Source organism: Nelumbo lutea, chromosome 3 (genome assembly GCF_056320005.1).
Source record: "Nelumbo lutea isolate HS-2025 chromosome 3, American lotus-T2T, whole genome shotgun sequence".
Classification (NCBI taxonomy): domain Eukaryota; kingdom Viridiplantae; phylum Streptophyta; class Magnoliopsida; order Proteales; family Nelumbonaceae; genus Nelumbo; species Nelumbo lutea.
Genome location: NC_142686.1, coordinates 109,909,949 through 110,037,212, shown reverse-complemented (window position 1 = coordinate 110,037,212; position 127,264 = coordinate 109,909,949). Strand labels below are relative to the sequence as shown.

General features: G+C 40.5%; 4 protein-coding genes across 5 annotated transcripts in view; 2 read left to right on the top strand and 2 right to left on the bottom strand.

Moving 5' to 3' along the window:
• Window positions 1-5,910: 5,910 nt before the first annotated feature.
• On the top strand, window positions 5,911-8,016 carry LOC148867577 (MATE efflux family protein). The gene is made up of 2 exons (XM_088979563.1): window positions 5,911-6,172; window positions 6,305-8,016. The coding sequence occupies exons 1-2, from the start codon at window positions 6,125-6,127 to the stop codon at window positions 7,742-7,744; spliced, it is 1,488 nt and encodes a 495-aa protein (XP_088835689.1). The 5' UTR covers window positions 5,911-6,124; the 3' UTR covers window positions 7,745-8,016.
• Window positions 8,017-11,350: 3,334 nt separating this feature from the next.
• Window positions 11,351-74,341, bottom strand: LOC148867576 (uncharacterized). 2 transcript variants are annotated; one of them, XM_088974762.1, is made up of 8 exons: window positions 74,072-74,341; window positions 61,231-61,312; window positions 60,987-61,054; window positions 16,224-16,321; window positions 15,694-15,830; window positions 15,397-15,464; window positions 14,575-14,638; window positions 11,351-11,722 (listed from the first exon to the last, which is right to left on the bottom strand). In XM_088974762.1, exons 1-8 carry the CDS (start codon window positions 74,080-74,082, stop codon window positions 11,705-11,707), a joined length of 546 nt encoding a protein of 181 aa, XP_088830888.1. In that variant the 5' UTR covers window positions 74,083-74,341; the 3' UTR covers window positions 11,351-11,704. The 2 variants fall into 2 exon arrangements, with proteins under 2 accessions (XP_088830888.1, XP_088830889.1); XM_088974763.1 differs by lacking the exon at window positions 11,351-11,722 and adding an exon at window positions 13,057-13,554.
• Window positions 74,342-110,960: 36,619 nt separating this feature from the next.
• On the top strand, window positions 110,961-112,010 carry LOC148867575 (DUF581 family protein, putative (DUF581)). The gene is made up of 2 exons (XM_088974593.1): window positions 110,961-111,287; window positions 111,628-112,010. The coding sequence occupies exons 1-2, from the start codon at window positions 111,013-111,015 to the stop codon at window positions 111,794-111,796; spliced, it is 444 nt and encodes a 147-aa protein (XP_088830719.1). The 5' UTR covers window positions 110,961-111,012; the 3' UTR covers window positions 111,797-112,010.
• A 12,619-nt stretch (window positions 112,011-124,629) lies between these two features.
• LOC148867574 (Dynein light chain type 1 family protein) overlaps window positions 124,630-127,264 on the bottom strand; it is a 6,040-nt gene continuing 3,405 nt past the window's right edge. The window contains exon 3 of the mRNA XM_088974758.1: window positions 124,630-125,114. Within this exon, the coding sequence (XP_088830884.1) occupies window positions 125,032-125,114 (83 nt within the window). The 3' untranslated portion in view covers window positions 124,630-125,031. The remainder of the gene's footprint in view (window positions 125,115-127,264) is intronic.

The following is a 127,264-nucleotide window of genomic DNA, read 5'->3' as shown; positions in this document are numbered from 1 at the left end:
GAGATCAAATCTCAGATTGCAGGATGTGTTTCTTGCTTCCTCCAACCCCCTAGTTCGAAATCTGATATTTCTGCTAGGGTTTTCTCCGCTTTCTTCTTGATTAAGAAACCTCCCAATATTTTGGGAGTTATCCCAATCCAAATCAGTATTTGGATAGAGGTTAATCTTAATCCTATCTACAGATTAAGTTAGTTAACTCTTGATCTTATCAGGAGGTTACCAGATTCAAATCTAATTTGAATTTAGTCTCTTAGAGTGGATAAGGTCAAAGACCCAATCCTTTTACTAACACTAATCTCAGATTCACCCTATGAACTGATGATCATATCAGCCCAGTTCGAAATGGGCTTTTGGCCCATTAAGTGTTCAGTGTTTAACTAGTTTCCAACCTGCTGCCCAGTTGGGCTTCTTTGTATGGCGTGGGACCCAAGCATTGATCTACACACCAGCCACATGGGTTCGGCCCAGCCTTTATTACAAGGCCCAGCCGAATTCACTGAAAGACTCAATGACCCCCTTGAGCCCATCACATGGACCCTATGGACCCAACACTTACATTAAGTGGTCCCTGGGCCAAGCCATCTTATAAAAACCCAGGGACTATGGGCAGGTGCAAGATTAGCCCATCAGGTATTATCCTAAATGGTCATACACTTAACCCCTCAGCCCTTAATGATCAAGCACTGCCCGACAAGAGAAGACCTCTCTCTCGGCTGTAAGGAACAGTGCCGCACTCTCTACTCACATGGATCCCGGGAATTAAAACCTTTTGCAAATCTTTTGAAACCGTACAAATATATATATATATATATATATATATATATATATATATATATATATATATATATATATATATATATATATATATATATATCTTATTTTTGCAAAACAAAATTCCAACGATTGAAATCAACTGCCGGCAGTTTGGTTTCCATTAGAGAGAGTGCATTCCCGATCATTACCATTGTCCGACAAAGGGGCTGATCTTGTCACTATGACCACTCACTCAGATGAATTCTCAGACTGCCCCAACATGTCCAGGTTTTGACCCCCACTAAGGATCTCACTGATTGACACATCAAAGACAGTCCGATCCGACACCTAGTGATGTGTAATAATCGAGTCTAGGGGTCAGGTGTAACTTTCCAGTTTTGCCCATCTGTCTCCAAAGTCTAGGGCAATACTGGAAATCTGGTCCGGTTCAAGGGTTCAAGCAATCCCATACTGCATGTGCCTTGGGTCTTACCTTGATGGCCGAAACAAGCCATCCCAACACTTGGTGGCACACTAGTATCAGCCTTGGCAGGATAAATCTCCCCAGACTTATCCAATGGCTGTGAACATTCAAAACTAACACAAATTTCTATAAGTGTCCAATTTTAGGGTCTTACGCAGAATTATACCAAACAACATGAATCAAACATGCACTTTAATTTATTTTCACTAAATAACAAAAGTACATCAAATCCGATTGAAGCTAAGGGCATACAAGACTGTCTAACAGAAATAAGGTGTATTTAGGGGTCGATTTGAGTGGAGCCGGGCTGAATATCTTGTTATTCGAGTTTGGCTTATAGAAAAATATGAGGTTTAAGTTTGAGCTTGAGGTCAGTTCAAGTTAGATAACTGAACTCAAATTTGGCTCAACTCAAAAGTTCATATATTTAATTTTACTCTGCTTGAATTTGATAGTGAGCCAAATTTCATAAAAAAAATAAAAAATTATACATAAAAAAGTTAAAAATATCAGGGTTTTTAAAACTGAACTAATCAGGGGTCCGGTTATCTGTTCAAACGGTCTGACTATTTGACCCGAACAACTAGCCTGTTTTGACAATAAAATAAAAAAATTAAAAAATGGTCAAAACCATTCAAACGGTTCAAACGGTTAATCGGCCAGTTCAGCGGTTTGTTGACCAAAATCAACAGTTTTGGGAAAAAGCAGAACCGGTCAGGTGACCGGTTCCTGGTTTTTTCGGTCCAATAGTCTGGTCCGGTTTTGAAAACCATGAAAAATATTATATATAATATAAACTTAATTAAATCCAACTCATGCAAAGGTAGAGAAATTTTAAGAAACAATATGTATATAGGGGTGAATTCATGGTTTTTAAAACCGAATCGGTCAGGGGTCCGGTTACCAGTCCGAATGGTCCAACCATTCGACCCGAATGGTCCAACCATTCAACCCGAATGGTTGGCCTGTTCAGACCAAAAAAATAAAAAAATTGAAAAACGATCAAAACCATTTGAATAGTTCAAACGATTAACTAATCGGTTCAACGATTTGCTAACCAAAATCAACAGTTTTGGAAAAAAAAGGAACCGGTCGAATGACCGATTCCCGATTTTTCTGGTCTGACCATCAAGTCCGATCTGATTTTAAAAACCATAGGTGAGTTTGAATCGAACCGAGCTGAATATCTTTTTATTGGAATTTGGCTTATAGAAAAATATGAGGTTCAAGTTTGACCTTGAGGTCAGTTCAAGCTAAACAAATATAGTTTAACTCAAAATTTCATATATTTAAGTTCACTCCGTTTGAACTTAATAGTGAGACAAACTTTATAAAAAAAATAAAAAAAAGTCATAGATATAAAAGTTAAAAATATTATATATAATATAAATTTAATTATGATAAAATAGTTGGTGAAAAGCTAGGTCCGTGTGGACTTATAAGTCACCGTGAATAAAAACCATTTAATCTTTTCTGAAAGAAACCAAAGTTTGATATTGAAGTGAAGCAAATGCAAAGGAAGCACGTGGATCCATGGCTCGTGTTACAGGTTCTTAGTCAGACTTCCACTATTGGACCCATTCGAATATCTCTTTTAACGACAAAATTAGAACTTGCTTACACAGTTCTAGGGTTTCTTGGCCTTGATGACGGCAAATTCCTCTTCCATCTAAAGTAATGTATCGATTTTGTCCACTAAAAGGAAGAAAAAAGAATATATCATAATAATAAATGACAATTGCCATAAACTTGCACCTGTTTCTCTATGAATTGGACGGAATTTTTTTTTTAGAGTGAAATATTTCAACTATTGTTTTCGCCGCTTTTTATAGCTAAAACTTTATTTTCTGTCCCTTTTACTTTGTTTAGACGTAAATGATAAGAAAAACAAAGATTTCAATTCAACACAAAAGAGAAGGAAATACTATTAAAAAAATATTTAATGTTGAAAGTTGAAAGTTGAAAGAAACACCATGTTAGTAATCAAGGTTCAAAGTATCGATATGTATTGGCTTGTATTGGCCGATACATATCGTTCTGGGACCCCTCCGATACACCCCTATAGTGGGTGTATTGGGGGGTCTGACTGGTTCATGGGGTGGAGGATTCCTAAACCACTCCCTGAATCGGTTTCAAAAAAATAAAAAAACATAAAAACAAAGAGTATTGATTCACCAAATACACCCCTATCGACATATCAAACGAATCGATATTTTGAACCTTATTAGTAGTAGCCCCTGTTCTCTGCCTTTGAAATGTCAGATTCATGGTGGAAGTTACCAAATCATGCGACCAAGTGTTTTATTGCCCATTATCATCATCATCATCATTATCATCATCTAAGCCTTATCCTAAACATATGGGGTCCGCTACATGAACCCCACTTTGTTTTTCCATTAATAGGATCCATTGTTAGAACTCCAACAGAAGTGCATGTCATGCATTAATCAACATTTATTAAATAAATATTCTGAAGCTATCTTAGAAATTAGCTTTGAATCATTTCAAGGTTAGGTAGTAGGCTTCGTTAGATTAGATAATCCACCCCCCCCCCCACCCCACCCACTCACACACACAAAAAAAAAAAACTGGTGACTTATCCTAATAAATGCATTTATTTATATTCTTTTATTTTTTAGATAAATAAGATAATAGACATTTTATAAAAAGCCATTACTAAAATGAACAATTTTGTTTCGTTAATGTTTTCACAATTTTACCCCAAGTGAGAAAGTTATTCAGAGAAAAAAAAATTATGGACCCACATTAATCTGAAGAAAGAACATGAGTATCTTGGTCAATGAATTTTCCCCTCTCAAAATCCTCAAAATCCATAAAAAAGAACAGGCCCAACATGTACAACCATGGTTTTTAAAAACGAACCGGTGACTGAACCGGTCAATAGTCTGATTATCGGTTCGAATGGTCTGACCACTCGACTCAAACGACAGGCCCGATTTAGCAAAAAAATAAAAAAAATTAAAAAAAATGGAAAACGGTCAAAATCGTTCAAACGGTTTGAACGGTTAACTAGCTGGTTCAGCAGTTTGCTGACCAAAATCAACGGTTTTGGGGAAAAAGTAGTCTTAGAGGAAAACAGAACCAATTAGGTGACCGGTTCCCGGTTTTTCCAGTCCGACCGTCCAATCCGGTCCGGTTTTGAAAACAATAAGTACAACATAACAACATTTAAATATTAAGCTCTTAATTGGATTAGCTTTGGCTTTTGAACTTTGTGTTGTGAACCACAAACCTAAGATAAAAGTGTTTTGAGAATCTGGTAAGAATTGCTTTATAAAAACACTATCTAAAGCCAAAACACTTTTAAGCCCTGCATGGGATTTAAAAGTACAAATTCTAAAGATTATCCAAACATAGCCTAACTAAACCAAACATTCCACAAATTGTGTGAAGGTGGTTTGATTATTATTTGTGCGTGGTGTTAGCACTTGGCAATTCCCTGCCAAGAAAGAAATCAAGGGCATCTCCCAAGCAAGGTTCAAAGTATCGACATGTATTGGCCTATCGTATTGGGAGGTTCCTGATATGCCTCTACAGAGGGTGTATTAGGGTTTTGACCGGTTCAGGGGGTGGATGGACTTTAAACCAGCCCCTCTAAATCAGACTTGAAAAAAAAAACTACCGATATAGCCCGATAGGCCTCTATCGATATTTTGAACCTTGCTCCCAAGTTTCCATGTCTACTTCCTTGCCCAATGCCAAGCTTTGGCCCGGCCATCAGTGTTCTCATCCACATCCCCCACAAGGACTGAAGCAGGAACAATCGGATATAGAGAAAGGAATCGAAAGCCCTATACTGAAGATATAGAATAGACCAACCATAAATCAGAATCGTTTTGATCATCGGTTTTCCTGTTTGACAATCCGGTTCGAATAGATGGCTCATTCTGACAAAATAAAAATAAAAAACAGCCAAAAAACATTGAATGAATCAACGGTTCAATCACCTAGGTTATTAGGTTATTGATCAATTCAACGATTTTTTATCAAAGACCGAGTTTGAGATAAAACAAAACCAATTGCCTGGACGTTTACCAGGCCGAAGGATCCGACCGTCCAGGGTCAATGGCGGTTCAAGAACATTGTCTCAAACTATAAGTGGGCTGTGGCCCAGATTGTTCTTAACGAAAGTTTGTACAATTCTGGTCGTTCCACATTATATATTTCAGTTATGATAATTGACTTGTCATCATATGCCAGAAGAATATATGATATCATGACAGGGATCTGCTCATGTAGCTTAGCGCTTCTGTGTGTTCCCTTGCTGGAAAAAAAATGATATTGCCAGAAAGGTTTCGTTCCAATGGTGTTTGATATAATATACTGTCCATTAAAGCAGAATCTTTCTCTGGTTATATAAAAAACATGCATGGCAATAGTGAGCACATCGGCCTTTAATTTCACAAAAACAAGTAGCTCAGTTAAGGACGGAAACCACACCCCCAGCAATAGTAGTGGTGGTGCTGTCTAGGGTTTATTTTTGGGTTACAATTAAGATTCGTTAGTTTTTTGTGAAATCTCAAAATATTATTTTACATGGAAATAAAAAATAAGCATGAAGCATGCATTAATTTCTTTGGGTAAACGACGAAACTTAAATAGAGTAGATGGAGACTTGAGAGGCAACCCTGGTTTTTATCTCACATGGTTAAGACATGATTTGTGCATGCTCCATTGCTCCCAGTCCCAGCCTTATATATATAGGTCTTCCTAGCTAGCTAGTTCCCATACTGTAAGGCTCACTGCATTCACTACCCTCTAGATCTCTCCCCTCAACCCCACACTACTCCCCACCTCCCAAAAGATCTCTTCTCTCCACCTCCTGTTCTATCCAGACAAAAAGAAAGGAGGAAAAAGAAGTAGAAGATGTTTGCAGGAAATCAAATAATTCAAAAGTGCCCGACAATGGCAGAGGTACAAATTAAACCTTTAAGCTCCAAGAGTAGTCTCTTCAGTCTTCACCACCCACCAAATTTAATCTAATAAATGTGCATTGTTGTTCTCCGTTCTGACATGATCGATGATCGTCATTTTACTTTTTGGTAGGTTATAGAAGAGCTAAAGCGAACCAAGGACATAGCCCTCCCAATAGCTGCCATAGCCTTGGTTGGTTACCTTAAGAACATGATCTCAGTGGTGTGCATGGGGAGACTGGGCGCACTGGAGATGGCTGGAGGTGCGCTTGCCATCGGTTTCACCAACATCACCGGATACTCAATCCTCTCAGGCCTTGCCATGGGGATGGAGCCCATCTGCAGCCAGGGTTTCGGCTCTCACAACCTCTCCCTAGTAGTCATCACCCTGCTAAGAACTATTCTCATGCTGTTATGTGCCTCTATCCCCATCGGATTTCTCTGGGTTAACCTCGAACCCATCATGCTTAAGCTTCATCAGAACCCAGAAATCTCACAAGTTGCTGGTCTCTACTGCCACTTTGCCCTCCCTGACCTTATACTGAATAGCTTTCTTCATCCACTGCGGATCTACTTACGTAGTAAAGGTACAACCTGGCCATTAATGTGGTGCACTCTACCAGCAGTCCTTCTGCACCCACCCATTACCATCTTCTTAGCATTCAACCTCGGCCTCGGGGTGTCTGGAATTGCAATAGCCACGATCATCACCAACTTCAACACCCTTCTCCTCCTCGTATGCTACATGTTCTGCACTCGCACCTCCGACGAACCTCTGTACGCGCCACTGCTGTCACCTGCTGCATCTCCGCTTCCAACAATCTCACTGGTGGGAGGGGAATGGGGGCAGCTGCTTCGACTCTCTCTGCCGAGTTGTCTGGCTGTTTGTCTAGAGTGGTGGTGGTACGAGTTCATGACCCTCGTAGCCGGATATCTCTACAACCCTCGAGTAAGCCTAGCGACGTCAGCTATTGTAATACAAACAACATCTCTCATGTACACATTGCCTACCGCCGTCGGTGCCTCAGCCTCAACGCGCGTGGGCAACGAGCTCGGCGCAGGCAGAGCGAGCAAAGCTCGTCTAGCAACAATAGTGTCCATGGCGCTGGCTGTTGCAGTTTCCGTCGTGGGGTTTCTGTGGTGCAGTCTGGGCAGAGAAGCATGGGGGAGAGTGTTCACCCAAGATGCACAGATTCTAGAGCTGACCATGGTGGCCTTACCCATAATTGGTCTCTGTGAATTGGGGAATTGCCCTCAGACAACGGGCTGCGGCGTGCTCCGAGGAAGCGCCAGGCCCACGGTCGGTGCCGCAATAAACTTCTACGCCTTCTACTTGGTGGGCACACCCGTGGCCCTGGTGTTGACCTTCGTCTTGGAAATGGGTTTTGCTGGTCTGTGCTATGGCCTTCTAGCGGCTCAAATTGTGTGTGCCTTGTCAATTGTCACAGTGATCTGCAGGACGGATTGGGACAGAGAGTCATCTAACGCCAGGGACCTAGTTGGGACACATGAAGACCAGACAACAACTTCCAGAGAACAAGATGCGTTTCTTAAACTAGCTTGTCTGACGTGAATGCATTCAGAAAATGTAACGTTTATAATATAATATAGGTTGAGAAGAAAGGATCGATGATTCAGGATCTTTCACAAACCGGTCGTGTACAGTGGGCTACGTAATGTAACGTACACAATCAAGAGTGGATAACTTGGTTGGTGGGTTACGTACCCCCATTGTACAGCTCTTGTTTGTAGCATATCCCACCGTAGCGAGAAGTACAACACCTCGTTTTTTGTAGTTCATATCAAATATCATGTATGTGGATATATCTTGCCTTTTGAAACTATTGCCACTCTCCCTCCATCCATATCTAATATCATGTTCATATCAACCCCACTCTACACTTCTTTAAACTTAATTGGGGCTGTAAAGAGTATCCATTTGTTTGAATTCAAATTCATCGCATCTGATTTAAACAACCTAAACTTGATCCACCAAAATGACTCCACTCCACCTATGTGCCCAAATATCAAATGTCAGGTTCACAATCAGAATTAAAAATTTTGTCAAACTGCTATCTATGAACATTGATCTTGAATCGTCATTTTAGTGAACAGAACAGAGTGGAACAGTGGAGCAAGAAGATATATCATATATGTAGTAGTTGGGATAATGCTTATTATATGTCACGGGTACATGCAATAGTTAGAGTTAGGTCGGTTTAATAGATTTAAATAGTAATAATTGCCTAACTGCACATATTTGCAAACTATCAAACCTAACAAGTAAAAATAAAAAGCAATATATATACTAATTTGTTTACACGTGAGAAGAGGACATTTTGAACATTGATGATGATGATGGATTGTTATCCAGTTATCCACCCAATCTAATCCTGATCTAACAATATTTTAAATAATAACAATGATAATATAAATATATACATTAAAGTAATATGCAATTATTTCTGAATATTGTACTTTTACTAAAGAGTGATAGCCGATAGGCTCAAGTCGCATAAAAATTATTTAAATCAATTTATTCACGATATTAATATTAAAAATCACTTTTAGTTTATTTTATTAACAAAATAATAATTTTGCTAGTTTAACTTATTAATGATGCATCCAAATCTTGAACCCAATAGATTTAAATAGAATCTTATCCAAGTCGTTAATTTTATTCTGTGCCCATATAAAATTAATGCGGGATCGGTGATTTATGGGTTTGGACGTTTGGTTTGAAGGAGACTGTTTCCCTTTTGACTTGCCTACATTCCAAATATGAAACAACCAACTAGGAAGGTTCAATAGCGACTTGGGTTAATGGTATACCAAGGTCAAAAGGTATCGACTTATTTTATTTAGCTTTGGGGTCTCTCTCTCTCTCTCTCTCTCTCTCTCTCCTGTGTCTTTGCGTATGGAGAAATGTAAAGAGGTATTAGGAGTTGGGAGAGGACTATTGTAGTGGAAAGAGATGTGGGTTACCTTTTATGGAAATTCTTGTGGATTTGGCTTTTCTCCAAATGAAGATACAAGGCATAACCCCAACAAAATGAGTCGGAATGATGAGTAGAGGACAAATAAGCTTGCGTTCTCCAGAGTTTTGGATGTAAATGTGGATGGATTCAAGCACAAGCACAGTCCATATCTGCTGTTCTCTGCTCACGTATTGTCAACATTTATGTACGTTGCGTCTCCCTTTTGTTTGTCCACCAAAATCCACTCGCAGCTACGTACGGGTCTCTAATACTGAGACGCTTTATAAATTACAATGACAACTCACTTCACCAAATGAAAAAGTATTTTGCAACCAAACGTACTTACCAAAATTCAAATAATGATAAATTCCCAAGTAGAAGATGAGAACCGAAACACTACCAAAGCATGTATCGATAAGGCAATTTATATTTTAAGAAGTTCCTCACTGCCTCAACAGATTTAGTTGTATGATACACTCAATAGTATTTACTATTTAGTGTTACTCGTATTATGTACAATTGTTCACTGTCAAGTTCAGAACTTCAGAATTCAGATCCCATTGTGCACTGGGTTATCCCCAGTAGAGACTAGAGACGTTGACACCCCAGTTAGAAGAATCTAACAACAGCAAGATAGAGACAGCAAGGATTTGGTCGTGGCCACCTAGTTGGTTTAATGGAGCATCAAGCAACTATAGGTGATAGGACCAACCACTATGGTGCTAGGTTGTGAAGATCTAGCTTTACTAGAGGAGCTTCTGTGTCTCTTCTTGATTAGTAACATGCCCACAAGAAAGGGTAGCATGGGATGTTGCATGTGCAGGAAACTTGACCAAGATGCCAGGCAGTTCATGAAAGTGATTCTATATACCTAGTAGTTTTCTGACTTCCCCCTTCTTCCTTGCAAATTATTATAAGAATACTGAGATTTTTCAACCTGTGCAACCTGGAAAAAGTACCTAAAAACGATTGTTCACTTGAACTCGAGCAAAATACAAATCTCCTCCTGTGCACCTGTACTGGAACTCTGTAAGGTAGGCGGATGGGGTTGTACCCTCAGTGTATCTACATATCTAAGCCTCTTGTCCTTCAGTGCTATGACAGTTACGAGCCACTAATGGTTTTTGGGAAAATAGTCTAACAGAAAGCATTGCCTAGACAAGACTGAATCCTCTAAAACCTGTCCAGCCGAACAACAGATCTGTTCAACAAAGCATTGACTAAGACTACACATTGCTGCAGTTTGCATGGATAAAACAATAAAAAAGGTTAGGCAAATACTAGCCCGTGGAGAAACTTGCACCTAATAGCCCAATAAAATGCTTGTTGAAAACATCAGAAACCCAGACAAACTTGATTTATAAGCAGATATCACAAAAGTAATCATTGTGTTTTATGAACATTCTGGCTTACCAAACTTACTGTTAAGCCATGTTTTCTCGTAGGAAAGCATAGCCATGTGCTATCCAAAGACCTATCCACAACCTGATCAAAACTAGATATGCTTATTCAGTAGGGTGCTTATTCAATGGAGAAACCTATTACGCCCACTACTTTGTTGGGACAGTATGGATTCCCAGTTCCCTGCACGGTTAGGTTGATCCAGTTGATATCCCATTTGGGTGTGATTAATCTTAATTCTCTAATTTTACTCATTTATTTTACCATATTTATTATATCAGCCAGGCCACAATTTTGAACATTAAAAAGACCTCATAGGACTGTCCATGGTTCCCCACCCAACCCCACATGCATTAGACAAGAGCTTGATGTCAAACAGTTTACCTTTATTTGAAAATGCACTATCAAAAAAGAATATTAACTCACCATTATAAACTCTTCTCATATCCAATAATCAATACTTTTAATCATCTGGGTTTGGCTGAAGAATAGGACATGGCTTTTTTGGACATAGGGCTGATTCTCAAGGGAAATACAGGCTGCCAACTCCCATTACTGCATCATGTAGCAACTTCCCTCATTAGGAAGATGGATTTGGTAGTATTTCAGAAACATGAGATGAAGTTATTGCAATATGAAGTCTGTACATGGTTAGTTTTCTTATTTGTTGACTGGTCATAATCTACTTCAACCAAATTGAACCCATCCATTCAGCAAGCTAGGTGAAGAGCTAAATATAGTTCAGCCGGCCACAGCATTCAAAATACACAACCTTTGTAAAGGAAATCAATGAAAGCTCATTTTGAAGATGAAATTATACTAATAAAGCTCTTTCAAATGTATACAGAATTAAAAGGACCTCAAAGAAAATTTAACTGTACCACTAATATTGAAGCAAAGAACGAACTGTACAAAGAGAAACCCATTCAAATATCTTCACCTTTTTCTATTTTTCTACCATAAAAAGATGGTCAAAAATCAACGTGGGTGTTTCAACATCCCTATTCTGTGTGACAAAATATCTGGATACTTGCTTAACAAGACAACACCACAAGCGTGTAGTAATCAAGTATATCTAATACAAAGACACCTGATTCTTAACAGTGGTGAAGTAGCCATTAATGCATTTTTTATCAGTGGCCACTAATGCACTTTTACTCCAGTCGCTCCATCTGCAAAATGACAAATGGCAATTTATACATCTAAGCTTCTAATTCCTTCATGATAACTTCAACTTATCGTTCCTTTTTTTTGTAACTAAAATTTATTTGGGCAATGCTGAAACCATTTATAGCATATGAGGGGTGGAGAATTCAATTGGATGCAGGTGGGGACTGTTTGATGCCTCCACATTCAGATGGCCAAAAAGAAGAGGAAGAACTCTATGGAGATGCATACGGGCAGCAGTACTGTGGATGTTATGGGAGGAAAGAAATCAGTGAATTTTTCAAGGGAAGAAAAGGTGTAAGGATCTACTGATAGAAGGGATTATGATTAAAGTAAGTTCATGGGTGAAATCTATGGACTTTTTTTCAGACTTTACTATGGATGATAGAATCAGGAATTGGAAGACTGTAGCATCCTTGTCATCTGCAAAAAGGAAGGAAGTAAGAAGTTGGGTTCCTCCTGAATCAGGACTCCTTAAATTTAACTTTGATGGGAGCAGCTATGGCAACCCGGGTATGGCTGGAACTGGTGGGGTTATAAGAGATGACAGGGGGACAGTAGTGGGGCAAAATGGGAAAGTAGTTATCAGTTGGCTAAAGCAAAATGGGAAGACTCCTTGGGTATTCAGAAACAAGATCAAGAAACTTAATCATATTACAAAGGATATGCATAATATCATACCAGTGGACTCCAAGAGAAGCAAATGGATTTGTGGACCAGCTAGCAAAACAAGGGGCTAATAGGGAACACTGTTTCTGGGCTCAGTTGTAAGGATGTAAAGCAAATCTTAGATGGATTCTTAAAGGAAAATGGGGTAACCGAGGCTACTCAATCTCTGTACTAATGTTCATATCTCTTTATTAATAAAAGCACTTTTATGATAAAAAAAAGGGTGGAGAATTCAATGAGGAGAACCTCACAAAAGTGAGAATCGGGAAATGTTCTAACATCTGATCAAATTCTGATAAAAAAGGAAAGATAAGTTAGACCGTGATCCTAAAACACCAAACCCAACCTTGTATTGTCATATGTCCCATCTGACACCAATATATTAGTGAAAGGTTCCTTCTCATGCGACATACCCTTATTAGACCATGATCCTATATGAAATCCAACAAATTGATCCCATAAAATCTTGAAGTGGGTTGAGAGAAGTACACCTACTCAAAGTCTCAGACATGACTGGACATGACTGAACATGACTGAACTTATGATCATTAATTTCTCAACCAAGGTAGACAACAGACAGGAATTTACTTTTACAAAGATGAGAAGGTTTAAACTATTAGTACTGTTTCATTTGTGATGTGACCAAAGAAGGTATGGATGATCATAATGATGCTAATAATGATTTTTTTAATAATATGAATAAGGTATTGACAAGTGTAAACACTCGTTTATACATAAAGTCACAAATATGAATGACCAACTAAAGTTTTCTATTTGGGAAAACATAAAAGGTAATCAGACGTTCAGTTCAACAAAGTATTTGATCAAAAAAGACAGAAAATATAAACAGCAAATGTAAGAAAAGAAAAAGGTGTCTCAGAGAGAGAGAGAGAAAGAGAGAGAAAGAGGGGGGAAGTTGAAGGATTTGGTCTAGGGATTGAATCAAAGACAATCAGATATTTTTATAGAAATTAAAGAGATCTATCCTTAAACTTCTCTTTATAGAAAATCTATAGACCATTCAAGGGTTTAATCCAATTATAGGGTGTCATAAAAAAGACCTCTTAGCTTTGAAGCTTCTTCTCCCACTTAAAGAGTTTACTACTTGCATGTGTTGATAGTGGTTGTTCATGTAAAGTGTAAGGAGTCCTTTACACTATCATTTGTCCTAACAACAACAACAACAACAATAATAATTGTAATACATATATGGTAGACATAGTGATAAACCAAACATTGCTTCGTGCTACAGTAAAATCTTAGGCTGACAAAATTGAGAACATAGGATTAAAACTGAGAGTGATCATTTTTATGCAAGAAAATGCACAAGGTTAGGTCCATTTCCAGTCCAGCCCTCCCAAAATCCTAGATAGCTAGGATTAATACCACCATTGGGTAGTGATCCTTTTTATGCACATAAGATTACATTCACATCTTCCCATACTGATATATGGTATACTTTTTTTTTCCTTTCTAACAGCATACAATTAGGAATGGCAACGGGGAGCCACTCCCCATCCCCATCCCCATAAAATCCCTATCCCTGTCCCTGTCCTCGCTAGCGGGGACAAGGTTATCTCCATCCCCATGGGGATCCCCACTCCCGTGATTTTTTTAAGATGTTAATCATTTTGGTTTATTTTTTTATTTCATTTAAAAAATTAAAATTAAAATAGTTAAAATTTACAATCCTATTAAAAAAGATCCAAATATATTCAAACATATCCAATCATATTTTTAAAAAATATGTGTGTATACATAGATAGATATATAAGCGGGGATCCCACGGGGCGGGGAGTACTCTCCCCATCCCCACCCCATTCGGGGTGGCTCCCTGCAGGGATTGGGGAAATGGATAAATTTTCCATCCCTATAGACAACACCCTCAGCTTGCAATTCAAAGAAGCAAAGCAGCTAATGGAAGCTCAAATTTCTACCAAAAAAAATGGAAGTTCACATTCTTGAATATTATACATATATTTTTTATTGATAACCATCAAATTTTGTTGATTATGAAAGAAAATAACTTAAATGTATATGTATTTGCAGGTGGTTATTGTAACCTACCAAGCTCAATTGAATTTCCACTACAAGATATTGTGTAAGACATTCTGAAGAGTAACCAAGTGAGACTTGACAAATGCTCATACACTAATGTATATGTAAAAGGTATTTGCCATGGAGTTACCTTCCAAAGACCATCATTGAGATAATGCATGTTGTCCACACCAATTCCTTTGTTGATGGTTCTTCTGCAATAAAAAGAAGACTAATTATCTCACAAATACTTTGTGGTTTGAAGGAGCTAGCCAAACAATAGGAAGTTTCATATGGTCATATGGTCATATGGTCAAACGTTCAAGTGGATCCTATTTGCTCTAAACTAGATATACTTCTCCTTTGTGAGGACTGGGAAGACCACTGGACAGGCCTCCTATGCATAGCTCTACCTAGACCAATATTATATCATTGCTCCATCTTAATTCCTCAAAGAGTTCTGCCACAAGACAGTCTCCCTTTAAATTTGTGAACATGTGGCTAATACACCCCTTGTTCATTGGAAATGTGAAAGGATGGTGGGAAGGGGAAGCGGAACCTAGATGGAAGGGTTACAAATTTTGCAAGGAGTTAAAAGAACTGAAAATAAAACTGGAGGGTTGGAACAAATAAGTGTAAAAAAAGAATGAGCAAAGGAACTTATTTTCTTGTCAATTAAAGAGTTGGACTAAAAGGTTTAGTTGCTGATTGGAAGTGTTTTATTTTTCCCCCAGTTTGATTATTGGATTTGTATGTTTGAGGAACGATTGTTTGTGCTACTGCTGTTTTAAGTAGTGTCAAGTAGGCTGTATTGAGGTCTGGGTCTTTTTATCTGGTTGTCTGTGTTCTTGTTGTGCTTTGAAGATTAATGAAATATTCCTCTTACCAAAAAAGATTATTACCGAAAAATATATGCAATAATACTTCCTAAAAGGATAGGAAACCAGTCACAACCAAAGTAAAGAGAACTTACATGTCTTTTGCTGACATTTTTGTAAAACCAATGGCAAGAGCATGCTTTTTCCCTTCAGCCATAATAGCCTGAAGAAAAAATATTTATGATTCTAGAAATCAACAAAACTGGGAAATATAAGTTTCAGTTTCCTTCAAAAACTTCCTGAACAGAAATGAAGTAGCTAAGGTAACTACAACAAAACAACTCTACACTCCAAAAAATGGTGAGGGAATCCATACACAAGTCTGGCCTAATAAACACATGAACTTATCATTATTCAATTGTAATAAATGGAAAAAATGCAAAAGCTTGTACCACAGGAGTTTCCTGCAGAACATCATCATCCAAGGCACCACCAGGAGATGTAAGGCCAGGACACATTATGTTTGCACCAGCAAGGACAAATTTAATTGCACCCCTATCCACTTGTAACTTTTTCATTATATCAGGATCTGAAAAACAAAGAGAGCATAAGATCAAGAAAGTGGCAAATATGAACTATTTCTCAATATCAACTTCCTTGGTCATTAACCAAAAGCCTCTTCATAGCTTCTAATATCCAATTGTTACAATTAAAGCCTTGCTAATATAGTATTCCAGGGAAAATCACCAGATTCTATATTATGTGTGTGTCCAACTTCAACCGTTTAAGACATCCAAAATGGAATCTATGAGTTTTTCCTATCTAGAAACATGAGAATCAAGCTACTACTGCTCACATATGAACTTATCATCCCAATGTAGATTTCAGAACAAAAACAGCAATTCAGTAATTAAAGCCTAAAGAATGTTTAATATATAACATGCTATTTATAAATAAGAGGTTAGCCAAAGGAATAAATTACATTGATGAAGAAGTCGCAATGTTGGCATGTAGGGGCCATCACGAACATTGAAAAATAAAGGCACATTGTTCAACAGAATCAGATTCAGGTGGTTTTGACTGGAAAAATTAAAATGGAGTGATAAGAGCACAAACAATGTAAACATACAGAATGCAAAGGAAAACATAAAAATAATAAAAAAAATAGAAACAGAAGATATCACAAGTCTAGACTACAACACTCTTAACAATCAGTTGTAGCATGTCAAGGGTGGAAGGAGTTCAAGATTTTACAAAGGTCAGACATGCTTTCCTTTCAAACTTTAGACCCTAAATTATGTTTTATACAGAACAATAAAGTAAAGCTCAAGAGCTGTAAACTGCGGTCTTGATCTGCTACACACAGTTGCTGTACACAATCATTGTGAGACATATGTCTGGCAACCATGTTCAAAGACCTATATGTGCAAGCCAAAAGCACTGTACTTTTTTATTTTCAATGTTGAATATATATATATATGCAACAAGAACAAATAGGTGATTGTGGTGCGACTGGTGCTTTCAGCTTCTAGTTGAGGGCCTCAACAGGCACAGCAAGAAAGTCATTATTATAGGAAGGTATACTTAGGGTGCAACTTGGGTTGGATTGGGAATTTCTCAAGTTTTCAATTGGCCTGAACCACCCTAACCCAACCTTGATGCATTGATACACTCCACAACCTCTCAGTTGCTTCACCTGGTGTAGTGTTTCCCATTGTCCAGCTCATATAGCTAGCTCTGATAAGGCACCCAAGTTTGCCGAGAAAGTGTTGCAGTTACTTGAAACATCACTTCATCACCAGAGGCTGCAATTGATGAGATTGCCAGTACCTGAATGGGGATCCTGGCACTTGTGGAGGCAATTGAGGGGGATTCCCAGAAGAGCATGCAGAACATGGAGAACATGCTTCTGTCAATGTGTAGCACCTATAGGGAAAAGTACAGAGGATAAATTTTGAGAACAGGACCAAAACATAGTCTACTTCCGTTGTGCATTGAAAAAACTAGGATACTCAAGGATATGGCTCAAGATTTGTTGTTTCTGCAAGGAATTCAAATTCCCATGACCATTGTTTTAGAACAAAAGTGCCTCAGAATGGTTTTTTGAGCAAACTTTTGAAGATATTGATTAGAAAATGAGAAGGATGCCTTGCAGCAATAACATCACTCGAAAAGGTGATCACAAAACTCAGCTTACTCATCTAGTCTTTTCCTTCTTAATGATGGTGATGAATGTAGTAGCAAAGTCCAGGTCTTTGTGTGTGAACGGGTGAAAAGCACACTTCAATCTTATCATTGTGAAGACACTTTCCTGTAATATGGTTTATGCATACACAAATATAGTAACCATGAGTTTGGGCACTTTAGTGTCAATTATAGTGTTGGCATATCGCAGTTGCAGACTGGAGGAAGAGATAATGAGATGGCAAGGAAGAAGTAGGTGAAGGGGCAGTGGCTGGTGGGAGAACAGGATCTCCGTTGAAGCCTTGATTAGGGCTTTGGGAGAGAATCTTGTAATTTTGAAAACAAAAAATAAAGAGCAAACTAAGTTAAGCCCCTCCACTTGCCTTGCACATATGGGTCTTTGAACACAGTTGCTGGACAGGTGTCATGATTGTGTGCACAGAAATGGTGTGTGTGTGTAATTAATGATATCCACAAAAAGTAACTATATATTATCATTCACTATACTCTAGTCAAAAGATGATGAACACCCAATCATTCCTGAACTCGTTGATATTATATGAGAATGCCACATAATATTTAACCAAGTGGAAATTAGAAGGATCAAGTTGTTCTAATGTATAGAAACAATGAAAATCCAAGGGCTTCTTCCATGTCCAAAGAAGAAGAAACTTCTTAAAAAAGATGGGCCTAGACGAAACTAAAACAGCATAGATTTTTTCATTATCATACTCTTATGCACTTCTTCATACTCGCTCAGGATTGTCAATGAGATTATTTGCCACATTATGAGATTTTCTCTCTGATTAGAAAGTAATTTACCAATTGTTGGTTCTCAAGAGCCCGTTTATCCTAGCAGCGGACTCAGCTGGGGGCAAGAAAGGTATTTAAACAGGACAATGCACTAAAAATTTGATATAGCCACAACGGAATAGTTGAGTGCTTCTATTCTTCTCTCTGCATCTATATTGTTATATTTTCTGTCTAGTCCCTGAACTTTTGTATTTTACATTTTTATCCCTGTCAAGGGCCATCTCATTATTGTAAATATTTTGGCCCTAACATTATACTTGATCTTTAGGGTGGGTCATTCACATTCTTGACAATTTACATTACAAGGGACCTGATTCTTGGGAACAGCTTCTGAGCTTCTCTGTATGTGCAGGGGTAAAGGCTGCATACATCTGTCCCTCCCCAGGCCCTGCATTAGCGGGAGCATCGTGCATTCAGCTGCCCTTTTATACAAGGGACCTGATACACTGTGGACTCTGTTTATTGAGAAGACGCAAGGGTGTTATCATGTATAGAAGAATAGAAGCTATTGTTGGATCATCCTAATTGTACTATCCGAGGTCAGTTTCTTTTGAGCATTCAATAGAGAAAAATAAAACAGCGATATTAGAATTTTCTAGAAACTTCAGAAGCTGACTGTTCCAATCAGTCTTTCGGTTGAATCATTTCTGAAAATCAGTGGCCAAATTTCTGGTCTCCACTATTGGTTTTTTTTTTTTTTGATAAATGTTGTCTCCACTATTGATCTTCTCGTTCGTATTCAGTTTGCTCTTGAAGTAAGAAGATTTAGTGCCATCCAAATCATACTTTCTGCCTACAAAGTGCTGATTTTGGTTCAGGTTTTATTTGATAGCACAACTCATTTAGATCCATACTTGGATGCCTCAGGAAGACAAGAACTATTTTTGGTATAAATTCTGATTACTGCACTATAGAACCTTAGTTATTGCATGAATCCAATGTATTCTACATCATGGTCTTGCCGCCCGGATAAGAGTGAAATTATCTTCTATTAAATATGATGACTTGAGCTTTGCCATTTAGAAGTAGAAGTTAGGGCCTATGGGCATATGTAGATGAATTTAAAATGAAACCAGATGCAACTGATTCCAGATCCATGCAATAGTGGAATATAAATAACACAAGGATCAGATGTGACTCAGACCAATAAAATTAGCAGAAATATTTAGATTAGAGCAGAAAGAAGGAAGAAGAGGAAGACAACAAGAAGAAGAAAGAAAAATGGAGAAGAAAGGAGAAAGAAAGGAGGAGTTTGATAATCTCCTCTTCCCCCAACTCTAATCTTTTATTAAACTTACTTAAGTTACATAATTTACAATAAGGCCCTTAAGTAGGCGTCCACATCAGCAATACACTTAAAAAACAAAACAAAAGCTAAAGGCCCAAAAAGAAAACATAACAAGAAGGAACTAATAAAAATGACACTAAAGGACTAGGACCCATTCGGCCCAGTCTCTCTACACTCCCCCTCAAGCTGAGCATAGATATCGATCATGCCCAGCTTGCTTATATAGTGAACCAGCTTTCCTTTAGGAACACCTTTTGTCAAAACATCAGCCAATTGTTCTTCAGAAGCAACAAATGGTAGGCAAACTTCTCCTGAAGCAACTCTCTCTTGTATAAAATGTCTGTCAACTTCAATGTGCTTAGTTCTATCATATTGAACAGGATTATGTGCAATGTTGATAGCAGCCTGGTTGTCACAATATAACATCATTGGCTTCTCACAGTCTATACCCAGTTCTTCTAAAAGTGATCACAACCACAAAAGTTCAGAAACTCCATGTGCCATTACCCTGTACTCCACTTCAGCTAAGGATCTTGCCACTATAGACTACTTCTTACTCCCCCATGATACAATGTTCCCTGCTACCATAGCACAATAACCTGAAGTGGGTCTCCTATCATCAATACATTTGGCCCAATCAGCATCGGTGTATGCTTCCAACTTCATGTGACCATGCTTAGTAAACAAGATACCTTTCCCTGGAGTCCCTTTTAGGTGGCACAAAACCCTCTCAGCAGCTGCTAAATGTGTATCTCTGGGAGAATGCATAAACTGGCTAATTACACTAACTACATAGGAAATATCTGGCCGAGTCATACAAAGGTAATAATAACTTCCCAAACAGTCTCTGGAACACTCCCTTATCAGGCAATAGTTCACCTTCAGTAGCTGACAACTTATGATTCAGGTCTATAGGAGTAGAAGTAGGTCCTTAACCCCCTTTGAGTCTTGTAAGGCCTTACTTGAGGTAGTTGGAGAGGAGTTACAACTCTGTGCTTTGTGTTGTAAATTGAACTCAGCTTCTGTATCTATCACAAAATGGACACCTCATTCAAACTCTAAGGATCTGCATGCAAGGGACAAAGTAATAGTAAGGATTTTGGGTCGGTTGTTTCATCTTTGGACCTCAGAGGTGTTTGGTTCTATAGCTGCTCTGTGCAAGGCAAGACTGGAAGTTTCCTTTGTGGAAGACCTCCATTCAGCTGCAATTTGCTTGAGTAATGTGCATCTGGAAGATATCCCTCGTTCAGTAAAACTGATGGTTGATGGAGTGTGTTCTATGTAGCCTGGCTGGTTACAGCCATTGAAGTTGCCTTGTGGAGTGAGGGGAGAAGGAAGGAGGATGAGAAGTTGAAGAAGGAAGGCTATGTGGAAGTAAGGGATTGGTGTATTCAAATCTGGCTGACATTTACACTAAAATGGTATTCTTGGGAAAGGATATCTCTAAAGGAAAGTTTCTAGCAACCAAGGGGAAAGAGCCATTAGGAGAAGAGGAAAAGGAGGTAAGCTACAGGTCTTATACTCATGTTTTGACGGAAAGAGGAGGTAGGGAGAAGACTACTTGACAGGTTTCACCAAATAAGAGGGGTTCTAGTCAAGGTGGAGAGAAAGGACTGAAACTTTCTTTAAAAAAGCAAGGGGGTAAGGTGGTAAGAGAAGAGGGCCACGTGGGCACAAGTATAACTTATCTTAGCCGCAGGGAGAGTTGGGCTAATGGGCCTAAAAAGAGTTTTACTGCAGCCCATAAGAGGGCAGTTGGGGTGGGCCGAGTTACACCAATAGCTGATTCTCAACAGGCCCCTAAAGGTGTGTTTGGGCCTGGCCCAGTCAGCTCTTTTAATTTTAAGTCGTGACCACTTGAGTGGTCACGTGGATCACTTAAAGGGTCTGATGGACACTAAATTTGGTCCATCATCTTCTCCGATTCCAAGGGACGCAGGGAGGGGAGGTTCTGGGAGTTTCAATTCGTTGCAGTGGAGACCTGTGTCAGTGCCAGAGCTGGGCTCACCGGAAAGACATAATCCAAGAAACAAAAGAGCTGGTTTAACAAGGGGTGTAGCAGACATGGACGATCTTCTGGAACTCAGTGAGGATGATTCTGAGTTTGATGAATCTAAAACTTTAAGTATTGGGAGTGTTCGGCCAGAGAAATCCCTTGGGTTTCAAGGGGATGAAAGTTTCGACACAGCGGCTTTTCTTGGAGGAAGACGAAGGCAAAAAAGATGACGGTGAGACTATTATCATCTCCTCTGAAGCCGACTCGAAGGTGGGTAGGGAAGAAGAGATGCCAACCAGCCTAGGTATTGGACACTGCTTGGGGGATCCGGAAGCTATCTCGAGGTCTCAACAGGTGCAGGGTGGTGCAGTTTTGGTTTCTAACTGTTCTTATAAGCAAAGCAGGGGTATATCCAGTAAGGGGGAGTCAACTTCTCAAGTTCAGCCACCCTTTTAACCTCAGTCTAACACCGTACCTCTGGAAACTGGTTTTTGTAGGTCTGGTCCCAAGATAAAAACCTTCTATAGTAGTCCATCATCAAAACTCTCCTCTCCAGGTATGTTAGTATTTGATTTTAAGAATACTAATGAGTCTTCTGTGAGTGCAACAGATTTCATCCAGTCCCTTCCATTGTCTGCCACATTCCAGTAGGTTCTGATTAGAGATAAGGAAGAAGGGTTTAATGGAGGGTGTATGGAGGTTGAATGGAAGGCAGAAGGTGATAAAATCTGGGATTTAGTCTACGATTCCTTTGAGGAGCTGACTAGGAGAGAGGCAGAAGATGGTTACACTGAGGAAGACTTGAATCTACAGGAGGCTAGCCAAAGAAAAGGGGATGAAAGGAAAGAGGGTTTGAGAAAGGGGAAGCAACCGATGAATCTAGTGGCTAAAGAGATGGGACTGAAACTGAAAGAAGTAGTGAGTGTTATAGAGTATTCCAAAAAGAAGGGAAAGAAGGAAAAAAGTCGTCCAAGAAAGAGGAAGCTTTCGGAGGTAGAAAGATTAAAATCAGATGTTGCAGCAGACTTAGAGTTCAGTGCCAAGGGGGAAAGAAGGAAAGGAACCAAGTAAGGGAGGGTGGTGTCTAGGGGGGAAATTTAAGTAAGCCAATGAAGATTCTGAGTTGGAATGTCAGAGGGTTGGGCAGTGCTAGGAAAAGGAGTGTAATAAAGGATTTGATTAGAAAAGAAAACCTGGATATAGTCTTGCTTCAAGAAACAAAAGTGGCAGTTTGGAATAGGAAATGGGTAAGAAGTGTGTGGTGCTCTAGAGGTGTAGGGTGGTCTTTTCTGCCGTCTTGCGGGGCTTCAGGAGGTATTGTAACTTTGTGGAGGAAAGAGGTGGTGGAGCCTATGGAAGAGCTAATAAGTTGGTTTATGGTTTCATTGAAATTTAAGGGTGTGGGAGAAGAGTTTACTTGGGTGATTACGAACGTCTATGACCCGAATAGATATGGAGAGAGAAGCGAATAGTGGGAAGAGCTCTATGATATATGGGGTCTGTGGGAGGGTCCGTGGTGTTTAGGTGGGGATTTTAGCATGATTAGAATTACAAATGAGACCAATAACCCCAATCAAGCGATCACAATTAGCATGAGGAGATTCAATGAGTTTATTAATGAGTGTGGTTTGTTAGAAATCCCCCTCCAACAAGCTGTCTTCACTTGGTCCAACCTACAATCTAACCCGAGATGCTCTAAGCTGGATAGGTTCATCTTTAGTTCAGATTGGGGAAAACATTGGTTAGGTCTGGCAGCTAGGGCCATGCCAGGAGTCACCTCAGATCATTGGCCGATAAGCATTAGAACTAGGAATTTCCTGAGTGGGCCTAAACCCTTCAGATTTGAAAATATGTGGTTAACACATCCAAACTTTACCCTTGAGGTTAAAGAGTGGTGGGGTAAAGAAGTGGTGGGTACCCTTGGGAGGGGTGTCAAATTTCACAGGAAAATTCAAAGGCTAAAAGGTAAAATTAAAGGGTGGAACAAGGAGCATTTTGGGAGAGTGGAGGAGAAGAAATTAAGTGTTACTTCCCAGATTGAATTTTTGGATGAAAAAGGGCACAACTCTCTCTCAGAAGAAGAAATGACCTTAAGATGGACTCTTAAGGAGTTGGAAGAGATAGTGCTAAGGGAAGAGATGTGTTGGAGACAAAAATCAAGACATCAATGGATTAAGGAAGGGGATGGTAATACTAAATTTTTCCATGCAATCGCTTATGGAAGAAGAAGATAAAATTTCGTGAAAAAGTTAGAGATCAATGGCAAAGTTGTGGATGATCAAGAGGAGATTGCTAATGTCTTCACAAATCATTTCAGGGCAGTTTACAAAAGACAGGGGGATGTGAGGCTTAGAGTGGATGGGTTAGAGTGGCCTAGTTTGGACTCAGAGGTCGCAAATCAGTTGGAAAAGGATTTTGAATTGGAAGAAATAAAGGGAGTGGTGTTTTCAATGGATAGATCTAAAGCTCCTGGACCTAACGGTCTCATTATGGCTTTCTTTTAGGATTGTTGGGATATCATCAAGTCAGATTTGTTGGCAGTATTTGAGGAGTTTGCGGAGACTCGCTTTATAAGTCCATGAATCAATTCCACCTTCCTGGCTTTGATCCCTAAAAAAGGAGAGGTTGTTCAACCGAAAGACTTTAGACCCATCAGTCTAGTGACTAGCATTTACAAAAATTTTGGCCAAAGTGTTGTCTTTAAGGTTAAAATCAGCCCTGCCAACTTTAATAAGCCAATCACAAGGGGCCTTTATTCAAGGAAGACAAATCATAGATCAAATCTTGATAGCAAATGAATGTGTGGAGGACTTCAAGAGAAGGGGGAAGAAAGGTTTTGTATGTAAACTGGACTTGGAGAAAGCATATGACATGGTCGATTGGTCTTTTCTATTGGAATCCCTGAGGAATTTTGGGTTTGGAGAGAAGTGGTGTAGCTGGACTGAGGCTTGTTTAAAAACTTATCGTTTTTCAGTTTTAGTTAACGAAGGGTTAGAGACTTCTTTCCAGCCGCTAGAGGGCTGAGACAAGGGGATCCTCTTTCTCCTTTCCTTTTCACCTTAGTAGCCGATGTGTTTAGTAGGCTCATTTCGAGAGCTGATGGGTTGGATATGTTTAGAGGATGGAGGGTAGGAAGAGGGGGTATTGTGGTGTCACACTTGCAATTTGTGGATGATACAATAATTTTTTGTGAGTCTGGAGATCCCTCAAAGGCTAGAAATTTGAACGGAGTAATAAAGTTGTTTGAATGTGTGTCAAAGATGAAGGTCAATTTTGAAAAGAGATGTGTAGTCGGGGTAAATTTGGAGATGGAGAAGTTGGTTGAGGTAGCAGAGTCCTTACGATGCCTTATATCTAGTTGGCCCTTGAAGTACTTAGATATGCCTCTAGGAGATAATCCAAGAGAAGGAAGATTTTGGAATTCAATTGTAGAAAAATGCACAAAAAAGCTAACAATTTGGAAGAGAAACTACATTTCCCTCGGAGGTCGGATCACTTTAATTAGAGCTACTCTTGTGAACTTGCCAACTCACCTTCTTTCCGTCTTTAGAATGCCACAAAAGGTGATTTTGGAGGTAGAGAAAGTCATGAGGGATTTCTTATGGGAATCAGGGGAAGGGAGGAAGGATCATGTGGTTAGGTGGGAAATAGTATGTAGGAGGAAGGAGCAGGGGGGTATGGGATTAGGCAATCTAAGGAAGAAAAATACAGCATTACTAGGTAAATGGTTGTGGAGGTGGCCTCTAGAAAGGGAGAGGCTTTGGCATAAATTGGTAAGGAGTGTGCATGGTGCGACAGACAACGGATGGGATGCTGGTGTATCTCGGCGTGCTACGCTAAAATACCCATGGAAGGCTATTCATAGTATTCTTCCCGTTTTCTTGAACCTGATTAGGTATGATGCTAGTACTAGAGATAGGGTTTTGTTTTGGGAGGATGTTTGGATTGCTGACTGTGCCCTCAAGGACCTCTTTCCTTCCTTGTATTCCATCTCGTGTTTCAAAAACGAGCCAATTCAAAGGTTTGTATCCTCTTCCTCTTCTTCTGGCATAAACTGGAATTTGGGCTTTAGAAGAGACTTGAGAGATTCCGAGCTTGACTAGGTTGCTTTGCTCCTTTAAACCATTGATTTCGTTTGCTTAGACCCTCCTTCTGTAGATTCCCGTATTTGGAAGCCTTTACCTTCGGGTTCCTTTTCTTGTGCTTCCTTCTTTGCTTCCTTGTGCTCCTCTCCTTTGCCTCAACCTTTTCATAGCAAGGAAGTTTGGTCCAAACCTGTCCCTCCTAAAGTTGGAGCCCTTTGTTGGGAAGTCTCCCTTGGGAAAATCAACAATTTGGATGTTTTGCAAAAAAAGAAGACCTAGTCTCTGTATCTCTCCTAACTGGTGCACCCTTTGCAAAGCAAACGAGGAAAGTTGCTACAATTTACTAATCATTTGCCCTTTTGTTGTAGGCCTTTGGGAAAAGCTTTTTGATCTTTTTGGGTGCAAGTGGACAGAACCGGTGCAGATTTGCAATCTTTTTGATCCTACAACTTTTAGGTGGCAAAAGAGAAGAGGAAGAGTTTTGTGGAGGTGTGTCAGAGCTGCTTTGGTGTGGACTGTGTGGGAGGAACGAAATGCTAGAATCTTTAATGACAAGGAGCGGGATCAAACTTGTGTGTTTGAAAGCATTTTATGTAGGGCCATAAGTTGGGTAAAATCCTTGGATTTGTTCTCCTCCTACACTTTTGATGACATAAGGAGAAATTGGGAACAACTGGCCAAAAGTTCTGCAGTCAGAAGCAAGCCAGTAGTGGATTGGAAAGTCTCCTGATGCAGGCGTCATTAAACAAAATTTTTATGGCAGTAGTTTGGGCAACCCGAGGCCTTCTGGAATAGGGGGAGTTTTTAGAAACGAAGAAGGTCAGATTGAGTCTGTGTGTACCCAAAAGCAACAAGAGCAGCCTGAAATTTGTGTACCCAAGCTCTAAGAGATTGCTTAAGGTCATAAAGGGACTTCTTTAGTTTATAGACCTTTCCTTGCATCTCCTTCCCATACACCCTTGGAGGTAAAGACATATAGACCTCTTCATGTAGGTCCCCGTTCAAGAAAGCATTCTTTACATCAAACTGATGAAGAGGCCAATCAAAAGCAGTAGCTAAAGATAGCAAAACTCGAACTGAAATCATCTTGGCTACTGGGGCAAAAGTTTCCAGGTAGTCAAAACCATGCATCTAAGTATACCCTTTAGCAACCAAACGGGCCTTATATCTCTCAATAGTACCATCAGAATGATACTTAATAGTGAACACCCACTTACAACCAATTGGTTCCTTTCCCTCAACCAAATCCACAATTTCCCAAGTATTGTTCTTATGCAAAGCATCTAGTTCAGTCATCATAGCATCCCTCCATTATGGTTTGGACAAGGCTTCTAGGACAGATCTGGGAGTCACGTGTGTGGAAACAGAGGCAAGGAATAGTAGGAAGGGGAAAGAAGGTTGTAGGACAGGTGTTTGGAAATGCAATGAGTTGTACATTTCCGTTTGCCTTTGCAAAGGGCAATAAGGAGATCAAGGTCAAGGAAGGTATCCGAAGTGGTAGAAGAGGGCTGACCTGTTACCTCAGTAGTGATGGGAGGAGCAAGAGGCACATCTAAAAGCGTGGAAACAACTTGCATGTCTCTGAGCCTTTGTCTCTAGTACCACCTTTGGATAATAGGATAGGAAGGAAATGTGGGAGGATGAGTAGGAAGAGGAGGGGGAGCAAGAACATGAGAAGAAGAACCAATAGAGGACTCGATTGGAGGAGACTCCATAGAAGGTTCAATGGGAATTGGAAGAGGAATAGATGGTGACAATGCAAACAATTCCTCTGAATACTCCCCCTCAGGAGATGTACCAAAGAAAGGAACAGACTTTGCAAATGTCACATCTCTGGAAACAAAGCAAGTGCCACAAACCGGATCAAAACAGCAGTATCCCTTATGTGTGGAGGCATATCCCAAAAAGACACACTTGTGTGCTTTAAGCTCAAACTCATGTCTTTGATGACTATGAACATGAACATAGCAAGTGCACCCAAACACTCTAAGAGGAAGAGAGAAGAGATCCTCATTTGGGAAAAGCAAGCTAAAGGGAGTTTTAAACCCCAGAACCCAGGAAGGCATTCGATTTATCAAGTATGTAGTTGTAAGGACAGCATCCCCCCAAAACTTAACAAGAACATGGGAAGCAAAAAGGAGGCTCCTCGCAACCTCAACCGCATGTTTGTTCTTCCTTTCTTCCACTCCATTTTGTTGAGTGTAGGAACAGGAACTTTAATGAATAACTCCAATGGTATCTATAGAGAAGATGGGTTAAATGGCCCATAGGCTGTTTATCCTTTTTTATCTTTTATGTTCTTTACTGTAATGGGCCTTAATCTGGGATTATTCTTTCTTATGTTATGTCTTTTTAATTTTCTACCCAACTAGTGGCTTCTCTGTAAATTACCAAAGTTTAACTTAATAAAATAGAATTAAGGGTGTAAGAGAAGAGATTATGTTCGAAAATCTCTCTCTCTGAACCCAAGTTGCCGCCACCTTCTTCTTCTTCTTCTCTCCTCTTGAACTCTGATTTCTACTACTTTCTTTTGAACTTTTGCATCTTTCTAAACAGTCATTTCTTCTCAAAAGGCTGTTTTTCTTCTTGGTATCAAAGCAAGCTCGTTTTTTCCCCCTTTGCACCTTTTTTTCCCATACACAATGTGTATGGAGAACTGAATCGTATGAATAGTTAAAGACACCTATTTCAGCCCAGTTGTTAGTGGTTTCTGGAGAGAAGAGGATTGGTTTTGTCGTCCCCTTGACAGATCCAAGTGTGCTGCCCGAAACCCTAATTTTTTGGAGAAATCTGATTGTGGGCCCCACAAGGAGTTTGACCTGGGCGCTCAATGACTGAAGGCTTTCTCATTCTCCTTCTTGAAGATCGAATCAAGTGGATTGGTGTTCTGTGAAGTCTACAAGGAGCCACTGATTTTTCTCCATTTCTCCCAGCTTCCGGGTGTGACACAAATTACTGGTACGACGGCTGCATAGAGGTTGACTCAAAACACAGTTTTTGTTCTGTCTTCATTTGGTGTTTTTTGAAGTTGTTTGAAGTCATTTTTGAAGTGTTTAAGAAGATGAACTCCTCTGACTTTCAAAACAAGCATGTTGCTGAATCCGGACAAGTTTCGGGAGCCTCTATACTATCTATTGGTTGTGACCACAGTCAAGCTGGATGGAACTAATTATCTGACTTGGTCACAATCAGTAAATATTCATATTTGTAGTAGAGGCAAGTGGGGTTTTATCTCTGGGAGCAAAAAGGCTCCTCCGGAAGATGATCCATCATATGAAAAATGGATGCAAGAAAATTATACTGTTAGTGGGTGGCTTGTGAATTCAATGCAACCACAGATTAGTCAGCACTATTTGTGGATGAATTCAGCAAAGGAAATTTGGGATAGTGTTGCTGAAACCTATTCCCAAAAATTAAATGTGGCCAGGGCTTACAAGTTGAGAAGTGATGTGAAGAATTTGAGACAGGGGGAGAAACCATTAGCTGTATAGTTCTCAACACTAAAGTCTTTATGGCAATAAATAGATTTGATAGAAGTTGTAACCTAGGACACCACTAATGATGCTGAGACCTACAGAAAACTGGTTGAGAGAAACAAGGTGTTTGAGTTCTTAACAAGGCTAAATCCAGAGTATGACATTACAAAGTGTAGAGAAACTGATGTGGACCCCACAGCTGTGGGGCCACTCTGTCCGTAGGGTAGAATGTACCTAGTCTATTTGTTATGTTTTTCTATTATTCTAGTTATTTATTTTTCAGTTTTATATTGTTAAGTGTTATGATGTAAACACCAAGGGCAGATGTGTCCTTTCCTGTAACTAGCATAACATATAAATATTAAGTTGACGTGGCGGTGGCAGATTAATTCAGAATTTGTCCTTCCTTTCAAACATGTGTTCTACTGCTCTCTCACTAATCTTTCTCCTCTTTCTTCCTCACTTTCTCTTCTGTTCGAACCTGAAATTCCAAGACTGATAGCAGTCTTGATCATCTTCATGGTATTAGAGCCAAGTTAGGGTTTCTTATGTGAGTCTAATACCAGCCAACCACATGAGAATCTCCTAGGACTAGAAGCTGAAAAGGTGGAGTTCACAGACTGATTCTTGGAGATCGCCAGAAGTGCTAGCAGCTGTTGGAAGTTTTGTTATGGTTGCAGAGTATTGGTGGTTAGGAAGGATTAGAGAAGACTAGGGTTCGGGTAACCCTAGAAGGCAGCGAACTATTCTTTTCTTGTAAGTCATTTACTTTTCTAAGAAAAGATAGGTTGGACCTATTTGGAGAGGAAGGTTGAACCATTCTAGGTTTTCATCTCTTCGATTCACTAGGGTTTTACAGCAAACCCTACTGTTCTGATGTAATTAAAACCCTACTGTTTTACACTTCGATTCACTAGGGTTTTACAACAAACCCTACTGTTCTACTGTGATTAAAACCCTACTGGTTTACACCGAACTGTCTCAGCCTTGTTTCTTTCTGCACTAGAGTTTGAAAGTGATCTTGCGGCAAGCCCTAGTGCTGGACTGAACCTTGTGATCTACCTAGAGCTGTCCTAGAGTTTATTGTTGGCATTGATCAGATTCTAGGGTTTCATATTAACCCTACTGCAAGTCTATCTATACAGTACTGATTAGATTGTGCAACTAAATTGATCACTTTAAGGACTGATTAAAACCCTAATTCTGCAAAAGCAAATCAGACCTCCTTCTAAGCTGTTTTTCAGAGTATTTTGGGGTTTTCAAACTCTCTTAAAGGGGTTAGAGCTCTACAGACAGCCACTGTTGTGTTTGTTAGTTGATTTCATATCAGAGTTATCCAAGTTGTGCACATACACTGTGAATACAAATCAGGCCTATATTGTTTTTGGTTGTGATTGGTAGTCCAAGTGTTGTTTTAAGACTTGACCGAGATGGAGTTTAAAAATCAGGCAGAAGGCAATTTTGGGAGCATCAATTATGGTAGTGTTTCTGAGATGGGTGGTCAGATTACAACCGTAAATTCAGGTACTCTAGCTTCAGCCTACCATGCCTCAGCTTCAGGTACTACTGAACCTTGTTGGGTAATAGATTCAGGTGCATCCGACCACATGACTAGCTTGCCTTCACTGTTTACCTCTTACCATTTGTCATCTGGTAGGGATAGAGTATCTATTGCTGATGGCTCCCTAGTTCCTATTTCTGGGAAGGGGGACATTAAGTTATCAGATACGATCTCCTTGTCTTCGGTCTTACATGTTCCTAAGCTTGATACTAACCTCCTTTCAGTCAGTAGTATTACCAAACACATGAACTACTCAGTAACTTTCTTCCCTGACCGGTGTGTTTTTCAGGACCTGGAGACGAAAAAGGTGATTGGGACTGGCCGTGAGACGAATACGATCTATCTGCTCGGGGAGAGTTCTCGTCAGGAAGAGTCAGTGGGTAAGATGTCACTTGTTTCCCAGAGTGTGAGTTCGGTTATGCCAAGCATAACCGATTGGGTCATTTGTCTTTTCGGTCCTTAAAGAGTTTGTTTCCTACTTTGTTTGAGTCTATTGAGTTGTCCCAGTTGCAATGTGAAAGCTGTGAGCTTGCTAAACATTGTAGAAACTCTTATTCATTGAGTAATAAAAGGAGTAATCGTCCTTCTGATCTTGTGCATACGGATGTTTGGGGGCCATATCACATTCCTTCTATGGGTGGGTACAGATATTTTTTGTTATTTGTTGATGACCATACCCGGTTTTCTTGGGTTTATCTTATGCGTTCACGAGATGAGGTTCCCGCCCTGACCCAAAACTTTCACCAAATGATCCCAACCCAGTTTGATGCCAAGATTAAAGTTCTTAGATCTGATAATGCAAAGGAGTACTTTGCTAAGTCATTGGCATCTTACCTTCTTACTCATGGGGTTATCCATCAGAGCTCTTGCCCTCATACACCTCAGCAGAATGGGGTTGCAAAAAGGAAGAATAGGCACATCTTGGAGGTGGCTAGAAGTCTTATGTTTACCTCCAATGTCCCTATTCGCTTCTGGGGTGATGCTATCCTCACGGCGGTCTATCTTATTAATCGGATTCCTTCCCGGGTTCTTGATTTGCGATCTCCTTTTTCCCTTCTATACCCACATGAGGAGTTGTTTTCTATTCCCCTTAAGGCATTCGGTTGTACCTGCTTTGTTCAGCTTCTCAGACCCCATCACTCCAAGTTTGAACCCAAGGCCTCCAAATGCATTTTCCTTGGTTATGTACGAACTCAAAAGGGGTATTGATGCTATGATCCTGTCTCAGGGAGGAAGTTCGTCTCCATGGATGTCACTTTCTTTGAGGAGACACCCTATTATCCTCGGGTTTCTCCTCGGGGGGAGAGCAGTGAGAGTAGGGGTTTAAGTCCTTGTCTTCAGGGGGAGAACAGTGAGAGTAGGGGTTTAGGTCCATGTCTTCAGGGGGAGAGCAGTGAGAGTGGGGTAGTTCCTTTACCTATTCCATTGAGTGATGGGAGCTGCAATGGTGAGGGTGGCCAGAGGGATCAGGAGTTGAGGGGGAGCTGCAATGGTGAGGGTGGTCAGAGGGATCAGGAGTTGAGAGTCTATCACAGGCGGTGCAGGCAGGTTGATCCTGATCATCAGTAGTCCAGGCCAGCTCCAATCTCATCTGCGGCTCCAGGTCCAGGCATTACAGTCCCAGGACCCATAGAGACTTCTTCTATTGTTGTCATTTCACCTCCTACAGAACATTGATCTTCCGATTGCAATCCGTAAAGGGAAACGACATTGTACCACATCTACAGCCCATTGTATTTCCCATTTTTTATCCTATGATCGCCTATCTCCTACCTACAGGTCCTACCTTAGTTCCATTTCCAATGTCACTATTCCAAGAACAATGCAAGAGGCCCTATCAGTCCCGGAGTTGAGAGGTGCAATGCAAGTTGAAATGGAGGCCCTGTTGAAAAATAATACCTGGGAGCTAGTTGACTTGCCCAAAGGAAAGATACCAGTTGGATGCAGATGGGTATTTACTGTAAAGCACAATGCGGATGGTTCCATTGAGAGGTACAAAGCTCGGCTAGTTGCAAAAGGGTTCACTCAGACTTATGGCATAGATTACTTGGAGACGTTTGCCCCGGTAGCCAAGATGACCACCATTCGGGTTCTATTATCTCTTGCAGCAAGCCACACTTGGCCTTTGTACCAAATGGATGTTAAAAATGCCTTCCTAAATGGGGACTTGCAGGAAGAGGTTTACATGCAGCTGCCTCCTGGATACTATGATACAGAGACAGGTAAGAAGGTCTGCCAGCTCAATAAGGCATTGTATGGTTTGAAGCAGTCACCTAGAGCTTGGTTTGATAGGTTCAGACTAGCTCTTGGGAAGTTCGGTTATGTACAGGCCCAGTCGGATCATACACTGTTCATCAAGAGGGTGGAGTCTTCACTGACACTACTTGCAGTATATGTTGATGATATTGTGGTGACAGGAAATGACAGCTATGAGATTGAGTCCCTCAAACAGCTCCTTCATCAAGAGTTTGAGGTGAAAGATCTGGGTCCACTACAGTATTTTTTGGGTATTGAGGTTGCTAGATCTAAACAAGGGATCTTTGTCTCACAGAGGAAATATGTTTTAGATTTGTTGGCTGAAACTGGAAAGCTGGGTGTCAAACCTACAGATACACCCATTGAACAGAACCACAGGATTAGTGCAGAGAGTGGAGAGCTGCTTGAAGACAAAGTTATGTTCCAGCGGTTAGTGGGAAAGCTCCTATATCTGTGCCTCACTCGGCCAGATATCAGTTATGCAGTTAGTGTTGTCAGTCAATACATGCATTCTCCTAGAACCACGCACCTTCTAGCAACAAAAAGAATACTAGCATACTTGAAGAGATGCCTGGGTAGAGGTATACTGTTCAAGAACAATAACCACATGAAGGTGGAGGTCTATACGGATGCCGATTGGGCTGGGAGTGTTGATGACAGACGGTCTACCTCAAGATATTGTGCCCTTGTGGGAGGAAACCTTGTCTCCTGGAGAAGTAAGAAACAGAGTGTTGTCTCCCGGTCTAGTGCTGAAGCAGAATACAGGTCCATAGCCAACAGAGTGGTTGAAATCCTATGGCTAAGATCTCTACTTGAGGAGTTGGGTATTGAGTATGAGAAGCCTCTGATGCTGTATTGTGATAATCAAGTAGCCATTAATATAGCACATAATCCAGTGCAGCATGACAGAACCAAACACATTGAAGTTGACCGGCATTTTGTACGAGAAAGGGTCTCATCTCAAGAAGTATGCCTCCCTTACAACACTTCCAATATGCAACTAGCAGATATCCTCACTAAAGCCGTATCAAGAAAGAAGCTAGAAGCGGATCTATCCAAGTTGGGAATGATAAACATTTACTCCCAACTTGAGGGGGAGTGTAGAGAAACTGATGTGGGCCCCACAGCTCCGTAGGGTAGAATGTACCTAGTCTATTTGTTATGTTTTTATGTTATTCTAGTTGTTATTTATTTTTCAGTTTTATATTGTTAAGTGTTATGATGTAAACACCAAGGGTAGATGTGTCCTTTCCTGTAACCGGCATAACATATAAATATTAAGTTGAAGTGGCGGCGGCAGATTAATTCAGAATCTGTCCTTCCTTTCAAACATGTGTTCTACTGCTCTCTCACTAATCTTTCTCCTCTTTCTTCCTCACTTTCTCTTCTGTTCGAACCTGAAATTCCAAGACTGATAGCAGTCTTGATCATCTTCACAAAGCAAAATATTTTATCCAAGGATAAGTGTCTCACTGTCTCAAGCACATGCCTTGGTAAGTAGTGAAAAAAGCAGAAGACTTGTCCAAGTCCAAGGGGCTGGTCTAAATGATCACTTTGCTAATATGGGAGTGAAACCTAAGGGGGTTGCAGCGACTGCAAGTAGCTCAGGGAAGAAAGAGATTATCTGTGAGTACTGTAAAAAGCCAAAACGCACTAAAGACAAGTGCTGGAAATTGCACCATGAGCTCCTACCACTTCGGTTTCAGAAGAAGTCTGATAATAAAAAGGCAAGGAGTGCTAATGTTACTACTGGTCTAGATAGTGACAGATACCAAACTGAAGAGATGACGACTAGTGTGCAGTTAGCAGCTATGAAGGCAGAATATGAGAAGTTTGGGAGGATGATCAGTCACCTAGATGGTGTGACCTCTTCTTCCAACCCTTTAGAAAATTCAACCTCTTCTGCATTTGCTCATTCAGGTATACGGGCTTCTGCCAATCATGCAACCATTTTAGGTAATCGTAGGATCCCTTGGATTATTGATTCTGGTGCTTCTGATCATATGACCAACATTTCTACTTTGTTTGTTTTTCATATGAAGGCAGAATATGAGAAGTTTGGAAGGATGATCATTCACCTAGATGGTGTGACCTCTTCTTCCAACCCTTCAGAAAATTCAACCTCTTCTGCATTTGCTCATTCAGGTATACGGGCTTCTGCCAATCATGCAACAATTTCAGGTAATCGTAGGATCCCTTGGATTATTGATTCAGGTGCTTCTGATCATATGACCAACCTTTCTACTTTGTTTGTTTCATACGATTCACTTCCTGGACATGACAAAATCACCCTAGCCGACGGCTCTCTTGCCCTTATCTCCGGCAAGGGAACCATCAAGGCTACAGACTCCTTGGTTCTTCCTTCTGCTCTTCATGTACCCAGACTAAATACAAACTTGTTATCTATAAGTAGCCTAACTAAGTCATTAAACTGTTGTGTAACCTTCTTCCCTTCCTACTGTGTTTTTCAGGATCGGGAGTCTTAGAAGGTGGTTGAGAGTGGCCGTGAGGCGAATGGAATATATTTATTGAATACTCCTGGACAGTGCCATGCAACCTGGAAAAACTACTTTTGAGTTTACATCTGCAGAGCCCATCAATCGAGTCATGTTATGTCATTTTCGTTTGGGTCATCTTTCTTTATCTGCATTAAGTCATTATTCCCATAACTGTTTAAGGGAATTAGTTTATCCAATCTTCATTGTGAGTCTTGTGAACTGTCAAAACATTGTAGAAACAGTTATCCTCTGAGTAATAAAAGATCTTCTTCTCCTTTTAATATTGTGCACTCTGATGTGTGGGGACCTTACCACTTACCCTCTATGGGTGGCTACAAATATTTTATCTTGTTCATTGATGACTTTTCTCAGTTCACTTGGATATTTTTGATGAAGTCCCGTGATGAAATTCCCAGACTTGTGAGGCAACCATGAATCTATCCTAACCCAGTTTGATACCAGGATTAAAATTTTCAGATCCGACAATGCAAAAGAATATTTTGAGAAAAATCTAACCTGCTATCTCACTGATTTAGGGGTTATTCATCAAAGCTCATTGTTACGACCACTGAACAAAATGAAGTTGCTGAAAGAAAAAATAGACATATTGTTGAAGTTGCAAGAAGTATTCTATTTGCCTCACATGTCCCTACAAAGTTTTGGGGTGATGCTATTCTCACTGCTACCTATCTTATAAACCATATGCCATTTAGCGTTTTAGGGTTTAAGTCTCCCTTCAATCTCCTTCATCCTGACAATGATCTTTTTCCTATTTCTCTTCGTGTCTTTGGTTGCACCTGTTATGTACATATCCAAAGTGTCCAAAGACATAAATTTGAACCAAAAGCCCACAAGTGTATCTTCCTTAGTTATTCCCCCACACAGAAGGGTTACTGTTGCTTTGATCCAAAGACTGGCACTCGGTATGTCTCAATGGATGTCACCTTTGATGAGCTTTCTTCCATTTATGGTTCTTCTCTGGAGAGACATTGTCCGAAGGGGGAGGGTTTGTCACAGGTGTTTACTCTTCCTCTTCCTATCCCAGTTGAGTCTTTTGCTGAGTCTCTTCCTCCTTCAAATGAATCAAGGGAGGATCAATCACTTCACTCTCATTCTAGTATTCCTATTCCTCCTCCTTTACCTCCTCGCCCTCTTTTTAATCCCAGGTTGTATCAACGACAAACAACCAGAAATGAGCAGGTTGTTTCCCCTACAATACATGAGCCTCATGCACTTCCAGTTACAGATGAGACAACAGGTACTGTTATAGCCCCTTTGGAGCCATCCTTCCCAGACCTTGATATCCCCATTGCTATTAGGAAAGAAAAAAGGAAGTGTACTGCACATTGCATTTCCAAACACCTTTCTTATACTTTGCTCTCTCCTTCATATTTTGCCTACCTTTCTTCTGTTGCCTCTAACCCAATTCCCAGGTCTGTGTCAGAAGCTCTTAATATTCCAGAATGAAGGGATGCTATGAGAACAGAAATTGATGCCCTGCACAAGAATGACACTTGGGAAGTGGTTGATTTGCCTGAAGGGAAGGATCCAATAGGTTGTAAGTGGGTTTTTACTATCAAATATCATGTTGATGGCACCATTGAAAGGTACAAGGCTAGGCTGGTTGCAAAAGACTATACACAGACATATGGGATTGATTATCTGGAAACCTTTGCCCCTGTTCCCAAGATGATTTCTATGAGAGTTCTGCTATCTTTGGCTGCACACTCAGACTGGCCACTTTATCAACTGGATGTAAAGAATGCTTTTCTGAATGGAGAATTACATGAGGATGTCTATATGTCTCTTCCTCCAGGGATGTATGGAACAAATATGAAAGGAAAGGTTTGCAGGCTGAAGAAATCTCTTTATGGACTCAAACAGTCCCCTAGAGCATGGTTTGAAAGGTTTAGGGCTGCCCTTGTTAGCTTTGGCTATGTACAGACACAGTCTAATCATACCCTCTTTGTGAAGAGGAGATGATCCTTGGTCATTTACCTGATTGTGTATGTTGATGATATTGTTGTGACTGGTAATGATGTCTCAGGAATCAATGATCGCAAATATTTCCTTCATACAAAGTCTGAGATCAAAGATCTGGAGGAATTGAGATACTTTTTTGGCATAGAAGTTGCTAGATCCAAGGATGGGATCCTTATCTCTCAGAGGAAGTATGTTCTTGATTTGCTCTCTGAAACAGGGAAGATGGGTGTTAAACCAATTGCTACTCCTATCGGTATGAGCCATAAACTCTCTGCTTCATATGGAATATTGTTAAAAGATAAGGGAGTCTTCCAGAGACTACTTGGAAAACTTCTTTATCTATGCATGACTCGTCCAGACACTACATACGTTGTCAGTTGCATCAGTCAGTTCATGCATGCTCCTAGGGATACTCATATGGCAACAGCAAAGCGGATTCTGTGTTATTGGGCTCCCCTGGAAAGGGAATTCTATTTGCCAAGCATGGCCATATGAAACTTGAAGCCTACACAGATGCTAACTGAGCTGGAAACATTGATGACAAAAGATCTACCTCTGGGTACTGTAGCTTGGTGGCAAGTAATATTGTCTCTTAGAGAAGCAAGAAACAATCAGTTGTTGCTCGATCTTTAGCTGAAGCAGAATACAGAGCCATAGCTCATGGAGTTTCTAAACTATTGTGGCTTAAATCCTTGATGGAGGAACTGGGTATTGAGCATGATAAACCAATGATGTTATACTGTGATAATCAGGCCGCCATCAACATTGCTCACAACCCAGTGCAACATGATAGAACTAAGCATATTGAAGTTGACAAACACTTCATTCGAGAAAGAGTGGCTTCTGGAGAAGTGTGTCTACCTTTCCTCACCAAGGGCATTTCCAAGGCTAAACTTTAGCATGATACTGGCAAGCTTGGCATGATTGACATCTATGCTCAGCTTGAGGGGGAGTGTAGAGAAGATGGGCCGAATGGCCCATAGGCTATTTATCCTTTTTTATCTTTTATGTTCTTTGTTGTAATGGGCCTTAATCTGGGATTATTCTTTCTTATGTTATGTCTTTTTAATTTTCTGCCCAACTAGGGGCTTCTCTATAAATTACCAAAGTTTAACTTAATAAAATAGAATTAAGAGTGTAAGAGAAGAGATTATGTTCGAAAATCTCTCTCTCTAAACCCAAGTTGCTACCACCTTCTTCTTCTTCTCTCCTCTTGAACTCTGATTTCTGCTACTTTCTTTTGAACTTTTGCATCTTTCTAAATAGTCCTTTCTTCTCAAAAGGTTGTTTTTCTTTTGTATCAAAGTAGGAGGAAAGGCTCTTCTCAAAATATTCTTTTGCATTATCAAATCGGAATATTTGGATTTGAGTGTTAAACTGGGTAAGTATAAGTTCATGAAATTTTTATACAATATTTGGTACTTCATCCCGGGATTTCATGAAGTAAATCCAAGTGTAACGAGAGAAATCATCAATGAAAAGAATGAAATATTTGTAACCCCCCATAGCAAGTAAATGATATAGCCCCCACACATCAGAGTGCACAATATGGAAAGGAGAAACAGATCTTTTATTACTCACTGAAAAAGATTGTCTACAATGTTTTGCAAGTTCACATGACTCACAATGAAGTCTCGATAGGGATATTCCCATAAACATTTCTGAAAACAAATGACTCAAAGCTGAAAAAGACAAATTACCAAATCTGAAATGACATATCATAACTCTATCAACTAACTCTGATAAAACAGACTCCAAAGCTACTCCACTAGGTAATCCAGAAATTTGATCAAAGACATCCAACAAGTATATCCCATTCGCCTCATGGCCACTCCCAATTGTCCGCTGAGACTTCAAGTCGTGAAAAACACAATAAGTAGGAAAGAAGGCTATGTTGTGGTTCATTGATTTTGTTAAACTACTAACAGATAAAAGGTTAATGCTAAGTTTGGGAACATGAAGGACAGAGGATAATACAAGTGAGTCAGAGGCTCTAACATCTCCCTTGCCAGAGATGGGAGCAAGAGACCCATCAGCAAGAGAAATCTTCTTTCTACCCGAGAGGAGCTGGTATGAACAAAAAAGGTTGGGTATGCTAGTCATATGGTCTAATGCACTTGAATCTATGATCCAAGGAATTCTACGATTACCTGAGGCTGTAACATGATTTGCAGAAGCATGAATACCTAAATGGGCAAAGATTGATGTAGAGGGGGTTCCTGAGGAGGAAGATGCAACAATAGACTCCAAGTGATGTATCAACTTCCCATATCTCTCAAATTCTGCCTTCACTACTGCCAATTGTTCCACAGCCAAATTTTTCTTCGCTTTCAAATATTGTAGCAACATTTGCATTATTGGGATTTGCAAACTAACCACCCTTCTTAAAATTGTTGTTGTTCCGAAACATTTCTGGAAGAAGATCTGGATGAAGTTTCCAACAAGAATCCTTTATATGTTTCGACTTCTTGCAATATTCACATATCACCTCCTTTCTCTCATTTACTCCCTTTGGTTTTAATCCAACATGCGCAAAATGTTCTGGGGGAGGTGGGGTCTATAGTTGTACCTGTTGCCTGCTCTCTTCACTGCTCACCATAGAGTATGCCTAAGCAAGTGACACTTCATCCTTGGCCAGAATATTTTTCCATGTAATATCAAATTTAGGATTGAGTCCTGTAAGGAATTCAAACACTATTTATTTCCACAAATTTCCTAAAAGTTTCTGCATCTTTGGTGCTTTCCCATACAACTGCTTCCAATAACATCTATCTCCTACCATAGTGACTTCAACATTGAATGGTAGACAGCCACACTCTTCTCCCCCTGTTTTAAAATTTTCACATCATTCTTCAATTTATAGGCCCTTGCAACATTTAATTTCTAAGAGTATGTTTTTGTAACACTATCCCAAATCTCCTTGGCTGAAGTCATCCACAAATAGTGTTGACTTATGTGGGGCTGCATAGAATTTACCAACCACCCAATAACTGTGTAGTTATCCTGCATCCATTTCTCATATGTAGGATCATTCTCTTCCGGCATCACCTTACTACCCGTGAGAAACCCTAGTTTACCTCTACTACAAACATGGATCTTAATAGATTGTGCCCAAGCAAGGTAATTTGTTCCATCAAGTTTAATTGTAGTCACTCCTGTCATAATGGAATCTACAAAACCAACCCCCGACACTGGAATCTGCTTCATCTCACTTCCAAATTGCTCCATCAATCAAACAAAAATCAAAAAACAATGTTTTCGACCTTTATAGACCTAACTAAGGTCAGTCAAACACTCAAAAGTCCCAAACTAGGGTTTCATCATACCTGGCCTCCAGGGAGAAAGAGAGAAGAGGTAGCCACTCAAACCAGAGCAATCCAAACCATTTCCAACTGCAGCCGCTCACTTTTGGAGATAAAAAGGAACCCTCCAAGCCTTGAGCGCCACACCCAAACTGCCTTTTCAACCCATAACTGGAAACTCTCTAGTCGGCTAGGGTTTTGGGAAAAATTCTGCAGTCCCACTTTCTTGGCAATCTTCGGCCAGCTTCTGACTCTCCAAACCCTCTACCAACTAGGAAACAAGATCTCTGATTGATCAGCAATTTATCTCTCCATACACCTTTCGATTAGAAAAAGTGTATGGGAAAAAAAAGGAAAAAAGGAGAAAACGAAGGAAGACCTGCTCTGATACCAAGATGTGATTTAGACCAATAAAATTAGCATAAATATTTAGATTCAAGCAAAAAGAAGGAAGGAAGAAGAGGAAGACAGCAAGAAGAAGAAAGAAAAATGGAGAAGAAAGGAGAAAGAAAGGAGGAGTTCGATAATCTCCTCTTTCCCCTACTCTAATCTTTTATTAAACTTACTTAAGTTACATAATTTACAAGAAGGCCCTTAAGTAGGCATCCACATTAGCAATACACTTAAAAAAGAAAACAAAAGCTAAAGGCCCATAAAGAAAGAAGGCCCAATAAGAAAGCATAACAAGAAGGAACTAATAAGAATGACACTAAAGGACTAGGGCCCATTCGGCCCAATCTCTCTACAGGATCATCTCCTGGATCCTAGTTTCAGTTAATCCTAATATTTGGGTGGCTATGAGAGGGTTCCAAACTGCCCAAGAGATGTGGCAACACCTTAGAAGGGTATATTTTGAAACAGGTAAAGTATTGAATTCTATTAAAGTATGAGGAAGAACATAAATAACAGCCTATGTACAATGAGAGTTTGTACAATGGGAATATACAAAAATGTGTCAACAAAAGAAAGGTCAGCTTGCAAAAAGGAGAAAAGCTGGACACCCCTGAATGCCCTGTGTACACTTAACCAAGATCACAAAAAAGCCTATTACCTTGTTTTAACAGGCTATATTACCAACAATCCAACTTGGCTAGGAATTCCAATTGAAGATGAATATCATATCCTAGGGTTAAAAGTGTATAAGGAAGCATTATGCAGGGTCTTTAACCTGTGGACTGAATATGAAATGGCCAACGTTACAAATGTGAGATAAGACTTTTCAATTCAGACAGTGGGAAATTTTAGGATTAGAAGACAACTATGCAATTTCTCATGAAATTCTTCCTAGATTATGAAGTTGTTAGAGGCTTAGAGCTACTATCCTGAACCAAGGGACTTTACCAGATCTTCATGCAATCCTTGGAGAACTCCTTAACATTAGGGAGGAAAAATAACTATCACTTTGAGTGGGTAACCTACCTCTTAAAGACCGCTTTCCCTCTCTTCATTCTATTTCTCTTCATAAAAAAGAGCCAGTTTCTAAATTTCTCTCTTCTATGGTTCTTCCGTTGTTTCTAAATTGGGACTTTGGCTTCTGTAGAGGGCTGAGGGTGATGAATTTGCTTGTGTTTCTGAACTGTTGCTTTTACTTGAGTCTATAAAGCTATAAAACCTTTTACTTCTTTAGCCTTACAACTGAGTTCAAAAACAATGTGCCCTGTTAATCCCTTGTTTTGCCAACTGGTTTGCTAGACTATTAGCCAATCTTGGAATCCACCGAATTACCAAATGCATGTCCCTTGAAAATCAATCCTCTAAACTTTTTAATTTCATTTCTGAAGTACCAAGGAGTCCTTTCGTTCTATTTCAACCAACTTATCACTACTTAGGAATCTCCTTCAACTACCAACTTTCTCACCCCCAATTCCAAGGCCTTTTGCATCCCAAAAATCACTGCAGCCAATTCTGCTGTTATGGAGCCACCCATTCCAACAGGGCTTGAATACAAACCCACAATATTTCCACTATTTTTTATCAATAACAGGAAAGTTTCATTAATGAATATGAATCATGTACACAGGTGGGGAGAGGCAAACTCTCTTAACTCTCCCCCAAAGAAATACAAGATTACAATGAAGCCCAAAACAATTGATTTCTTCCTACCCTTGTTTAGCAAGGGTATCTGCAATGGAATTAGTGCATCTTTTTACCCACTATGGTCTCACCTCAACACCTTGAGTCAGCCTCAAAAAGTCTCCACTCATTACTGTAAGTCCACATACTATCTTCTTCCTTACCCAACCATCCTATTACAACTTTAGAGTCTCCTTCAATGATCAACCTGTTAAAATTTAGTTCTTTAGCCCTTTTCACACCCTCCATCAAAGCCAAAATTTCTGCTCTCAGCGAGTCCCCATGACCAATTGGGACAGAAAACATAGGTATGACTGAACCTTCCTCCGACCTAAAGACTCCACCAATCCCTGAAGGTCTAGGGTTACATTCACTGCTACCATCAAAGTTTACCTTCACTGCCACTTCCTGCCAATTATTCAGTAGAGTCCCTATGTGAATGTCATTAAATATCTCCATTGTTTTTACCCAATGAATAACCCTAAAAGTGATCACTTCTATGACTGCCTCTCTACTTCTCTCCTTTTCAGGGAATATTCTTTGATTCCTTTCCCCCCAAATTGTCGAACAAACCGCCACTCTTCTACATCTCCATTATATTCTGCCCCTCTTCTTTGTCCAGCCACCAACAGAAGAGTCAAAGAGGCTTTGTAGACTTAGTGGGGGAGTCCACCTGCAACCAAACAAAGAGAAAAACCAAACCCAAATGAAAGAAACAAAGGGACAAGAGATTAATAAGTGGTAACAAGACTCACCATTGACTTTACAAAGAGTACACCAGTTGGAAGGCAAGCACCAAAATGACTTCTTCCTTTGAAGGCAGCTGCAAGTGTTAATTCTTCCCAGGACTATCAGCATAATGCTCCAACCTTTGGCAGAACCGGTTTCCCCCACACTTAACCAAGAAATAAGGCCCGGGACTATTATAAGGTTGTAAAAGGTCTTTGAATAAAGAGGCACATGTAAAGGAACCAGAAGAGGAGAAGGTCCAAATCCAAGAATCCAAGTTGGATTGATCCAAGACAACTTTATGAAGAATTTGAACCAAAGCCAAAACATTATCCACATTTGACTCTTTGATTCCCCTTCTAAGCCCCAAGTCCCAATCAAGTTCAAGCCCTAGACTAGAGGGGGATAAGAAAGTGGAAACAAGTTCATTTTTGCATCTAGAGAGGGAAAATAAAGATGGAAATTGATCTTTAAGTGGTAAGTCCCCCACCAACACATGTTTCCAAAACCTTACCAAGTCCCCAGAGAAAAAGTTATACCTAACAAAGGGTAGAAAATACAAAAGGATAGCATGAATAGCTTCCCAAGCCACAACACTAGTTGCTCTATTCGATATTCCCACATCCCAACTGTAGAGGAGATGGGCCGAATGGCCCATAGGCTGTCATTCTAAGTTATGTTTATATTTTTTCTCTGTAATGGGCCTTATTCTGGGCCCATACTCTTATATAGTCAGTTTTGTAATTTCTTGCCCATCCAAGGGCCCCTCTGTAATATTTCAAAGATCAAGTTAATAAAATGATTTAGAGTGTTAGAGGGAGGTTAAGTTCGAACCTCTCTTCTCTAACTCTTTCATTGCCGCCAGCTCTCTTCCTCTCTCAACTCCTTAAGCTTCTCTTGTTCTTTTTCTGGTTTTGTATCTAATCTCAAGTTGTTTTAGACTACAAGAGGGATGTTTTCAACTTGGTATCAGAGCAGGCCAGAGCTTGGCGTGACCCTCATGTGGTTCTAGTTCAGCCAACTGCATGAGGAGGTTCTAGGGCTGAAAGCTTAAAGTCATTCGCCTGGTTCTTGGAGGTCACTGGAGGGTGCCCAAGTCTCTACACGCTTGGAGAATGGTTCGATGACCAGAAAGAATCAAAGAGCAAGGTGTTCAGCCTGATTTGAAATCAGAGAAAAGGGTGTCGAAGTTATCAAAGAAAGCAAGGTGTTCGGCCTGGTTTGAAGTCCAAATCAGAGATTCTCTTACTGTAAGTTTCCTCAGTTTTTGCTAGGTTATTTTCGTTGCTTGGGAGGGCTGCTAAAGCATTCAAAACCCTCCTCCATTCTGCCTTACTGTTGCTGGACTGATTCAACTCAGAAATTTTTGTGTTATTCTGGAGAGCAGTTCGGCTGTTATTGGACTACCAAGCTGCTGAAACTGATTTGGACTAAGTGGTACTAGTCTCAATTTTAGCCCAGCCTTTTCTTGGACCTATACGGAAAACTATTAGTGGTTTCTACTAGTTAACAGTAGGCTATTAACTACTGCACACAGAGTGTTTGACAAAAGGTCTCTTAAGGACTGTGGACTTTTTCTCTCTCTCTTTGGGACAATGGTTGTTGGGGACCTAGAACACTTTGTGTTTGGGGGTCTACTGGTTGTCCCTTGAAGGCTGAAATAGTATTTCTTACTCTAGAAAGAGCTGCCACCGAGCTGGACTGTCACAGTTATCAAGACTGAACTGATTCTGTGAGCTGGTTGTTGTTGCCGATTCAGCTCAAACTAAGTTCATCAAGAACTCCAATACCTTGGAAAACTTATAAAAATCCTAATTGGAGCCTTTGCATGATGGATTTCTCGAACCTTGAAAGCAAGAATGCTGTTGAATATGGACAGACTTTGGGAACCCTAGCCGATTCTATGTTGGCTGTAACTAGAGTTAAACTTGATGGGACCAACTACTTGGCATGGTCGCAATCAATGAAAATCCATATTTGTAGCAAAGGGAAATGGGGTTTTATTTCTGGGAGCAAGAAAGCTCCTCCAGAGGATGATCCATCTTATGAGAGATGGATGCAAGAAAACTACACAGTGATTGGGTGGCTTGTGAATTCAATGCAGCCACAAATTAGTCAGCACTATCTTTGGATGAACTCGGCTAAGGAAATCAGGGATAGTGTTGCAGAAACTTACTCCCAGAAGTTGAATGTTGCCAGAGCCTACAAACTGAGGAGTGATGTGAAGAATCTAAGGCAGGGGGAGAAGTCACTTGCAGCATACTTCTCAACCCTGAAATCTCTATGGCAAGAGATTGATTTGATAGAGGCTGTGGCATGGGATACCCCTAATGATGTTGAAACATACAAGAAATTAGTTGAAAGGAACAGGGTCTTTGAGTTCCTGACAGGGCTGATCTGAATATGACATCACAAAACAGAACATTCTGTCCAAGAAAGATGTTTCATTGTCTCATGCATATGCTTTGGTCAACAGTGAAGAGAGTAGGAGGCAAGTGCAGGTTCAGGGAGTCAGCATCAATGATCATTTTGCAAATATGGGAATTAAACCCAAAGGGGTTATAGGAGCTCCCAGTGGCACAGGAAAGAAGGAGGTGGTCTGTGAATATTGCAAGAAGCCGAAACACACCAAGGACAAGTGCTGGAAATTGCATCCCAGTCTTGTCCCTATCCAATTCCAGAAGAAGAATGATAGTAGAAAGACAGGAAGTGCACATGCAGCCACAAGTACAGATACAGAGGTTGAGTCTGCCAGTACATAATTGGCAGCCATGAAAGCTGAATATGAGAAGTTTGGAAAGATGATCAGCCAGCTTGAAGGTGTAACTTCATCATCCAACCCTTCTGGAAGTTCAGCCACCATCGCATTTGCTCACTCAGGTATAAGAGCTTCTGCTAACCATGCATCCACCTCAGGTAATCCCAAGACCCCTTGGATCATAGACTCAGGTGCTTCTGATCACATGACCAACATTTCCACTTTGTTTGTTTCATATGATTTGCTTCCTAGTCGAGACAAAATCACCTTAGCTGATGGTTCTCTTGCCCCTATTTCTGGCAAGGGAACTGTCAAGCCTACAGACTCCTTACTCTTATCTTCCACTCTTCATGTACCTAAATTGAATACAAATTTATTATCTGTAAGTAGCTTGACCAAGTCATTGAATTGTTGTGTAACCTTTCTTCCTTCTCAGGGTGTGTTTCAGGATCTGGAATCTCGGAAGGTGATTGGGAGTGGCCATGAAGCGAACGGAATATACTTGCTCGACACTCCTGGCCAATGCCTTGATTATCCCAAGAACGCTACCTTTGGTTCTACTTCTTTGGAGTCTATCAATCGAATTTTGTTGAGTCATTGTCGTTTTGGTCATTTACCTTTTTCTGTTTTGAGTCATTTACTTCCCGAATTGTTTAAGGGAGTCAGTGTGTTCAGGCTCAATTGTGAGCCATGTCAGTTGTCAAAGCATTGTAGAAACAATTATCCTGTGAGAAATAAAATATCTTCTTTTCTTTTTCATATTGTGCACTCTGATGTGTGGGGGCCTTACCACTTATCTTCTATGGGGGGCTACAGATATTTCATCATGTTTATTGATGACTTTTCTAGATTCACTTGGATATACCTAATGAAATCCCGTGATAAAGTTCCAAGACTTGTGAGGCAATTTCATGAGCTTATTTTAACCCAATTTGATACCATAATTAAAGTTTTCAGATCTAACAATGCAAAAGAGTACTTTGAAAAGAGCTTATCCTTTTATCTCTCTGACATGGGGGTTATTCACCAAAGCTCTTATGTTAGAACCCCTGAACATAATGGAGTTGCTGAAAGGAAAAATAGACATATTGTTGAAGTTGCAAGAAGCCTTTTGTTTGCCTCACATGTTCCTACAAGATTTTGGGGTGATGTTGTTCTTACTGCTACCTATCTTATAAACCGTATGTCATCCAGGGTTTTAGGGATCCCCCTTCAGTCTACTTCATCGAGACAGGGATCTTTTTTCGATTCCTCTTCGTGTGTTTGGTTGTACTTGTTATGTTCACATTCCAAGTGCCCAAAGACATAAGTTTGAACCAAAAGCCCACAAGTGCATTTTCCTTGGTTATTCCCCCACACAAAAAGGTTATTGTTGTTTTGATCCTAAGACTGGTACTCGGCATGTCTCTATCGATGTTACATTTGATGAGCTTTCACCTTTTTATGGTTCCCCTCAGGAAGGACATTGTCAACAGGGGTAGAGTTTGTCACAAGTATTTGCTCTTCCTCTTCCTATTCCAATTGAGTCTCTTGACAAGCATGTATCCTCACCAAATGAACGAAAGGAGGATCAGCCACTTCATTCATCCTGTCCTGGTGCTCCTATTTCTTTACCTCCTCGTCCTACCCACAATCCAAAAGTGTACCAAAGGCAAAGATCCAGAAATGAGCAAGTTGTTTCCCTTACAACAGATGAGGCTCATACACTCCCAATCACAGATGAGATAACAGGTTCTGCTCCAGCCCCCTTGGAACCATCATTCCCAGATCCTGATGTCCCCATTGCTGTTAGGAAAGGAAAGCGGAAGTGCACTGCACACTGCATTTCCAAACACCTTTCTTATGATCTACTTTCTCCTTCATACTTTGGTTACCTCTCTTCAGTTGCTTCTAACCCTATTCCTAGGTCTGTATCAGAAGCTTTTGGGATTCCAGAATGGAGAGATGCCATGAAGCCTGAAATGGATGCTCTACACAAAAATGATACATGGGAAGTGGTGGATTTGCCAGAAGGAAAGGATCCTGTTGGATGCAAGTGGGTCTTTACCATTAAATACCGGGCTGATGGGACTATTGAGAGGTACAAGACCCGACTGGTTGCAAAAGGTTACACACAGACATATGGGATTGACTACTTGGAGAACTTTGCCCCGGTTGCCAAGATGACATCTGCGAGGGTTCTCCCATCTCTGGCAGCTCACTTTGATTGGCCTCTTTATCAGTTAGATGTAAAGAATGCATTTCTGAATGGTGATTTACATGAGGAAGTCTATATGTCTCTCCCTCCAGAAATGTATGGGAAAGATATGCAAGGAAAGGTATGCAAGTTGAAGAAATCACTTTATGGACTCAAGCAGTCTCCTAGAGCCTGGTTTGAGAAGTTTAGAACTGCACTTGTTAGATTCGGCTATGTCCAGACACAATCAGATCATACTCTCTTTGTGAAGAAAAGTGGATCTCTAGCAGTGTATCTCATTGTGTATGTTGATGACATTATAGTAACTGGTGATGATGCCTCGGGCATTCGGGCCCTTAAGTCTTTCCTTCGCACAATATTTGAGATTAAGGATCTGGAAGAGTTGAGATACTTCCTTGGCATAGAAGTTGTTAGATCTAAGGATGGGATTCTTATCTCCCAGAGGAAATATGTCCTTGATTTGCTGTCTAAAACTGGAAAGATGGGTGCTAGACTAGCTACAACTCCCATTTATATGAATCACAAACTTTCAGCTTCGGATGGAACATTGTTGGAAGACAAAAGGGTCTTTCAAAGACTTCTTGGGAAGCTCCTGTACTTGTGCATGACTCCGCCAGATATTGCATATGTTGTCAGTTGTATTAGCTAGTTCATGCATGCTCCCAGAGATACTCATATGGCAACTGCAAAACGAATTTTGTGTTATCTGAAAGGCTCTCCAGGAAAGGGAATTCTATTTACTAAGCATGGTCATCTGAAGCTTGAAGCTTATACTGATGCTGACTAGGCTGGCAATATTGCTGACAGAAGATCTACTTCAGGGTATTGCAGTCTGGTGGCTAGTAATGTTGTCTCTTGGAAGAGCAAGAAACAATCAGTTGTGGCCCGATCCTCAACAGAAGCAGAATACAGGGTCATGGCTCATGGAGTCTCTGAACTGTTGTGGCTAAGGTCATTGATGGAAGAACTTGGGATTGATCATGACAAGCCAATGATGTTGTACTGTGATAATCAGGCAACCATCAACATTGCCCACAACCCAGTACAACATGATAGGACTAAGTATATTGAAGTAGACACTTTATTCGAGAAAGAGTCTCTTCGGGTGAAATGTGTCTTCCATTCATCACTTCTGAAGGACAATTGGCAAATTTTCTCACCAAGGGCATTCCCAAGGCAAGGCTTCAGCATGACACTGGCAAGCTGGGCATGATTAACATCTATGCTCAGCTTGAGGGGGAGTGTAGAGGAGATGGGCTGAAAGGCCCATAGGCTGTCATTCTAAGTTATGTTTATGTTTTTTCTCTATAATGGGCCTTATTCTGGGCCCTACTCTTATATACTTTGTTTTGTAATTTCTTGCCCATCCAAGGGCCCCTCTGTAATATTTCAAAGATTAAGTTAATAAAATGATTTAGAGTGTTAGAGGGAGGTTAAGTTCGAACCTCTCTTCTCTAACTCTCTCATTGCCGCCAGCTCTCTTCCTCTCTCAACTCCTTAAGCTTCTCTTGTTGTTTTTCTGGTTTTGTATCTAATCTCAAGTTGTTTTAGACTACAAGATGGTTGTTTTCAACTATTAGCCACAAGCCCATGGATGCTTAAGATCACCTTTGTCCATAATTTATCCTTGTCCCCCAGTAATCTCCACAACCATTTTCCTAACAACATCATATTCCTCTTTTATTTTTATCAATAACACCAATATTCCTCTTCATGATGTTCCCAATCCCTAAGCCACCACACTCCTTGCTTCTACTTACCACTTCCCACTTAACCCTATGGTCCTTCCTCTCCTACTCAAGTTCCCACAAGGCCCTCATTAACTTCTCTAGGCATCTACAAATCCTCCCAGGCATCTTCAAAACTAACATAAAGTAGATGGGTGGCCAGAGTTTACTTGATCAATGTTATTCTTCCCCCCAGTGAGAGATAGTTCCTTTTTCAAGAGGCTAATCTTTTTGTAAACTTGTCCACCATCGGGTTCTAGAAAGTCACATTTGTCGGGTTCTCTCCCAAGGGTAATCCTAGATAATTCATTGGCCACTGGGAAACTCCACAACCCAAAACAATTGCACACTCTAACACCTCTCTTTCATTCATATTGATCCCCACCACACAGCTCTTATTGAAATTTATTTTCAAATTTGGCATCCTCTCAAACACTTGGATCACCAATTTCAAATTACTCACCCAAGCCATATCACCTCCTTCATAGAAAAGTATGGTGTCATCAGCAAACTACAAGTGGGTAATAGGCACTCTTTCCCTACCCACTCTCCATCCTCTCACCAAACCCCTCAGATATACTCTTTGGATTAAAATGCCTAGCACATCAGCTACTAAGGTGAATAGAAAAGGTGATAAGGGGTCCCCTTATCTAATTCCTCTGATAGTTGGAAAGTGGTCCATAACTGTACCATTAACCAAAATTGAATAGTGACAGGTCCTTACACAGCCTTTGACCCACTTGCACCACCTATCTCCAAACCCATAGTTGCTCATCCCAATAGAAAGTCCTAGTCCACCAAATCATATGCTTTCTCCAAGTCAACTTTACAAATTATCCACTTCTTTCTCATTCTTTTCATCTCCTCCACACTCTAATTGGCAATAAGGATTTGATCAATGATCTGCCTATTCATGATAAGAGCTCCTTGATTTGGGGAAATAATGGTAGGAAGCACAAACTTAATTCTCCAAAACAGCACCTTTGCAAGATCTTGTACAAGCTATTTACCAAGCTGATGGGCCTAAATTCCTTAGGATGAATTGCCCCAACTTTTTTTGGAACCAAAGCAATGATTGTGGAGTTCAATCCTGGATTTATTACCCTCTACTAAAGAATTCATTAAACACCCATAGAATATCCTCTTTTATTTCTTAACACCCCTCCAATTCCAAACAGACCTAGATTCCCAAAACAACTCCCATCAAAGTTTGTCATGAAAGGTTACTTGTGCTTCTTTCTTCAAACCACTCTGTTCTAATTCCGGCCCTTAGGTGCTCCCAATCAAAGAAGTTTGGACTAGGCCTATTCCCCCCAAAATTGCTATTTTTTTGCTAGGAAGTTTACTATGGTAAGATTAATACGTTGGACAACTTGGAAAAGAAGAGATATTTCGTGTGCTTATCCCCAAATTGGTGTCCTCTTTGCAATGCTCAGAATGAGGACTATAACCACATTGATATCTTGTTCTTTTGCTGCAACTATTTGGATTTGGATTTTTGGTTTATTTGGGTGTAGATGGAACCTGCCATCTGAAGTGAGCTTGTTATTTAAGCCGTCTACCTTTGGGTGGCCCATGAAAAGAGGGAGAGTTATGTGGAGATGTATCAAAGCAGTTGTTACATGGACTATTTGGGAGGAAAGGATTGCCAGGATTTTTCAAGAGAAGGAAAGAAGTTTTTCTGAACTCAAGGAGTGCATTCTGACAGGGACAATTCATTAGTTGAAAACTTTAAATATCTTTGATTACTTTTCATTTGATGATGCAAGAGAAGGAAAGAAGTTTTTCTGAAGTCAAGGAATGCATTCTGACAGGGACAATTCATTAGTTGAAAACTATAAATCTCTTTGATAACTCTTCATCTGATGATCTTTGGAGGAATTGGTTAGCAGTAGCTAATAATTTTTCTAAGAGTAGAACTAAACCAGGGTGGACACCTCCTTTGGAAGGCTTTGTTAAGATGAATTTGATTGTAGTAGTCAAGGTAACCCAGACCTTCTAGGATAGGAGGGATTTTGAGAGAAAAGGGCAATAACATCTTATCCTTATTTTCTGGACGAGTGGGAATAGGTGGCTCTACAAGGACTGAGTTGCTAGCTGCTATGCAAAGGGTCCAGCTTGCAAACCAGCTTAGAGTGGAGAATTTACTAATTGAAGATGATTCTAAGGTGGTTGTGGGATGGCTGTTGGACCCTGATTCTGTCATTTGGTGCTTCAGGGATCTTCTCAAAAAGGTCAAATGGCCGACTAGTAAGTATGACAGTTAGAAGTCAATGGGTTGGCAGAATATCAAATATTTTGGCTGATTCATTTGCTAAACAAGGGAATTCTCGGGATTCCTTATACTGGGCTACTTTGATTAGCTTTGAGATTTTGTAATCCTTTTAAAGGAGAGGTCACATCTCGCACCACTTCTTGGGATGCTTGTATTTTCTTTATCTATTGATTAATAAATTTAAATTTCAGTTATCAGAAAAAATAACTATCACTTTGGAAACCTTAGAGGGAAAGAATGGTGGCAAGACGTAATAAATTGAAGGATAAGGGTTCACTCAAAAATCCATCCATGTTCAGTGTTACGAGTGCAAGGAATTTGGACATTGGGTGTCTCGTTGCAAGAACTTGTGTCTACTGCAAACAACAAGGGTATATCCTGATAGAGGTGCAATTCAACCACCCAAGAAATTTGATTATGAAGCCTATAAGGCAACTACTAAAGTATCTACCAGTAGATACTATTCAAGATACATCAACTTCTTTCACTAATCAATCTATTGATATTTCTAAGGATATGATTCAGTTAGTCCAAGGTACCGTATATTTTGCCATTAGAGCCTTTTCTACTAAAGGTCTGTCTAGTAAATCACCTTCTTCTAGTAGTGGGAATGATGGAAGGAAGGTACGAAGTTTATAAAATAGTTGAAATGGGGACACAGAAATTTATAGAGAGAAAGGCTGTAATAATCTCAATAAAATTAAAAAAAGAAAGAAAGTTTAAATAAGATAAGGGTGGGAAGCTCCATTATAAATTAATAAAGTAAGTCAACAGATTTTTTTGGACAAGGTGAAGTATGAATGTATTAGAAAATAACAAAACATGTACAAAAAGATGATGTACACGGGAACTGATCAAAAAACTGCCCTGGCAGAACTATACCCCCACGTTGTTTTACGAAAAGATCTTCATGTACAAAAAGGGAGCTGAAACCTATATTCTTAAAAAGCAAATGACCCATGAGCCAAGAATGCAAGGTGCCAACCAGCTGGTTGGTAATGTCTCCTGCTGGTCGTAGCGGAGACTTGGGGATCGAATCCCACCTGCACCTGGGTTGGTGGATGGGCTACCCCAAGTTGTGTAGCCCTTCAAAAGAAATCAAAAATATTCTTGTGTTCCTCTCCTGCCATAAGCACCAAAACACTGCCATTAGGACTATGTTCCAAATCAGTTTTCCTCTTTTGATCTAGCGTTCCACCCTCAAACCTTTTATAAACTCCACTACTGACCCTGGACGACAGCTTTACACCTCAAAAGGTTGAGATATTCTGGACCATATCTCATGAGAAAAGTGGCAATGTAACAGAAGGTGATCCACAGATTCTGAGTAGCCTTCGCATAGAAAGTTGACATATTAGAAATGAATTGAGTACCAGTTGCAAATTTTGTATGGATTTTAAAATTAATAATTGAGAAAGTGGAGTTGTCATCAAGGTTAGAGTGTCAGATTTCAGTGTATCCAATTTTTCTTTATATCAAAGGTTTCTCTTTGAGTTCATTACTTGACTTCTGCTTATGTTCCAGGAATGGCGTGAGTTGGTGGTTTGGAATGTTTGTATCAGCAAGTTCTTCACTTTTTATTGCTTGAGTGCTTTCCCAGCACTATTTCTTGCACTTTCTTTTATTTAAATAAAAAAATTTCTTTTAATTTTATTCTCCAAAAAATTCATAGCCCGTCATAAACCAACTATAGTTGTTGCTCAAATACCAAGTTAAAACTCACCAACATGTCAAAGGAGAAAATAAAAGGATAGAGATATTTTTTTCTTTTTTTGAAGAATAAGAGTAAAAAATTTTATTAAAACGAAAACCAGATACAAGCTGTTCAGGTGTCAAGATGACACCCTTAAACAAAGCAAGCATACATCAAGCATCAGTTCAGACTAACTGATTCACATTACAAGTTTGGATCTCAAACAATTCCCAAAAAGTATCAGCAAAATCCAAAGGACTGATTTGCTCAAATTCTGGAAGAGTAGTGACCCAGTTTGTGATGAGTTTGACAACTGAAGCTACAATCTCTTCAGTACTTTTCCTTTCCTTCAAACAGCCTCCTATTTCTTTCCCCCCACAAAGACCAGCATACTGCAAAGGGAATACAGCTCCAAACAATTTTAGCTCCTAGACTTCCTCTGAACTTTTGCCATGAAGAAAAGATCTCTGCTGAAGAAGATAGTTGAAAGATGGGCATCCCAAAGAGGAAACAGTAGAAACTCCAAATACAGTTTGCCAAGTGGCAGGAGAAAAACAAGTGTACAGCTTTCTCATCTGACTTGCACACGTAGCAGTAGCTAGCCAAACAAAACCCCCTACTTTTCAGATGAGCTGTTGTGAGGATGCTATCCATTGCAGCCAGCCACACAAAAGCTTCAATTCTTGGTGGAACTGGGTTACTCCAAATTCCACACACTTGATCATTAATTACACTGTCCTTGATGAGAGTCACGTAGAATGATTTCACTGTGAATTTTCCATCCCTGCTCTCCTTCTACCACTGTCCATCTTCCACAAGAAGTAGAGATTCTGGTCTGCTCCAGTCTATTCAGCAATAGAACACATTCCTCAAGCTCTTGGTCATGAAAAGGTCTTCCGAACTTAGGACTCCAACCACCTTATCACCATTGTCTTCGTAACATTGGGCCACAGAGACCTGATGATCAGTCAACCTGTACAGCCTTGGGCAACCGTCACAAATTTTCACAACCCCACTCCAATCGTCCTCCCAGCATCTCACTCTGGATCCAGCTCCTACATTGAAGCTAACCAGGCCTCTAAAATCCTGGTTAAAGCTCATTATACCCTTCCACACTCCCACCCCATAGGAGTTAGATACCTCCCTTGGTTCCCACCCAAATCTCACCACTCTTCTCCATAACCATTTCATCAAAAGAGCTTTATTGAGTAATTATATTCTCTTCTTAAACCCAGCCCCCCCAAAGCTTTCGGCCTACAAACTTTCTCCCACTTTACAAGGTGAAACTTCCTTGGACCTTTTGCCCCTTCCCAAAGGAAGTCCATCTGAATCTTTTCTATCTTATCAGCAACCGAAGTTGGTATTTTCAGCAGTGAGAGGTAATAGGTTGGTAGACTTTGAAGCACACTTTTTATTAGGGTAATTCTGCCCCCCAAAGAGAGAGATCTTGTCTTCCAGCTTTCCAGCCTCATTTTCACTCTCTCTATGAGAGGTTTCCAAGTGCTTGCAGACCCAAACTTAGCCCCAACTGGGAGTCCTAAGTAAGAAAAAGGGAGCTCCCCTATTCTGCACTCTAGGACTGCCGCAAACCTTGACATCTGTTCTTGGCTGATCTCTCCAACAGCAATCAAAACACTCTTCTCCAGATTCACCTTCAAACCTGTTAGCAACTCAAAATTTGCTAACACTGCCCTTAGGTTCGGGACTTGATCCTCCGCTGCATCTAGAAAGATAAGGGTGTCATCTGCAAATTGCAAATGTGAGATGCAGGGACCCTCAACTCCTACACTGAAACCTCCTAGCCATCCTCCCTGGACACCCCTCATCATTAACAGATTTAGTGCCTCCATAACTAAAACAAATAATAAAGGGGACAAGGGATCCCCTTGTCTCAGCCCCCTTGAAATTTGAAAGAACTCTGAGGAGATCCCATTAAGGATCACAGAAAGTGACACTGAAGAAATACAGCCATGCATCCAGCCTCCCTGGACACCCCTCATCATTAACAGATTCAGTGCCTCCATAACTAAGACAAATAATAAAGGGGACAAGGGATCCCCTTGTCTCAGCCCCCTTGCAATTTGAAAGAACTCTGAGGAGATCCCATTAAGGATCACTGAAAGAGAGACTGAAGAAATACAGCCATACATCCAGCCCCACCACTTTTCTCCCAACCCCATTAGCCTCTGAATCTCCTCCAAGAATCCCCATTCCACATGATCATATGCTTTCTCTATGTCTAGTTTGCACACTAAACCAGGTCTTCCACTTCTTAGTCTTGAATCTATATATTCACTTGCCACCATCACCCCATCTAGAATTTGTCTTCCCTCCACAGAGGCCATCTGTGTTTCCCCCACTACTCCATGAAGTACTTTCTTTAGTCTCATTGATATAACTTTTTCCAAAAGCTTGTGGGGACTGCAAATTAAGCTTATTGGCCTAAAGTCCTTTATGTTTGTAGCCCCCAACTTCTCTTGTATTAGTGAAATAAAAGTTGCATTTGCTCTCTTATCCACTGTTTTGTTCTCAAAAACTCATGGATCATCTGCATGAAATCATTCTCCAAGAAATGCCAGCATTGTTTTAAGAAGTTGAAATTGAAGCCATGAGGCCCTGGAGCTTTGTCTCCATTTATCCTCTTTAAGGCCTCCTCGACTTCTCCTACTTCAATCTCCCTTTCCAACCACCCAGCTGCCCTTTCGCTCAATTTTCTTGATTCTATATCCCCCAAGGATATCCAACACCATTGCCTCCCTGAGTACAGCTTTCTATAGAACCCCACCACTAGCCTTTGAATGCTTTCCCAGTTCTCAGCCTCCTCCCCTTCCTGAATTCTTGAAATCAGGTTTCTTCTCTTCCTTCCACATGCAAAGGCATGGAAGAATGTTGTATTTTTATCACCCACTTTTAACCACAAAACCCTTTATTTCTGCCTCCAGCTCACCTCTTCTCTCAGCAGCAACCTCTCTAGCTCCCTCTCCAACCCTTCTTTCTCCAATCTAGCTTCTCTAGGAAATATCTCTCTCTCCTCCTCTAACCTGTCCAGTCTAGCAATCATCTTCAACACCTTTTTCCCACCCTCCTCGTTCCCAAGCTCTTCCTATCTTCTTCCCCTCAACTCTTCCTTAAGAAATTGTAACTTTCTCACTACCCTGAAACTAGATGGCCCCTCGACCTGAAAAGATTTCCATTTTTCTTCTGCCCAATCTACAAAGTTAGGTTCAAGCAGCCAAACAGTTTCAAACCTGAATGGCTTCAGACCTGAAATATCTACAAATTCTCTTAATACAATTGGTTTATGGTCTGATAAAAACATTAGCAGAGGTTCCTGAACCAGAATCCCCATCAGATCTATCCAATCCCTCAATAGCAAAATTCAGTCCAACCTTCTAAGAATAGCTGGAAATTGGCCATTTGACCAAGTAAGGTTTCCCTCATTCAAAGGTAGATCAAACAATTCCAAAACATTAATGAGCTCCTCAAATCTCCTCATCCCCACACTGAATCTTCTCTCTCTTCCCCCTTTCATCTCATTCCTTCTCCTAACAATGTTGAAATCCCCTCCCACACACCATGGATCCCCCAGCTCTGCCTTACCCTTCTCCACTCCTCCCAGAACTCCGCTCTTTCTCCTTCCTCATTCGACCCGTACACATTCGTCAGTCCCCAAATCCACTCTCCAATTGTCTCATGTAAGCAATTTGATACCAAACATCTCCGAACCCACTCCCCAAATGTTTTGGAGGTCCCTAGATCCCATAGTATGACTAAACCACCTAGCAACCCAACCGCTTTCAGCTCCACCCACTCTCCCCCATCCTTCCTCCACAGTTCATGCAACAGATTTATATTGAAGGCCTCCAACTTTGTTTCCTGTAAGAAGACTGCATCAGGCTTCTGTTTTCTTATTAGGTTGTGAACCAAATCCCTCCTCTTTTTCTCCCTCCATCCCCTGACATTCCAACTTAACAGCTTCATCTTGACCCGCCCCCCTCCTTAAGTTGCTTCCCTCCGACTAGTCCTCACTCTTCAAGCACAACTTGGTCTTCCTCTATTCTTTCTGCGTTCCAACTTTTCTCTTTCTTGCTTTCTTCTCTTTTTTTGGACTTCTCTTCAATTTTTCTTCTTTCAAACTGTTCAACTACGATCTTGACAAAGCCTTCTCTTCCCCAAAAGAATAGTCCGAGAGACTTCCCTATTGTTACATCTCTGTTAACTATCCTTCTCAACTCCAAGTCCTTTCCTTCAGCTATCACTCCACTTCCTTTCCCTGCCTCCCCTCCCTCATCACACCCACTAATCCCCAAGTCCGCCAATTCCTCTGAAGTCATTTCCCCTCCTGATAACTCCTTCTCCCCCCCCCCTTTTTTCTTTAAACAGACCTGACAATCTCCTCCTATTATACACCCTCTGCTGTTCCCTGGAATCCTCTGCTTCCCTCTGTCTTTTCCTTTTCCCCTCACAATCCCTACTTTCTTTGACCCCTATTACCACTTCCCCTTCCTCTTGCTGACTCTTCTCACTTCATTTGGGGTTGTTGAAGAAGAAGCAGTGTGACTTACCTCGTCTGTTTTGTCTACTGTTTCAGAATCAATGGACTGAGGCACAGTCGCTACTTGTTTAGTTCATTCCTCCCTTCTTGGAGTCTCTGCACATACTACTTCTTCAATAGAAGTATCTTTGACTTGTTGGACTTCGACTACTAGTGTCAAGGATGAAACTTGTACTGTGCAAGGTCCTTGAGGTTCTTCTTCTTCTTCCTCCTTCCTCTTACCTCCATTGAAGCCTTCCCGTCTTTGCTAAATGTCGTTATCACCCAAACCAACTCCTCCCTCCCTTTCTTACTCTTTGAACACCTGTCTCTTTGGCTACTGGTTTTCTTCTTTCCAATTACACCCCTCCCTTTCTTTACACCTAATCCAATAGGACGAGGATGCTTTGAGTTCCTCAAGCCACTATGGGCCCCACCCATAAAGTCCTCCTTTCCCCTCCCTTTTGTGGCATTATCTCTTCACCGCTCCTTCTGTCTTTTTTTTGTGGCTTTCCGGCTCCCTTCCCTCCTTCCTCTCTATGAGCCACGTCAAATGACTTAAAAGTATTGTCTTGCAAAATTCCATTTTTACCCTTTGACAAGTTCTCTTCGTCTTCTTCCTTCTCCCCCTGACTATTGATTCCTCTCCCTTTCTTCTGACTCCCTCCCCTGCTTTGACTAAGAACTTTGGCCCTTCCTTTGTTCCTCTGCTACTCTAGTCTGATCAAAACTCCTCCGACCTAAGAACGTGAAATCGTCAATGATGAGGGGTAATTTGGCCCGACCTGTTAGCACGCAGACACGTGGATCAACCTAATGACATGGATGACGACTCAGCATTTCCTACCACCTCAACAGGCTAGGTCAACTCAGGCACCTCGGCCAAGACCGAGGTCCGAGCAGCCTATGATGGCCCAACTTGCCGAGGTGGCACATGGTCAGCTTCTAGAAGCTAGCCAATTGTCTCCAACCTCTCCAGGATCACGCTACACATCCACAAGCCCTTATCCCGTCCTGATCGGACGGACTCGATAAGCCTTATCAGCTCACACGAAGTCCACCTCCGAGTGCGGAACGGACTCCTGGTAGCGCAGATCGGGGATCTCATAGGTGTTTCATAAGACTTACGGCAGCTCACCTATAAAAGGACTCCAACCCCAATGCTACAAGGTACGCGCGATTATTGCTCACTAGCTCTCTTACTTACATGCTATCAGCTCGCTCTGAATCTCCTTCGCTAACTTAAGCATCAGAGTGTCCATGCCGGGTAAACCACCCCGGGTCCTCTGAAGCATACTTTCCTTGCAATTTGATCGGCCAACTAAGCAGACCAACGTCCAAGTTGCCATCCATCTAGAAGCGTCCAGATCGTGCACCATCAGTCACCTTCGACCAGAATCCTCAGGTCATACACATCACCTGTGAACATCAAATTCATCAGATTTGGGACATCTGAAACTTCCTCCACCACTACTAGAATTCTTGCCAAGTCTAGCTTGTCCCAAGATCTATCCCTATCATCAAATTGCAGGAACTCCCCGCAATGGTTTCCTATTGCCTCAAAAGTCGCTATACTCCAAGCATGCAAAGGGATACCAGCCACATAAATCCACATGGCCCTTTTCTTTCTTTGATATGACAAAGCTCCAGCCATCGGGAACCACCAATCAAGTCTAAGATCGAGCTCCCTCTCCTTCACTCTCTCTTGATTCATAACAAGCTCTGCCATCTCCTTGCTGTGAAACATAAATAGGAATAAACCCCTGTTTAGCTCCCTTTAGCTTCTCCTCCCCCTACTCTATCATCGCCCATACTTCCACCTTCTCCACGTCTATATCTATAACAACAAATCTACCCACTGAGCTTGCTCCCAACACCTGCATTCTCTCCGCCATCTTCTCCACGTCCACCTCAATCATTTGAACTCTGCAATAAGTTCATCCACTACTAAGCCAACAGCAAGAATCCCTAGGAAGCTGCCAACCCCACCACTTCTGATGCAACACTATTAGTTAAGGCCACAAATAAAATAAGTAAGCAAATGTATCCAAACAACTTAAAGTACAAAGCAAAATAAAGAAAACACTTTATTTGATGAATAAATTGTTACCTCTCTTAAAAAAATGAATAAAGAAAGCATTCTTCTTATGCAATTGCAAGTAGGTTTAAACTATAAAAACAGTCACAAACCATCTTCAGTAAATAGGACTATACCAGCTCTATAGGATCAGAAACTAAGACAATATTAAACTGATCAGTGACTAACAAATCGTTATCCGAACTAAGAAAAGAAAATAAAAAGATATGAGAGATAAACCATTTTGCAACAATCAGAGGTGATTTCTTTGGTAGCAGATCATCCAAAATTGGTTCCAGGCCTGGGTACTGCAACATAGAGGAACTTATATCAGCACATGACTCAATTAAACTTAGCTCAACCATAACCCAACCATTTGGGTTCAGACACATGAAACTTGTCCTGCCATTCTGCTCTTAAAACCATGCTTTTACATATCTAAAACCAAAGCAAGGAAAAGTGCAAGGCCAGCTGCAATCTGAACCTCATCTGCAATACTTTGCCGGATCTTCCGTTGTACAGATGCTTTCACTTGATTTTGTGAAGATATATCTTCAGAGGAGAACCTACCAAAGATAAGGAATAAATTTGTTGAGAATAAAAGAAGTTAACAAGATGGAGCCTAAATGGTTGCAAATTATTTCCATGTTGCTTCTTTTATTTTACAGCTTGAAAAGATCAATTACTTTGATCAAAAAGATCAATTACTTTGATCAAAAAGATCAATTACTCTTTTTTGCCACTAAGTGGACAATGGTAATTAACCATTAAAAAATAATCATAACAAACAGCATGATCACCCATCAGGTAAAAAAACAAGAACTCATACTGTTTAACAAATATGAATTCCATCTTTTCCAAAATTTCAAGTCTTTTATGGACTTATTAACCAAACCTTTATAAGTTCTAGGGTCTCAAAATTTCAAGTAGTCGACTTCTGTCAAATATTAATGTTGTTAAAATATTACAGTTTACGATGCGATTTACAATTTGAATCATGAATCCCAAGGGTTTCGGTTCGAATCTAATGCATAAATCCTTTTCTGCAAAAATCTTACAATTTTTGTTTGAAACTTACGATTTGATTCATAAATCTTACAATTTATATGATTCCTATGATCATTGTGATTCAAATCATTTCCATTAAAAAGTAGTTATCTACTTTGTCATTTTGTTTTGATTATATTTAGTTTTGTCAAGGGTGACTTGTTTTAAAGACTTTATTAGAAATTGATTTATTTACAGTATTTAAGTCCATATATTGAGTTTATTTTCTATCAAAGGTTGAATAAAGAGCCATTGTATGGGGATTATTTGACTTTCAAGTCAAACTTGATTATATCATCTTAGACTTCTATTGTATAAGTGGTAAATTCTGTTGTTTTAGGTACATATATGGTAGATATAACTTAAATATAGGATATAACACTTTTCTAATATATATTTAGCCTTTTGCATATGTATACTTAATTTTTTGACAAATTTGTAAAAAATAGAAATAATCTTACGATTTATGATATGATTCACGATTCAATTCAATTCAATTTTCTCATGATTTACGATACGATTACAATTTTCAGAACATTACACATATGTGAAACCTGCATGCATGGCAACCCAGATATGTGATGATTTGAGTAGGATCATCTTGGCAATTGCTGGCCTCGAGATTGTAACTCAATTAGAACTGAGGTTTAAACCTTCTTACAGTCTACCCTTCCCAAGACTCAAAATAGTCAGGAGTGACAATGGGTTAAAAAAAATCTTGAAGGGACTAAATCTCTTCTCCCCTTAATTTGGAAAGGTTCATAATAGAAAGAAACTCCTCTACCAGTAATTTTTTGGCAAATAATGTAAAAAATTATACCAATAAAAGGGGGGGGGGGGGGGGGGGTTAGACTATACCAAAGCTGAAACAGACCATTGTCTATAGATTCGTTCATTCCAACCCCATATTAAGCCATAAAATATAACATTGTTGAAATCTTTCAAAACAGTGGACCAACTATAAAGGATATATGTCACTAGCTCTGTCCACCACATTGATCTTTCAAGTTGGAGACCCTCAAAAGTCCATCAGAATTTGTCCATTCCATTCCTTCAAAGTAGTCAACATGCTGCAAATGTAACAACTTCTACAGCCAAAGCTGAGGCAGACCACGGTCTATAGATTAAGTCATCCTAACCCCATACAAAGGTGCTCAAGCCATTGCTTGCTGGCTGAGAGCAGCGAAGAAAACTACAGGGCGCTCCTGCACAATCTGGCTTGAGATCTGTACTTTGCGCCGTTTGCTGGGTTGCGTGCAAGCTGCCCCATCTCCCAACTCATCTAGAGAATAAATTGGGCCCTGAGTTGATGATCTACTTAATTGATTCAAGATCTGAGTGACTCGCCCCATTTCAAAACAGTGGACTAACTATAGAGGATATATATCTCATGGACCTTATTTACCACCTTGGTCCTTTAAAATTGGAGACCCTCAAAAGTCCAGCAGAGTTCGCCTGTCACATTCCTTCCAAATAGTCAACACACTGCAAATATAGCAACTTCTACAGTCAAAGCTAAGATGAAGTGATGAACCCCATAGATAGCCATGCAATGTAACATTGTTGAAATTTTTCAAAACAGCAGACCGACCATAAAAGATATATCTCACTGACTCTGACCATCACCTTGGTCCTCTCAGATTAGAGACCCTCAAAAGTCCACCAGAGTTTGTCCATTTCATTCCTCCCAAGTAGTCAACATACCACAAATGTAGCAATTTCCATAAAATCCTTCTTCTCAAACAAATTTCTATGACAACCATCTGTCGGGGGGAAAATTGACACCCAAACCAACAATATACCACTTTTTTTGAAACTGTAAGGTAAAGTAATTTCATTAATAATCTTAAAACCATACAACCATGGAAGCCCCTGTACAAAGAGAATCTGTACAAGAGGAAAGAACCAGTATACCCAGTACAACCAGCCCCAAACCAACGAGTGATTTGCCAACCAGGAATGTACCATTCCCAAAATCCTTCTATACACCTCTTCTTTTGTACTTTGTCTCTCTTCAAAAATTCTATTATTTCTTTTGCACCACACTGCCCAGAAAACTGCTGAAGGGAGCATGCTCCAAGCTAATTTTCCAGCCCTGCTTAAGCCTCTTATGAACCAAGCCCCTATGAATCCCTTCACATCAGCCGGGAAACACATTTTAACGCCAAATAAATCCAACAGTCTTATCCAAACCAGTAGGTAAAATCACAATGTAGTAACAAATGGCTAGAAGATTCCACACTTACATTGCATAGTGTGCAAGCCATATCCACCACCTCTATACCTCTTCTAACTTTTTTTTGGATCAATAAAAGAGAGTTCCATTAAAATGAGAAAAGAATACAGATTATGAGTAGCCTCGGCTACCCCACTAAAACTTAAGATGCCACCTATCACTTTTGGTTTTTCATCCTTACAACTGAGCCCAAAATTAATGATCCCTGTTTGCCCCTTGTTTTGCTAGCTGGTCTGCAAATCCATTTGCCACTCTTGGAGTCCATTGAAATAATAACTGCATGTCCTTGGAGAGGCTTTTAACCTTCTTGATATCGTTTCTAAAGAGCCAGGGTGCCTTTTCAGTTTTCTTAGCCAACTTATCACTACTTTGGAGTCGCCTTACACAACAAGCTTTCTCACCCCCAACTCCTTAGCTCTTTGAATCCCAAAGACCACTGCCTTTAGTTCAGCTGTAGTGGAATCACCCATACCAATAGGGCCTGAGAACAGCCCCACTACAATCCCCTTGTCATTCCTATATAATCCTCCGATTCCAGATCTTCCCAGGTTGCCAAAGCTGCTTCCATCAAAGTTTAGCTATTGGAAACCTGATTTGGGGGGTTCCCATTCCTTTAAGACCTTCTTCTTAACAGCTGAAGAGGAAGCAACTTCTCTCCAGTTTCTGACTATATCATCCACTGTAAAGTCTGAAGATAACTTCATAGATTTTACCCATGGTGTTACCTATATCAAAATCCCTTCTACTAATTCTTCCTTGCATCTTTTCTTCTCTTCAAAAATTCTCAATTTTTTCCTCCCACAGCACCCAAATTACTGCTGCCCTTGTGCATTTCCATAGTGCTCTCCCTCTTCTTTTTGGCCATCTGAATGTAGAAGAATCAAACAGCCTTTCCAAGTTCATCGGAGTATCCCACCTGCACCCAAAAAGATAGAAGAGCCAATCCCAAATACTGTTAGCAATAGGACAGGAGACAAGGATATGATAAGCAGTCTCACCATTCGTCTCACACAAACAGCACCAATTAGGTGAAAGGCACCAGCCAGGCCTCTTCCTCTGCATCAGATCATATGTGTTGATTGCACCATGATAGACCTCCCAACAAAAAGCACCCACTTTGTGGGGGATAGGACGACACCACACTTCTTTTACAAGGAAAGGTACCACAGGTTGAGCAGGAGAAGACAAGAACTTGAAGAAGGATGCGCAGCTAAAGAGGGATGGGCGGTCCAAATCCTAGTGGCTTGTTTAGAACTGTCTAGAAACACCCCTTCAAGCAGCTGAAGTAAAGACGACAAAGAACCCAGCTCCAAATCCTAGTGTCTTCTAACTAAATTGTCCTTACTTAGGATCTTATCCAGCACTGCAGACCAAACTAAAAAAAGCCAGTTTAGACGGAACAGTTCTTATCCAAATCCTGTCACTCGGAAAGGAAGAAGGGTCCTCCCTCATCAAGTTGTTGTAAAAAGATTTTACAAAGAAGGTCCCCGATTTCTCAAATAACCATTTTCATTTGTCTCCCCCTGATCTAGATGCTCCTAAGTCATTAAATACCTGAAGCAGCCTTACCAAAGAAGCCAACTCCCGGTCATTTAAATTCCTCTTGAATTGGGGGTTCCAAATACAATGCCCATTTTTCCACTCCAAACAATCAGCCATTGTTTAATCCTTATTTATAGCAATCTCAAGCAGATCAGGGAATAATACCCATGGACCATCCCCACACCAGTAATCCTTCCAAAAAAGCACCCTTTGACCATTGCCCGCTTCATACTTTATACCCTTCAAAAACTGTGGATGAATTTTCTTAATTGCCTTCCAATTGAACACCCATAAGAGGACCTTACTTCTTCTGCCTCCCACTCCCTGCTACTGGAACCATACTTGGATACAATAACCTTCTCCATAGACTGTCTGGTTGGTCATTGAATCTCCACAACCACTTCCCTAACCAGGCAATGTTGACCTCTTTTACTGATCTGATCCCTAAACCCCCATTTTCCCTCTAACAACAAACTTTATTTTGACTCCTCCTTCCACCCCCTCCATAAGAAGTCTCTCATCATTCTTTCTAACACAGCAGCCCTACTTGCCAGAACTGGGAAAGTAATAAATGGGAAGGGAAGACAAAACACTTCTAATTAGAGTGACTTTGCCCCCTTTTGATAAGTATTTGATCTTCCAAGAAGCCAATTTTCTAGCCACCTTTTCAATGATGGACTTCCAAATGGTATTGAATTTACAATTTTCACCCAAAGGCATACCCAAGTATTTTGTTGGGAGCTTACCAACTTTGCAACCCCAATCATCAGTCCACGCTTCCAAGTTTATAACTTCCCTGGAAGCCAGTATTTCACTCTTTAGAATATTAATATGCAAACCAGTGACCACCTTGAACCATCTTAAAATTGCCTTCACATTCTAAATTTGCTCCCAAGAAGCATCACAAAAAAAAGAGTGTCATCTGCAAATTGCAATAGAGCAATCTCCACATCCCCATTTTCTACTTGGAAACCTTCCACTAGCCCTCCCAGTTGGGCTCCCTCTACAAGCCTAGAGAGGGCTTTTGTCACAGAAATGAATAGAAGTGGGGAAAGGGGATCCCTTGTCTTAGACCCCTAGAACTCCAAAACAACCCAAAAGAACTCCCATTTACAAGCACTAAGAATGATGAGGAAGATGAGCACACTTTTATCCAATTTCTCCATTTCTTGCCGAAATTCATCCTCTTTAACATGTAGTCCAAGAACTTCCAATTTACATGGTCATAGGCTTTCTCCATATCCATTTACACAGCTGACCTGCACAACCACTTCTTCTCCTTGAGTGTATTGTTTCATTTGCAATGAGCACTCCATCCACAATCAATCTTCCTCCAACGAACGCAACTTGAGATTCAGCAATCAGACTTGATACTACTTTTGCATTCTACTTGTTTGCTGGAACACAGTAGCCGAAGAAGAAGAAAAGAAGAAGAAGAGGAGAAAGTTTAAGAATGGCGGCACAAAACCTTTCAGCCGACCCTACTATCTTATATATATGTTTATTACATAGTGTTACATGAATGGACTAGAATGCCCCTAATTAGTGATGGGACACCTAGACAAATAAAACATTAAACAAGTTTAGGCCCAATAACTAATGGCTTAAGACCCAGTAGTGACAAACATATACATTAAATCAGCTGAACCAACAATCCCCCTCAAGTTAAGCAAGGATGTCAGTCATGTTTAGCTTGCCAAGTAAGTCCAAGAATTTCGTTTAAGCTAGCCCTTTTGTTAGCACATCTGCAATCTGCATCTCGGAAGGAATATAAGGAATGAAGAGTTCCTCTAAGACTATTCTTTCTCTAACGAAGTGTCGGTCAATCTCAATATGTTTCGTCCTATCATGTTGCACTGGGTTATTTGCAATGTTGATAGCAGCCTTGTTGTCATAGTACAACCTGAGAGGACACTTGATCTTTATCCCGAGTTCACTAAAAAGGGTCCTAAGCCACAAAAGTTCAGCAACACCATGAGCCATAGCTCGATATTCAGCCTCTGCACTTGATCTAGCAACCACATTCTGCTTTTTACTCAGCCATGTAACCAGATTCCCTCCAATAAACGTGCAATACCCAGAAGTTGACTTCCTGTCCCCAACAGAACTGGCCCAATCTACATCAGTATACGCTTCAATTTCAATTTTATTGTGTTTTCTGAACATAATTCCTTTTCCTGAGCAAGTCTTCAAGTATCTAAGAATCCTTTCCACTGCTCTCATATGAGGGATCTTTGGAGAGTGCATGAACAGGCTGACAAAATGTACAGCATAAGCAATATCTGGTCGAGTGAGAGACAAATATATCAACTTCCCTACCAGCTTTTGGTATCTCTCTTTATCAAGGTAGTCCTCTCCTACTAATTCCTGTAGACCATGGTTATGTTCTATTGGAGTATCTGTTGGCCTACACCCAATCATACCTGTCTTTTCTAGGAGGTCAAGGACATACTTCCGCTGACATATATAGATGCCCTCTTTTGACCTAGCAACTTCAATCCCAATGAAATATCTCAGATGGCCCAAGTCTTTGATCTCGAACTCAGAAGCCAATAACTCCTTTAATTTTTTATCTCTTCCAGATCATCCCAAGTAATCACCATATCATCCGCATTGACAATGAGTGTTGTAAGTTTGCTATTTTGTTTTCTTATGAACAAGGTATGATTTGCCCCACTTTGAGTGTACCCCACTTTCTTCATGGCCCCACAAAGCCTCTCAAACCAAGCCCGAGGAGACTGCTTAAGACCATATAATGCTTTCCTCAGTTTACACACTTTCCTATCAAAAGCATAGCCTGGTGGAGGATCCATGAATACCTCTTCATGTAGATCGTCATTTAAGAAAGCATTCTTCACATCCAGCTGATGTAGCTCCCATGAAAAGTTTGCAGCTAACGGCAATAAAACCCGGATTGTGTTGAGCTTCGCTACTAGAGCAAAGGTTTCTTTGTAGTCAATCCCTTCCTTTCGAGTAAACCCCTTTGCCACAAGTCTAGCCTTGTACCTTTCAATGGACCTGTCCTCCCTATGCATTACAGTGAACACCCACTTGCATCCAACAGTGCTCTTCCCTTCTGGTAGATTCACTAATTCCCAAGTCCTTGCTTTTATTAAGGCTTTCATTTCTTCATTCATAGCCTCTTTCCATCTTGAGTCAGACACTGCCTCTGAGTACCTAGTAGGGGCATGCACAGAAGAGAGAGCAGACACAAAGGAATAATAACGAGGAGACAAACGTGAGTAAGAAACAAAATCAGCAATGGGGTGTCGAATAGTACAAGAACGGGTAGACTTACGAAGAGCAATAGGAAGATCCAAATCAGAAGTATATGTGATAAGATTACCTGGAGTTGTTGAGACAGGTTGATCCGAGTCCGATTGGTTGCTGCCATGAGTTAGAGGGCCCTTTTTCCTTATGTTATAGGTGATTGTTATATCTTTTTGTTGCCTACTAGAGTCCTCAGGAACATCTGCAGCATCAAGAGTGGTAACAGGCACAATGGGAGCCACACTAGGTTCACCCGGAATGTTACAACTAGGAGGATCAAGAGGAGAAGATGGAAGGCCCGAGGCAAAAAGAGGCACAAAAAAGGAGGGGGAAGAAGAATCATCATCCACCCCACTAGTCTCCCCCTGAAGAGGATTCTGCGAATAATGAAAATAGGATTGAGACTCAAAAAATACCACATCTTTTGTGACATATTTCTTCTTGGTGACTGGATCATAACACTTGTAACCCTTCTGTGTAGGAGGGTACCCTAAAAAGATTCCTTTCGTAGCCCTAGGGTCCAGCTTGGTCTTCTTTGGATCCTTTACATGTATAAAACATACACAACCAAAGACTCTAGGTGGAAGAGGAAAGTCTGGAAGATTAAGACAAAGAAAAGAGAAAAGAATTTTCATACCCAACACCTTGGATGGCATCCGATTTATCAGATATGATGCGGTAAGGATTGCTTGAGACCAGTAATGCTTGGGAACCTTGTGCTGAAATTGTAAGGCTCGAGCTGTCTCCAATAGGTGTCTATTCTTGCGCTCAGCAACCCCATTCTATTAAGGGGTACTAGCACAAGATGACTGATGTAGCATGCCAGCATCCTCCATGAACATGTTCAAGGATCTTTCAAAATATTCAACAGCATTGTCTGATCGGAATTGCTTAATCTTCTTGTCAAATTGTGTTTCAATCATTTTACAAAATGCCATGGTTATCCGTGGCACTTCATCACGTCCTTTTAACAAGTAGATCCATGTGCATCGTGAGTAGTGATCAATAAAACTAATAAAGTAATGAAAACCATCAACAGAGACAAGAGGTGAAGGGCCCCAAACATCAGAATGAACCAAAGCCATCAACTGACACACTTCACAAACTAAACTTTGAATTGAAATACCCTTAAATAATTCAGGAAACAACCCTTCCAATGATGAAAAAGGTAAATGACCTAGCCTAGCATGCCACAAATGTAACCTAGCTATTGACTCCACATTATTCTGACTACTAGCAGCAGATGTTTGTAAGGCCGAACTGATGTCTACATCAAAATAGTAGAGACCTCCATACTCATGGCCACTCCAATCGTTCTCTTCGTCAATTTGTCCTGAAAGACACAATGAATAGGAAAAAAGTTTATGCTACAGTTCAAATTCTTGGTAAGCTTTGAAACAGATAAGAGATTGGAAGTAAGATTGGGAACATGCAAAACAGATTTAAGAGAGAGGTCCTTGCTTAGGTCAACCACCCCTTTCCCAGAGATAATGGAGAGAGAACCGTCAACAACTCTCATCTTATCTTGACCAGACAATAAGTGATATGAAGAAAATAAAGAGGACATATGTGTCATGTGGTCAGTTGCACCGGAATCAATAATCCAAGAGGTAGAGTCAATAGAACTAGTTGCACTAAAAGCATAGACAATACCTGATCTGGCAAGAGAGGTGGAAGCAAGAGAGTTAGTCCTTAGACGGGTTAAAGCCTGGCTAAGGACCTCTACCTCATCAGCAGTGAAACCCAAGGACCCGGATACAGGGGAATCAACAGTCAGTCCCATGGGAGAAGAAGCAACTGTTGATGTGTTCTATGTGCTATCACCACTGTGACTAGTAACAAGGTTCCCACTTGTTGCTTGACCCTTCTGGTGCTTCTTGTCTTTCCTCAAGGCAGCAGGTTTTAGATGATAATAAAGAACCCAACACTTCTCTTTTGCATGCCTTTCACCTCCACAATGAGTGCACTTAAGATGCCTCTTGTCTGAATACTTGTTCCCCTTTTGATTTGAAGAAATCAGGGCTGAATGTTCAACAGGTTGTTCAGCTGGCTGTATTTGAGTGTCAACTTGCATCTCTTTCCTCCTGACCTCTTCATTCCTTACTAGATAATAAACATGATGTAAATCTGGCATTTCATCCCTTCCCAAAATTTGAGACCTTATGCTCTCATACATTGGGTCTAAACCAGCCAAGAACTTAAAGGCTCTACCCTCTTCAATTTGTTTATCATGCCTCTCCTTGTCTCTAGCATTCTCCCAATCAAGAATAAGGTGGTAATCAAGCTCTTGCCACAGTCCTTCTAGGGTTGCAAAATACGTTGCAACTGTCATATCTCCTTGTCTCAAGGTAGTAATGTCTTGGTTTAGCCTATAAATTTTGGCATTGTTCTTTCTCTGTCCATAGGTTTTAGACACTTTCTCCCAAATCTTAGCAGCAGTGGAAAAGTGTTAAACAGTCCTATCTACTCTTGGAGTCATTGAAGCAAGCAGTCGGGACATAACAGTAGCATTCTCCTTACGCCAAACTGCGTACTCCACACTACCCACTTCAGGTTCCTTCTTCTACCCATCTAAATAACCCGTAAGTTCCCGGGAAGTAATGAAGAGCATGGCAGAAACAAACCATTCTCTGAAATTGTATTCATCCAACAACACACTGGTGATCTGCAAGCTGTGCAGATTTGGATTCTCCAAATTAGGAGACCTCCCACCATATCTATTATCCCTAGAAGACACTTCCCCAAATAATGAAGACATCTCCTCCCTCTTACACTGATCACGATTGCAAACTCAGTACAAAGAATACTGTTCCAGACTTACCGAAGTTGTTACAGTCCTGAGAACACGTAACAGATCTGAAACCAAGAGCAACCCACCGCTGCACAGTGCTGACTTCTGTTGGGCTTTGACTTCTGCTGTCGTAGACTGTAGTCACCCCTACGACCAGTACTAGGACTGCCGAAATCAGTCCTCCACCTAGATCTGTTCCACACAAATCTCTCTTAGTAGCCGAATGGCTACTACCTGCTGTAAGGAGTCTAGTAGGGCATCAGCTTCTGGGACACACTCCCCTTGGGCCCTACAACCAAGGGAAACCCGAGGTACAGATCTTGCTGTGTTCTACGGTCAACCCTAGGGTTTCTTCACAGCGACCAAGATAGGGAAGGAAAAAGAAGGAATAGATAAGAGTAGAAAAGGTGGTGGCGGTTGTAACCAGGAGATGGATTAATGCTCTGATACCATGTTTGCTGGAACACAGTAGCCGAAGAAGAAGAAGAGAAGAAGAAGAGGAGGAAGTTTAAGAATGGCAGCACAAAACCTTTCAGCCGACCCTACTATCTTATATATATGTTTATTACATAGTGTTACATGAATGGACTAGAATGCCCCTGATTAGTGATGGGACACCTAAACAAATAAAACATTAAACAAGTTTAGGCCCAATAACTAATGGCTTAAGACCCAGTAGTGACAAACATATACATTAAATCAGTCGAACCAACACTACTTTCCAAAAGATTTGCTAGTATCTTGTACAAGCTGCTCACTAGACTGATGGGCTAAAACCACTCAACTCCACTACCCCTTTCTTTTTTGGAATTAAAGTGATAAATGTGTGGTGTAATTGTGTAAACTTCTTTCAAGAGCACCCCTTTCATGAAGCTCCCTTAAGTCATTCATTACATCTTGTTTCACGACTCCCCAACATTTCTTATAGAATAAGAGTGTGAATCGATCAGCATCAAGGCCTTATCCCCCTCTAAACCTTAGATCACTTCCCACACTTCTTCCTCAGAAAAGGATTTCTCCAGGTCTCTAGCTTGATCAGCCAAAAGGGATTCGAACTACAGGCCATCTAAAACAGGTCTAATCCTCCAATCTTCCTTATAAAGAATAAAGATTCTCATAGAACTTTGCAATGTCTTTTAATCTGCCCTTCCTCCTCAATTTCTACCCCTTGGACCTCAATCTTTTTTATTGTGTTCTCCCTTCTTCTAGCACTTGCCATTATATGGAAGGATTTGTGTTGTTGTCTCTGTCCTTCAACCACAAACACCTTGACCTCTGCCTCCATTTGATCTCTTCTTAATAAGCTAGTTTGTCGAACTCCCTTTTGGCCAAATCTTATTTTCTTTCCTCCCTACTTATGCTACCATTCTCCTCTGCCCTATTGATTTCCAAAGATCATATTCTTCCAGAGTCCAGACTAAGGTTCAAAGTCGTATCGTTCCGGGACCCCTCCGATACGCCCCTACAGTGGGTGTATCGGAGGTCCGACCGGTTCAGGGGGTAGAGGAGACCTAAACCAGCCCACCCTGAACTGATTGCGAAAAAATATATAAAAAAAATAGATCCAAAATGTGTATCAATTCACCCAATACGCCCCTATTGGCGTATCAGGCGTATCGATATTTTGAACCTTGGTCCAGACCCATCTCTCCTTCGGCTAAGTTTGGGAAGAGTGCATATACAATATGTTCAGTGCAAAACCTTGTATACATACAGTATTTGTAAAACTTATATTTGCACTGTTCTTATTTGTATTTGCCTGTTCCCAAATTGAGACTTTAGTTCAAGAATTCTTTCTCTATCAAGTTTGTAGGGGTTGAATTATTTTTTTCCCGTATGGGTTGAATTTTGGAGGTCCCAACTTCTTGAACTACAGGATCCTTGTTATACTCCAGTTGCCTCTAAGGAGAAAGGGCAATGCCTGCTTCAGTACCAAACTGCTATCATTTGCTTCTTGAAGTTTTACAAAATCAGCCCATAAAACTATGTATCCAGCTTTTACTTCCCTCTTTTTCCTCCAAATAGTTCGTACTTTAAAAATGCTACAGCCAACATGTTATGCTATAAGGCATGCTCATATAGACCCTGAATAGGAATAAATAAGATATGCAACTTACTCCAAGCATGCAAAACATACCCACTCGTTTGGTAATTGGTAGTCGGAAAAAGAATGTACGGTGTAAAAATATTTACAAAACATAATGCGGAAAAAAAAAAATGAAAGTATATCCCTTTGAAACCCAAATTCGTTGATCTAGATACAATTCAGTCACTCATATACCAACAAGTTTATCATAAAACATAGATCTGTAAACCTAAAACTAAGCAAATCTATAAAGAAAATGAGGGGCCAATAAATGAATATTTATTTTCAACACTAATTAACAACAAGCTATAGAGAGACACAGTAAGGGGGTTCGAACTTCGAAGAGCACTCACTTCTTGAACATATTTGCCAATGCAGATAGAAACGAAGAGTTGTCGATTCCCGCGCTCGGTAATAATTAATTAATTAATTGACGAGTCGTAATGGTTTCCGCACATGCGGGTTCGCTTCGAGATCGTTGAACTGGTTTCAGTGGAATTCTAGGCTTATTGCAACCTTGTTACAGGTCAGTGATCGAGCACCTCAGGCTCAGGCTCAATATTTGAAAATAGAAAACGAAAGCAGAGTAACTCTTGACGCGTGATTCTTAAGCGACGAAAGTGAATTAATGATTTAATGTTAATTAATTAATAGGGAAAATCTTAAAGCATGGATGATACTTTCACAAATCAAAATCGTGGTATGATTTGCGGATGGTGGGCCGGGCCCAGTGGGGAAGATGGTTGTTTCCTACATATCAACTAGTTGTGTCTTGTGTAGTGTCGCCCATGGGCCATGGCCCACGGAACCGCAGATTCTACGGCTAAGCCAATGCGCCTCACGTGATCCATGGCACCGAACAGAACAGGATCAAATCCGGAATGTTTTTGGGGGAGTAGTATGAAATGACAAAAAGTATTAGAACGTATTTATTTGGGGTGTTTTTTATTTTTAAAATATATCAAATAAAAATATGAAAAGTACAAATTCAATTTTTGATAATTTGTGATTTTTTACCTTCATATTTTATTCTTACATATGCCATGATATTTATACATCCCACCACATGGTATATCATATATAAATGTCATATAAAAATATATGCGCACATTAATATCTTCAATGACATGTGCCATGCCAACATGCAGTATCATTGATTTGCCTTCAGATGCCACATGGCATTAATGTTATTGCATTCATATATAATTATGTCACGTGACATAATTAATGATATGTATATGCCATATGGCATTTATCTATATTGCCACATTGCCTTCATATATTCCGCCACGTAACATCTATATGTCAATTACCCTATTCAAATGCGACGTGGCATCCATATATAATGTCATATGACATACACGCATATAAAACATTTTGTTGTATCCAAATGACATCATTTACTTTTACTTTTAAAAACATGTTTTTGAAGTAAAAGTACGAAACCAAAAGTATACTACATGCTTTATATTTTGGTGTTGTTGAAAGTATAAAGCACAAAATATTGCCAAACAAGGCTCAAGGCTTTCTATGTTTTGGTAAGGGTGCAAGTTGGGAAGGCTGGGTTGTGTTTAATGTCAACCAAGGCTCAATCCTAACAATTGTGCCCATATATACTAAGGTCAAGCTTGATATGTTCAACACTTCAACCTGGCCCTCAACCCTTGGTCCATGTTGAAATTTGATGTATTCGGTTTGGCCAATCAATCCATAATAAAATTTGTATATATACATACATATATATATAGGCTTGGATTGTGCAAAATTGGGATAAATCGGTCCAGGGGTTGGGTTGGGCCCGCCCAAGTCGTTCCTCTATGATGGGCTTCATGTGATTCATGGCACAATTTTAACATCTTATAGGGTGTTCAACATAAACATGCTATCACTCGCATGCAGGGGATACAAGTAGGAAAGTTGAATTCATGATCTAAAATTAGAAGCCCAAAACAATTGAGGACCTAAACTTATAGGGTGTTCAATAACATAGTTGGTTATGTTTTTGAAAACAAAAACAACTCATGCATTACCAAAATTGTATTGTTTTTTATGATGTAATAGTTGTTTTTGTTTTCTTTTTTTATAATAAAGTGAAATGTGTAGTTTTATTTTCCTAAACAAAACCAACATGTTGTTGAATACCCCTTGGCTCTCTTTTCCTTCATTTGTTGATGGTAACAATAGCCAACAAATGCAAGAAAGGAAATCATTTCCAAATAAAATTATTTTTCCTTATTGTTTTCTCTTTCTCACCCCTTTTTAATAGACAACCAAAGGGAACTTGGGATCTAATGCAATCATCTAATCTTATATCTAATTTGAATAATTTATAATTCAATTAGCTTTCTAAATATTTTTCACCCAAAAAAAATAGTTTTTAAAATATAATATTGAAATCCTCTTGGTTGAACTAATAGATCCTGGTATACTTTTTATTAGGTTCAATATTCATATGAAATGGTAGAGGTTTCTTTGATATATATGAATTTAATGTTCTCTTTGGTTTTTCTTGATTTGTTAGAGAAAAGAGTGGATAATTTTTAGGGTAAAAAGGCTTAAACCTCCCCAAAGGTTTGTCCTAAATAATGAGAACCCCTCCCCTCCCTTCACTTTTTAAATTGGACTAAAACCTCCTCTTTTAAAATTATATCTAACAAAATCATCAAAAAATCTATTTTACCCTGGCTATTTCTTCAAATTTTCAAAATAGTGGAATCCAATAGCATAATTGTTGACTCCTTTGAGACTTGATTGTCCGAAACTAAAGAGCTTGTCGACATGTTTGTTCATACTGTTACCACGTCTCTCTACTATTAACCCAAGCATGTCATCAATGGTTGTGAATCTTGTAATATTAAGATGTGTTTGGTTTGAAGGAAAATTTTGGGAAAGGAAAGGAAAGGTAAGGAAACCTTTACAAATGTTGTATGAATTTCTCTACCTTTCCCTTCCTTTCCCTATCTTTTCCTTCAAACCAAACATAGCCTTAATGACAACCAGCCCTCTTTGTCGTCTTGGAAGCAATGAGGAGAGGTTGCAATGGCGTAGTATGTATTTGGTACTTTGGTTTGTTTGGTATCGCTTTTCTTTTTTTCTTTTTTAATACAATTGAATTGAAAAAGAGAATCCTAACGGAGCATAGCATGCCTCATGTTTGGTATTGAATATTGATAATTTGCTATCATGAGTAATCTTCTATCTTTATCTTAAGGGAAATGGTATATGGGTGTATGGGGCGGGGCTAGTCAAGACTCTCCTTGTGTCCCTTATAGGTATGGAAGATCTTAGGTTGAGCTAGAGGTGTAAAGTAGGCCATGCTGGACTGGCATGACACGGCCCGTGTAAAATGTGGGTCGTGCTGTGCTGGCCCGCGGGTCATCACCAGCCGTGCCACCCTTCTTGGTGAAAATTTTGGGGGCCGGCCCAGGCCCATGCTTGGCCCATGGGCCAAGTTGGGCGATGGACTGGGCCAAAATTATTTTTGCCTACATATTTTAAAAAGTTAAAAAAACTTAAAATTTTAATTTTATATGAATTTTGATATATATATATATAATAATTAAATAAATTAGTATAATAATATTGAAAACAATTATTTATTTTATTAATATATTATATACTATATATTATTATATAGTTATAATTTATATAATATATAATATATATAAATATATAAATATTATGTATATATAAATAATATATATATATATATATATATATATATATAATATATATATATATATATATATATATATATATGTGTGTGTGTGTGTGTGTGTGTGTGTGTGTGTGTAAATAGTATATAAGGGATGTGTTGGCCTGTGGACTTCAAACCCCAGGTCCAACATGACACGGACCATTGTGTTAGGCCTGGCATGGCCTGTGGGCTGTCATGCCATGTCGGGCCGCGAGAGGTACGACCCAATTTACACTTCTAGGTTGAGCCATTGATTTAAATGAGAGGGGCAATTTAAGGGAGGTTTAAGTCTTTTACCCTAATTTTTATATTATAAGACATTCATGCCATAAAACAAAACAAGAATTTAAAGAAATGCATTCTTCTTTGCGTGTGAAATGAGTGGAGCTCTAATAAAATAATTTGGCCTCAAGTTCAATTCCAATCGAGTTTGAATATCAAGGCAAGCTTGATATAAGGAGAGTTTGGGGGATATTTTGTTAATTTAACCCATTTTGTCATTTGACTTAACGATTAGGGGGTATTTGTTAGAAAGTGAAAGTTCAGATGTGTTTTTGTCGCAATGAAAGTTCAAAAGGGTAATTGTCATTGGCCAAATAGATCTTTGTATTTATCAAAAAAATAAAAGGTAAATTGCTGAAACCTCCCCTAAAGTTTCTTACAATTTCTAAAGCCTCCCCTACTTTTTGCTAAATAACAAACACCTCCCTTGAAGTTTATGACACCATTGCTAGTACACCCCCTCCATTAGAATCCACTAACGATAGAGATAAAATGACCAAAATACCCATATATTGACTTTTGATCAACATTTTTGTTTTGTAATATTGCCACATGTCTCATTTCACTATAAAGAAACTCACATGTGCAAAACATCTCTCCCTCTCCTCTATTTTTATCTTGATAATCTCCCTCTCCCCCCTAACTATTTCTCCCCTATTTGCAATCCATCCAACACAACACTATTGCCCTCATTTCCCTCTCTCTCCATACTTCTCTTTTCCTTCTTTCCCTTCTCTTCATCTTTTCGGTTTTTCTGTGCCCCCCACTTCTGCAACCCAACCAAGCCAAGTTCAAATCTCGGGTTTCCTTAATCTCCCTTTATCACCGAATGACTATTTCATTAACAACAAGGCCCGTGTTCGCTTTTGGGAAATTATTTATCCGGGAAAATGCATTTGTTCAGGTAAATATTTTCTAGGAAACACTTACCTAAGTAAGTGTATTTATCCATATTTTTTTTTATTTTCCAGGTAAATAAGACAATGAACATTGTAGCCGTAAAAAATAATTATTAAAAAGGGACAATTTTGTCTCATCCAAGTGTTCTAAGGAAACACTTACCCGAGTAAGTGTGTTTATCCATGTTCTTTATTTTCCAAGTAAACAAGACAATAATCATTTTAACCATAAAAAAAAAATCATTATTAAAAAGGGGCAATTTTGTCTCGTCCATGTGTTAGCACTTTTCCCCTATGTGGGAAAATTACTTACCCACCTAAGAGATGGGTATTACTTACCCAAATAAGTAATACACAAGAAAAATAAATTTTCTATGAACCCCACATAAATTTGAAAAAAGAACATGAGTATCTTGGTTAATGAAAATCAAAATCCCATTTGGCCAGCTCCCCACCCCAACTCTAAATCCAAAACACAAACAACCCCAAGAGTCATTGTCATTTTTTATGACAGCCACTGTCAAACGCACAACCATTGGAATACAAACCAAAATAGAGGAGGCCATTCACCAATAGTTACATGCTTCCATTGACTACCAAAGACCATTGCACTTCCTGCAACCGACCACCCCTTCTTCAATAACTGGATCTCGTCCAAACATCATCGTCTACACTTATCTACCTAGCCCACCTTGCTACCTCCATCAACCATACTAGACCAGAACTTCCTAAAGCCACAACAACCCCATTGAACAGCCACCTATCTCACTTACCACTTTGAAACCACCTCCATTCTTGTTGGAAATTCCCAAATGGTCTAAAACCCGATCCTTTTCTCTTTCATTTTTATACTCTTTTGATTTGCCCACATTGCAATGAAAGGGATCTCTGTATTACGAGTATAACAAGTATTAAAAGAGATGAAAGGAAACAAAAATATGAAATTTATACTATATATAAAAGTGTGTATGCAATGTGAAATTTTTTTAGACTAAAATTATATTTTATTTCTTTGTTTGGGAATAGTATAAAATTCATTTTATTATAACTTTATTTATGTATTTAATCCATCTATAATTGTAAAGATTGAAAACATAACTTCAATTATTACTAGACCTGGCATTGGGTTGGGAGGATCGAGTTCAGGTTGGGTCAAAACACTTTGGGTTGATTTCACATCGGGTTAAATTTCGGGCTGGACATTTAACAATTAAAGGAATTAGCCTTGGAATACATGAAAATAAAGAGAAAATACTTGAAAAAGCCAAAATTAAAGGAATTAACCTTAGAATTCCAAAAATAAAATAAAAGGCTTGAACATTTAACAATTCAAAGAGTCAACTTTTGGTCAAGTCTAATTATTACTTCCCGTTTCATTTAATCCCCTCTCATTAAGTCTTATACTTAAAGTATTAAATCCCATTTTCTCCTATTAAATCTTATACTTAAGTTATTTTTCGCTAATAAATGCTACAAATTATATCTATGTCAATATTTGTAACAATATAAACCCACATATTTTAAAACTATCTCAAAAAAAAATCATTCTTTATCCAAGTGGTGGTTCAACAATTCAATCATTTGAATCAAATTGATCAACCTATGAAGTCATACTTAGGTAATAAAATTTATAAAATAGAAATAATATAGAAAATGTAAAAATGTAAAAAACAATAGATACATTTATCATATTTATATTAGTCAAATAAAAAAATAAGTGTAATAAACAATAATTATTTTTATTGATAATGAAAATGAAATACATAATTTAGAACTAGTCAAAAATAAAATATAAAAATTAGTAATAAATAGTTCAACTTTTGGGTTAAATGTGTTAACCTTAATGTCATAAACAAATAATAAAAATTAATAATATATAAAATATATAAATGAAAAAATATACATAAATTTTGCAAAAAAAAAGTATTTAGGCACATGAATAATATCATATTAAATGAAAAGTAAGTGTAACATATCAAAATTATTTTCACACAAAAATATAAAAAAGTACAGAAAAAAATTCAATACATCTATAATTCTATATTTACACTACTATTAAAAATATGAATAAGATTGGCAAACTTTATTTTGACTAAAATGCGTACTCATTTTTGAATTTAGTCCATATTTAATTGTAAAGTTTAAATTGTAAATTGAACTACTACTTTTCACCTCATTTAGTTCCATTTATTTAAATCTTACATTTTTTTTTATAAATGAACAAAAAAAGATACACGGAAAAGATAAAACACTACAAAAGGAAGAGTTTATCCAAGTAAATAGGACTGCCAATGATACTTGAAACTTCACAATTCTATTCGATTATCACAACCTCATTTAGTTCCATTTATTTAAATCTTACATTTTTTTTTTATAAATGAACAAAAAAAAGATACACCGAAAAGATAAAACACTACAAAAGGAAGAGTTTAGCCAAGTAAATAGGACTGCCAATGATACTTGAAACTTCACAATTCGATTCGATTATCACATATTTGGATGAGGTGTTTATCTAATAAGATTTGAATTTTGCAATCTGCATCTGATTAATAATAAATAAATAAATATTAGAAAAAAATAAAAAATACATAAACATTTATAGAAATTTTTTGATATATTATCATTGTTATCATTATCATCATCTAGAATTGCCACATGCAAAGCATATGCACATTTACTAATAAGAATAAAAGAATTGTAGAGACAAATGATAGATTTGGAGAATGGGTGAATTGGCAATGGAATGGGGGAAAGAGAACCTTTGGTGCAAACAACTAACAAAGGAATTGGGATTTACTCCTCACAAAGCACACCTCACACTAACCTCACATTCATATCCCCTTGTGTATTGGAAACATCTCCTAATGAATAACAATATAAAGTATGGGGAAATGTTCCTGAGAAGTTCCCCATGTGTGCTGGAAGGCGTTGTGAAGTTGGTGTGAGGAGATTGATGAGTTCATGTGATGTTTATAAATATGCACTAATGCACCCTCTCCTACAAATATGGAGGGTATCTTGCAACAACTCTCGTCTCCCTCGAACTCCTCTTCTCTTCACATGAGGTCGAGATTTTCACCACATTACTCTTTCTTTTAAGGCTTCATTGAGTTTGGGCTCGCCACACTACTCTGAATAACTAATGAATACACTGGGCAACAAATCTGCATACAAAAAAGAAGGAAATTTCTCAATTAGTACCCTATACTTTGGGCCTAGTGTCATTTTGGTCCCCAAACTTTAAAATGTGGCAATTCAATACCTGAATTTTCATAACGTGTCAATCCAATACCTATCGTTAACTAGCTATTAATGGGTTGTTAAGTGGCATTTGAAAAAGACACAGATGCCCTTTAAGTGTCATCTAATTTTCTTTATAAACATCCAAACGTTGACAAAAAAATTAATAGTCCCAAATCATTGTCTCTTCTATTCAAGAAAGTTAGGGTCATGTCTCAGTGGGCATTCTAGTGACCCCAACTTTCTTGAATAAAAGAGGCAAGGATTCGAGACTGTTAATTTTTTTGTCAATGTTTAGATGATTTATAAAGAAAATTGGATGACACTCAAAGGACATTTGTGTCTTTTTCAAATGCTACTTAATGATTGGTTAACAACTAATTAACATTAGGTATTGTACTGACGCGCTTTGAAAGTTCAGGTACTGAATTGTCACATTTTAAAGTTCGAGGAGTAAAATAACAATAGGCCCAAAATACTGGGTACTAATTGTGGCGAGAATATATCTACCACCACTAACCAAATTTATAATATTCAAATATTCATTAATAAAATACCAATTAAGAGATATTAGGTAGTCAACTCTATTAGATCTCTACACTCGTTAAAAAAAAAAAAAAAAAAAACTCTATTAGATCTCTACACCAAGCGGATCATGCATGCAGGTCCATCTGCTTTGATGAGAATTGAATGTAAGTGGTAATTAATAGCTTTGTTTCACAATATAGAGGGGGTGTTTGTCACCATAATTGGTTTTGTTTAAAAAAAATAAAAACAAAATATAAAACTGATACATCAATAAAACCAATAATTTTTTTATTATGTGGATTCTTTTGCTTTTAAAAACAAAATCATAATTCTGTACCATTTATAAAAATGAGGATGTTACCAATTTTTAGTCAAAAAACCTGATTTTACTTTTCCTTTTTTACCCTTTATGATTTTTTTCCAATATTTTATTTAACTATCATGATTCATGATTTTTGTTTGTTAATTAACAATTTTTAGTCAAAAAAACTGATTTTATTTGCCCACTTTACTCTTTATGATTTTTGTTTTTTCAATAATTTATTTAACTATCATGATTCATGAGGCCGTACACAATCCATCAAACTTTTTCCAACGATAAAAAATAAGAATGCAAATTGTTAACATGGTTGTATCTTGATTTTACTTTCCATCTTTACTTTCAACAATTTTTGTTTTCCAATATTCTTTTTTGATTGCTCAAGTATTTTATCTTATCTTTGTATCTGTACCATTTATAAAAATGAGGATGTTAACAACTTTTAGTCAAAAAAACTGATTTTACTTTCCACTTTTACCCTTTATGATTTTTGTTTTTCCAATAATTTATTTAATTGTCATGATTCATGATTTTTGTTAACAATTTTTAGTCAAAAAACCTGATCTTACTTTCCCTTTTTTACTCTTTATGAGTTTTGTTTTTCCAATAATTTATTTAACTATCATGATTCATGAGGCCCTACATTGTCCATCAAACTTTTTCTAATGATAAAAAATGAGAATGCAAACTATTAACATGGTTGTATTTTGATTTTACTTTTCATCCTTACCCTCAACAATTCTTTTTCCAATTTTTTTTTTGATCGCTCAAGTATTTTATCTTATCATAAATGGCCACATATGCTCTCCGGTGGTGACCTTGTTGCTACCTACTATCTTCATTTAACTCATTGCAACTGTTCAAAAAGTTTCATCAATTACACACGACACATACGGACTACTAAATGGTGATTGGAGTTATCGTTATCTATGTTTTTGCTGAAATCATATATCAATCAATTATTCTATAAATTCACCCTGGTATTTAGAATAAAAATAAAAAATTCATGAACCTCACTTAGGATTAACATAGTGCATGTGAAATCATATAAACACCAAAACTTGAAAAGAATACAAAAGACACCTCTTCTTGAATTAATATTAATTTTAGTTAGATAATAAGAATCCTATTATGAGCTTAATATTAATTTAGTACTAAAAAAAAGAGAACATTGCAATTGGTTTGGTCAAAACACCTTGATTTTACTTTCCAACTTTATCCTCAACTTTCTATTTTTTTCAAATAAAAAATAATATAAATTACAAAAAAAATAAAGAAATACATAGAAAATTTACAAAAAGAAATATAGAAATTCATTGAAATTTCTATATCTATACCATATACAAAAAAAATGAGAATGTAGAAATTGGTTTGGTCAAAATACCCTGATTTTACTTTCCAACTTTACCCTCAACTTTCTATTTTTTCTCATTGTATATATATGTCATTGCATAATAATTATGAAAAATCACATAAAATGAAGAAACAATATAAATTACAAAAAACAAAGAAATACAAAAAAAAATATAGAAAATCATAAAATTTGAATAAAAATAACATAAATTACAAATCTATACCATACCGAAAAATGAGAATGTTGCAAATGGTTTGGTCAAAAGGCCCTGATTTTACTTTCCAACTTTACCCTCAACTTTCTATTTTTTTCCCATTGTATATATTGTCATTGCAAAATGATTGTGAAAAAAACACAAAAAATGAAGAAAATAATATAAATTACAAAAAAACAAAGAAACATAGAGAAAATTTACAAAAAGTATAAAAAATCATAAAAATTGAAGAAAAAAAGCATAGATTACAAAAAACAAGGATAACCATAAATTATAGAAAAATGAATAAAATTGTAGAATAAAATAAGAATTTATATCTACTACCATATATAAAAAATGAGAATGATTCAGTTAGTGTGGTCGAAAGACCCTGATTTTTTATACCAATACTACCCCTTAGTTTTTTGTTTGATTTTTCTAACATATCCCAATTCCATATGAGGGCGCATGATGGTAGTTGGCAAAAAAAACCCTTGTTTTTTCTAAAGAGGCATTGGGTGGGCACCTGACCCATCAATCCATTAATGATCCATTTTGGGTTCAACCCAAACCCACCATATCCCAACCTAACCTGCCCAACCCATTAATTTTTCACATAATACATAAATTCTAGAAAAGTATAGCTATAAAAAATACACAATATACAAATAAAGATAGAAAATGTAAAAAATAACATAAATTAAAGGAAAAAAATAAAAATTCAAGATAATTATGAAAACATAGAAAAGGAAGAAAATAATATAAACTACAAAAAACAAAATATATATATATATAGAAAATTTACAAAAAAAATGTAGAAAATCACAAAAACTGATGAAAAATAACAGAAATTACAATAAACAAAGAAACCCATAAATTATGGAAAATTGATAGAAATTACAGAATAAAAAATTAAAAAATATAACAAAAATACACAAAAAATACAGAAATTTCATTCCATGGGCCCTAGACATGTTTGTCAATTGGACCCATGTCTTATAAGGTTATTTGGCCTCTAGGACTATATGTTATCATGTGTATGATTGTTAAGTAGGGTCTGCAACTCATGTCCTTAGTCGTAGGCAACACTATGACACATTAAGAATCGTTCAATTGTTTTATTCTTGGACAAATGTGTAGAGGTGATCAATGTGCCTAGAAGGTATTTGCATACATGTTACTCTAGTGGTTGGTTGATAAATTTTGCTTCCAAGTAATTTAGAGAATTAACATAATAGCTTAGTTTACTTCTAACCATTAATAGTAATTATTTTCATAGGTTTTAGGTTATTACAAAACAAGAGATCGGTTAAGAGTGGCATCTCCAATTCTCCATAAGTTTTGTGTTTCATTGGGATGAACTGTATCTATATATAATGTTGTTGAATGTAATTTTACTATTGATTTGGTGCATTAATGTTTCAATCTGATGCATTTGCAACTAACATTTTATAAATTATAAAATTTAGATCTTGGCATTTTGTGAGGATAGTCTTTTTTTATATATTATATAATTGTCTTAGAACTTGAGTGGTATGTGAACTTTCATCTGTGCCTGAGATGTAAAAGCATAGTCAAACATTACCATCAATATCAAATACCCCATGCATCGCACGGACCATTCCACTAGTTTATATATAATTTTAAAACTCGAATTATCCTTATGATATTTTTAAAACAATAACTCTTACATGTTTCTCTAAACAAAGTTCCATAATGCCCTCTATAAAATAGGCCAATAAGGTGTTAATAGAACAAATTTGTGTTGGACCCACCCGAATCAAAACCAATATGAACAAGGTTGGAAAGTCCAATAGTCCAGAATTAATCGTTTAAAGTATTTATTAGATTGGATTGGACCTATTCTATATGCAATGGATTTGTGTTAGATTGAGGGGGTGGGGGTTGGACCACTATCTGGCCGGTAAGACCGTAAGAGTAAAGAGGTGCTAATGGATAAAATTTAGATTGAATGCAATCAAAATTAAAACCAATTTAAATAGATAGGAAAGCCCAATAAGACATCGAATTAAATCAGTCAGGTTCAAAATATTTATTGAATAGGATTGAGCCTGGTCTATTAATAATGAACTCATGTTGGACCGAATTCGGTTGGACAAATATCTGGTCCAGTGACGGCCCTATAGAAAGTGCTGCTGCTGAGCAATTCGTTTTTAACGCTTTGAATGAGCAATTTTCAAATATACAATGTTAGATAATAGGTATTTTCCTAGTACTATAAAAAAGACAAAATCATAACACCAACTCCCGTTTGAGTGGGCTTTCAAACAGCGTCCTCTAGTTTTGCAAATCGTATCCCACACAAAAATCCTAGAAGCTATGTTTGGTAAAAAAACACTTAGAGAGCCCAGATATGATCTCATTCAGTCAAGAAATTGATTTTTTACATTAAAACGGATTTTAATAACTTATATAATTCATGCAAGGTACCCAACTCCTCACTCAAATTAATTATTATTGAAAAAACATTAATATAACGAGCTCTGCCCTTTATTATCTAACTTATACCATATATATCACATGAAATTGGTTAAAACTTGATAATGTAAATCATAAAATATCTGAAACGAATCCTTCTACAGCACTTACATGGCAACCTCGCGAGAAAGTGGTTGTACACATTTTACCGAGAGGGAGTCTGGATTTTCTATCCTGCTGCATGGTATAATTCATGCAAGGTACCCAACGTCTACTCACATAACATCGTAACCACACATGAAGAACATCGCATCCTGCTGCATGTTATTATTCAGGGGGAGATATTTCCAATTCACGGAGGTAGTGTGTTATGAGTAGACATGGGCAGGAGATCCGGAGTCCATTTTACCTCTTTTATGCCCCCACCTTTTGTTGTTTCAAATCCATATTTAGGAGGATAAATTCTCTGGAATCTTGACTTGAACTAGGATTTGCTCCTCACACATCGCTCCACACACCGGCTTCACAGAACATCCCACCCTTTATTAGGAACATCTTCCCATGAATAAAACATACAAGAATGGGAAATCTTCTCAATGTGTGGCTCGAACCTGCTATAAGATTGGTTGATGGGTGCTTTGCGAGAAGTATATTGAGACTCTTTTGACCTAGGGGTTTATATAAAACGCGGGTTACGTCCTCACAAAATTGGTCATGACAACATTTTAGTCATGCTTTGGGAACACTTTACAAATTTTGTGAGGACAAAATTCGATTTCATAGATATAATTTGTGATATTACAAAATATAGGTTCATTGATATAATTTGTGAAATTTGGATGAACACAAAAAAAATATGAATATAGGTATAAGTATCAAAGGCAATCAGGCAAGTTTTATCCAGATTTCAGTCATAATATATTCCCTCAAAGCAAATACAAAGGCTATGTTTGGTTTGAAGGCCTGAGTAGGGAAAGATAGAAAACCTATACAAGGTTTGTAAATGTTTTCCTACCTTTCCGAATTTTTTCTTTCAAATCAAACACAGCCAATGGGATCTTGATTTCCTCTTCACACCCACGTGACAACAGTACCCATAGTCTTGTTGGGTTGGTGTGAGGACCAATTTTGTGAGGAATAAATCCAAACTCAATGCAATGGTATGATTAAATGGTTTAGATGGTAATAGCAGCAGAGAGATATTTCTATCTTAAATTTATCATAGTCTTGTTTAATATTTCGTTTTATACATTTATGAACTCTCTTGGTGCATAGACTCCATTGACCATTCCATAGTCTAGGACTCTTCACGTCTTGATCAACTCAATAAAACCACCAAGAAGAATATTCTACTAATTTTTTTAAAGTGAAAATTATATTTTATTCAAACTAAGAAATTTGTATGAAAATAGAGAAGTAATCATAGTACTACAATTTCTTAGAAAGAACAAATATAGACGGTGAATATAGGAGAAAAGAAATAACTTTTACAACCGATAAAAGGTGAGGTAGAATCACCAACAAAAGAAACAATTGAACGCATCTCTAACCATTGAAAGTGAGGGATAAAGACAGTAGCGACTCACAAAGATAAAGACAAAGAGTCCAAAAAGGCATGAGAGGTGAAATGCAATTGCCACCAAGAACTGCAACTATCACCAAGAAGCCAGAACCACCCGGAACTGTAGTTGTCAAAACTATAACCATCGAAACTGTAACTGTGGGAACCGTAACCACCCAGAACTGTAACTGATGGTGTACAATCCGGCCGGTCCTAGCTGTCAACGACCTTGCCTCTGACTAGAGCAACGGGAAGCCTGAAACGGAGAAAATGATGGAACTCCGGGGGGAACCTGGCGAGATTGCTCCGAAGCTCAAGTTAGTATTCTCAAAGGCAAGATAAAACCAAATGGCGCAAAGTTTGCATACCTTGGGGGTAGGGGGCCTTTTATAACCACTTTGCGCACTCACTCCGAGGCTTCTGTCAGGTCGGGTATAATTACTTCTGTGTTTCTGCCACTTTGGGCATCATCCCTTCTGCTGGGACAGAACTGCCACTGCTCCATGTCGGAGCCATCTCTGTAACTGGAGATGGTGGTGGCAGGTGGCCGTTTGGAGTGCGGCTGTCAAGCGTCAGATCCCAAGTCAGTCAGGTGCGCCGCCCCTGGATATGAACTTCCTCGGTGTCAGGCATGGTACGGTTGTTCAGTTTGGTGTCCTGGAGGCAAAGTACTGGAGTGGTGAGCGATGTGAAGTCTTGAGTTCGGAGGTGTGTCCCGAACTGCCACAGGGCAGGTCAGTTCGGAGAGGTGTGTCCCGAACTGCCATAGGGCAGGCCAGTTCGGGTTACTGTCCTTTGAGTGGCTCGGGGCCTAAGGGAGAGTTCGGGCTCCTAGTAGGGAGTTCGGACTGCTGGTAGGGAGTTCGGACCGCTGGTTCCTCTCTTTGGTGCCCTTGCCTTAGGCGCGCTGCTGTGTCGAGCTGTTGTCGTTGCCACGTGTTGCGTAATTACGAGGTCAGGCCAAATCTTCCTTCATCAATTGCCCCCCATTCCTCGTGCTAAGGGTCTTGCCCTGGCACAGGGAGTTTCGCGAGGTGGTAGGTGGATTCATCCCGTACTTCGAATCTTGATAACGCGAGGTGCGTTGTTAGGGTTCTTTTTCTCGAGCGCCCAAAAGGCGGGAGACGCGCCTACATGCTCATAAATGCTGACAGACGTGGTGGCGCACACTTATTTCAATTTTCAAAAAAGCGCGCTGCTGGGTGACAGCTGGTCTTTTTGATTTTGAAAAAACGCGCCGCTACCGTTTGAAAGTAGAGGAGACATGCGTTGGTCGTTCTATTAGTTTCATAAAGACGTGCGTAGCGTTTTGTCAATTTCAGAAAGACGTGCACTGACGTTTCATTAGCACGAATGCGGGCCATCAGATTGGCTGCATTGCGGTCCGTAGGGAGGGTTCCCTCTAGCAAGAAGCTCGCGAGTGGGTCGATCCAGCTCGACTCTGCTTTAATGACAGGAGCGACCTCCTCTGCCCAACCGAGAATGCTAGGCCGAGGTAAGTCCTCTATGTACACGGTTCTCATGGTGTTGTGACTCATGCTGGCTAACCGGGACAGGGCGCCGGCCTCAGTGTTCTCTGACCTCGGGATTTGCCTGATGAAGTGTGACTGGAAGTTGAGCAAAGCCTCTTTTACTTTCGCCAAGTATGCGACCATAGAGAGCTCACGTGCTTCATACTCGCCTGTAACCTGGTTGACCACGAGTTGGGAATCACTACAGATGACTATGTGCTTTGCTCTTACCTTTTGCGCAAGGTTCAGCCCGGCTATCAGTGCCTCGTACTCTGCCTCATTGTTGGATGCCACGAACCCAAAGCGTAGTGCATATTCCAATTTTGTGCCCCCCGGGCCGCATAGGACTATTCCAGCTTTGCTTCCCTGCTGGTTCGAGGAGCCATCTACGTAAAGGATCCAGGGCTCCTAATCCCAGTTCGTGCTTGGCCTAACCAGGAGAGATGCCACACTGGCTGCTACTTCACGGGGTTCAGACTCTATTGGCTCGGGGGCTCCGGGTTTGCCCAAACTGGGGATCTCAGACTTAACCGGCCCAGGGGCTTCGAGGCTGAATGTGCACTCGGCGATAAAATCTGCTAAGGCTTGGGCCTTAATGGCAGTCTGTGGCCTGTACTGGAGGTCGTACTCGATGAGTTCGATGGCCCACTTCGTCTGCCGACCGGAAACTTCGGGCTTGAGTAAGACTTGTCTCAGAGATTTGTCAGTCAAGACGACGACGATGTGAGCCTGGAAATATGGGCAGAGTTTCCGAGCTGCAATTACCAGTGCGTATGCTAGCTTTTCTATCTGCGGGTATCTCGCCTCTACTCTCTGTAAAATTTTACTAACATAATAGACAGGCTGTTGGACCTGATCTACTTCTTTTATAAGTACCGAACTGACCACCTCGTTGCTCGTCGAGAGCTACACTTCTAAGACCTCGCCCTCCTCGGGCCTGGCTAAGGTTGGCACAGTGGCGAGATAGCTCTTCAGCTCGTCGAACGCAAGCTGGCAGTCTTGGGTCCATTCGAACCCTTTGCCTTTGATTGCCTTAAAGAAAGGCAGACAGCGGTCTGCCGATTTGGACATGAAGCGGCTATTCGGCCAGGTTGGCCTCATATCTAGGATGGCCTTTATCTTGTTCGGGTTGGCCTCAATACCATGCCGGTTGACAATGTACCCTAGGAATTAACCGAGGTGACACCGAATACACATTTGTTGGGGTTCAATTTCATGCTAAATTGATGCAGAATTTGGAAGACATAATCTAAGTCTTGTACGAATTCCTGTGAGAACTGCATCTTGACGATGTCATCTACATAACATTCTATTTTTGTGCTAATTAAGGGCCAAAAAAGCTTATTTACAAGTCTTTGGAAGGTCGTCCCAGCATTCTTTAGTCCGAAGGGCATGACCTTGTAACAGTACAGGCCGAACTCGGTTATGAAGCTGGTTTTTTCCTCATCGGACTGGTCCATCTTGATTTGATTGTAGCCTAAGTAGGCATCCAAGAAGCTTAGCAGCTCATGTCCCGAGGTCACGTCCACTAGGCGGTCAATTCGGGGGAGGGGGAAGCAGATTTTTGGGCAAGCTCGATTCAGGTCGGTGTAGTCGATACACATGCACCACTTGCCGTTTGCTTTCTTCACTAGCACTGGGTTGGCTACCCAGCTCGGGTAATGAACTTCCCTTATGAAGTCCGCTGCGATGAGCTTTTCGACCTCCTCGTCAACCGCCCTCTAGCGCTCCGGGGCTAAGTTGCATTTCTTTTGTCTAACGGGTCTGACTACAGGGTCAGTGTTAAGTTTGTGAGTTATAAGGCCAAGGTCAATACCGGGCATATCGGCCACAGACCATGCAAAAATATCTAAATTTTGAAGTAAGAAACTCACCAGTTCGGTTCGTAGAGGCTCTTTGATAGAAGCATCGATCTGTAGCGTTCGAACCAGATCTGTAGCCGATGTCGGGATCGCGACCATTTCCTCTATGGGCGAAGCTCATTCCTCGCCCTACTCCGTAGGCCGCTCTAGTTCGAGGTCGTCGGTTGCCTTGGTTTTTCCCTTCAGGGCGGCAACATAACACTTGCGGGACTCAAGCTGGTCACCCCGCGCTACCCCCACACCAAAGTCCGTGGGGAACTTCATTGCCAGATAGTAGGTGGAGACCACTGCATGCAGAATATGCGTAATTGGCCGCCCTATTATGGCATTGTATGGGGAGGGGGTCGCGACCACCAGGAAATCGTGGTTGAGTCTGACATCGCAAGGCCATGTACCGACTTCCACAGGTACTGTTATCTTCCCCAGGGGCCTGACTTCTTCTCTGTTGAAACCCACCAGAGGAGTGTTTGCAGGCTTCAACTCGCTTCTCTACAACTGTAGTTGGTCAAACGCCGACTTAAAGAGGATGTCCGCCGAACTGCCTGAGTCCACAAGTATGCGCCAGACTTCGAAGTTGATGATCCTTAGTTTTATGACGAGCGCGTCATCGTGGGGATAGTGGCGCGTCGTCTTCCGTGAAAAAGATCGGTTCTGTCTTCGACCTCTTAGGAGGGTTCTGTTCTTCTCGGGCTGCATCGCGAACTGACGCCCGTGCTGCTACGGAAGTGCACCCTGCTACCACCGAACCTCCTACTATTACATGGATGGTTCCCCGAACAGGCCTCTCTTCTGGAGGCGGTCGCTGCAAGGCTTTGACTGGTCTGCTGCTGGACTCGGGGGCATCCTTTCCTTGCTCCCCTTGTCGACCTGCCTTATTATTATTATCATTATATTGTACAAAATTTCTCAAGTATCCGCGATGATGAGTCCCTCTATCTCGTCCTGGATATTAATACATTGCTCGGTACTATGACGGTGATCTCTATGAAAACTACAATATAGATTTTTATTTCTCTCATTTGGATTACTCTTTAGGTGAGGTGGCCACTTTATGTAGGGGGCGTCCATGATCGTCATCAAGATCTCGGTCCGCCTTGTGTTTAACGGTGTGTAATCCATCCGAACTGCTAAGGGGGCTCGAGACGGCTGGCTTGGCTTCGCCTCTCGGGCTTGGCTTCTTCTGTCGCCTGGGTTGGAGGGCTCACCTTCCCTTTTTCTTTTCTCAACCACGCCTTCGGTTCTTTGGTTGATTTCATCCTCGGTTCTCATGAACTTGTCCATGAGCTTGAAGAAATCGTCCACAGTCACTGGCTAGCTAGCCACCATGTGCCATTTGAACTCCTTGTGCGTTACCCCTCTTTTGGCCGCCGCGAGCTGTACCGCGGGGTCTAATCACAGTATCTATAAACATGCTTCATTGAACCACTTGATGTAGCTCCGGATGGATTCTCCTTCCCTCTGAACTACCTCGAAGATACTTTCCTCGGTTCTGGGGCACCGCTTGCTGGTAACAAAGTGTGCGGTGAAAATCTGCATGAACTGGGCCCAGCTTCTTATTGACCCGGGGGCTAGGTTCCGATACCAGGTGCGGGCCACCCCCCTGAAGGTGGTGGTGAAGGCCATGCACATGCATGATTCGTTGGCCCTAGCGAGGTAAATTTGGGACTGGAAAGCATCGACGTGGTCGTTGGGGTCAAAGGACCCATCATACTTGTCCAAGGGTGGGAGCTTGAAGTCTCTGGGCATGGGGACTGCCAGGAGTTCTGATGCGAGGGGGGAAGGAATTGAGAGAATTGGAGCAGCTTTTACCTCGTCCGAGCTCGTCTCTTCCTTTCCTCTGAGTTCGGGTAGGACATGGGTGGCAATTCGGCGACTTTGTCGACGCCTTCATTGAGCGGGCCTGGTACTGACACTACTGGCCTCTGTGTTGTTGAGCTCGATGGGCCCGGAACGTTGGTCTGTTGCTAGGGCGCTGAACCGGTTCTCCGTGAGCGGGAACTCAAGCTTGGAGCACCGAGGTGCTGACTTTGTGGGTGAGGTTCTCGACCCACCTGCGAGCTACGAGACGGGGGTAATTTTTCTTTCCTTTCGGCCTGGGGATGAGGCCTGACTATTAGGGGGGTTCTGGAGTTGGGAAGCTTCTCCTCAGTGAGGGCGTCCACCTTGAGGGAAGGCCTTAACCGGCTTCGGAATAGGGTGCCGAGGTGGAAGCAGTGGCTGGTTCAGGGGTAGCTGAGGGAACTGCTGCTGATAATGGTGTTGGGAGAGGTGGTGTAGAACATGGTGCTGCTGGAATTGTTGCATTTGGGCTTGTATTGCCCGCATGCATTGCATTAGGTCGTCCAGCTGGTTCTGGCGGGTCGCCAGTGGGACAGCAGTTGGTTCAGCGAAGGTTGCTTCGATAAGGAGTGGAAGAGGGACGTTCAAGGCAGGAAGGTTTAGGGGCGCCACTGCTTGTGGCGCATTCAAGCTGGGGATCCCATCCACTGAAAGAGGGATGGTGAACTGCCCGATGCACACCACGGGAATTTGGAGTTGTTCCCCGGTGGTGGTCGTTTCTTTGCCACGTCCGGCATTGTTGCAGGAAGCCATGGGTGTTGGAGTTTTTGGAAGAAGAGGAGGTAAGAGAGTTTTATAGGGAGGCTTTTAGAAGCGACTCCCACAGACGGCGCCAATTAATGGTGCGCGATCCGGCCGGTCCTAGCTGTCAACGACCTTGCCTTTGACTGGAGCAACGGAAAGCCTGAAACAAAGAAAATGACCGAAGCTCAAGTTAGTACTCTCAAAGGCAAGATAAAACCAGATGGCGCAAAGTTTGCATACCTTGTTTTTGGGGGTAGGGGGCCTTTTATAACCACTTCGCGCACTCACTCCGATGTTTCTATCAAATCGGGTATAATTACTTCTGTGTTTGTGCCAGTTCGGGCATCATCCCTTCTGTTGGGACAGAACCGCCACTGCTCCTTGTTGGAGCTGTCTCTGTAACTGGAGATGGCGGTGGCAGGTGGCAGTGGCAGGTGGCCGTTTGGAGTGCGGCTGTCAAGCGTCAAATCCCAAGTCAGTCAGGTGCGCCGCCCCTAGATACGAACTTCCTCGGTGTCAGGCATGGTACGGTTGTTCAGTTTGGCATCCTGGAGACGAAGTGCTGGAATGGTGAGAGAGGTGAAGTCTTGAATTCAGAGGTGTGTCCCAAATTGCCATAGGGTAGGTCAGTTTGGAGAGGTGTGTCCCGAACTGCCGTAGGGCAGGCCAGTTCGGGTTACTGTCCTTTGATTGGCTCGGGGCCTAAGGGAGAGTTCGGGCTCCTAGTAGGGAGTTCGGACCGTTGGTTCCTCTCTTTGGTGCCCTTGCCTTAGGCGCGCTGTTGTGCCGAACTGTTGCCTTTGCCACGTGTTGTGTAATTACGAGGTCGGGCCAAATCTTCCTTCATCAGTAACCATCGGAACCATAACGTGGAACTGTAAAAGCCGATGAAATAATAGTCGAGAAAGAGCCATCGATAGTGAAATCCAAAGTAGCAATGATGGCCACCACCCAACGCCAAATTCTTCAAGGAAGAGTCAGCCTCCTGTACCAAAATTCCCGCAAAAAAGGAGAAGAACAAGTGAGAGGAAAGAACGAGTGAGAGGAAAGAACAAGAAGTGGAACAAGTTAATCAAGGAGAGAGAGGAGTGAGGGAAAGGGAGAAGGGGAGAAGAACAGAGAAGCGAGGGAGAGAGTGGGAAGAAAAGAAAGGGGATAGGGGTAACTCTCCGAGGGGAGCGACCCCAAAAGCGACTGATGATGGAAGGAAGACGGAGGGTGCATGATGAGAAGAAACCCGAGATGGTGACTCTCTCACAGTAGAGAGAGAGGGGGAACCTCTAGAAACCGAGAGAATATTCTACTAATTAATGTACTTGTTTTTTTAATATTAATCTCTCCTAACATTATTTCTAATTATTCCGTATAAACCTTTTCCCTCTACCTCTTTTCAGCATAGTTTTTCTACGGTTAGTGGTGGGAGGGTTAGCCCCTGCTATGCACGTCTGCAACTAAAAATAAAAGCATAAAAAGAAAAAAAAAACATTCAAATTTTGAAAGATTTTAGTGTATTATAAATCACTGGACTCGTTAATTAAATTGATGGAGCGCAACCTGGCCGGTCTTAGCTGTTAACGATTTTGTTTCTGACTGGAGCAACGGGGAGCCTGAAACGGAGAAGATGAGGGAACTCTGGGGGGAACCCGTGAAGGGATAGGAAATCCATCATATGGACGCCCAAAATTGCGGAATAAAGGGGGCGAATTTCAAAAATTTTTCTTTCCCTTCAACTGGGAATCGAATTCCCTATTTAGAAAATCATATTTTCAAATATCATTCTAGAATCATAAACTGAATCAGATCTGAACCAAAAGGAGGAGAGAGAGATAATACCTGATACAGAGAAACGATATCTCTCAATGGAGGTGTTCACGCCCAAGGTAGAAACCAAAAACTGCTCCCACTAAAGATGGCACAGTGCAGGGTGGAGCAGAATCAACAGTGTTCTTCCTAAGAACTTGATTCTTCCCAAGAATCACCTGGACGACTTGTGAATACAACTCCTACCAATCTTTTCTCCAAAAGATTGGAATCAAGATCCAATCTTGATTCTTCCCAAGCAATGGAGGCGGCTAGAGAGTATTTGCAGGGTGCAGAATTCTCTCTTCTGTGATCTCAGCTTTGAAGACAAGACTTGAGTCTGTTGGATGTTGTGTCTAAAGACTGCCGCCCCCTCTTCCTTTTATAGACTTAAAGGGATCAATTCCTAATCCCATTAGGAGTTGCTAACCCAAATCATATCTGGATTAGAAGTCCCTTTAAGATAAGGGATAATCCTTATCTTATCTGCAGATTAGATCACCCAGCTCCTAATCTAATTAGGAAGTTTCCAAATCTAATTCTCATTTAGATCTTGGACTCTCTGAGTGGATAGGATGTGGGCCAAATCCTATCAACTGATCTTATCTCATAATTCGCCCCTTAAAGACTAATCAAATTAGCCCAGTTCGAAATGGGCTTAAGGCCCATTTAGGGTTATGTATTCATTAAGCGTTCCAAACTGCAGCCCAGTTGGGCTTCCTTGTATGGCATGGGACCCAAACATTGATCTACACATCAGCCACATGGGTTCAGCCCAGCCTTTGTTACAAGGCCTGGCCGAATACACTGTTATGGACAGTGCACCCCCTGAAACCCATCAGATGGGCTCTATGGGCCCAACACTTACCCTAAGTGGTCCCTGGGCCAAACCACCTTGTAACACCCTGGGACTGTGGGCAGATGCAAGATTAGCCCATCAGGTATTATCCTCAATGGCCTTACACTTAACCTCTCAGCCCATAATGATCATACACTGCCCGACAAGAGAGGATCTCTCCCTCGGCTGCAAGGAACAGTGTTGCACTCTCTCAAATATGGATCCCGGGAATTAAAACCTTTTGCAAATCATTTCGAAACCATAATTTATATACTTTTATATCTCATATAAAATATATTTTGCAAAACAAATCTCAACGATTGAAATCGGCTGCCGGCAGTCTTGGTTTCCATTAGTGAGAGTGCATCCTCGATCATTACCTTTGTCCGATAAAGGAGCTGATCCTGTCACTATAATCACCCACTCAAATGAATTCTCAAACTATCCCAACATACTCAGGTTTTGACCCCGCTAAGGATCTCACTGATTGGTACATCAAAGACAGTCCAATCCGACACCTAGGGCAGTATCATAATCGAGTCTAGGGGTCGGGTGTAACTTTCCAGTTTTGCCCATCAATCTCCAAGGTCCCGGGCAATACTGGAAATCTAGTCCAGTTCAAAGATTCAATTAATCCCACACTATATGTGCCTAGGGTCTCACCCTGGTAGCTGAGACAAGCCACTCCAACCGACTTGGTGGCACCACAGTGTTAGCCTTGTCAGGATGGGTCTCCCCAGACCGACCCACTGGCTATGAACATTCTAAACTAACACAAGTCTCATTAAGTGTCCAGTTTAAGGGTATCACACAGAAACATACCAAGGGAACATGAATCAAATATGCGATTTTATTCATTTACAATAAACTCATAAAGTACATCATTTTGATTGAAGATAAGGGCATACAAAACTGTCTAACAACCCGGTGAGATAACTCTGAAGCTCAAGTTAGTATTCTCTCAAAGGCAAAGTAAAGACCAGATGGCGCAAAATTCACATACCTTGTTGTTGGGGGTAGGGGGCCTTTTATAACCACTTAGCGCACTCACTCCGAGGCCTCTGTCAGGTCGGGTATCATCCTTTCTGTTGGGACAGAACCGCCACTGCTCCTTGTCGGAGCCGTCTCTGTAACTGGAGATGGCGGTGGCAGGTGGCCGTTTGAAGTGCGGTTGTCAAGCATCAAATCCCAAGTCAGTCAGCTGCGCCGCCCTTGGGTACGAACTTCCTCGGTGTCAGGCATGGTACGGTTTGGCGTCCTGGAGGCGAAGTTCTAGAGTGGTGAGCGAGGTGAAGTCTTGAGTTCGGAGGTATGTCCTGTATTGCCATAGTGCATGCCAGCTCGGTGAAGTGTCAGGCATGGTACGGTTTGGCATCCTAGAGGCTAAGTTCTGGAGTGGTGAGCGAGGTGAAGTCTTGAGTTCGGAGGTATGTCCTGTACTGCGATAGTGCAGGCCAACTCGGTGAAATGAGTCCCGAACTACTATAAGGCAAGCCAGTTCGGTGAGGTGTCCTGAACTGCTATAAGGCAGGCTAGTTCGGTGAGGTGTGCTACGAACTGCCATAGGGCAGGCCAGATCGGGTTTGACTTGGGGCCCAAGGGAGAGTTCGGGTTCCCAGTAGTGAGTTCGGGCTGCTAGTAGGGAGTTTGGACCGCCGGTTCCTCTGGTGCTCGCGCCTTAGGCGTGCTGTTGTGCCGAGCTGTCGCCTTTGCCACGTGTTGCGTAATTACGAGGTCGGGCCAAATCTTCCTTCATCATAAACCAAAAGATTAAAATATTTAGACAATTAACCTCTATAAGCATTATTATTAAAATATTATTACAGCCTAAACATGAAGCCAAAACAAGTATCGATATTATATAGTAAAGATAATAGATAGATGTCTAAGGAAAAAGGATAATATAAAAGTATAGTTGCTGCCCAAGCTTCGATGGGTTGAGATTGGTGTCTTTTGTGTATATGTGTGTGTGAGAACCATGAACATAGGGTAAAATAGTAATTGCCCCTAATTTCCTTTTGATCATTAACATAGGTATAGGCGTGAATTGGTGAATATGTCCAGCCCAAAAACACTTTCAACAGCATAGGATGTTGCCTCCCCAACAGCCAAAGTTATCCTGGAGAGAGGACCTAGGGGAGAATTTTTTTAGATAAATTGCTGAAACCTCCCCTAAAGTTATTGTCATTTCTAAAACCTCCCCTAAAGTTTGGAAATTGCAATCACCTCCCTTGAACTTTTTGACAAAGTTGCATGTAGACCCCCTTTGTTAGAATCCTCTAACAAGAGGCACAAAAATGTCCAAAATACCATGCAATTACTATTGAGGCTGGTTTTTACAGAAAAACAATATGAAGTTTATATGCAACAAAAAATAAAGAATTTAAAGTTGCAGCTTTACCTTTAAGCGATTGATTTGAAGGGCAAATTTGGAAAATAAATCAATTGTAGAAAAGAGATTGGAAGAGCTTGGGCTAGTGATTCATATGAAGAGAAATTTTGAAAATTAAACATTTTGGTCAAAAGTAACTGCATGAATATTTTGAACATTTTTATGCTTCTTTTTAGAGGATTCTAACAAGGGTGGTCCACTTTCAACTATGTCAGAAAGTTAAGGGGTAGTGATTGCAATTACTAAACTTCAAGGGATGTTTTAGTAATAACTAAAAACTTTGAGGGAGGTTTAAGCAATTTATCTTTATTTTTTTTCATTTTTTGGTATTAAGTGAGCCTTAATTCCCCCATATGCCTTCTGATTTGTATTATTAATATAATAGACCAATAATCTTTTTGATTCCTCTTAAAAAAGAGAAAGAAAAACCCAATTTCAATCCTTTATTTAACTAAAACTGTTTCGACTTTAATAAAGTGAGGAAAAAGTGAAGAAAATAATAGAAGAAAGAAAGAGAAGAAGATAGGAAGAAAAAGGGAAGGGAAAGAGAAGAAAAGAGAGAAGACAAGGAGAAATTTGTTCTATTCTACTTACTATGACCTAGGTTGTATTAACATTCTATTAAGGCTGAAATGACTACAATACCCTTAGAAAAATTATAGCATATTTGAGAGAAATTCTTAACATGAAAATGACAATACTACCCCTGTTAACTACTTCTAACAATTCTGACACTCCCTCTCAAGTTGGAGCATATATATAATAAAGTTCTAACTTGTTACAAATATAGTCCATCCTTGAGCGACCCACATTTCTAGTAAAAATATCAGCTACTGGTCTTCATATTTAACATAAGGTGTAAAAACCTCTCCACTTGTCACTTTCTCTTTCACAAAATGGGAATCAAATTCAATGTGTTTAGTCCTTTCATGAAACACTAGATTAGAGGCAATATGTGTTGTGGCTTGGTTGTCACAAAACAATTTAATGGGTTGACAAATTGTGATATTGGTCTCTTAAAGAAGATGCTTCAACTCGACTAGCTCACAGGTAGCATGGGTCGTTGCCCTGTATTCAGCTTCAACGCTACTCCTAGCAATTACATTCTGCTTCTTGCTTTTCCAAGTAATGAGATTTCTGCACAAGAAAGTACAAAAACATGTAGTAAACTTCCTATCCATTGGAGAGCCTGCTAATCTGCATCTGAGTATCCTACTAGAGACATATCTCCCCATTTCTTATATAAAAGTCCTCGACCAATAGCACCTTTTAGATACTTCAACACCCTCACAACACCATCCCAATGAGAAGTTGGATTTTGCATGAATTGAGTGAGGACTCCAACACTAAAGGAGATGTCAGGCCTAGTGATGGTAAGATACATCAACTTGCCTACTAGTCTTCGATACTTTGTAGGGTCTTCTAATGGCTCCCCTTGACTATTCGTCATCTTCACATTGGAATCCATGGGAGTTTCAACTGGCTTGGATCCTAACAACCCGGTTTCATCGAACATATCTAAAACATACTTTCTTTGTGACAGAGAGATTCCCCACTTCAATCGAGATACCTCCATTCCAAGAAAGTACTTCAAGGTTCCTAGATCTTTAGTTTGAAACTGTTGTTGTAGGAACTGTTTTAACTCATCAATTCCATGTGTATCATTGCCAATGAGAACAATATCATCAATATACACTGCTAGAATGAATTTCCCAATGACGTGTCTCTACTAAACACAGAGTGATCAACATTGCATTATTTCAGTCCAAAATCTTGCACTACACTACTAAAACGACCAAACCATGCCCACGATGATTGCTTCACCCCATAAGTAGCCTTCTTTAATCGACACACCTTTCCTAACTCCCCCTGAGCAACATACCCAAGAGGTTGCTCCATATGTACCTCCTCTTGAAGATCACCATGGAGAAACACATTTTTGACATCAAGCTGAAATAGGGGCCAAGCAAAGTGGGCAGCTAAAGAAATGAGCACTCATATAGAACCTATTTTAGCCACAGGAGAGAAGGTTTCTGAATAGTTCACACCATAGGTCTGAGTATACCCCTTTGCAACAAGTTAATCTTTAAACCACTCAATACTACCATCTTGACGGTATTTAACTGTATATACCCACCGATAACCAACAACCTACTTCCCAAGTGGTAAGGAAGTGAGATCCCAAGTATTATTGGACTGAAAAACATGAAATTCTTTATCCATCGCCTTCTTCCAATTAGGAGATGAGAGGCCTTCCTATAGAGAACACGTTAGAGAAATAGAGGATAGAAGGGAAATGAAATGTTGATGTAAGGGAGACAAGCGAGCAAAGGAGACATATTGAGAAAGGGGGTGATTTGTGCAAGTAAGCTTACCTTTTCGAAGGGCAATAGGAAGATGAAGATCTGAGGATGGTGGATCTATCAATAACAAAGACTCTGGTGGCATGTCTAGAGTACACTCTGTGAATAGATGGTCGAATAGGCTCCTCTATAGTAGGCAAGAGAATAAAGACATCACCAGATTCAGAGGGAAGAGGAATAGAAGGAGAAGGTTCATGTCTAGAGAAATAGGGTAAACTCTCAAAGAAGGTAACATCCGGACCAACAAAAGCTTTCATTAAAATAGGTTTATAGCATTTTGAGTACGAGAATAACCAAGAAAAACACATCTAATAGCTCTATAATCAAGTTTCTCATGGCCTGTACCTAATTTGTGAACAAAACACAGACAACCAAACACATGAGGAAGAAGAGAGAAAGGCAAAGGTGGAAGGAAACAAGATAGAGAAAGGTGACTCGCCGTCTAGGACTGAAGAAGGCATACGATTTATGAGACAACAAGAGGTGAGAACTACATCACTCCAATAGATTTTAGGAACTGACATATAAATCAACAAGGCCCGAGCAGTTTCAATCACATGGCAATATTTTCTCTCATCCACACCATTTTGCTGAGGAGTGTGTGAACATGAGGACTGATGTATAATACTATGAGAGTCAAAATAAGACCAAAAATTATTATGAAAGTATTCCTTGGCATTATTTGAATGAAACACTTTAGTGCATACACCAAACCGATTCCTTATCTCAGCATGAAAAGATAGAAAAATAGAGAACAATTCTGAAAGATCTTTCATTAAGTAAATCCATGCCATTCTTGAATAGTCATCAACAAATGTTACAAAATATCTGAATCCATTATAAGATGACACACGACTAGGACCCCAAACGTCTAAGTGGACTAAACAAAAGGACTCAGGACTCTCTTATCATCCCTAGGAACAAAAGACACTCTATGATGTTTACTCAATTGGCATGATTAACAATCTAGCTGAGTTACAGACTCCAAGGTTAGGACTTGCTTTTTTAAAACATGCAGAGAATGATGACCAAGACGACAATGCCATTGATGTGGTGTAAGAGAGGAATGAAGAGCCTTTTGAAGACCATGGTCATCCAAGTAGTACAGTCCTCCAACTTCATGACCACCTCCAATTGTCTTCCCCATCTTGAGATCCTGAAAGACACTACAATATGAAGTATAAAATGTTACTGAACAATGACGGGTTTGAGTAAGCTTACTTACAGACAAGAGACTAAAGGGAAACTTAGGAACATAAAAAACCGAGCGTAAACTAAGGTCAGAACCAAGAGACACATTACCGGTACCAGTAATAGTAGAAGAAAAAGCATAAGCTAAGGTCACGGTTTAAGAGGTAGAAGGTGGTGACAGGGATACAAATATATCTAAGGATCCAGTCATGTGGTATGAATCTCCATAATCAATTATCCAAGGTGAAGCTAGAAATGAGACAAACAATACATGACTTCACAAGTGTAGTAGTATCAGAACTAGAGGAGGCAGATTGACGAAGCTTTTTATACTCCTCATGTGAGATAGAAATTGTGTCTTTATTCTTACCAACATTGGAAGTAGGAGCAATTTCAGTCACACTAAGACTCCCAAAATCACCTTCCACCATTGATTGGTTAGCCTAGGAGGATGGAGGGCCATGAAGATCATAACAAAAGTTGACTGTGTGACCTTCCTGTCCATAATGTGAGCACTCACAAGCTGAACCACGACCACTATCACAATGACCACCACCTCCTCGAGCACCTCTTGGCGCACAGCCAAAACCCCTCACATTTCCTCCACCTCTACCATGCATATGTCTACCAGGAAAACCTCCTCTAGAAATCACCTTGGCTAATCTCTCTTAAGGTGGGGGATGATCACTATGTGGATTTGAGGCTCTCCTTATGCGAGAGAAAACCTCAAACAATGATGGAAGATCACTACTCCCTAAGATTTGGGCCTACACTGGTTCAAATTCAAACCTCAACTCAAACAAAAATCTTGCTACATCTAGATGTTCTCATTGCTCTTGTTGAGTCTTCAAATCAGTGGATAGGGGTTGATAAACATTGACCTCATTCCTTAAGTGTTTTAGAGAAGTATAGTTTTCTTCAACACTTTTATCTCCTTGTTGAAGAAAAAGTAGTCTTTGTACAACTGGTAAATTCTTGTGACATTGTCTTGTCTAGAGTACAATCGCTTGGCATGGTCCCAAATCTCCTTGGCCGTGTCTAGAATCATAAGGTTTACACTAATGTGATTCTCCATACTATTTCAAAGTGATGCCATAATTTGAGCATTCTCTTGTACCCATTCATTGTACATTTTTTATTCACTTTTCAGTGGACCCTCCTTGATGTACTTCAACTTGCCTCTTGCAATGAAAGATATCTCAACCGACTTGGCCCATGGGGCATAATTAGTACCATTGAGTTTCACCTTAGTTAATTGAGAATTCATGAAATAGGATTGTACAACTACTGTAGGTTTAATGCTACCATTTGATGAAACCATGAGTGTGAGGAGATCACTGATTTTTCACTTAAGCAAAGGTTAAACAGCTAGTATGCTACTACTGTAACACACCTTTTTCTTTAGGAAAAACACTAAGAATCATCAGCCATCTACTTTAGAAACACTTAGGAAAAATTGTATACTTACCAAAAAGTGTCACTACAACACAAACAATACAAAATAACTGACATACCAACGAATAAAATTCGTTGGAAAAACCCCAAAATCTGTCGGTATATCCCTTTAGGGGTTATACCGGCAGCCACACTTACTATCGTATATATCGCGTAGCTATAGAGTTTTGCCAACGGGTTTTCACCTGTTGGTATAGTTTCTATATCTATAGCAACGGGCTTCATTCCCGTAAGTATAGGTCCTAATTTTGCAGTGATGGACTTTTTTGTAGGTAAAAACTTGCAAATGGTTTATAATTTATTTTTTAGCAATGATTTTGTTTTACATTTACCGACAGATTGGTGGTTGGTATTACTACTTCCAGTAGAGATACAAAAATATAATGTTTTTTTATCTCTATAACAGCGGTTTTTATACCTTTTGGCGATGATTCTTTCTATCAGTATAACTTTTCTATACCAACGACTTACAAATGCCGGTATAAATGATGCTTTGTTATGTATAGTAATAGTTTTGCCCATTTGTATAAATCACTATTTTAAATATAGTGACATCTGATTCATCGGAAACATCCAATTTCAATTGAAATTTATTCAATTAACATAAATGAAAAAAATTGCAACAAATAAATATTATAAATTGCATAAAAATTATAGAAAACAAACAAGTATTGAAACATGAAATATTGGTCCATTATTTTATCTGCTATGAAACCAAATGACAACTAATGTTGCTTCTAAATTTTCCTTACACAAGAACACGGTTCTTGATACTCCCATTACATTTTTAATTAAATTATCCTTATTCAATAATACAATTCTTGTTTAACAAGTAATAGCCAAAAATGATCTCCGCATTCCATGACTCTTGGAAAGATTATTTGTAGAAGGCTTCCCATATGCCTACCACCTATTCCAAAGTGACGTCATAATTTGGGCATTCTCTTGTATCCATTCATTGTACCCTTATGAATTCACTTTTCAATGGATCATCTTTGGTGTATTTCAACTTGCCTCTTGCAATGAGAGATATCTCAATCGACTTGGCCCATGGGACATAATTAGTACCATTGAGTTTCACTATAGTTAATTGAGAAGTCGAGAAATATGATTGCACAACTACTGTAGGTTTAACGCTACAATTTGATGAAGCCATGAGGGAGACGAGATCACTAATTTGTCACTTAGGCAAACTGTCAAATGGCTAGTATGCCACTACTATAACACACCTTTAATTTTCTTTAGAAAAAACACCAAGAATCATCAGCCCTCTACTTTAGAAACACTTGGGAAAGATTGTATACTTACCAAAAGGTGTCACCACAACACATTAAACCACTACAAAATCACACACACAATGAGGAGTACCTAGCTTACAACTCGAAACATCACAAAGCTTCCCTCTTCGAACTGTTGAATAGAAGGCTTTTAGAAAAACACTACTAACTCACACAACACGGCAACTTGAAGCATTAAAGCCTCTTTTCCAAGTGGGTGATCGGTCCTCTTAAGTCTTTTCCTTTCCAATTCTCTATTCTTAGGGCACAAAAAGTTGGCACGTGAACAATGCCGCAGTTGACCTCAAAGCTTTGATACCGTGTTCCAACTTTAATAGGGCTGCAAGTCAGGCTGGGTTAGGTCGAGTTGAGCCCAACCTTAGCCCAACCCTATGTTCTAAACCCCCAACCCTAACTAAATTCCTTCAACCTAACCCAACCCTACCCAAAGTTGTTGACATTTTTTTTTGTTCTTTTGGTACGAAATTCAAAAAAAAAACAAGTATTGGAAATAACTTTAGTTTATTATGAGTTATGACTTACGATAGATCTTTCTTAGGCGGAAAACAATATAGAGATGAAGAATAAAATTTTCAAAAAACATAAAATAATATTATTAAGGTTTTAGTCTTTCTTATTAGGATTAAGTGAAATGATTATCTTAAAAGAAATACATGATACTATGTGGTGGGGCCTATACAATATCATGCATCTAAACAAATCAATGTATGATATATATTACATATAACATATATTTATGTATGACATGTACTATAGAGTCGGGTTCGGATTGGATCGGATTGCCTAAGGGGTCAACCCTAACCCAACCCAAAGTAAAGTCAGATTCATGAACTCAACCCGAACATCAAATCGACCCAACCCAACCCAACTTTTTTGGGTTAGGTTAGGGTTGGGTTCGGGCCAACCCGGCTCAAGTTGCAGCCTTAAACTTTAATGAAGTGAGGAAAAAGTGAAGAAAATGATAGAAGAAAGAAAGATAAGAAGATCGGAAGAGAAAGGGAAGGGAAAGAGAAGAATAGGAGAAGAAAAGAGAAATTTGTTCTATTCTTCTTACTGTTGGCCCATGTTGTATTAACATTCTATTAAGGCTGAAATGACTACAATACCCTTAGGAAAATTACAACAGATTTAAGAGAGAAAGAATAACATGAAAATGACAATACTACCCCTATTAACTACTTCTAACAATTCTGACAGAAACAACCAACCAAGCATTCATGTAGTGCTATAGGGTTATCATGTTTTCCAAGGTTCCTAACTATGGTAATAATAATAATATCTTTCTATTCTTTATTTGGTTCGACTTATCGGTTGTCAGTTGTGAAGTGTATGTACTTCATATGTAAGCAGGGCTCAAAATTAGACCATTTGTTTCTTTCTTTATTCTTAAAACAGAGAGAAAAAAGCCCGAGAAAATTGACGCACTGAATTCACTTTTGGGATAGGGATATCAATAAGATTAGAAATAATAAAATTTGAAGGACAAATACATCCAAAGTAGATGGAATGGTAGTGATGGGTTCTAGAGTCTATAGACAGTTTGATTGCAAATTAATGGAGGACTCTCTCTTCACCCTCCACCTATATGCATGGATCACATCCATATATATGGACTCTCTCTTCACCCTCCACCTTTTGGTAAGTATACAAATCCATATATATGGAGTGCATACAATCAAAATGCACTTTTCGATAAGTTATTTATGCAGGTAAATGCAATTACCCAAGTGTTTGAAACACTTACTTGGGTAAGTGCATTTATCCATGTTCTTTTATTTCTCATGTAAATAAGGCAATGACCATTTTATCCATAAAATTCCATTATTAAAAGGGGCATTTTTGTCCCCTTCAAGTGTTGGCAGCTTTCCCCTAGGTGGGAAAATTATTTATCCACCTAGGAGATGGGTATCACTTACCCGTGTAAATGATACCCCAAAAAATAAACTTTTCATAGTCCCCACATAAATCTGAAAAAAGAACATGGGATTCTTGGTCAATGGGAACCAAAATCCCATTGACCAACTTTCCCCCCTCTCAAAATCCAAAAAAAAGAGCGCCCCCTAAGAGTACAAATACCAAGATTTTTAAAACCGACTTGGACAACGAACCGGTTAGGGGTCTAGTTCCTCGGTAAAACAGTCCAACTGTTCGGTTACCCATTCCAACAAAAAATAAAAAATAAATAAAATGGTCAAAATCGCTGAACGGCTCAAATAGTTCGAATGGTTAAACCGACTGAGTTAGCAATTTGCTAACCAAATCAGCGTTTTTTGGAAAAAATCCAGTTTTGGGGAAAAATGGAATCAGTCCCAGTTTTTCCGGTCCGGTCCAGTTTTGAAAACCATGACAAATACAAATATGTACAGTGTAAATACATACAAGATAATACAAAATACAAGGTTTTGCACTCTATGTATTTGTATTTGTACTCCTTTCAAAACTTTGGAAGGAATACAAATACAAATACATACAAAATAATATAAAATACAAGGTTTTGCACTCTACATGTTTCTATTATATTTATTGTCATTTCAAATTGAGCCTTAATACAAATATATACAATATAAATACATACAAAATATAAGGTATTGCATTCTACGGTCCTTTCAAACTGAGCCTTAATACAAATATGTGCAATGCAAATATATTCAAAATACTAAATTTTACACCGTAGATATTTGTATTTATACTCCTTCCAAACGGAGCCTTAGGAGATATCGGTTTTTTTTTTTTTCATTTGAGCTACAGTACATCCGCAGGAGTAGGACTATATCCCTTCTGTCTCTGGTCATCCTGATACAGGTCCAGGTTTAGTTGTTCCTCCCTTATTGGACCGTTCATGGTGAGCCCAGATCCTGTGATGTACAAAATCATGGGCATGTAGCGCGGACACTGGACTGCATTTCTGCAACATTAGATGTTGTTGTCTTAGATAGACCCACCACAATTGTCTAAGGAGAGAGAACCTTATACTGGGGTAAATCTATGATGCCGGAAATGCACGACACTGAATGAGATTTAACCAATCAAAACCAATCCACCTCATTACCACTTATATTAAACACGTTCATTGGTTGCAAACATACAAAGTTTTTCCGATTTCGAACCCTTTGTACTGGCTTAATTAATGGGTTTGAGACTTGAGAGTTTCAAATTTCATTATGGTAATATAATGGGCCAAACACGTGTCACCATATTTTTGGGCCAAGCCCATTGTGGTCACATGCATCATTTGCAAGTTGCAACCGTCCAATGATGATGGCGACAATTAATGATGCCTCTGTTAGCACAATTACGGTTCACACTTGGACTTCTAGGCCCGTTTAGCAAGACCATTTACAAATAGATTGGGATTCTGATGGCTTGCTTTTCCCTGCTGACTGAGAAAGACATCAATATAACTTCACCACCCAATAACAATACAACGATTTACGATCGACAATCGGTTTTTGTCCTCGTGACCATCCATGACTCCGGAGGTGGACGGTGGGTCCACCGGGATGAAGAGTGGTAGATGATGCCACAGGCCCACGGCCCACAAGTTTGTTGGCCGCGTGTAAAAGGGTGAGTAGGTTGATGGATGTGATACTGAAATTTTACGGTCAAATTGTCTCCGACACATATCAAATCCGATTCTCCAGGTCCCACTGCTCTCTCCTCGATTGTTCCTCCAATTTACACTTGGCAAACAAATAGCGCATTACGTGGTAAATAAAATTCACCTATTTTGAAATTTGAGATGGACATGCAAGCTGACCCTGGGCCCTGGGCCTGCCTGGACCTGGAAGAGCCGGCCTTTTTTCATGAAGAATCTTGTACGATTCTTTGCGGAGATCAGCAACATGTCGTGTCGGATTCAGTATACTAAAAACGTCTGGAAAAAAGTGTTAAGAATTAAGGATCCGTTTGGTTTGCGGTAATAGAGGTAAGAGGTCCAATCAAGTATGCCGGTAGGGGCATATCAGACTTGTATATGGGGGGCGGGGGGGTGCGAGGTGGCTCGTTTTCCTATGAGCCAGGTTAAACCCTGAAACACCCTTATAAAAGCGTATAAAAAAGCCCTTAATATAACTCGATAGGTATCCAAATTTTAAACCTTAGGTATTTGATTAAAATCAATTTTTTTTTATGTATTAATTTTTTGGCTAAGTATATGGTCATTTGGTCTGAGTTGGTGTAGATTAGGTGTCGAGTTAACTGGGACGAGCTGGGTAGGTTAGGTGTAAAACTGACTGGTTCAAGCTGCATATTAGGTGACAAGCTGACCAGAGAGCCGAGCTACCTATTAGGTGACAAGCTGATCAGAGGGCCGAGCTACCTATTAGGTGACAAGCTGACTAGAGTGTCGAGCTACTTATTAAGTGCCAAACTGACCAGAGTGCCAAGCTGACCAGAGTGCCAACCTGTCTTGTGGCGAGCTGGATTGATTTTTAAGATTCGTCGCTCTTTAGGATCCTGCGAGGAACCAATGTCAGAGAACCCGGGGTGGTTGACCCCCGATGCTTAAGTCAGTACTCTCATAGTAGATTGCGAGCTAAAAATCACAAAGTATGAGAGCTAGAATATGCTTACTTGCCCCCCTCATGTTAGTGGGGTTGGTGCCTTTATATAGGCATTTTGGCGTGGGCTTCACGCACCATATTCGAGATTTCCGAGAAGTCGCCTAAGTGGTCCAAGATTCCCGGAGGCAATCGTCATGTGCATTGACCACCCTCCGGATCGCTCGGTACGTGGATCAACTTCAAAGGTTTGTGGGAGTGTTGGGATATGCATGTTGAATTTGTCGACGAGCATGTCTCGCAGGTCATCAGGTTAGTGCCTGTGCCAAGCCGCCAAGTCACACCTGGGCCAAGTCGCCAGGTCGACGCCCGTGCCAGGCTGCCAGGTGGGACACCATCAATTTGGCTAAGGCAAGTTATTGCCTAAATGGTTCCAGGTATCACCTAATTGTTCTGAGGTATCATGTGTCACAATATCATTGCATGGCCAAATCCGCCATCATCAATTCCCATTCCTGATTCCACCCCAGTTCTGATTCCCATTCTCACTGAACCAAACGGACCCAAGAAGTGAAAAAACCGCTACATGGCGAAAGAAGGTGCATTTGGCTAGCAGCCAAGGATTTGTACATCAGTGCCTCGTTGGAACCTTCCATTTGGAATCATTAATTTCAGGCCTTCCTAATTTCTATTAATTCTTATTAATTGAGGGGAATAAATTGAGAGATTTTGCAAAAAGAAAAAAAAAAAAAGAAAAAGCGAAAAGAAACGTGGCAACGTGTCTCGAAACAAGCACCACAAGCTAGATCGTCCCACTTCGCCCAATCGTCCTTGCTTCTGATCTTTCTGCTGTTGCTGTAGAATGGGACCCACCTTTTCTTTTTTATTTTCTTTTTTCTTTTTTTTTTTTATTAAAAACCGAAGTTTAACATTCCCATCTGCACAATCAGTCAATCACCGCCTGAGAGAGGGAGAGAGAGACGATGAGAGATGGTGGGATTGAGTATTCTCCTCGAGGCCCATAAAAATCTTAACAAAAGCCCACAGGTCATCAACAAAATTACGATGATCATGAGACCCGCGCCGCCACCACCACCACAACCTCCTCCTCCTCCTCCTCCTCCTCCTCCATCTTCGTCGTCGTCTTCATCATCATCGCTAGCGCTGTGTTCATCGTCATCACCTCTCCCGGAGATTTCGTTTCTCGACGAATGTTTGCTCTGTAAACAGAGGCTTTTACCCGGCAAAGACATTTACATGTACAAGTGAGTGAAGTCGGTGTCTTTGTTCTTCTACTAACGACTTCAAGTCTTAGTGGGTTTGTTCTTCTTCTTCTCCTCTTCTTCCTTCTTCTTAAGTCAGATCTTGGCTCCGATCATCGCAACTACAAATCTTCTGGGTTTCTTTAGTAAACCATCTTGTTTCGGACTTTCAGTGTTATAAATATAAGCATTTTTTTGAACAGTGATCGGAGTTGGTTTCATTGTCATATTTGATGCCCAGATCAGAGTTGCTTTTGTAAATTATCTAATTAATTACTGGAGATGGTTTTGGTTGTTCACTTTTCTCATTACAACCGCTTTCCGTTTTCTTCTTCGTGTTCAGAGGAGATCGGGCTTTTTGTAGCGTGGAGTGCAGATATACGCAGATCTTCATGGACGAAGAGAGCGTTAGAAGAGAAAGCTGTTCTTTTGCTGCCATGAGACCTACATCGTCGTCGTCGACGTCGTCGTCTCGTCATCGCAGAGGCACCAGAAACCGAGCGGGTGGATAGATAGGATTTGAAGTTTTGCTCTTGCATAGTCTGAGAGTCTGAGAGCAAAAACGCGGACACGGTAGTTTCTCTTTTTGTTTTCTTCTTCAGTTTTACGATTTTACCCTTCTACAGCAATGTAATTACCTGAGAGACGTCTTTTTGTTGTTTTCTTTGCTTCCTTGTAAGAAACCAAAAAGTTCCTGAAACTGGCCAGTTCGTGTTAACTGTTTCCCCTACCGGAAGCCGAGACCTTTTATTTTTCTTTTTTAATTTGTTTTGTGTTTTTTATTCACTCGCCACCGGAAACGCACAGGATATTTGATCGCCGGCGAAGTATGTTTTGCTGCTCTTAAAATCTTAAAATCTTAAATTCTTAAATTCTTACTTAATATCTGATTAATTCGTTCATGCAATAAATTTTCATTGGTGGTAGTACAAATGATTTGAAGTGTAAATTCTGACCTATTTTTACCTTTACAAGTGAAATAAATTAAGACATGTAAAACCCAAAACAAAATCAAATAAAAATTTGTATCTTTTTTGTTTGCACTTTCATACATTTGTACTAGTGCAAATAAAATTCCACTACAACCAAATACGGAGTTAATTCTTGTTTTTAGCTAGGAAGAACAAACGGCAAGGAGTGTTGACTATTGACTGTGTTAATTGAGGTGTATTTTAGCGAAATAGTATGAGGAAGATCTAAGTTGCACGCCGAGGCACCGAGTAAAATAAGCTGCAGCTTGTATTCGTTCAACTCCAATCAAGTCCGTTCAGACTGAAATACCACCACTCACCACATGGTTGATTGGGATGCGTGCGGGTGGGAACCGTGGGATATGGTATGGGTTCGATTCGGCCCAAACCCAACTCGCATAAGAGATGCCAATTGGATCGTACTTGGTTGAATCCGATCCGGATCAATATGAATTCATTATAGATGGATCAGGTTCAATTCAATCCAATGAATATCTTGGACTGGTCAATGTTTAGACTGTCTTATCTGTTTAAATTGTTTTTAATTTGGATTGTTTCTACTCAAAACCTAATCCATTTGCATCTGTATTCTTACCAGGACAAATTCAATCCAATCAGGGGTGCAATTTTTGTGGATTAGGATTGAAATTTTTTCAAAATTTCATCGGGTCTAACCCAAAGCCTGAGACCAAAACAGTGTAATCCAAACCTAGTCCATTTGCATCTGTATTCTTCTTCCATCAACCCAATCCAATGTATATACCAGGACCAATTCAATAATCCAATAAAGGGTGCAACTTTTGCGGGTTATGATTGAAAACTTTTAAAATTTGATCGGGTTCAATCCGAAGCCTGAGATCAAAACAGTGTAATCCAAACGTAGTCCATTTGCATCTGTATTCTTCTTCCATCAACCCAATCCAATGTATATATCAGGATCATTCAATAATTCAGTTAAAGATGTAACTTTTGCGAATTAGGATTGAGATTTTCTCACATTTTCATCGGGTCCAACCCAAAGCCTGAGACCAAAACAGTATAAATTGATTTAGAGACCCAACCCTAAACCGTTCATTGACAATTTGGGGGGTTCCATTTTCATGTGAAGAAAAGCGATTTTCTATCGGAATGCATCTGACGCGCTTGCTAACTAATCCGCTATTATGGGAAGTACTTTAATCCCTTGAACGTGTGAATAGGAGACGCGTGGACAAGTTAACTTCAAAGGCATTATGGCTACGAGACAATGCCCCGACCAAAATGTCACAAAAATAAGTAACTAACAAATTATTAATATTAGAAGACAAAATAGCGGGAAAAAGTGGAAGCTATACAGCACAGGACCAAAATAAACAAAGGGACAAAAGTTGTCGGTTGCATTTTAGTATGCTACAGTTCTTTTGTATTTTAGGAATGTATTGATCGGTTTCACTTGTAAACCCACAACTCAAGTAGTGACCATGAGTTAGGGGTGTTCATGGGCCATTGCGGGCCCCAGGCTGGAATTATCACCTATGAAGGCTATAGCCCGGGTCTATATGGGCCGGGGCGGGCTTTGGGCCTACGCCTTTAATATATTAAATATTTCACGTTATATTGCATATGTTGTAAGTAATGTTAGGATTTCTATAAATATCAGATATATATAACATAAGAAAATTTTAAGTACATATAAAATATATATGCAATATATAAATACATTGCGGACCAAGTCGGGCTAGAAATAATCACCCCTTAGTATTCCACCGCACTTCTATAGTTGATATCCTCGCGGCTTTCACTTTGAGCAGCTTTCAGTCAAGTGGTATATGGTTCTTTCCCTCTTATGGCTTTCACTCTACTCCAGGTGACCTTTCTCCTAAGTAGTCGTTTCTATGATTCAAACCTACAACATGGGAGAGGCTTTGATACTGTGATACTTGATGTGGGTGCATTCGGCTGGGCTAATGGCGAGTTTATATGCGTTAGGCGGCGAAGCACAGAGTGGATCCAATCGAGTCATAGGCAAAGCCAAAGTCAACACCTCGCGCTGGATCAATCAGGGTGCACACTAGGCTGGGCTTGGCAGGTCTTACGGAGTCAATCACGCACCCTCACCTGGTGCTCCCAAATGATCGCGCCCTCAGTACGGACTGCATCCAGGCCATTCGAGGTGACCTGCCCCCTGGCGGCCTCAAGTATAAATATGAGGCAACTACATCCAGGTAAAGGATCGAACACTCTAGCTTTCTAGCTCACTGTGGACATTTCTTGTTGTGACCTCGTATGGGTGTTCACACCTCAGACCTCGTCCACCTCGTACCTTCTAGCAAACTTAACCATCGGAGTCCTCGCCTTGGGTCTTCACCTGGGGCCTCTGACGTTACCCTTCCTTGCAGAGCTGAACTCAGGATCCTTATCTACCCCAAATACCAGATGTCGCAAAACTCGGGCCTCGGATCTCCCACATTTCGGTAGTTCACACCCATAACTCGAGCCTCGCCTTCCAGCACATCGGATCCCCTCGGGCTTAGGAGTGAATTGATAGTGTTGACCTCGACCAATCCGAGCATCAACAATTGGCACCGTCTATGGGAATGTGGCTAAGAATTCCTTCAATCTAACTTGTAATCAAGAACATCCCTAAGCTCCAATCAACATGGTACGAAACACCAGGAATGCCTAGAACTAGGTCACCAAAGAGCCATTCCAAGTGGTCCTAAACCGATTGGACCACCTCGTTTGGCGTGTCGAGGAAGTGTGTCCTCAAGCAAGAGGTCACCCTTAGGGTGGTCGCCCCACCTAGGCATCGGCCCGTCCCATAGTCGAGGAGAATGGGATGAAGCCGAGATACCCATCGGTCAAAAGATCGCCGACATATAGGCACAGCTTGGAATAGCGAAGGACGAACTTCGACAAGTTAAGGAGAGTCGAGGAGACACCTTAGCAAGACAGTATCCCTCCACTAGGATGGACACCTTCACCGCTGCCATCACCTCGGAGCCTCTTCCACAACATTTTAAAGCTCTCATACTAGAGACTTACGAAGGCATCTCGGACCCAGACCAAAACCTAGAGAGTTTTCGGGCACTCATGCTCCTGTACGGGTACTACAATGCATTGATGTCTCGAGCCTTCCATGCAACCCTTAAGGGGGCAGCTCGGCACTAGTTCTCTGGGCTCCCACCTTGCTCCATCAGCTCCTGGGACCAGTTTGCCAACCTTTTCCTTGCCGACGTTATCAGTAGCCGATGATGCCAATAGAGCGTCATCTCATTCATGGCCGTCTGACAGCAACATGACGAGAGCCTACGGTCCTACTGAAGGAAGGGGAAATCCATCATATGGATGACCGAACCATGCTAGATGGCTAGGCAAGATTTCAAAAATTTTATTTTACCTTCCAGAAATCGTATTCCTAGTTTTAGATAAACTCCATTTTTCAAGGATCGTTCTTGCACCTAACCGGACCATATCTGAAACCAAAAGGAAGGGAGAAATATACCTGATATGGAATCCACAAGTGTAGCTCCCAATGTGGTAGTTCACACCCAAAGAGTGTACCATAACCAGCTTCCACTGAAAATGGCGCGGCTTGAATTGAAGTTGGTTCAACAACACAGTTTTTCAACAAAAATTGTAATCCAACAACTTGGATCGAGCAAGGGTGGTGAGCACAAATTGAATCTAATATTTTCTTGCAAAAATCAGAAATCAAAACTGATCTTTATTAGTTCAAGAATTGGATGTCGAACTAGGGATTATGGGTGGCAAGAGCAGAAGGAGAGAACTGAGAGCAGATTGATAACTGGAGCAGTTTGCCTTCCTTTTATAAGCCTTAAGAATCAACACTCCTAATCCAATTTGGAGGGTCCTAATCCAAATCTTTATTTGGATTTGGACTCTTTAAGTGGATAAGACTTATCCTCTTATCCTAATTGCTTATCCAAACCCACATCCATACCCATATTCGCCCATGTCACTGTTAGACAGTTTTGTATGCCCTTAGCTTCAATCAAAATTGATGTACTTTATGAGTTTATTGTAAATGAATAAAAGTGCATATTTAATTCATGTTCCCTTGGTATGTTTCTGTGTAATACCCTTAAACTAGACACTTATTGAGACTTGTGTTAGTTTAGAATGTTCACAGCCAGTGGGTCGGTCTGGGGAGACCTATCCTGACAAGGCTGACAATGTGGTGCCACCAAATCGGTTGGGGTGGCTTGTCTCAGCTACCGGGGCGAGACCCTAGGCACATACAGTGTGGGATTAATTGAATCTTTGAACTGAACCAGATTTCCAGTACTGCCCAGGACCTTGGAGATTGATGGGCAAAACTGGAAAATTACACCCGACCCCTAGACTCGATTATGATACTGCACTAGGTGTCAGATCGGGGTGTCTTTGATGTACCAATCAGTGAGATCCTTAGCGGGGGTCAAAACCTGGGTATGTTGGGACAATCCGAGAATTCATCTGAGTGGGTGATCATAGTGACAGGATCAGCCCCTTTGTCGAACAAAGGTAATGATCGGGGATGCGCTCTCACTGTTGGAAACCAAGACTGCCGGCAGCCGATTTCAACCGTTGAGATTTGTTTTGCAAAGTATATTTTATATGAGATATAAAAGTATATACATTATGGTTTCTAAAATGTTTGCAAAAGGTTTTAATTCCCGGGATCCATATAAGTGGAGATTGCAACACTGTTCCTTGCAGCCGAGGGAGAGGTCCTCTCTTGTCGGGCAGTGTATGATCATTAAGGGCTGACAGATTAAGTGTAAGGCCATTGAGGATAATACCTGATGGGCTAATCTTGCATTTGCCCACAGTCCCTGGGTGTTACAAGGTGGCTTGGCCCAGAGACCACTTAGGGTAAGTGTTGGGCCCATAGAGCCCATTCGATGGGTTTCAGAGGGTGCACTGTCTTTAACAGTGTATTCGACCAGGCCTTGTAACAAAGGCTGGGCCGAACCCGTGTGGCTGATGTGTAGATCAATGATTGGGTCCCACGCCATACAAGGAAGCCCAACTGGGCAGCAGTTAGGAAGGTTAAATGAGCACATAAGCTTAATGGGCCTAAAGCCCATTTCAAACTGGGCTATTTATTTAGTTAATTAAAGGGGCGAATTCTGAGATGGATTAGCATATAGGATAGGGTCTTAATCCTATCCACTTAGAGAGTCCATATCTGAATGTGATTCAGATCTAGAAACCTCCTAATGGGATTAGGAGAAAGCTAATCTAATCTGCAGATAAGATAAGGGTTTATCCTTATCACTAGAAGAGAAGGCTGATCCAAATATGATTTGGATAAGCACCTCCTAATGGGATTAGGAGCTGATCTTTTAAGTTAAGAAAAGAAGGAGGGGGCGGCAGCCTTTGAGATACATCAGATCCCTTTTAGTGCGGAAATCAAGAAGAGAGAATTCTGCACCCTGCGAAGACTCTCTTGCCGCCTCCCTGTTCTTGTCACCCTGTTTGCTAATTCGATCTCCAGTTGTGAGAGAAGTCAATATTGGATCTTGACATCAGTTATTTGAGAAAGGATTGAGAAGGAAGCTGTGCTCACGTACCAATCTACTGATTCTTGCGAATGGTAGAGTTCTTGGGGAAGAACTCTACTGATTCTTGCGAATGATAGAGTTCTTGGGGAAGAACACTGCTGATTCTGCTCCATCCTGCACTGCGCCATATTCAGTGGGAGCAGTCTTTGGATCCTTCCTTGGGCGTGAACACACCTTCGTTGGGAGATATTACTTCTCCGTATCAGGTATAATTCTCTCCTATTCCTTTTGGTTCAGATCTGGTTCAGTTTAAGGTTCAAGAATGATCATTGAAAATATGATTTTCTAAATAGGGAATGCGATTCCCTAGTTGAAGGGAGAGAAAAATTTTTGAAATTCGCCCCTTATTATGCAATCTTTGGGCGTCGATGGGATGGATCTCTCATCCCTTCAGTCACATGACTGTTTAAGCTGTCATGTCACCACTTGATTAATCTAATTAATCATGGGCTTTAGGCCTATTAAACAAGTGGCTCACGACCCTTGATAGTTGCTGGCTCATTTGGTTCTCTTTGTATAGTGTGGGACCCCAACAATGACCTCACATAAGCCCATATGGGTTCGGCCCAACTTCTGTGAAAAAACCTGGTCGAATTCACTGTCAAGTACAGAGAACCCCTGAGTCCATCAGTATGGGCTCTTAATGGGCCCAACATTTATATTAAAAGCTCCTTAAGTCTAGCCATCCTATGAAGCTCAAGGACAATGGACTTAAGTGAGATATAGCCCATCAGGTAAAATAGCCCTAAATGGTCAGCCCATAATGATCAAACACTACTCAACAGGGAAGGACCTCTCCCCTAGTTACTGCAAGGTGTAGTATCGCACTCTCTACTCAGAAGGGTCCCGGGAATTAAAACCTTTTTGCAGACCTTTTTTCTTAAAACATATATATTTTTTTAATTTTTATCAGAGAGAGTACAGTCCCGATCATTCACTTTGTCCAACAAGGGACTAATCCTGTCACTTTGATCACCCACTCGAATGAATTCTCAAACAACCCCAACATACAACGGTTTTGACCCCCAAAGGATCACATTGAATGGCATACCAATGACATCACAATCTGACACCCAGTGCAGTACCATAATTGAGTCTAGGGGTTATATTTAACTTTTCAGTTTTGTCCACCAATCTCCAAGGTCCAGGGCATAACTAGAAATTGGTCAGGGTTCAGTGTTTCGAACAAACACACACTGCATGTGCTTTGGGTCCAACCCTGGCAATTTAGACAAACTACCCCAACTTTTTTGGAAACACATCAGTGTCAGCCTTGGTAGCATAAACTTCCCCAAGTCATTCCAACAACTAATAACATTCTAAACTAACACGAGTCTCATAACTGCCCAGTTTAAGGGTAATTACACTAAAACACACCAAATATAACATGAATCAATTATGTACTTTTATTCAATTACAATAAATGGATATGAACATCAATCTAATTAGAGCTAAGGGCATACACTGTCTAACACCTACACCGACCGCATGGTCTCCATGCATGCAACAACTCAAGGCCTCCTCCCTGGGTCGACCCTCAAGTGCTTTGTCGCCAAGACGCCGCCCAGAACCAAGGTAAATTTTTTGAAGAAGGCATAGAAGTACATTGCCGCCAAGGAAACCTCGGCCGATGAGCCCCAAGGTGGAAAGGTCAACCTCTACCATGGCGACCACCGACATGAAGATAGTCGTGGTGACAACACCAACAGGAAGTTGTTGGTCTCATCCTACGACCAATACACGGCGCTCAACTCCACCCGAGCACACATCCTCATGCAAGTAGGAGGGGAGGAGTATGTGAAGTGGCTTTGGAAGAGAAAGAGGAACCTTAAGAGAGGTAACCCAACAAGATACTGCACGTCTCACCATGGTGCCAGCCACGACATCGAGAACTACTATGACCTCCAGGACGAGATCAAGTCGCTCATCCGTCGCGGGTATCTGAAGCAGTACGTTGGCACCGACCTCATCACCTCGCCCCAGAAGCAACTGTTGCAATCAGTCCACCAATGTTTTGGCTTCGGTTGTACCCACAGGCTGAACTATGTAACCACAAGAGCTCGGCTTCGGCCCACCATGTACACATTTTGTAATAAAGCAAGTTTCTCTTACCTCACCTCAAACCCTCAGCGTATACATTCTCGTCTCGACTAAGCGTCCTTCCGCAGCATGCAACCTTGCCCAATGTTACACGCTTGGACTAGACCTCGGTCCAACGCACACGACCCTGGGAGGTTAGACGCCTAGTCGCCAGGTCCCTCACCATGCTCGACTGCCTGGCTGCAGTATACAACCTTTGCCATGGTTACATGCTTGGACCAGACATCGGCCCAAGGCATACGACACACTGGAGGTCACACGCCTGCTCATCCCTTTTGACAGGGAATCTATTGGACCTCGGCTGTAGTTGACCAGTCGGCCATTGATTTTGGCATCGACCTCAGAGAGACCCTCCAAACGAATGAGTCTTCTTCCATGCTCAAGAACTAGCATCGGCCCACCGATCAGCTCAATTCATGGTAGAATAGACATGCTAAAGGGGACAACACCACCTTGCTGAGACCAGGGCGTTTTGTGATGCCGGCCGAGCTCTACACAACCCCGGCCATGTGTGAGTTTACACGCCCTGTCCCAATAGGATGGGTAGCCAGGACAGCTATAGCGTGTGCCTCCCTCTCCTCGTTAAGGAAGGGAGCTCTGTGTTTTTGGTGGCGAAGCTAGGCCTCGACCTTACCCACTTGGGCGATTGAGCAGATGGGTATTGAGCGATGAACTTTTGCAACTTGTGACCTCTCGGAAGGGGGCACTGACCCCTACACAAGAAACACGAATAGAAATGCAACCGCGAAAAGGCACAAGATACACAACTTGGTGACCTCTTCGACAGCTTGGCTCGTCGACAACTACCAAAGCTCACCTCGCTTCATCAGCTCGAACATTGTCCCCACCTTCGCTAAGAACGCGCCCTCCTCTCTGGTGACCTTGCCCCCTCAACTCGAAGCACCCTCACTGCGAACACCGGCCACACATCACCACCCCAGCTTGGGGTAAATTCACCTCGGAACATCCTCACCGCGGACGCCTATCATACTTTGCCTCGAAGCATCATTACCTTTGGTGACAACCCCACCTTGACAGCTCCCTCTCTCTGTCCGCCTCGCAACGGGCGCACACCCCCAGCTTGAGGCAGCGTCACCTCGAAAGCCTGCAACTCTATGTCTGTCGCCCTCCTCTCATAGAAGCTGCAAGCCATAGTCAACGCACCAAGCTTATAACGAATGATAGACTTAAGCACTGCCAAAAAAAATGAGCTAGGTTAGCCGAGGTAACACACATCTCCCCAAGCCTCGGCAACAGGCAACCACCTCGGCTCCATGACAGCGTGACAAGGGAAAGAGGATTGTAACCCCAACCGTTCTAACGGTTCACCTGAACACATGGCCCCAATCACCTCGGAGGTCCACCTTGGCCTTGCCTAAGGAAATAAGTGTGTCAAGCGAGCTACACCTCAAAGGCATAGCTCGGCCTCGGCCATGGTCTCTAACTTCCTAAAGTAAGTAACGAGCCACTTTGGGTTTTTTTTTTTTTTACTTATGAGCTTTTAAAGGGAAGGGACATGAACCCCTCAGTAAGAGAGAGAGAGAGAGAGAGAGAGAGGAAAAAGCAAAGAGCGACAAAGGCAAAAAGTATACAAAAACTGCTCATTTCATTTCACAATTTAGCTTACAAAACTTTTGGCCTTCAAGGCCGAGCACATTTATAACAAAGACAAAAACATGGAGAACTGAAGTCGATTAGGCCTCGCCCTCGGTTAGAGAAATGGCAGGATCCTCGATGCTTGCGTCTACAACCTCGGTGGGAACCTCGGCCTTGTCCTCAGGGGCGAGAGAGTCAGGGAGCACCTATAACTGGTCAATGGGGAAGTCCAATGCTATCTTCAAAAGAACCTTCTTCGTGTCATCAATCCCCTCCAAGGAGGTCGCGGATCCATAGTGCACGAGGTACTGTTGGTACTCCGGGGTCTATTGCCAAACAACGACAGTGTCCCGGTATTTTTCCTCGGGCTCCACTGCCTTGGCCTCAACCTCTAGTGCCCAAGCCTTGGTGTCTGCAGCCTCCCTCTGGACTTCGAGAGCAACCTCATCGAGGCGAGTACAGTCCTCCTTGAATGGTCTTTGGCCCTGGTGATGAGAGCCTTCTCAGCCTTTAAGTCATCCTTCAGCAGCACGAGGGTCTCGTATCAGCTGCTCTCTGTCGAAGCCACCCGCACCTTAAGCTGTTTATTCTTCTTCTCGAGTCATACGCTCAAGGAGGTTGACATGGTCATCGAGGCCAACATAGTGACAACAAACCTGCACTAGGCACACCATCAGTAAAGTTAGTAAAAGCTAGCAAGCAGCAAGTCAAAAAGAGAAGGAAACTCACCTCGGCCAAGAAATCTATTCCCTCGTCAACGATGGCAAGGGGGTCTGTCTGCATCATGTCGAAGCGGTCCCCTGAAGGGACCATCCCCTTGATGAGGACCCTGCTGATGCCCTCGGTATCAATGGATTCCCCCTCGCAGACACCCCACTTTGGGCGGAAGAGACAGTTCAAGCACTCCCCCCCCATCGGCGGGCTTAGAAGCGGAGGGAGGAGCAAATGATGGCCTAGTGGCAGGCTCCTTCGTTAGCAGCCTCCTTAGAGCAGCAGGAGCCCTCTTCCTCGGTACACCGCCTTTGCTACCCCGTTCGCTGACTGACACGTGCCACCTGCCTCAGGTAGACAAAACGATGTCGAGTGAACCAAAGTACCTCCTCACCACGACTCACTGGTCAGCCCAACTATGCTAACTCAACAGAAGCGCGATCTAGTTCACCCGCATCCCGTCCTCCCTACGATGACGACTCAGCAACCCATAGAGGGCTTAGCTCCCAACTCGTCGATTCAGGGACCCGCGACCAACGCAACCCGAATCCGGCTCTGGGAACCGCTTCACGACCCATGGCACTGAATATAGAAACTCGCTCACAAAGCGATCAAGTCACCAACTCGGGCACCCTTGCTCTTCCTCCTCGACACCCTCAGCCGAAGCCAAGGCCCCAGAAGACACACCCAACATTTGCAGGACTGGGGGGCAAACCTCCCTTTCGCCCACCTCGCGCCACGACAAACTCGAAACCAAAGCCAAGGCCCCCCTTTGTAGGTGCAGCCGAGCCAAGGCCCTGCATGAGCCTCAACCATCCTCGTAGTTCAAAGGCATACCGTCGCCACCGCAGGCCACAATGCGCACAGGTCCATCGACACCTCCTGGTACAAGACAATGCACTCCCTTCGGCCGAAGCCGAGGCCCCTCCTATCTTAAACCCCTACCCCGGCCTCAAGAGTGGGGGGCAACTGATGTAGGCACATTTGGCAAGGCCAATGGCAAGCATACACGCATCAAGCGGTAAAGCACAGAGCGGAACCAATCGGGTCGTGGGCAAAGCCGAAGTTAGCACCTCGCGCTGGACCAATTAGGGCACATGCTAGGTTGGGATTAGCAAGCCTCATGGAGCCAATTGCGCATCCTCACCTAGCACTCCCAAATGATCATGCCCTCGGTATGGACTGCATCCAGGCCGTCCAAGTATAAATGGGAGGCAACCCCCTCCAGGTAATCGATCAAACACTCTAGCTCTCTATCTCACTTTGGAGATTTCTTGTTGTGACCTCATCTAGGTGTTTGCACCTAGACCTTGTCCACCTCATACCTTCTGGCTAACTTGACCATCGGAGTCCTCGCCTCGGGTCTTCACCCGGGGCCTCTGACGTTATCCTCCTTGCAGAGCTGAACTTGGGATCCTTATCTACCTCGAATACCAGACATCGCGGACCTTGAGCCTCGGTTCTTGGATCTCCCCCATTTCGGACTCTACTCCTTGGTCATGCCAGTCCACGGCTTCCTGCACCTTGGATCCCCTCGGGCTTAGGAGTGAATTGACAACGTTGACCTCGGCCAATCCGAGCATCAACAATACCAATTGTTACACACTTGACACACTTGACCAATAGACCAAAAGCTCCATTGAAACATGGAACATGTCAACCGAAGCCATATGTGATTTGGCATTGGTGCAACACATGCGCATTTTGATATATATATATATATATATATATATATATATATATATATATATATATATATATATATATATATATATATCGCTTAGGCTACGTTTGATTTGATTGAAAAAGTAGGGAAAGGTAGAGAAACCTATACGAGGTTTGTAAAGGTTTTTCTACCTTTCCCTACTTTTTCCTTCAAAACATACACAGCCTTAGCGATTGAGGATAAATTTGCTTTCAAAAAAAAAGATGGGTTTATTAGGTTTAAATCATAGTTGACGGACCGGGATTTCATCAGTATAGATGCAATGGGAGGGCAAATGGGCTGTGTGCAAATTTAAATCTGACTTTTGTTTCGAGTTTGAATTTCAATTGTTCATTAGGAAGAGTAAGTTTGCAAGTGAAAACGATGTGATCTCCGTTTGTTTATGAATATAAATGTGAAACAAAAAGTATCATCCATCCCCCTTTATACTAGAGACAGGAAGTTAGTGCCAACTACCTTAGACCAAAAATACAAATTTTACATTACGTAGAGAGTGCATCATAAATACAAATACATGCAAATCTGAAGCCTAACAAGTCCCAGAGTCCAAAGGAGTGCAACGACTTATCTCAAAGAGTCGAGCCGTATGAACTTTTTTTTTTTTATAGAAACGTATGAGCTATGAACTTTACTAATTAATCTCTGATGCAAGTCCTCCGTCCAATATCTGATCAAAAGGTGAAATTTACTAGTGCTCTGCTAATAATTCAGTGCAGATTTTATTTAAGTGACCCATCCATCAATTGAACGTCACAAATGTCACATTGCGAGGAAAGAGTTAAAAAGAGTCCACGGTGCCACAAGGAAACACATATGAAGCACTTGACCTACTCCCAAACTTACATATGGATAGATATGGCTAACACAAATAGAAACTTAATCACAGCAAAGTAGAATTTAATTTGCAAATCTACTAGGTGAGGTTCCAGGTCCAAATCTTGAAGACACTTGCTGAAGAACCATTTCGAGTGAAAAATATACAAATTGACCAAAAACTGTCCTGCTAGATTTTCTCGCCAAGTTTTTGACCGATACATACTGACACTAGTTGTCGTATCCTAGTCATTTCACCGCCACCGCCACCACCACCACCATCAACCAGACTTGAATAACAAAATTGCTTTTTGATCCAGATAGAAGTAGACAAAATGGTTCGTCTCATGAGTCACGTATGAACCTGCACAAATCAGACGGTTACAAAGTCAGATAAAGAACAAGCCAGAAATTGGGTTTATTTTCTTAGCAAATAATGGCGTCTCGTCGATCTAAAATAATGCATACACTATTAATACGGCCAACAGAGATGTGAAAAATCTATATACATTATGTTCAGCAAGTTGTCCGTTTGCAGTCCCAGAGGGCCAGAAATCTTTCTTGATTTGGAACTTTCGAAGGGGGCTGCTCTAATAGGATTGAAGCCACCTCCTATCTCACCCTACATAAAGGATGTTTCCAGGACCTTTAATTTATTTTTGTTTATAATCTCCAACCATTAACATAAAATTCTAGTAACGACGCAAAGCTTGACATTATAAATTGTATGAACTTCGTAATTTCTACTACCAAGAAGTTTTGGTCTTTTAAGTTCCTACCAGTAGTTAGTTATCAAAAAAAAAAAAATCTCATCAATAAGTCATCAAACAAGTTAATTGTTATATATTTTGAAATCCAAGTACATGTTGCGAATTCTTGCCTTATAGATATAAACAGATTTCGACACACTACATAGGTTTTCAATATGATCAGTTCTTTGCATCCACTTCGCAACAAAGACTTGTGCAGGTAAACTCAAAATGAAGATGATTGGGGGAAAAGGAGAAGGATGTTTTATTAGCCTGCAAAGGTCAGGAAAGGGCCAGGGCATTTCAATGAATCAGAACTTATAACAGATGAGTAAGGATTTGCAGTATTATTGGTGTCTGGTGATAATGGTGATGAAATGCACAACTCAATGAAGAGATTCTGATTGTTGCTCTGGAGGAAAGGCATTTTGGTTAGGTGGTCCATATCCTGAATTTGTTGGAGTCTCTTCGCTCATGGGCAGGTAGTGATTACAAACCCCCAATTCCCAAACAGAACCATAATCAACCTTCGGTGTCAACTCTTGAGTTATATAACAACCTTTCATGGTAATCATAAATTCAGAATAAGGGAGGAGGAAGTTAATTTCTTGCCGTCCAACTTAAATACAAAGGGAAATGGAGTAACACCAGGATGGAAACAAGCATTCATGTCTAAGATAATATTGATAAAAAAATTCATGACCAAAAGAAACAAAAATAAGGCAAACCTACATATACTAAATTGCACAATAAACAACCTCCAGAGAAAGCCTTGACTGGAAGAAAAAAATAAACAGGAAAAAACGGGAAAATATCTCACAAAAGATAGCACTTAATAACTCCACCCTTGCAACTCCTCCCCCCTGTGCAAAAAAAACAAAGAAAGAAAAAGGGCACACAAGGATGGATCTTATTCATGGGTGCGTGGAAGGTCCATGGGCCTGATTTTCTGAAAGAAGTGAAGGAAAACTGCCTACATAAAGAATGGATCTGTGCCAAGAGAATGGACTTGTGGCTTTGCATTAGCCCTGGGAGACTTGGGGGCCATTAGATAATGGCTGAAGTGGCTGAAGTGAATGACATATCTGATAACCAGATTGTATCATGAGATTAACATTTAAGTGATCCATTATGTGGTACTTCTATGCTATCCATATTCAAGGGAACCTGAACCCTAGCTCTCCATTTGGTCAAAGCTCAAAAGAAGGCGCAAATGTGTAATTTATCTATGCCTTTCAAACATAATTACCAAAACCACCGTCTTTGGGAACCTTATAACTATTTAATTACTATAATAGATTTGCTCATTATTTAGATTCATAGAAGCAAAGAAATTTATTTGGTTCTATTGTTTCGGTGCCTTTTTAGGCCTATCCATCGTCTCTGCTATGCAGTGATGGGTGGAAAAGCAAATTACCATAATTTTGCCTCTTCTTGCTAATCATTTTCAATAAATTATCATCTAGTTGATAAAAAATACAAGAAAAGAAAAAAGAGATAACATTCTAAAAAAGAGATGCACATAAGCATACTTACCATGAACCTAAACATGCTCAATGTCCTCTTGGATGATAACTCTATTGAATACAATAAAAGATCCCTTTAAGCTGTTTTATGCTATGGAATGATTATAAGCACAAAAGAACTAAGGCCCTGTTTTCACGGGAATAGGGGTCTGGTATCGGAATCGGAATGGGCTATTCCGATTCCAACTGTTTGGTTGAGTGGAATCGGAATCCCATTCCCATTCCTGCTGGAATGGCAT

Excerpts from the sequence above, each read along its gene's own strand:
- LOC148867576 (XM_088974762.1), bottom strand. Across the intron at positions 61,055-61,230 it reads GGCAAAGTATTGCAGATGAG|TACCCAGGCCTGGAACCAAT; the intron begins GTTCAGATTGCA and ends TCTATGTTGCAG. Across the intron at positions 16,322-60,986 it reads CCTCTGATTGTTGCAAAATG|TCAAAACCACCTGAATCTGA; the intron begins GTTTATCTCTCA and ends TAATTTTTCCAG.
- LOC148867575 (XM_088974593.1), top strand. The coding sequence starts at position 111,013 with ATGGTGGGATTGAGTATTCTCCTCGAGGCCCATAAAAATCTTAACAAA. Across the intron at positions 111,288-111,627 it reads AAAGACATTTACATGTACAA|AGGAGATCGGGCTTTTTGTA; the intron begins GTGAGTGAAGTC and ends CTTCGTGTTCAG.
- LOC148867577 (XM_088979563.1), top strand. The coding sequence starts at position 6,125 with ATGTTTGCAGGAAATCAAATAATTCAAAAGTGCCCGACAATGGCAGAG. Across the intron at positions 6,173-6,304 it reads AGTGCCCGACAATGGCAGAG|GTTATAGAAGAGCTAAAGCG; the intron begins GTACAAATTAAA and ends ACTTTTTGGTAG.